This window comes from Melanotaenia boesemani, chromosome 12 (assembly GCF_017639745.1).
Source record: "Melanotaenia boesemani isolate fMelBoe1 chromosome 12, fMelBoe1.pri, whole genome shotgun sequence".
NCBI classification, from domain to species: Eukaryota; Metazoa; Chordata; class Actinopteri; order Atheriniformes; family Melanotaeniidae; genus Melanotaenia; species Melanotaenia boesemani.
In genome coordinates this window covers 17,967,294-18,073,684 of record NC_055693.1, presented here as the reverse complement: position 1 = coordinate 18,073,684, position 106,391 = coordinate 17,967,294, and the positions used below count along the sequence as shown (strand labels likewise).

At 38.7% G+C, this 106,391-nt stretch overlaps 8 protein-coding genes across 16 annotated transcripts; 5 read left to right on the top strand and 3 right to left on the bottom strand.

Annotated features, from left to right (window-relative positions):
• Nucleotides 1–928: 928 nt before the first annotated feature.
• Nucleotides 929–8,693, top strand: gorasp2 (golgi reassembly stacking protein 2). The gene is made up of 10 exons (XM_042001883.1): nt 929–1,091; nt 5,331–5,411; nt 5,513–5,716; nt 5,797–5,883; nt 5,960–6,090; nt 6,327–6,459; nt 6,546–6,678; nt 6,817–6,900; nt 6,986–7,084; nt 8,111–8,693. The coding sequence occupies exons 1-10, from the start codon at nt 1,029–1,031 to the stop codon at nt 8,356–8,358; spliced, it is 1,263 nt and encodes a 420-aa protein (XP_041857817.1). The 5' UTR covers nt 929–1,028; the 3' UTR covers nt 8,359–8,693.
• Nucleotides 8,694–8,876: 183 nt separating this feature from the next.
• Nucleotides 8,877–22,432, bottom strand: tlk1a (tousled-like kinase 1a). 3 transcript variants are annotated; one of them, XM_042001873.1, is made up of 22 exons: nt 22,333–22,432; nt 18,621–18,742; nt 18,442–18,513; nt 17,200–17,238; nt 16,724–16,799; nt 16,588–16,631; nt 16,308–16,403; nt 16,128–16,214; nt 15,931–16,023; nt 13,472–13,582; nt 13,250–13,386; nt 12,653–12,841; nt 12,361–12,427; nt 11,797–11,894; nt 11,522–11,603; nt 11,343–11,434; nt 11,124–11,213; nt 10,862–11,031; nt 10,645–10,780; nt 10,163–10,274; nt 9,963–10,070; nt 8,877–9,880 (listed from the first exon to the last, which is right to left on the bottom strand). In XM_042001873.1, the coding sequence occupies exons 2-22, from the start codon at nt 18,735–18,737 to the stop codon at nt 9,710–9,712; spliced, it is 2,187 nt and encodes a 728-aa protein (XP_041857807.1). In that variant the 5' UTR covers nt 18,738–18,742; nt 22,333–22,432; the 3' UTR covers nt 8,877–9,709. The 3 variants fall into 3 exon arrangements, with proteins under 3 accessions (XP_041857807.1, XP_041857808.1, XP_041857809.1); XM_042001874.1 differs by lacking the exon at nt 22,333–22,432 and adding an exon at nt 22,057–22,247; XM_042001875.1 differs by lacking the exon at nt 17,200–17,238.
• A 222-nt stretch (nt 22,433–22,654) lies between these two features.
• On the bottom strand, nt 22,655–30,605 carry mettl8 (methyltransferase 8, methylcytidine). 3 transcript variants are annotated; one of them, XM_042001884.1, is made up of 11 exons: nt 30,526–30,605; nt 30,107–30,183; nt 29,715–29,871; nt 29,541–29,632; nt 29,087–29,436; nt 28,911–28,960; nt 28,430–28,490; nt 27,732–27,871; nt 25,074–25,180; nt 24,914–24,979; nt 22,655–23,769 (listed from the first exon to the last, which is right to left on the bottom strand). In XM_042001884.1, the coding sequence occupies exons 3-11, from the start codon at nt 29,864–29,866 to the stop codon at nt 23,615–23,617; spliced, it is 1,173 nt and encodes a 390-aa protein (XP_041857818.1). In that variant the 5' UTR covers nt 29,867–29,871; nt 30,107–30,183; nt 30,526–30,605; the 3' UTR covers nt 22,655–23,614. The 3 variants fall into 3 exon arrangements, with proteins under 3 accessions (XP_041857818.1, XP_041857819.1, XP_041857820.1); XM_042001885.1 differs by lacking the exon at nt 30,107–30,183 and having other exon boundaries at nt 30,526–30,593; XM_042001886.1 differs by lacking the exons at nt 24,914–24,979; nt 25,074–25,180; nt 30,526–30,605 and having other exon boundaries at nt 23,671–23,769; nt 30,107–30,180.
• On the top strand, nt 30,510–37,077 carry dcaf17 (ddb1 and cul4 associated factor 17). Its single transcript, XM_042001882.1, has 14 exons — nt 30,510–30,731; nt 30,824–30,927; nt 32,097–32,187; nt 32,818–32,954; nt 33,072–33,150; nt 33,710–33,799; nt 33,898–34,005; nt 34,177–34,279; nt 34,790–34,932; nt 35,467–35,576; nt 35,681–35,765; nt 35,879–35,962; nt 36,573–36,728; nt 36,811–37,077. The coding sequence occupies exons 1-14, from the start codon at nt 30,606–30,608 to the stop codon at nt 36,916–36,918; spliced, it is 1,524 nt and encodes a 507-aa protein (XP_041857816.1). The 5' UTR covers nt 30,510–30,605; the 3' UTR covers nt 36,919–37,077.
• Nucleotides 37,078–41,164: 4,087 nt separating this feature from the next.
• On the top strand, nt 41,165–43,421 carry LOC121650395 (plasma membrane ascorbate-dependent reductase CYBRD1). The gene is made up of 4 exons (XM_042001887.1): nt 41,165–41,676; nt 42,074–42,282; nt 42,505–42,659; nt 42,767–43,421. The coding sequence occupies exons 1-4, from the start codon at nt 41,484–41,486 to the stop codon at nt 43,044–43,046; spliced, it is 837 nt and encodes a 278-aa protein (XP_041857821.1). The 5' UTR covers nt 41,165–41,483; the 3' UTR covers nt 43,047–43,421.
• A 1,727-nt stretch (nt 43,422–45,148) lies between these two features.
• LOC121650389 (dynein, cytoplasmic 1, intermediate chain 2a-like) lies at nt 45,149–64,487 on the top strand. Of its 4 annotated transcripts, none has more exons than XM_042001878.1 (17): nt 45,149–45,254; nt 46,469–46,580; nt 48,057–48,174; nt 49,972–50,059; nt 51,105–51,194; nt 51,535–51,650; nt 56,070–56,156; nt 56,358–56,520; nt 56,616–56,715; nt 57,524–57,649; nt 59,780–59,926; nt 60,012–60,125; nt 60,557–60,690; nt 61,709–61,853; nt 62,963–63,103; nt 63,217–63,342; nt 63,556–64,487. In XM_042001878.1, the coding sequence occupies exons 2-17, from the start codon at nt 46,479–46,481 to the stop codon at nt 63,667–63,669; spliced, it is 1,911 nt and encodes a 636-aa protein (XP_041857812.1). In that variant the 5' UTR covers nt 45,149–45,254; nt 46,469–46,478; the 3' UTR covers nt 63,670–64,487. The 4 variants fall into 4 exon arrangements, with proteins under 4 accessions (XP_041857812.1, XP_041857814.1, XP_041857815.1 ...); XM_042001880.1 differs by having other exon boundaries at nt 45,150–45,254; nt 51,105–51,164; XM_042001879.1 differs by having other exon boundaries at nt 45,177–45,274.
• Nucleotides 64,443–83,788, bottom strand: LOC121650388 (calcium-binding mitochondrial carrier protein Aralar1-like). 2 transcript variants are annotated; one of them, XM_042001876.1, is made up of 18 exons: nt 83,338–83,788; nt 82,754–82,807; nt 81,176–81,318; nt 79,987–80,102; nt 78,444–78,583; nt 76,632–76,778; nt 76,304–76,442; nt 75,327–75,420; nt 73,605–73,689; nt 72,295–72,376; nt 71,156–71,314; nt 70,201–70,253; nt 69,905–69,985; nt 66,664–66,804; nt 65,720–65,858; nt 65,276–65,434; nt 65,097–65,187; nt 64,443–65,010 (listed from the first exon to the last, which is right to left on the bottom strand). In XM_042001876.1, exons 1-18 carry the CDS (start codon nt 83,347–83,349, stop codon nt 64,809–64,811), a joined length of 2,037 nt encoding a protein of 678 aa, XP_041857810.1. In that variant the 5' UTR covers nt 83,350–83,788; the 3' UTR covers nt 64,443–64,808. The 2 variants fall into 2 exon arrangements, with proteins under 2 accessions (XP_041857810.1, XP_041857811.1); XM_042001877.1 differs by lacking the exons at nt 79,987–80,102; nt 82,754–82,807; nt 83,338–83,788 and having other exon boundaries at nt 81,176–81,247.
• Nucleotides 83,789–86,608: 2,820 nt separating this feature from the next.
• Nucleotides 86,609–105,789, top strand: hat1 (histone acetyltransferase 1). The gene is made up of 11 exons (XM_042002213.1): nt 86,609–86,692; nt 87,756–87,827; nt 87,948–88,023; nt 91,908–92,028; nt 97,049–97,225; nt 97,333–97,454; nt 98,030–98,134; nt 98,506–98,612; nt 100,072–100,223; nt 102,433–102,549; nt 105,156–105,789. Exons 1-11 carry the CDS (start codon nt 86,686–86,688, stop codon nt 105,324–105,326), a joined length of 1,227 nt encoding a protein of 408 aa, XP_041858147.1. The 5' UTR covers nt 86,609–86,685; the 3' UTR covers nt 105,327–105,789.
• The last annotated feature ends 602 nt before the right edge of the window (nt 105,790–106,391 follow it).

Here is a 106,391-nt window from a genome sequence, read left to right as displayed (position 1 = left end):
ATTAAATGCTTCTTGTCAAGTTCTTCACAATGACCCATTAATTTCCTGTGCAGACAATGGAACAGCTTTGTTGAAAAGAATCACTGATACAATTATTCAGTGTTTTATTAATGTGAAAACAATTTAGACATGTTGTTAATCATGTTTGACTAGAATGTAAAAGAAAAAAAGATTCTTACAATTTTAAGTTTCAGACTTACTTTGAAATTAAGAAGTGTGTTTACAGCTGTGAGGAGGGATTATGTGAAGTTACAGATATGGAGAAAGACAGTGGAAATTTCTGTAAGGCTTTGCTGGGTAAAACCTAGTTATCAGGGATGAAAAACCTTTTTTCAGATATGTAACCACTGAATAATCCACAGCACTCTTTTGTTCACATTTGCCCTTAAAAGACAGTGTTGATTTAGAGGGAGTGTGGATACCAGCCAATCCACCAGACATGGCCCAAATATACATTTTCCTTGTCAAAGCCCATTTTAAAAATGTTTATCACATCTGGCTGATATAACACATCCCATGACCCAAGGATGACATAGTTTATGAATGTTGAGCCATGTCTAGCTCACTTAACACTTGCGGGCACCATAGCTGAACCATATATGTCAAAAGAAACCCAGATTAGGGCCAAATTACCAGAACATACTAGGATGGTTTATACACAGTGAACTGGGCATCACAAGATAGTAGGAACCAATGTGTAATAGCGCAAGTTTTATCAAGGTCCCTTGAGACTAATGATGCTGCCTTGGTTGACTTAAACAAGGCGGGGTTAATTTATAATTAAAAGAAAAGAAAAGAAAAAGAAAAAACAGAACGAAAGAAAAAGAAAGAAAGAATACGACAACCTTTCTCCAAAACAAACAAACAAAACAAAAACAAAAACGTGCTGTCATCACGCAGCTGTGAGGGAGGAGGAAATGTTGCGCGACAGGAAGTGCTGCAGGAAACCAGGAACCACGGGAATCTCGACATGATTTGGCGCAGAGCCCTTTGCTAAACAGCACAGGTATCCCATAATTTAGAGGAAGATGGGAGACTCCCAGAGTGTCCAGATACCAGGTGGAGGGACTGAAGGCTACCACGTCCTCAGGGTAAGAACAGGTGTGATGTCGCCGCGTGAGCTTGTTCAGCTCCTGCTACCCATTCAGCAGCAGGATTCATTCTGCTCACCTTGGTCCTGTTTCTAGGAAAACGCGGACTATATCCAGATAAATATTTACATTGTCATGTAGTGTTTATTATTTGATAAGAACCATGAAGAGAATTCATAGGAGCAGTTCGCCACATTGCCACAGCTAGTAGATGCTAAATGAATCTGAATAAAGAGATGCACCGCACAGAGCAGCGGCGTGATGCAGGTTCTGTCCTGGCCTACACGAACCTATCATCTGTAATGCCGTTTAAACCTTGTGTTTTGGAGTAAGATACTCGATATGATTATTGTCCATACGTGCCGACATCACCATCATCATCAGATTCATCCCTGCTACGTGACAGCTTTCAGCTGAAAACTCTGACCTACATGATTGCAGAATAACCGGTGTGGCTGCTGTGTGACAGGACGGGTGTGTATTTTTGAAAAACTGATATCCACGCCCTTACACAGACCTGTGCATAGGTTCTGAAGTACACCCTATAAACACTTTTTAGTATGGCCACACGAATGACTGTTCTTAATTTATGATTACAGAAAACTGCAGAAAAGTAATAAATTTACTATTGAGATCCCAAAACTAAGAAACATGTGGTATATTCTGCTTAAAACAATATCAGGGATTATTGTTGTAAATAAAGTATGAATACAAACAGATCCAATACTAGACTAGTACAGGTACTATATATGGAATGTATTAAAGGTATAAAAAATCAGGTACTAGGAGATAAAATAAAGGGTTAGGTGTCAAAGCAAATTGAATTTTTATTATAATTATGGCTTCCAAGAAAAAATAGATTTTTTTCCCCCAAGTTAAATGTGTGCAACGTTCAAGAAAATCTCCAGTTAAAAGACCAGCTTTACTTTAATGTATACATTTATATTTCCAAACTCAGTTTTAGTGCTGACCAAAATCTTCATAACTTTTCTTTTCCCAAAATCTGGCACTCCAAAGACCTGGCCATGATCAGTGTTGGCTAAACAGTGCTCTTATGATCCTCATGATACAATTTCTGTCACAGCTGGCCACCAACTGTATTTAGGTTTAATACAAAAATGACCCTTTAACTGCTCTGTTACGAGATAAATATGCATTATTGCTTCATAAAGAAAGTGCAGTACTTTTGGGTCAGTACTTTGTATGAGGCAGATAGCTTAAACATAAGTTTTTACATCAGTATCAGAAGAGAAACCATAAGATGCATTACCATGGTTAAAATCAATACTCTTTATATACTTTATTTTCTTATACTGTATTCTTTGAGCTTTGCAAACTATTTAAAATAAAAGAGCATCTGTTAAATGTCGCCACGGTAAAACGTGGTTTTCGTCATACTGAGTGTGACTCATTAGCTGTTGAGGAATATTGAAAGGCCGCTCCACAAAACTGTAGAACTGGTTATACACGGTCTATTGACAAATCAAGCATACTTTCAAGGAAAGTTATTTACGGTACGTCACAAGGGAAACCTGTGCTTGCAGACTATCTTTGTACCAATAAGTACAAAAATGTATTTTTACTTTATTTAAATGACATCTGTACTGCATCTAAAATATTAAAATGCACAATGTTTGCAGACAACAAAAAATGATGTAGTTCAGGACATGATATAATGCAGTTGTTAAAGTAGAAAGGGAGTTGATGGCGGTTTGATTTGAATAAATTATCACTTAATGAAAACAAGACTAAATTCATGGTTTTTGGAGGCGGTAGGGCTCATTATGACAATAAGTTGTACTTAAATTGAACAAGTCTACAAAACAACGTTTTTGGAAGTGATTACTGATCACAAGCTATGTTGGAAGCCACATATAGATTATATCAAGCGAAAAGTATCCAAATCTATTGCAATACTTTATAAAACAAGGGAATTATTAAATAAGTATTGCCTGCTTGTATTATAAAACTGACTATAATGCCTTATATGTCATATTGTGTTGAAATATGGGGAAACATACATAAAATAAATATAGATCCAGTTATTAAACTTCAGAAAAAAGCTATTTGGACAATAAAAAATGGGCTATTATGAATCAACTAATAAACTTTTCATACGTTGTAATGTTTTAAAATTTGTGGATATTGTATTGTTAGAAATGATGGAAAATGTTTTGCAAGTGCTGAGGAATAGAGTTCCAAGTAGCATTAAATCCTTTTTTACTCAGAGAAGGAAATATCAGTTTGAGAGGATAATTTATGTTTAAGATTTGTACAAATGTTAAAAAAAAGATGTGTCTCAGTTTTGGGGGTCAAGTTATGGAATGGACTAAGTACCGAGCTGAAAATTTCTAGCTCTCTGATATTGTTTACAAAGAGCTTAAAAAAATAAAAATAAAAAAAAATCAATGATTATGTGATGATTGTGATTTGTGGATAACTACAAACTCTATTTATTTAAAGAAATAAATTTAGGTTTGTAAGTAGTATGTTGCGGGGCCATCGCTGATTATCATTTAATTCATTGGGAAAGATACTAGGATAGGCATAAATAAGCTATGAGTTGATGAATTGATGTGGTTAAATTTGACTGTGTATACTTAACCAAAATAAAGATGAAGATGAGAATGATTTAAACTAACGAATTATGTTTGTCTTTTTACAGTAAAAAGGACAAAAAGACTTGAAATAGAAAGACATTACTGGATGTAGAGATAGGATTAAATACGTGTTATTTAGGGACATTCCTTGACAACTTTTAGTCACTTGCTGTTTGTTCTTCTGACCAGTCTTTTCTAAACATGTTTCATCTGTGGTCTCTCCATCTATTTATCTGAACATGGTTTTTCCTACTTGGGTAAAATTAGAATATTTTAGGTATGAATGGTTTTCATCGCTGTAATTTCTTTTACAAGGTCCAACGCATAATCCGGTCATATTTAAAGCTACAGTGTGTAAGAATTACTAACATCGAGAGGTAAAGATGGGCATAGAAATTACTTGAATGCAAAGCGCATTTGTAAATGAATGGTGGCTGTCTGTGGCCAAAATTCTTCCAAGCGTAACATGTTTTCATCTGTGGTGGATCCACTGGCCTCAGGTGCAGCGATGACTGTGCCACAGGTAATTGCTCCAAAGTTGTGTACATGTGTACTATCTTCTATGTGTCTTTTAAGGCATTATTTATCCAAAACGGTGCTCTAACAATTATTAAACAAATCTGTCTGTGCAGTTTTAAAGGGGCTCAGAATTGCTGTTTGTTCATTCAGACACCATAGTAAAAATGGTGGCAGAAATATGGCACCTGCCCTGTTTGTGGACCCATGGCAAGTAGATATTGAGGAAAAAAAAACAAATTATTTAAGTAAAATAATTATATACCAGACTGGTGACCTGTCCAGGGTGTACCCTGCTTCTCACCTGCTAAAATGCTGGGTTAGGCTCATTGGACGATGCGGTACATACAAGATTTTATTGAACTGTTTCCACAAATTTTCCCCCAAAATGCTCAGGTTTTACAGTTTTCTTTATTCAAAACAAATTATTAATGGGTTAGTGCCCTTTGAAAATTTGATAGACTTTGACAAATTTTTATATTTGTGTTAACCTTTTTTCAAAACAGTAATATTAATATACTCTCTGTTACAGAAGAACAAATAAAAGAAAAAATTATTTTTATCTGTTTTAGGTCTTTTTCTTGGTCCTGACTGTCATTATAAAACTCTACTTTAGTGGGACAGCTGAAATATTTTAGTATTTAAACTCAATTCATCTGTTAAAAAAAGGCCAAATCATAAAGGAAATGGTTATATTGTACATGCTTACGTACGTTAACAGCTCTCATTCTCAGGTGTTCAGCAACATTGTTATTCAATAAACTCAATGTTTATCAGTGTGTGGATTAATCTCCAGCATGCTTCCTCACAGGGGTGATGTCTAATAATGACATTAGGAAAAAAGCATTTTGGTACTTATATCATTTATTTTCCTTCTAGGATAAATAATATTTTTATCTTCCAGCTTGTCACCTACTATTTTAAATGTTAACTTTATCTTGATGGATTTAGATTTAAAGACACACACACACACACACATACCTAAATAGCTGTAGTGTTTGATTTAATGATTGGTGAAACCACTATTTAATATGTCACCCTGGTTCATTACATACTTGTTTGCTTTGGTTTTCTGGTATTAATTGGATGGACCCAGTAATCTTCTGATGCCACAACTTTGCAGGTCCAAGAGAATTCGCCAGGCCACCGTGCAGGACTGGAGCCATTCTTTGATTTTATCCTCTCAGTTTGTGACACTAGACTGGTAAGTGTAGAATAAATTAATCAATTTAATGAATTAATTTCATGCAGCTTCAAGAATTATTACTAATTGATGTAAATATATTGTTTGTTAAAAAAAAAAAGAACAAGGACAATGATACTCTCAAAGAGCTGCTGAAAATGAATGTGCAGAGGCCCATCAAGATGCTGCTGTACAGTAGCAAATCCCTCGCTGTGAGGGAGACCACTGTGACGCCCAGCAACATTTGGGGTGGCCAGGGGCTTCTGGGTGTCAGTATTCGCTTCTGCAGCTTCGAGGGAGTTAATGAAAATGTTTGGCATGTCCTGGTGAGTGTGCAGGCCAGACTCATGCTTTCTTTTTGACTCAGTTCAATGAACTAATTGTTTCATGTTGCTTTTGAGTTCAGGAAGTGGAGCCAAACTCTCCAGCAGCCCTGGCTGGTTTGAAGGCTTACGTTGACTACATTATAGGGGCGGACACCGCCATGAATGAGGTATTGGTTTGCTGACTGGTTGGAGGGGTAGGATGAAATTAAGAGCCTGCTAACGTGGTGTTTGGTCTTTGAACAGAGCGAAGATCTTTTTTCCCTCGTTGAAACACATGAAGGGAAGGAGCTGAAGCTTTATGTTTACAACACGGACACAGACAACTGCCGGGAGGTGGTCATCACTCCAAACCCTGACTGGGGTGGAGAAGGCAGGTATGGTACTCATTAATAAAAGAACATTTACGCTAGTTAGTTGTCACTTAGCAGCTGTGAATATTCAGATGATGTTAACATATGGCATAAAACATTAATGTTCCCAGTCCACTTGATTAGGAATGTGAAACAGAGCTTTTATTTGTTTTTGAGCAGCAATAGTCTGTAAGGCAGGGTTTCAAACTGTAGTGTTAATACAGCTGTTGTACTGCATTGCTGTATTTCTGTCTCTGCAGTCTAGGATGTGGGATTGGCTTTGGCTACCTGCATAGGATACCTACACTGCCATTTACAAAAGGTAAGAAGATCAGTTTCCCTGCACAGACTGATGATGAAGCAGGCTCTACACCTAAAGATGGCTTCACAGAGGTAGCTCACCATTTTAACAAATAAAAATCTATTTTGATTCATCATGTTTCCTAAATTTAACATTTAGAGATAACTTTGGTTACCAGGTCCCTCTCTCTGCTGTCATTCCAACCATTCCAGTTGTTGTGTCAACTTCTCCTTCAACTGGGTTAGAGCAGTCTCTCACCAGCTTATCGGTCAGCTCTGGCCCAACTGCTGTTTTGAGCAGTTGCCCGACAGGTACACTCTCACTGTTTAACATTTAATGTTTTAGATGATGGGAGGTAAAGTAATGTTACAGTGAGTTACAGACTATGAGAAACTTACCTACATTTTTCCAGTTTTGAAGGAGTTTTTATATAACAATTGTTATTCCAGGAGCTCCCTTTGTCCCACTTCTCAACCAAGTAACCCCCTCACAGAGTGTTCCACTGGCTCTCAACCCTGCTCCAGCAGTGACAGGTTCATCAAATTACTTTGAATTTATAGCTTTACAGTGAATGAAATATAAATTACTTCTGAATTCACTGTTATTATTGTTGTTCAGGCTTAATGCCCCTTCCTGGAAGTCTTCCAGCCTTTACTAATACTGCCTTGTCAGATGTGGGTCATGTACTGCCACATGGAGTTGGGTTACATCATGCAGGTATGGCTTTGTTCTCTGGAGTATGCATATATTTACATACCAGATGATCATTGTTCTAGTCATTTTTTTAAAACAAAACCCGTGAAAGACTCAAAGATTTATCTGTACTAAAATAATGGTAGTTAAAGCCATGCATATTATTTATCTGTGCCACTGACCTTCAAATTGCAAATTGGACAAATCTCCAAATTGGAAAATAATTCAAATTAGTCCATTTTTGTTTGAATAACATCTGGTTAAAATGTACATCTGTTTAAATGTTATTTAGTGTAAATCAGAGATGGGCTATGCATGCTGAGAGTTGCAGAGACAGTTTTGGTATTGTCCTGAGATTTGTTCACAGTGAAATTTTATAATCACGTTCTAATGCACTTCCTGCTGAAAATCCATTCTGAAGTTCATTTTGGTGCAAAGTAAATAGAAATGTATTAAAGCACAGTCCCAAGCTGTTTTAACCCCTTATTGTTTTATGTGGGTAATTTTTTTGCTCCCACTGAGCATCTCTTTAAAAATAAAATACAATAAAAGGAGGGGGGCATAGGTCAGATTCCACCAGCCAGTTCGTTCAGCATTTTCTTCATTAGTCATGCTGATAGTTTGGTTAATAAATTTAGGTTGTAGCAGATGTGTCCTTCATACTGTAATTGACTAATTTTCTACTGTTAGAGACTTTGAGCTACAAATCACACCGGTCGACTGTACTATGAACTGATACAACTTTTAGTTTTTAAAAAAGTCTATAGACCTAGCTTGCTTCCTTATGGAGCTGCAGTGGAGGGACTGAAAGCTTTTTAACACTGGTGAGCAAGAACAGTGATTACTTAAAGCATTGACTTGACTTGCAACACCGTAAACCTGCCCTTAAACACCAATAATCCTCTAAGGGCAAAGGAGGACAAATAAAATAAGCCCTGTAAAACATCTTGTAATTACCAAGTAACAAAGGTGGCTAAAATTCAAGTGAGGCTTCTAATCTAAATCTTAAGTGCAAGTTGTATGTTTTAATATTGTTTTTGTACTCTGCAGGTCCTTCACCTCTTCTACCCCTCACCCTGCCTGGTGCAGTCTCCAATGCAACTCTGCCTCCGTCTGACTTTGTGTGTTCAGCCATCACGATTCCTACAGACTTGGCCGTTGGACACAATGCCACATCTCGCTCTTCCACTATCCAGATGAACAGTTCACTGACACAAACCCCCAATCCATCATCAATGTCCAACTCTGGATCAATAAATATCACAATGTGTATGGACAAAGCACAAAGCGCCACCTAAAGATATCACTATAATCTGTCTATTTGCACAAAAGTTCCTCTTTTACAGGAATTTTAAGTGTATGATTTAAGTGCGGGATGCTGGATCTATACTTCTGGTCTGCTGAAGTGCAGCAAAGCCCAGTCTTGTTCTCAACCTTTCAGCTCAGTTCACATGGTTTATGTACAAAATAAAAATAATACTAAGATATGCTTTTTAACTTTTACCAAAATTGGTTCTATAATGTGTAAAACCTCAAGTATATGTCAGTATCAGTATCTTGAGGGTAAATTTACTAAAAAGATCTTAAAGACAATGAAAAGTCATGCTGCAATTTTTCTTTAAACAAAGAAAAATAGACAAGTGGAAAATTGTCACCTTGTTACACTGTTTTCCCTGCATTAGCCTTTTAGTCTGTTGTGCTTCATATTATTGGTCAAAGTCAGGTGGTGCCAGTACAGTATTAAATTATAGCTGGAAATGCAAACTTGAACCTATATAATATAAAGTCATGACTTACTAAACCGTTCACTGAAGGGTAAAGTTTCCTGGCATTTATTATTATTCACTTTTTGTAGCTAAAGTGGTACATACAGCCCTTAAAAAAGTAAGAGCAAACAAAATTGAACCACTCCAGGAAACTAATTTTAAATTGGGAAAATTTGAACTCTACATATTACTGCTGAAGCTCAGAATTTGAAAATTCACCTATACAGCATATACAGTTTCCAATTTCTATTAATTATTCCTGCATAGGGTTTTATACATTTATCATTTTCTACATTTGGTTACTTTGTGCATTAAACATATGTAAGTATGCTGCTCCAACCTACATGACGCTAGATGTCACTTTATGCTACACATTACATTCTCATGGCTAAGGAATTCAAATTAAAGCCTAACTTTGTGAAAAACAATTATCCAAATCAAAAGTGAAATATCTGAAGTTCTACTTAACAATGACGGTCTTCTCCTCACAGTAAATTAACTTCTAGCAGCTGAATAATTTGCATCCTGGCAGGACCACGGTATTTAACCTAAATGGCGGGCTGCCAAATTTCCCTTCAGCCCCTTAAGGCTTCATCCATCTGCAACATCTCATCAGTCACATTTTCTTCAAGGTTCAAAATCAGTTTCAGTGCTTTTGTCGGACCCTCAAAGCGATCCATTTAGCCATGTCCTTTAAATCATCCAGTCACTGTCCATCCATTGATCAAGCCTTAGTAAACAAGAAGAAGCCTGGTACCCCCAACCCTGCCTGTTTCCTGCTCCTTCTGTTGCCGATTGTTCCTCTTCTGAAGTCCAAGCCTCTGAGGAGCTCCACAGGCACAACAGCAGCTGTCAGTTTGCCTCTTAACACACTTCAAAACTGTCAATATGAGATGATACTGGAGGAGGCTGGTCCAGAGCTGGCAGCACTCATCTGCAGATTTCCAGAGGAGCTTGATCTTCTAATGTGAGGGAGCAAGTATGGGTCACTTCCCAGCTGGTGAACGTCAATCCTGTCCTCTTTCCTGTATGCCAGACACCGTCTTATGAAAGCCTAAAGGTTCAGAAAAGGTGTTCAAGTCAAAGTTAAGTCAAGTTTATTTCTTTTGCTAAACCAGTCATGCAAGTTAGCTTACCTTTGCTTCATTACTGGCAACAGGCTTAACAGGGAACTGGACCTCGGTAGCTTTCAGTATGGTATTCTCTTGCAGAATGTCCTGCTGTGACTGGTTGTGGCCAAAAGGCTGAAAAACAGGGCCACATTTAATGTCCAGGCATAAATTAAAATCGAAACAAAAACCATAAAAAAAAATACAACAACATCCTTTTTACCTACCTTCCTTCCATACAGACACTGGAAAAAGATGACACCCACTGACCACACATCCACCTTATTGGAAATTTTTGGAGGTTCTTTACCAACCACAAAACATTCAGGAGGCAAGTACCTGAAAATAGGATAATAATTAAAGTGTCAGTTTGACTGTTATACACATTCATTTCCAGTATAAAAATAAAATGTAATGTACTTTATATAGCACTTTACAACAACCCACTGATAAACCAAAGTGCTTTACAACAGATTAAAACAATATAAACACAGTATTTATAAAAACATGTACGCTGATTAAGAAAAAACTAAATTTTATATCAGTATGTCAAACTACTTCGAGGTACACGAAGTAAGTTTAATCTGGTACCACGATAGCTATCATGTAGAAGCTATCATGTTGTTATAGCGTTGTATTGCTATTTTTATCTTTATTTATCGACTATCTCTGTGATGTGTGCACTGCATGAAGAGCATTTTCTTCTTACCAATAGGTCCCTGCACCCTGTGATGTCAGGTCCATCCCATCTACACCATAGTTGTCATCATCCATTATTTTAGAAAGACCGAAGTCAGTGATTTTGATTTCCCCACACGCTGTGCCATCCACCAGCAAGATATTACCTGAAAAATCAGAACATGTTTCAAGTTAGCATTAAAATGGTGGTCATGTGTTAAGAGTCATCCATTGTCTTGAGTGTTTACCTGGTTTAAGGTCATAATGGATGATGGGGGGTTTGATTTCATTAAGGTATTTTAGTGCATTCACTATCTGCATGACTATGGACCGTGCCTCTTTCTCTGACATTAGCTTGTGCTGCTTCAAGTAGAAATCTAAGTCATTCCCCTTGCAGTACTCCATAACGGTGCAAAACCTGGAGAACAGATACATGTTTTTGTAAGAATCATAGCATAGCATATCTAATAAAAGATAGCTGAAAGAGCAATAATGGCTCAAGTGACTAACGTGTCTGTGTCCAGTGAGAAGTAGTCATAAAGTTTTACAATCCTTGGATGGTCCAGCTCCTTGTGTATTCTGTATTCTCGACATGCATGCCTGTGGAAAGAATGAGAAATATATCGCTATAAGCAGCCAAAGAAGAAAGATAGAGCTGCTGATGATGAATACATTAATTGTTGATAGCACATGATGGTGACAGGTAAATTTCCACATGGAACTCCATACTTATGATAGTTCTCCTTTTTCTCTTCTCTCCAGTTTTTGTTAAGTTGGTGGATTTTCACTGCAGCATATCGTTGCTCAATCAAGTCAAAAGCCTGTAAAACACAGTGCAGTTTGGTTCTCAGAATAAAACCATAACAAATTTTTGTCTCATCTTCAGGCATTAACGCTTACTAACTTACCTTGTAAACTTCACTAAAGCCCCCTCTCCCTAAAAGGTGTAGAAGCAGATATCGTTCATTCAGCGTTGGGTGATCTTTAAATCTATAGCAATGGAGGGAAACAAATTTACAAAGTGTCAATGACAAAATTCTTCATAATCTGAAATGCAGTTTGGCCAAAATCAAGTCAACGGGAGCAGTGGGACCTATTTGAGTGAATAACAATATTAGTCTTGTGTATATACCATGCTCCAATGTCAGAGGAGTATCTGTCAAAGAAACTGATGTAGACTCACTGGGAACTGTCTTCATTATTTATTCTCTTCAGCTCCCGAATGTGAAGGTTGCGCACTCTCTCCAGGCGCTCCAGCTCCGCCTGGATTTCAGCTTCTTCCTATAAATGATTCAAGCATATGAACACACAAGTGCACAAAAGAAACTTTAGAGTACAGACTACTAGGAGAGAAGTTTATCAACCCCCCAATCAATGACTAGTTCTAAATTAAATATTAATGACTGACTTTGTACAGAGTCTGTGAGGAGCACTCTGTGATGTATCTTTATCAAAAACAAACTAAAAATAAACATTTACACTGTTGAGGCGAGTCAGAATATAGAGAACACTTTCATTCAAGAAAACAGAAGAACCAGAAAATAATCGACTGTCAAAGCAGTTTTGCTACTATTCGAAAAACAATTCAGTTTAAAAATGTATTCTTAAATAATGAAGACTGTTGTATTGCATACTGGATCAAATTACTGCTATATGAATTAGCCCATATATGAAAATTGTGTGTACTGTACATTATAAAAAAAAAAAACAAACATTTTTTGTTGGATATTGAACCTGGTAGACGAACCTTCTTCAGATGTCCAAGTCGCAGTTTAAAAATCTCTTCCTGCTCGTGGTACTCTGCTAGTGTCAGCCTTACCAAGAGAAATATGGGGGAGGAACAAGCAAAAATAAATAAATAAAAATAAAAAGGGCTGGTTTAGATGATTCCTACACAGATTACAGCTTTCATTTGTTACTATCCCAGGTTGTTGAAATGTGATTTCAATATAGAAGAGAACAAAGTCTAAAGAAATGCAGAATAAAGCACCTTTGCCTCCAGAAGTGCTGTTATAATAAACACACACGCCTGGACTTACAGTTGAGGTAGGCTGGGTTTTAGAAAGGGATCATTCTCTGCTCCATTTACTGCCTTGGTTTTGCGTTGCTTTGGCTCTGAGTTTGTGGTTGGTGCTTGGGAGTTGCTGGAGGATGGAGGTTTTCTCTTGGCAAGAAGCTTTCTTTGCCTCTCAATGTCTTCTCTCTGTTGGTTTATCCACTCTTGCTGTCTGGAAATTATTAAAGTATTTAGAGTATTTGTGTCTTCAAAGTCATACTTTAACGTGATCATGTGCAGCACAACATTTGGACATTGCATAGTTATTCTTAGTGTTGTAGCCAATGAAATTATTTAATGTTTTATCTGCAGCTTGAGATACTCCAGATTTGGGTTGTGGCAAGAGGCTTCATAAAGTTACACTAATATTTACACAACTTCATCATTCTTCATCTTCGTCATTCTGTTATACTGTATGCTTTGGGCATTGTAATGTGGTGAAATAAATATAAACGTCCTGTTTTGATGAATGAGAACCTTGGCTTAACTAAAAATTAACTTGCACCTAGAATCAATCAAGTCTGACAAAACTGAAAAGACAATCAATAAATAAGCATAATCTAAATTAAAACATTCTCACTTGACAAGGTTTTGGAAAGCATAGCCATCCGTCCACTGCTCTGTGAATGAGGCCCCGTGTCTCACTGTTGTGAAATGGCCTAATCGTAGTCTATCCTGCATGCTCTTCTCCCGACAGGCCTGCTTCTCTTGGGTACTCTGAATAATGATAATTATTTGCATGCATTAAGATACACTGATATTCATATATGAGGAATTAAAAGGAATGGAAAAACAAGTTTACCTTTTCTATAAGTAACTTCTTGCTCATGGTGATGCATTTATTCAAGCGTTCCTTGTACTTTTCAAGTAATTTTTGTTGCTCATCTATCTGTCTCCTGAGATCACAGTTGGCCTGGGAAGCAGAAAGATAAACATTACATTAACATGTATACAGATTACCATAAAATTATCAGTTAACAAAATGTTCAAAATCTATTTATCTTCACAGCCCACAAAAATGAAGGTTTTATGTATTTATTCATTTTAATCATTTTTTTACTTTTTTATTGTAACTTTTAGTGTTACTGACTAGTGCTGCACAGGGGTGATGGCAAAAAAACAACCCTGAACCTGAACTTTTTTTTAAGGTGTTCCTCAATTGTCGCCACTATAATTGATCTGAAATTTCTGCATAATATTATTGCACAAAACATATTACACACATTAGCACACTCTGCTAATAATGAAAATAAAATAAGTGCAAACAGAAGGCTATCTAACTGAAACGGGCTACCGTTTTGCGCTAACATCCTATTGGTTTTCTCCTCCTGAGCACGAGCTGAACGATTAACAAACTACAAGAAAGATGAGCTGGGACAGAAAAGCTGATCAGCTGATCAACGACAGTTTTGTCATTAGTCAAGGAGCAACAGGAGGGGAGAGGAGAGATTCACACATCGCAGACACAGAGCGACTGGACTGGACTGAACTTTCTAAAGTGTTATAATGTTGAATACTCATCAGACAAGTGTGCGGTGCCATTTTTTAAAAATCACATAAACGCAGAGTTTTCCAGCGCTTACAACTACATTCAGTTTCCATGGTGCTGAAAACAATAGGTTTTCGAGAGTTTTTTCTACTTTGTTTCTACAGCGTTTTCAGTGACAAAATGTCACTGAAAACAACGGTTAGACAGCAATGGATGGAGTTTTTGGAAGCCTGCCACAGAGTTGCACCAACGTTTGTATTTGTTACCGGCACATCACTGAAGACTGCTGGAAGAATAAGAGCCAGTACGAGGGATTCCCGACCAGGCTTTAGCTTAAAGGAGGGTCTGTTCCTACAATCAAGGACCACATTTCTCATCCTGAGCCACAAGCTGTAAGTAAAACAGAATAAGTCTGGTTTGTTTTGATAATTAGTGTGTCAAACTAAAGGAATTAACCTACACTTACTTTACCTGATTGCTACCAGGAGGTAACACACGTAATGATGACCAGAAAGTTAAAGATCAACACTGTAGATAGAAATGCTACAAACATAACCACTAGGCTAAAAACACCCAGCTGATTAACCACACGAAACAATAGATGTACTCGGAGTGACAAGAAATACAGCTAACTATATTGTAACAGTGCATGAAAATGTTAGCAAATAGCATCATTACCTTATGTATTTCTTGGCAGCAGAAGTTTTTCACCTCTGTTGGCATTGTTACATTTGGCACATGTACACCTTTTAACAGGGGCATGTACAAATACATAAGGCGAGTGAAGGATGGCAAACAACGTTATATTGGACTACAGCTGGTAAGCAGAGTATTTACCAGATACGTCCTGCTGCATTCTTTGCTGCAGGTTGCTGAGTTGTTCACTCTCGTTTTGGGGCGTGATTTGGGCTTGAACATGTACAGCTGTTTGTTTTGTGTTGACATTGTTTACTGAGTATTTATATTACTTCAGTTTGTTTTCAAGTTCTACCCTTGTTTGTTTAACGAAAACAGTTAATGTGCATGCTCCCAACAACTACTCCCAGCAGTTGACCAATCAGAGGTGGCTCGCATCAGGGGGAGGTGGGGCTCAGAGCGTAAAAGTCTCATTCTGCTTGTTTTTGGACCCAAATATTAAAATAAATTAGCCTGAGATGAGCAAAATAGAGCCACTTAAAAAAAAAAAAACAAACAAACAAAAAAAAACAGCTAAAATAGGTGTGGGTGTTGGACCCTCTCACCATGAAAAGTGTGAGTGTCCAAACACCCACATCCCCCATGGGTGCAACGTGCATGGACGATGCTAGGTCTGAGGTGACTGTAGGCCCTGCAAACAGTCAAGTGTAAAGCTTGCACAGCCACTTTGAAAAGTGTCCGACCCATACCGTGACAAAACATTTGTCACAATGTGCAGAAACATCCGGTTATTTTATTTTTTTGCACCAGCCTCCGTAAGGCTTGCCATACCACTAAAAGACTAATTTGGAGGCGACGTTACAGTTTCATCACTTGCAGCTGCAACAAACTGGTTGCAGAAAAGCACATTAGTGTAGGCAAAGGGATGGAAAAACAATAACATTAGATGGCCCCAACCCCCAACCCCTAACCTGTTCAGCAGTCTGCGTCCCCCCCCCCCTCCCCTTCACGCATGTATCCTGCTTTTTTTTTTTCTCCCATCACCAATTGCCATATGCCAGAATTCTAGCACGGTGCTGGATTCCCATCATCCCTGGTTGCAAGGTAGACAAAATACAGTACCATTTATGTCTTACCCTTAGCAAGTCATCTATCCTGCCTTCTTTCTTCTCCAGGTCTAGGTTCTTAGTGCTTTCAAGGGCAGCCAATTTTAACACTGTAAGGTCAGTCTAGAGCGGTAAAAACAAACAAAAATAAAAACATACAGTTAAAAACATTATCATGATTCTCAAACTCAGTTTAAGAGCTTACAAAATAAGTTAACCCCCCCCACCTGAACAAATTTGACAGCTAACTGCTTTGGATGCGTCATGTGGTCCCCAAAAGACAGACTAGGAGGAGAAGAACTATTTTGTCTAACCTGCAAAAGAAAAATGTTATTTATTTTGGGACTGGACAACATCAAGTGGAGCAACAAAAAGTAATTCTGATCCCGAGTTTTGGCATAGCGTACAGCAGTGCCCTGAGCCGAGTGGGAATGTGAGTTCTGGGGTGAGCGGAGCACTGGAGGGAGACCCCTGACAGGACTGGACCCATTTCCTCCCTGGAACTGCAGGATGAAGACAGAACAAGTGGCATTAGCATTGCACATCTGTTAACAACTGGCCTTCCTGTGAGTCCTTTTTATTTAAATCATTAACAGGAAACTTAGTTAGACCTGAAGTGCTCAGCAAACACTTCCAGAGCAAACATTTACACCTCCATTTGAATACAACAACAAACTAGAAACTTACATCAAAATAATCACTTATTTTGGGTCCTCGCACAGCTGATTTTCCTGTCAGTAGAAAAGAGAGAAGAGTTTAGGATTTCTTTAAAGGATATTAAAGAAATACTTGAGAAAAAAAAATCTAACCAAGGCCAACTCACCTTGGCTGCTCTCTGACTGAATGTCAGGTTTCCTTTTTCTGCCTCTGGTTGATTCAGACTGTTTCTTCTCTGGAGTCTAAAAGAGAAAATGTTGTTTTTTTTTTGTTTTTGTTTTTTAATAACATAAATACAACACAAAAAGCCATTTTAATGTTTCACTGAGAGCTGGGCTGCTGCTCAATCATCTGCAGTGCAAACTATTAGATCCCACAACATACTTATGTAATGCAAGATCAAAGTTGATGAGTAATTTTACAGATTCTCTTTACTGCTCTGATTGCAATTACCTTCTTTTTTTTACCCCCCCCCCCCCCCCCCCAGGAATAACCTGCCCCTTTTAATTCTTTAACATTACTTCTTACCTCTGCAGGATCACTACAAGTTAGACCTATGTTAATCAGAGACAAAAACATAATAGTGATATTCTGTAACAGTAACAGCTGTTACAGAATATTACTATATAAACAAATACACACCGAATAAGCAGGAGAACTGCCTCTTTTCGAATCTGACCCCTATCACATAAGAAAAGAAAAGATTTTAGGCCGAAACCATAAAAGAAACATTTGGCTGGAACGACTAGGTTTTGTTTATAAAGATACTTAATAATTTAGCAAATGTTTTCCATTTACAATATTACATTATTGCAAATAGCTAAGTGCAAAAAAAACACGAGTAGAAAAACAGTGATACACGCGTCAAATTTAAAGATCCGAGGTAAAAAAAGCTAATGTAATACCTCCAAATGAAATTAGTTTTGACACTTGTTGGCAGGTGTTGCTCTCGTCAAAGAAACTTAAATGGTTGAAAGTGCATTTAACTAATCAAATCAAACCCTGGCCTGAAAATTTGGATGAACTTTTACTCCCGCAAGGACAAACGACAGCTTATATGTGGACTACGTGAATGAGTATAGGAAAAAGTGATGGGCACAGACAGTCCATGCATATACTACTAGCCATTAAGTTGCAGTACATTCTGAGTTTGAGATTAACAGTTTTTGTGTTAAAACTGCATTACTTTAAATCCTTAGTTTGTGTGTTTTTAGTTTTAGTTAAAAAAAAAAAGATGCTGTACTGTCAGGTGAATGCTGAATATTTCATTCAATTCAGCGATATCCCACACACACCTAAATGATACCATGACAGCTATGTCAGCTTGTAACTAATGATCAACCAATTATTAAAACCATTAGATCAGCACTTTCCATACCAATATACATTGGGGGTGACCTCATGTTACATGAAAAAAGATAAACCAACTTCCGGGCCAATTAATCCGATTTACTCCAACAAGACGTTTCTAGGGTTTCGTCACAGAGCCCTGCCCCTAAGATGTCCCTACTTTATTTTCAGCGCAGATTCTGCACAGCACAGATATGTTCTTGCACCTTGAGGCACAAAAATGAATGGGCTCAGAAGCACAGCACAGAGTTCACAGCACCCTAATTGAAAGCAGCTTTACACTTCAAATACTGGGTATTAACAGCTCTCTTCTTTGACATATACAAAAACCCAGTTACCTTACGCGTCAGCTACTCAGCTGAAAATCCTACGGCCTGGCAGACAATTGCCGCTCATTAACTGGACTTGTTTTGTAACAGTAAGATGTGTAGAAAACAATGTATACATGTTTATTTAAAAATATGTAGATGATATTCTGATCCATGCATATGTATAAATATTAGTAGGTTTCAACGCTAACAAATGAAGATTTACCTCCGACTCTTTGTCACTCAAAGATCCCAGACTTCCGAAACTATGATTTGAACATTCATTGTTGGTCAATCCCTAAAGAAGGGGGGGGGAAGAAAACAATTTTTAAAAAATAAAATAAAGGCACCAGATTATAACAAGACTTTCTTTTTTTTTTTTACTATCATCAAACAGTGACTTACTTTGGTTCCCCCACTTGTGCTGCAAGTGCTGCCCCCCGTGCTGCCACTGACCCCACCCATAAAACGTGCCTCCAGCAGCTCCTGTCTACGGGGGTCCAGGCTGTGCAGCTCCTCCATGGTGCCTGGGTGGATTAGCAACAATTCACAGTAAGGCTCAGTTATTCAAAGATCTGTTTAACTGAAGCCTTTGGGATACTAGGTCCAGAGCAGGGAACACAATAGCAGTGACATTAAGAGCACGGTCACATGACTTAAACCCTGCCAGGTACTATAGCCTACGATCAAAATATAGACAAATAGAAAAATTATGCCAGTTCTTCAGTCCACTGCAAATTCACACATTAAACAACTGATATAAGCAAGTTTTTCTAAATAAATAAAAACTAAAAACTTGTAGTATAAATTTAAATCTAATACTACCAATAACTGCAAGATGCAAAAAAATACAACTTAAGATTCAGCAGAAACATTCAGATTAACATAGGCTTCTGTGCCACAAACATCAGTATCATGGGAGTCTAAGAGGAATGGTTCAATTGACAGGCAATGCTGAATACTGTACTCCTGTGGGAATGACACAGGAGCTCCATGGACTTCAGTGTTGCTGCAGACTCAGAGGTGCGTTCACACTAAATCTGCACTTTAATGAGACAACCATTTTGAAAGGCTGCGGAGTCCTGGCATTGTATTAGTGGGCAATTTTATTTTATTTTTTAATCCATTAAAATGAGGAAAAAACATTAATAATATGTTTAAAAATACTACTAACTAGAAATAAGGCATACAGTCCAAGAGTAGAAAAGCAATATTGCAAGAAGAACTGACTGTTTACAGTTCCATAGTCTTAAGTGGCTACTTATATACAGCTACCTATGTACAGAGTTTTTTTTTTGAAGGGACACACACACACACACCACTGCAGCACAGTTAGTTGGTTAATGAGAAGCAATGGGCGAAATATGACACAATGAAAGAGGTTTGTTCAAACCCCTCTAAAGCTCAAAAGACAGATATGATTCCAGCTAATAGTGATTTATGCACACACAACTATGCACTGCAGCTGTTCATCAGGAAGCCTTACACAGAGAAGACAGATGATGAAACGAAGACTAGACTCTCTAAACAGAGCAGGAAACAACATTGAATAGAAATGCAAAACCTTAGCTATAGATGTTTAGGTTTTACACAAAACTTCAAATATACTGAGCTTGTAATTTGCATTTTTTCTTTCTAAGTTGGGTTGAAGCATTGACACTACTTGTTTGATGGTTCAACTGAGTGTTTTTCAGTCATCCCAAGATGGAAACCTATAATGTGGTTTATTATGTTGCAATTCCAAAATACTTAGTTCAACTTCATAGAAACCAAAATGCCCCTATATAATATATAAATCATATCTGCACAGTCATGATCAATTACACTTCATAAATCATGAATAATAAGAAATACTACAAATATTACAATGATGTGACAAAAACATCTAGAACTACACAAAGAAATTTAACCAAATAAAATGCTAATCCAATTAGAAGTGAATAATTAGTCAGTTTGTCAAATATTTTTATAAAATAGCCATTTTAATGCACCAGTTCTGGTTAAATTTGCTCTGTAAATTTTAATTCATCTTTGCTACTGCCTTTTCCTGATAGCTCCTACAAATCACTTAACAGTCACAGACGTCCTATGCTAGCAGACACAAGTGTTTACAGTAAAAATCTGAACCAATCAGGCAACCATTTCCACGTCTTCAGCCTAAAAACCATTTTCCTGTGTGTCTATCTTCTAGTCAGATGTGTTATTGTAGATAGCATGTACCTTGCAAGGAACTTGCTATGTACATGCTAGCTATTCTGCACAATTCAAGAGCAAAACCTAGAGTTTCAATTCACTATCAAAAACATTTCAGAATAAAACTTCATACATAGGACTGTTACACATATGCTTTATTACAGCCAGCAATAAGAACTGCAGTCTTCACCTTTCTTTTTCAGAAGCAGCAAGTTCAGTGTTGTTGATAACTTCTAAATAAGAAAAATTAAGCTGAGAAGAATCTGTAGACCTAAAACACTCTGTACTGCTGATTTTCAGTGTAGTCTTGATCTTGCTGATCGGGACCCATAAATATACATCGCAGTTCGACCAGAGCAATTATACCAGTTTCAGACAATACATGCTCAGAGGCTGTGTGAGGTTTCTTAAGGATTTCCTTCTGTTTCAATGAAGGCCTCAGTGCATAACTGTTATCTATTTTAAAGCCCCTGCATGAGCAAGTGGTTGAACCCTTACAGCTCTTGCTGTGGATGTCATTTTAACTCCATGCTGCTCAGCAGAGTGACCACCTGTTTATGGCAAACACTTGGAGAGTGTTAAATCTCTTGCTTAAGTTTGGTCCACTGTTTAAACCAAAAGTCAGCAACAGTTTGAACATATAAGGAAATGCAAAGAAAATAATATCCCAGTATTCAAAAATTACAAGTGGCATACTGATGTAGGCAGCCATCATTCCTGTCAATCAGTGCATGTTACACCGATAGAATAAGGGGAGAGGGAGAAGCCACATTAGTTTCCAAGCGGAGCTAAATCCTCCATCACTGCAATATCAAATGAAAAATACTCTCAGGCAAGGAGGCGTGATTGACATAAAGTGACAACTACATTGGCTTGCTTGTTAGTTAGCATGCTGTACTGCCCTTACAGCTTGCATCCCCTTGGTGTCCCTTCAGATTTGTGGAGCATCTACACAGTTTTACAAACTTAGAATAGAGAAATACGGTTAAACAAGTATAATAACCACTCAATAAGTTACAATCTATACCAGGTGTTATCTTTCAAATTACAAATAGTCTGATTATTATAGACCTAACCTCATGCTACTACCCGTTTCAACATCCGTCTGTACCGTAAAGATAACTTATACCAGTCACATATACACACACAGTTAACATTGATGGTATGTAAACATTCGGATCAACACATAAATCATTGCCAATGGTGCCGATGATCACCTTTACAGTAGTTTGCTATAAATCCGGGGATAAAACGTTTTAAATTTAAATTTTACTTGGATTTACGAACTCATTTTACTACCATCGTTGAGTGACTGCTTTCATAACGGCAGTAGGTTTTAGAAGGATGCACCGACTGCAACGTTAACATTTCTGCTCTGGCAAAGATTTATCGCCATCGTGCACGTATTTGTCTTAAGGTTACTGCACTGGCCTGAGCACTAAAAGACGGTCCTGACTTCGGTGCTACTAGCTAGCCAAACGGGCTCAATGGACTTTGGAGCTGACGCGTTACTGTAACATTAGCTAGCAAGCAGCTTTCGCCACCAAGATTTGCTCGGTTATTTAAAACCATTTCTTTACGTTTTGCGGAAAATGACCCACACGACCAAGTAGAAAAGACATATACGCTTTAAGACATTTTACGATACCTTCCTAGGCCTTCACCCCTGCCGTGGTATGCTTCTGAAAGCACAGTCCGTGTTGGGGACGTGGAGAGCTGGGACCAAAGATGGCGTCCCCTCCAAACTTCCACTACTTTGGATACTCATCAAGCTACTTTTTGTGTGTAGATACTGCAGCGCATACGACCACTTTAGCACCCGGAACGGGAAATAAACATACTAGGGTACCACATTTTGGACTACGTGAGTAAGCCGACTGCTACAGAGTGAAACTGCAATTTTTTTGGTTTTTAGTGCACAAACCTCTTCACACCTCTGCAGATCGTCCGGGCTCCAGAGCCACCTCTCCGTCTTCAAGTGGTTGCCTGTGAAACGTCACTCAGCGTGTGCAAAATTCTTATCGCGAGGGCAATTGTTTTTTTTTTTGTTTTTTTTTTTGTGACATGACACATCATGACCATCATGACCATCATGACCGACAGCTGGACCTATATTTACTATAGCTATTAACTGCGTCCACTGTGTAAACGGATTAAAAAAGGCACTGGAAAACATGATTTTTTTTTTTCAATTTTACCAAAACAACTAGTTGGTCGATTAAAAAAAATAATAATAATCGGAACAAAATACACAAGTATATATAATACAATAGTTCACCTCAGTTACAAAAGGTTGGGATCCCATATAAAGTATTACAGTTTCTGATCTGATATAAAATAAGGTATAAAAAAGACAATATTCCACAAAACTTAAAAAACAACCAAAGCAATATATAATTAAATAAAACACACACAAAAGAGATGCACAGCTAAATTCAAGAAACATTCACAACAGAAAACACTTCAATAAAATAGAAAACACTACAGCCATCCTTATTCCAAAGCCTATTTTATGTACTTCCATACACTCTTTACTGTTTTGTCTGTTAACTTAAATTTTTTTGTTGGATAAAAAAAAAAAGGTTTTGTTTGGTAAATTAAGTGTCCTTTGTTGTTAGTTATCTATTCTTTTTGTTTTCTGTAATATTTATTAAATGTGTAACTTAAAAAAAAAGTTATGCTGTCTGTCTTGTTGATGTGTTTTGCACATCAGGGCCATCATACATTGCAATTTTATCGCAAAGTTATATTATTAGATGATATATCAAAACACTAGGTCATATAACTATGATATGAAGTTATAATTCTTGCGATGATATGGCGGTAAATTTTTTTTTATCTTTTACAACTTTTTCTTCTTTATATTAGAAAGAAACTGGCAACTGTATAATGTGATGAAAATTATGGGCCTACATTTAAATAATTTTTACTTTCAAAATTACAATGTGGAAGTCTAATGCACGTTCAGTGTCCTCCAATACCTTGAAGTCCTTGCAAAGGTTTCTGAGTACAGTCAACATAATCTTCCCTTAATATTCATACAGTAAGACAAAAAACACAGCAGGTAATTTGACAGCATTTTTCGTAACGTTATATAATAATGTATTTGGCTGCACCACACATTTACCCACAAAATGATAATTAGCAAGATTAAATGAATAAATAGTAAAAGAATATAAAAAGATACAGCTGTGCATGGCGAAGATTTATAATGCTGAATGTGGATCTGGTTTCCTATATTTGCTCTGCATCCACACACGGTGCATTGCAACTTTCTTTCCACGGTTCACTTGTAGCCGTCTGTCCTCCAAATTCATAATTTCTTCCAGTCCAGCTTTGGAAAATAAATCATGAATTTCTTCTGTAAAGAAAAAAAAAAATTATATTTGGACTGTTAATGCTGCCAAGTAGTTCCTAAAGGCTGGCACACATTACAGGATTGTTCACATCTTCACAGATTTAGAGACCACACACTTGATGATAACAAAAGACAGATCACACAAGATATTCTTCTTGTGATCTTGCTCTGTAGTGCACACCAACCACTAACCGAGTCTTCAGCAGATCATCAGGTTCTTCACACTTCATATTCTAAATTTCACATAGTCAAACAAGACTTCAGTGTAAACAAACGAGGCAGACGAACAGGAAGAAGCAATGATGGTTGTTTTCGGTCTTTTACTTTCCGAAAAAACATACAAATAAAATGGAAAAACGTTCTGCAGGCAATCCGTGATGGGAATAACAGGGTTATAAACAACGCTCCTTTTCTCAGTAACAAGTATGATTATTCCTCCCATCAATTTAACGCTGTTACTACCAAAAATGTGGATGAAACTGTTTTTTTCATCAGACCACCTAGATCTCTAGCTGAGGGGCATGTTTTTTTTATTTGTTTTTACTTCCTCTTCGCTTTTGTTCCCATACGCATGACATTACACACTGTGCGTGCTCGGCTCCTCTTGGAGCACACCCCACTCTACAGGATTTTTAGTCGCAAACATGTTCATTATCTACGATCTTTCCTTCATTGGCTCTCTGAACGGATCGGACTGGACAAAATCTTAACACACCCCATACCAGGAAAATCTGGCACGTTGCCGTTTGCAAACATCTGACAGTCTGGCCTTTTGCTGGCTTTGATCGTAAGGGGGAGAGCGGGACAAAAATCGTCCTAATTGTCGTATGATGGGTACGTGCCTTTAAACTTTTCTTTTTTTTTAAATCAAATTCTCAGCATTTTGAGTTATTATTAATTGTTCATCAATATTGAAAATGATCCCAGCACACAGAAAAATACACAGTTTTAAACCTTTCTACATGCAAAATAAATAGAATGGACATTTATTTACTGACTAATTTGACAAAATCTCAAAATTACTATGACGTAGAATAATGACATATTCACCCAAACTAATCTTAGTGCCCTAAACAGTAGATAAGGTGGCAATATGCATTGACAACTGTTGACTCCATGAAAAAAAAATGAAGTGCAGATTTTTTACCTTTTGTGAAAAAATAAACACAGGTTCCATCCCCGCGTATGTAGAAATTCTCAGATAAGCACTGACCTGTTTATAAAAAATTAAATTATTCATTAAAACATTGTTTTTTTCTTTACAAATATATACAAATTAGATAAAGTTGCTATGATGGAAGTCTCACCCTTCTTAAACCTGAGTTGTGAGAAATCGTATCTCCCGTAATCTCGGAAGAGGAATATTCCTCCATGTTTCAGGCTTGTGGATAGTCGGTTTACAATTGCTTGCAATCTGCCAATGAAATATAAATCAATGAACTGTTATTGTTGTTTGTGACGTTTACAGCTCTAGAAGATCCAAGAAACAAGCATAAATATATATATATTTTACAGAAACATATTCACTCAGACATAAGAAAAATGATTAGGGACCATGCAAAAAAGTCAAGTGAATCAAATCAAAACATGATTAAAAAAAAAACAATTCATGCTTATAAAATAAAGTAAGCCTTCACACACCAAAATAGACAACATAGCATAAAAATAAAAAACAAAAAAACACACCATTATAGTCTCTTTCACACATAATCGCACGCACACACATCCATACACGAACAAAGCAGTTGCCCCCCCCCCCCCCCCCCTCCCATTCTGCACAAACACGACTCCCTAATTTCTGTCTCTAAACTGAATGTAGGTATAAAATACCAAAAGTAATAAACATCTGGCTTGATGCCGCTGTGAGGAAACAATATCATGGGAATCCGTCCACACTGGGTCCCAGTCCACCCATGTCCACAGAGACCGCCACCACAGCAACCACCCAGACGATCATTCCCCAGACTGAGCAGGCAAAACCCCTACCGTGGAGGATCCCCATGAGGAAAACACTGGAGGTAAAACAAAGACTAAATAATCTTAAGTAACAATAAGAACAACTATGAGCAGCAATAATAAAAAATACACATAAAGGACTTAATGTGCTTAAAAGTAATAAAACAGAATGAAATGAAAATTACATAAAATAAAATTATAAAAAATAAATTAAGATGAAATAAAATTCAGTTTAAAGCTAAGCTAAAAAGGTAGGTCTTGAGCCCCTTTTTACAGCAGGCTGTTCCACAGACGAGGGCTGTAATAATGCAAAGAGGTCTCAACTTCCTTTACAGGTAGACCTCAGGGTCCTTGAGGGCTCATAATATAAAACTCAGACAAAGAAGAAGGTCCAAGACCATTAAGACATTTATAAACCACTAAAAGAACCTTAAAATCAATCCAGAAACGCACAGGAAGTCAATGCAGTGATTTCAAAACTGGTGTATTGTGTTCCCGTCCTCTGGTCATCGTCAGAACTCATGCCGCCGAGTTCTGAAGTAATTGTAAGCTTGAAATAGACTTTTTGGGAAGAACAGAGAACAGGACATTACAGTAATCTATTCTACTATGATAAAAGCATGCATCAGCACCTCTGTGCTGACAAGAGAGAGAAATGGGCCATGTTTTTAAGATGATAAAATCCTGTTACATTTCTGATGTGTGGAGTAAAATCCAGCTCAGACTCGAAAAGAACACCCAGATATCTCACACACTGAGAAGGACTAAAATGTTGTAATTTTGATGAAATGATCTCTTTTTGCCCTTTGGGGCAGATAATTAAAACTTCAGTTTTGTCCTGGTTAAGCTGTAAGAAATTCTTTGCCATTCATGACTTTATTTCTAAAATACAGTTTAAAAGGTCATTAACTGGCTCCAGGTCATCAGTAGACACAGCGATGTAAAGCTGCGTATCATCAGCATAGCTGTGGAAATCAATGCAGTGTCTCCTGATGACATCGCCAAGAGGAAACATGTACAGATTAAAAAGAATTGGGCCTAAAACTGAACCTTGGGGGACCCCACATTTTATTTCATGGATTCCTGAGGAGCATGTATCCAAAGTTACAAAAAACTGTCAATCTGTGAGATAGGAATAAAACCATTTCAGAACAGTATCCGAGAGGCCTGCAAGACATCAGAGTCTGTTTAATAGAATCTGGTGATCTACTGTACTGAATGCAGGCAGCACCAAGATCCAGTAGAACCAGAACAGAAAGTTTCTGTTTGTCTGAGTAAATCTAAAGTCATTAACAATCTTTAAAAGGGCCAAGTTAAAACCAGATTGATATTTTTCTAAAATATTGTGTTTATTCAAAACCTCGTGCAACAGAATAAAAGGGTTTTTTTGTTATTTTGCTTAATATGGTAAGTTGGATACAGGTCGGTAATTATCATGAATGTTTGGATCTAAATCTTAGGGGCCTCACCACCGCCATTTTAAAGGCGGCAGGGAAGACGCCAGTCTGAAGAGAATAGTTTACTATGTTTAAAAGCTCAGGCTCAAAGAAACCATAAAATGTTTTTAAAAGTGATGTGGGAACTGGGTCTAAAAGGCAGGTTGTGGGCGTTAATTGGGAGAAAACTTGACCAAGTATCTTTGCATTAACCAGGACAAAACTCTCCAGTGTTTCCTCGCGTAAAAATGTTTCAGCTCTGTTAAAATCAACATTTCATTGAGATAAAAGACTGGATCTAATAGCAATGTGAACAAAGTGATGGCAAGTACATCTGCTTAATTTAGCCAAAAAATAAAATTTGCATATTAACATTCCTTACATACGGTCAGAAAAAATAATATAATGATGAATGAATGAATTTATATTTGAGTTTCTCAAAGATATTTAAACAAAGCCCAGGAAACATGACGCAGTATTGGGAGGGTTTATGAAGTCTGTGGAGGGGGGAGGGGCTGGCAGGTGGTAAAAAACATCAGGCTCGCTCATCTTTGTCCTCTAACCTTCACCTACCGATCTGGATGGATGGATGAGAACACAAAGACCGCCAGGATAACATCCAGGCTCTGAGGAGGAAAGGGAAAAGAGGCCACCTCCTCGCAAATGTCATGGACAAAGGCATGGCACACAGAGTCGTCGTAATCTGGATGGTTCTATAAGAGGAAAATAAATTAGGCCACATTCATGTAAGTGTCACTTTCACAAAAACTAAATTGCCTAATTTAATTTGGCCTCCACACAGATCTGAGTCACTCTCGTATTATAATGATAATTTCCTATAGTTGGAAATTTTACATTGTAATAATGTTTTAATCATCTTACAGTCACGTCTGACCCTGTGAAATTGCCTTTGCACTTCTCACATAAGTAGTTGCTTAAAAGGAATTAAAGTCCGATTAAAATGCTGTACTTTTCGTATTAACGACAAAAACGCATTACCCTAAATATTGCTATAAATAATATGATCTCAATCATGCAAGCAAAACCATATGGCAAAAACCTTGTTTTTATCATATAATGAAACACAAGATTAGATAATGAATAATAACATAATAATCATCATGTGATTTTGTTGAAAATACACTCTACAAATTAGAGTTTTGATATTTTAAATAAAAAAATCATTATTTCCAGTAGATTTATAGACCTGTGCTTAAAATTACAACCCTGATATTTAGTCTTCTTTGTTTCTTCATACCTACTATACTTACCTTAACCATCTGAATGGCACGCGGGGAGAAGTCACAGCAGTATAAAAATGCATCTTTTCCCCTGTGAACAGACCAAACATGTACTGAAAACATCTCATTACAACCTACAGGTAGAACTATACTGCGGTTTTGTGGCTTGGTGCATATTTTAAACAAATGCATTTATGTTATGTCAGGGAGATTAATTGCATTTCTGTGGTTTATTTCTCTTTTTTAATTAGAAATTGACACTGAAACTATTAGGGGAAACAGTGGAGATGCATGAACAGGAAATTAAAGAGTTGAAGGGCTACTTTGTCTATTTTCAAATAACCTCCCAACTTTACTGTAATCCAGGGTTGGCCATGAAAGCCTCACAAAGAAATTTTCATTATGTTCTACAAATACTTCATTCCTAGTTAACAGTATACTAAACAACAATGATTTGTTCATCTTGGTTAATTTATCAGTTATAAGGAAATCTGTAAAAATATTTACTAACTTGATGTTATTAACAATGGGAAATACACTGTTACCAACTCCACATCCAACCTGTGAAGTGAAAGACATTAAGAGCTTGATCAGTGTGGTTAATTAACATATTAACTGTATAACAGTCCACATAAAACTAAGCTAAGAATATAAAATGTGTATAGGTATGTAGATATTTTTGAAAACCTCCATAATCCTGAAAGATGCATGTTGTCCAGGAAAAGAAGTGGTCTGTATGGCAGCTTCATTTCGTTCCTGTGCTGCTTCCTGATAATAAATGGTGTCTGTTTTTCTGTGGCTTTGAATAGGATCACTGTGTTGATGGTTTCCTGTCTCTGTGTCCATTGTTGATCCTTTTCGAAGTGGGATAATTGCCTGCTGATGACTGTGACGTGTGCTCGTGTCCTGAGCTTCTGCACATGGAGGAAGCAGCTCTGGGAACTCTAAAAACAGCCACCTGCGATCTTTGAAGAACTTATCCTGGTGCATCTCATAAAACTTGTCCCAATATTGGCAGGCATCTGTGTCAAATTTACCTGAGAGAAGGGAATTCAGGAATACTTTTACCATTTTGTTTCCATGTAATCTCAGTCCAGAGTAATTTAATAAGTTAAAGTATTTGGTGAGAATGAAGTCATGCCTTGCTCTGCTAAAGGAAGTTGAAAACTGGAATTTTCTGTTGCCTTCTGCCATGCATCTTCTTTATGTTCATCTGTCCACTGTACATGATCCCTACAAGAGAAGCATTACTAAAGCTGCATTTGCAAAGAGAACAATCAACAGCATTATTATGTTTTAACTTTAAATCACCAACCACATGTTGTGCTTAAAGATGTCATCAGGATTGGTAAGAATCCGTGAACCCAGTGGAGCAGAAGGTCTTGCACTACTGCTCTTCCATCTCATGGATGATCTGATGAAGGTTGTAGCCAGCCTGGCTACACAGAAGCTCCAATTCTTCTGCATTTACTCTGAAAAAATGCAGGAAGAGATCATTACATGCAAGAGCTCTGACAGTACACCAAAGGTTAACAATGAGAGCAGCGTTCTTTAGATGCTTTGAAAATGACGGTCTGAATAAATTGTAAGAAAACAGTCAAGATTATTACTTATTTTATTACTTTTAAAACTACTCATAAGAAAAGGGGGGAAATAACTAAACCTTATACTTTTATTTCTAGCGTGCAACAAGGCTCATCAACGTGCCAGTCGATGGAGGGCGCCGTAGTTCAAACGAACACGCCGGTGCGCCTACTTACTCCGTAGAAGAAGACGGTCACAAACTATGGAGCAGTAGCAAAGACTAGCATGAACGGCTAACTACAATATTTACCGAAAATTACATTAATTCCCACTGATTAAACGGTGTAAAACCACGTTTTTTATTCCTAAACAACACTTAAATGTCACATGGTCATATTGGTAGGCTACGACTCATAAAGTAAGTTAGCGCATGTCAACTTTTTTATTTATTTTTTCAAGTTCACTCAGCATGGTTAATTGAAGCTAGCTGTAATTTTCTCGTTAGCTGCACCCGGCTTGCTCTGCTCTGTTCGTGAATGGATGGAAGTTAGTTCAACGCTACGCTGCAGCGCTGTCGGGCTGAGAAGCCACACCGTGCTTACCTGAGTCTGGAGTGTCAGTGGTATTGTCCTCGTGCTCATGTAAAACAACCACCTCTTGCAGAGCAAAGCGCCACCTGCTGATGGCGCCATACCGGAGAAAGAGCATTAACGCCGCTGAGCTCTTGAACCGGAGGAGCAGAGGTATCAGGGATGCTGGGACTTTATACAGACACTGTCTGAAGCTCCTTAGAGGTATTCTCCTCCAGGTAATGGAAGGCACAGTGCTTTAAAATGTTTAATGCAGCTGTCTTTATTTATTTATTTAACTACTAAACTAATCATTATTGTCATTTTGTAGGAAAATAGAAGTTTCATTAAAGTATGGAGCAAGACCTCAAAATCTACAATAATGTATGAGGATGGTAAAGTCTACTTTGAAAATTACCAGAACTGCTACAGCTGGTGAGTATGGCTGATAAATTTAAATATGCTCAGTCTTGGGTTCAGATGGGTTGTGGTTTTTAATTTTGAATCCTCAAGTTTAGCATTTTAACCATCAATGTCTTAGTCGTTTGCAGTTAAATGTTATGAGCCAGTGGAGGATCTAGTAGAAAACCAGTATCTGCTAAGTAGAATCTTATCACTTAATAGCCTAACCCACTCACAGAGCATACCCATATCTGCCTTTTCTATGCCAAGTGAAACCATAATTTCCTTAATATCGTTAAAGAAGACATAAAACTGTTTATTGATCTTGGGTAAGAAATTAAGCCACAAAATAAGTCTTCCTGGAGATTTCTGTTTGGAACCACAGGAGTCACTCTGCACTGGCCATCAGACGAAAAATACAGCTTTGAAAGCACTTTCTGTAATGGATTCAGTTTTGAGATATTAAACATATTAATTTCTTTTTACCATCTATTCGTCCATTTTCTTCTGTTTATCCGGGGTCGGGTCGCGGGGGCAGCTGCCTAAGCAGGGAAGCCCAGACTTTTGTTTCCCCAGCCACATTCGCCAGCTCGTCCGGGAGAATCCCGAGGTGCTCCCAGGCCAGCCAGGAGATGTAGTCCATCTAGCGTGTCCTGGGTCTTTCCCGGGGTCTCCTCCCAGTGGGGCATGCTTGGAACACCTCGCTAGGGAGGCGTCCAGGAGGCATCCTGATCAGATGCCCGAGCCACCTCATTTGGCTCCTCTCAATGCGGAGGAGCAGCAACTCTACTCTGAGCCCCTCCCGGATCACCGAGCTTCTCACCCTATCACTAAGGAAGAGTCCAGCCACCCTGCAGAGAAAACTCATTTTGGCCGCTTGTATTCGCAGTCTCGTTCTTTTGGTCACCACCCACAGCTCATGACCATAAATGAGGGTAGGAACGTAGATCGACCAGTAAATTGAGAGCTTTGCCATTTGGTTCAGCTCCTTCTTCACCACGACAGACCGATGCAGAGTCCGCATCACTGCAGACGCCGCACCAATCCCCTCCATCCTTCCCTCACTTGTGAACAAGACCCAAAGATACTTTCTTTTTAACCAAAATCACTATTTTGTATATTTGGAAAAAGACAAAAAATGAACAAAAATATAAGACATGTTTGCGAACTGACATAGACAAAATTGAATTCTCTCTTTTCAGTGTTCATGCTGAGCCTCAAAGATTGTACAAATTGCCCAGGAGGTCTAAACATGAGAAAATTGAAGATGCCTTGCTGTGTCAGAGCCCACTTGTAAGTAAACGTAAGACAGGTTATCCAAACACAAGTGGACAGGTTTAAGTACATGTCTGCACATTTGATATTAAGAGTTTCCTGAGTTATCACTTGTTATCACGTCTCAGTTATCCACTCTGAGCGCAGTTAAACATGTGGTTCACATCACAAGTTGAGCAGCACAAACAGGACACAAGCATGTCTACTGGTGTTCCAGATTTAATATGAGAGAAATAAAGGAGCATAAAATAAATTATTGTGTATCTTATGAGCTCAGCATCGGTATGCTTAAGTTTTTAATCCTTAAATCTTGACAGCTCAAAGGCTGGTTATTGGCTGTTTTCAGTACAACGTCCCACTGTACGCAAGTGCTGAGTGCATGCAACATGCCATTGGAAAACTAAGAATTAAATGTGGTCTTGGATGCATTGAGTGATGTCAGATCTGAATGCTTCCTTTGTCCATCCTGAGTGTGTTCACGCTCCTGTACTTACTTCCATCCTCTAGTAACTGGATGAGATGCATATCTAGGATACATGTCAGTACTAAAAGTGAACCAGGTCTAAGAGTCTTTTTAACGATCCAGTGCACAATGTTTCAATCTTTTATTTCTGCATTTGACATTGTCATTGTTGTTCATCTTTTTAGGACAAAACATTACCCTCGCCCTCTGATCATAAACCCAGCCTCTTGGCTTTGACAGCCAATAACTGGCTCTTTCGCATCTCAGCTGAAACAGGAAAAGAGCTGCAGAGAGTTTACCTTTCTCCAAACCACAAGTTCAGGTATTTTTAAGGCTTTCAATTCTGTGTACAGCAAGTGAATATTATTTCTTTGATTTTCATTTTTTTCTTTTGCTGTTTATAATGATGTAAACTCTACAGCATGTTGTTGTTTTGTAGATATCTTGGCTGGGATGTTTCTCAAGAGACATTTTATGTAAAATCTGTTCAAAAGAAAGAAACACCTTTAGAAAGACAGGTAATAATGATTTACATGATTTAATACATGTATTTAAAAGATTTGTGCCACACTGAAGAGAGAGGCTATACTTTCTCAAAGGATAATAAAGGCTACTACCTTGCTGCATGAGGACTTTAAAGAGATTTTTTTTATTATTAATCTAAAATTTAGTTAAAGTCAAGGAATGGGACTTTCATTTTTCAAAGGACTTCTCTTATTTTTAATCTTTTTTTAACCACTATTTAGATGTTATTTTAAGATGTCGTGAAAATGTGGTCAACATCCATTAGAATTTCTCAGAGCTTCAAATGATATATTGCAATAGCTTTTGTCCTACATGAGAGTCCTAAATTAAAAAAAATGTTGACTGAAGATAAAAACACAATCTAAACATTTTAAGATTTAGAACCAGCAAATATTTGTTTAATAAATTCATGATCTTTTTCTACTTGTTTGTGGCACATTTAATTTATTGTTGAATAATGAATGTTTTCTTTGTTTGTTTTTTTTTATTAGTCCTGAAATGATGTGTAATGAAGTGGTGAATGAATTTGACCCTTTGTTTTTCATGCTATAGGCAGGTATCTCTCAGAATATTGTGATGCACTTGGCCATTTTTCATGTTTTTCCCTTGCAAATTGTGGGCATTTTGGAGATCAACAAAAAGGTAAATAGATTTCTTTGTTACTGTCTTAAAATGTCTTCTTGGAGGCATAAGTCATTAGAATGTAAGTCTTTTTTTTTTGTTTTTGTTTTGTCTTTCAGACATTTGGAAATGGCGTTACTGATGTCGTTCTGTCTCAAGGTGTCCTTGCAGTGTCTTACAGCAACAAGTCAGTGAAGCTGTACAGCTTTGAGCATATTGTCCAAAGAGTATGTCTTTGTTTCTCCGGAAAAAAAGTCCTGTAATACATTAAATAATTAGCTTGTTACATGATTATATTTAGAAAAATAATGTAGTTTGGCGTTGCTCTGTCCTCTTGGCATGCTATATTGTTAATGTCTGTGTGTATTATTTGTGCCAAATATTGTCTCTGTTTTCAGTACTTAACAGAGAAGTTAACTCTTGGAGAGCTAAGTTCACTTCTTGGAAACAAAACAGTGGGAGATACTCCGTTTGGTATACCAGTGAATATCCAGATTACAGGTGAGTCAGTTTGTAAACACCAGTAGTACTGTTATGCTACAGTTTTAATTGATCCATTCAGGCTAGGAACTACAGAAGCCTGTATCTTCTTTTCAAACATGGAGCAACTTTGGTGTGGTGTAGTTTTACCTTTTTAAAGTGTGATGTGATATGAGCATAGCATTATTATTTTAATCACACATGAACAATAACTTTAAGTCATAAGCCTCGTTCATATGATAAATAGATGCACAGGATTAATACTTTACAATAAAAACCAAGTTTAACCTTTTTAAAAGTCTTTAGTTTTAAATTTCATGTTTATAGCATTTTCAGAGATTGAGAAGGTTTTTGCAAACACTTTTAGACTTTCAGGAAAAACCCTCTGGTATTAGAAGGGTGTTTTCAAAGTCTGTCTCGGTTAGAATGCTTATTAAATGAAGCATCATGTCTGAAGGGATTAGACCTGCATGGCATCTATGAGCACAATAACTTTCAGCCCACAGCCTTTTTTCCCCTCTTATTCAACAGATTGCCTACCAGTACTTTTTGAGGTGTCCTGCTCTAATAATGGTGTCCAGATTGGAGGCTACCCTTGGCACTACATTTACACTCCACCGCATAAACATGACAGAGGGACTCACCACATCTGTTCACTCAAGGACAGCACCATGGTATATTCAGATATTTTTCTTATGTACAATATAAATAGACATCATATCACATGTAAGAAAAGTGGTCATTTCAGCTTAAAACATGACACATACTTTACTATTAATGAATATCCCTAATGCAGTTGGGTAATAACGCTTAGCTTTCACCAAAATGGTCAGATCAGTGAAGGTGCACTGGTTCTAGTAGTTAAGAAGTAGTATGCATCAAGTGTGTGTAAGTCTTAATTATCCTGTTTCATCTGTCCATAGTTGGAAAGTGAATGGGGAAAAAGGTGTTCAGCAATATCCAGCCATTCAGTTTACAGTTTGGACTGACCATTAGTCCAGTTTAAGTCAAGTGTTGCATATTACGTAACTTTAGAACTGCAAAAATCCAGAAAATTTATTAGGATCCAAAGTCACAAATCTTACTTAATTTTTTTTATTTTGAGTTTTTTATGAGGAAAACTTTTAAGTTATTGTGTGCTTATGGTACGTTGTTAATACATTATATAGTTGATGAGTTCATATAACCTTGTAACCTTGTGAAATTAGGCAACAAATGGAATACAAAACATGAACTGCTGCTCTTTAGAGAGTGACGGGATCTTCTTCCATCCAGACGATTCAGGACGGATCATCCATGTCGGGCCTACTACCATAAAGTGAGTCCTCCATTCAGCATTTACATACATTTAACAGCATTCCTATCTTCTTGTCACAGACATATGCAACTTAATACATTGCAATATTTTCTTTTTCATCCAAGTGTGCTAAAAATCCTCGGTGAACTAAACAGTCCTCTGCCATCAAAGGTAGTTGAGGATTTCTCTATGAAGACTCATCGAGACAATGTGAGTGTATTATCTAATGAATTTATATGAATGCTGCCACATATCTGATCATCTCCTATGTGAAGTTTTATAACCTCACATACTTGAATGTTGCTGCTTTTAATCTTTTGCAGCCTTCCTCCCAAGTCACCGTCACCTCATCAGGCCGCGCAGTGAAGAAAAGATTTCATCAGCTGGATGATGATCCCAGTCAAGAGGTACCAAATGGCTACTTTCTTCATTTCTGTGCTGTTTGCAGAAACAAACCATTTGGTCTAAAAGGTTTACACAGTCAAACATGGTGTATGTGGATTATTCTCTTTAAATTCTCTTTTGGGATACCTAAAGGTAAATCCAGTCTTGTGTATTGTTTAAAGCCCAACTTTGTTACATTTGTGGGGTTTTTTTTGTCTTTTATTCCCATGACAAAACTAAATTAAAAATGGTTTTACCCTTGCGCTGTCTGTGCATTCAAATCTGATGTAGGTTTTTCCTTCTGATGTCCAAAAGTCCATACATGAACTACAGCAGAACTTTTTTGTTTTTTTGGGGGGGGGACTTTAATTTGAATCAATTTTAACTACACAGTTTGTTTCTCAGAACTATCTGAGAAGTTTATTTCAGATATTGTTTAGAAGAGAGCAGCACTGTCAAAGCAGCATTGTTTGCATTGGGAGAGCGATTGTGAACCTTTTTGTTGAACAGAATGTTGTTAAGTAACGATTGCAGAGCTTCCATCCTGTATGCTATTTGCATTGGCAGTAGCTATAAAAATATTGAACATTGTCTCTGATGAAAGAAATTCATCTCAACTTTTTGATTATGCAGACTTTCCGAATGGTGGAATATGAGGATGAGCTTGACCTAATGGCTGTAGTGGTAACTAAAGGCGAGGAGGAAGAAGGAAGAGGTCACATTGAGCTGCATGACAACCAAACTGGGCAGTTGCAGCGGAGGATTGATCTGGTTGAACCTTGGGATGAGGTGAGTAACTTGAAAAAACAAACCAACATCTGCCTGAACTGTCTATATGTGAATTCATGGCTCCTTTTATCCTTTATTTCAGACCTATCGACACGAGTTGTTCTTTGACAAAGACACGATTGTTCATATTGAACAGAAGAACAGCAACTTCTGCTGCCATGTCTATAAACTCAAGGCTTCCAGAAAATAACTTGGGGGAAATGTAATTAAAGCTACTAAAGAGCATTTAATGACCCCCTTTAAGATTCTATAATTTTTAAGTCATACAGTTTTTCTATATTACTTACAATAATGTATTTTTAGATGGATTGCTGCATTTTTTTAAAATAAATTCCACTTGATGACTTGACTGTAATTTTTTTTTCATTGTAAGTTTCAACATTTTAAGTGTCACAACTATGACCTTTTTTTAACACTGTCTCGAATTAAAATGCCATATTTTTCTAAGTCGCTGTATATTTCTCTTTTTTTTAATTGGTGTTTATCTTATTAGATATTTAAAGTATGTTTCCATATAATTTGTGCATGTAACACATACATTCACAAATTATACGATGGAGAGAAAACTTGTATAAACATTTCAGTGGTATTTTCACCAATCCACAATTTCTTGATAACCTCTGTTTTGTTGACAATAGCAGCACTTTGAAAGAAAACACAGGAATGAACAGACAGCAACATCCATCACTACAACCTCAGAAATATTCAGACCTTTAGAGATGACTAGATCCAGACAGTGTCCTCTGTTGTGCAATTGTTTTTTGTTTTTGTTTTTTTCTTACATGCTGAGTTAGACCAAAGTTATCAAGAACACAACACAATTCTTTGGTCCCTCTGTCCTGATAGTTATCAGCATGAATATTGAAATCGACAATAACTACACTCCTCCACTTTTCTTTTGTGATCTAGCTTCACTCACAAAGCTGAAGTTGGGAGGGGTCGCTTCTATATGAACAACTAGATAAATTTTCTCTGTCTAACCAGATTTCTGTTAAAAACAAGAAATTAATTTTGTGCTTTGTAATGAAATCATTGGTTAAAAATGTTTTTCCAGCCAAAGATCTGACATTTAGTAAAGCTAGCTTCAGTGTGCTAAAAACATAATCTGTCCAGTTTTTGTTATGGGCAGGCTGACGAGGAATGAACACAAGATTTGATAAACTTATAGAATGTGTATATATATATATATATATATATATATATATATATATATATATATATATATATATATATATATATATATGTCTTCTTTTGATGCCTATTAAAACAGAGATAAAAGAAACTACTTTTGGAACCTGACTTATGCTGGAGAGAGCCATGAGTACCCACATTGTTGCAGCCTGGATCCAGCACATATCAATCAGATGGTATGCTGTTATCAGGCTGTGGAGACAGATGACAAGTTTGGTTCTGTCATGGAGGGAGGGGAGGTGGGTGCTGGGCCTGGGACGACTGGGTCAGCTCACTGGGGAATTGGTGGGAGAGGATGAAGTGGGATGTTTTGGTGTGAAAAGATGGGACTGGGGCATGGAGTCAGTTTGGTTGCAATAGTGACCAGCTCCTTCAGTGAAGTCCAGAAGGGGTGGGGAGGATGGGGAAAGGGTGGGTGACCTGAATAGAGTTTGATGAGATGAAGGGGGTGGGTCCTCGCTGGAAGCTTTGTGGGTTTCTTCAGGAGGGGGCTGAGTTTTTTTTTTTTTTCTTTTAGACTCTGTCTTATCATGTTGTTATGCTGTCTCTCTTGTCTGTTGTCCTTCTCCAAATGAACAGTGTCTGTTCAGAAAATGAAACAGGTTGGAGGCATACAGCATCACTCCTGACCTGTTCAGGCAGAATTCATCTGTCTTAAAAAAGTGCCTGTGGTCCCAGAAGAAATTGAAATGTTCTATCAAATGTGTGTGGTACATGCAGCTGACAGCCTGTTGAATCTCTCCACCCCTCTGATTGAAGGCAGAGGACTACTGATGAATATCCGGGCAGCCAGACAGCTGATCGTATCCAGTAGTTCAACAAAGTCCCATTTTAGCACCTCAGATTGTTGTTTCACATCATTCAACCACACATACAGTATGAGGTTTTCTACAGTTTGGTGCGCAGCCACAATTTGCGTAATTTTGTCTCTCACATCTGATACCATATCCTTGGGAAAGCACAGTACTTTTGTATGTTTTCCACACACACTTCTCACGTCTTTCACACCAAAGTCACCAACAATCAAAGTCTGAGGCCCATCTGTTTGCTTTTCTTGTCGCCTTTTACTTTCTGGGTTTCTTTTTTGGTCTTACCCTGTTGTGTAGAGAGATTTCATCCCGATCATCAGATGTAGATCCAGAATCCTGCGGCAGTGGAGCAAACCTGTTCTGTAGTTGCATGTCTGGTTGTTGTGGAGAAGATTTGTTAGTTTTTCTTTTGACAACTGGCCATGAATGTGTTGCTAGGGAGCGGGGTTGAGGAGGTACTTAGTCTGGATGGCAGAGCAGGCCAGCCAGTCGCATCGCTAATCTCAGCAAACTGGGCTCTGCCTGTTACTACTTGTTTCTTCAATTCCAAGGAGAATAGTTTTGGCTAATTCATGAAGGAGGTTGCTGTGCCATTTTCTCTTAGCATTTCTCTCTGGCTGGAGATTGGAGGAGGCATCCTAGTATTTTTTGAGTCAGAATCTGACAAAGATTTGTTGTTTGCTAATGTTACCAGATGGATGTGGATCAGATCTGACAGAAGTGTTCTGACACAATATCGTAGTAATGACAAAAGTGATTTGCCAACTGATGTTATCTCAGACCGAGTATGGAGATAACAAATGGTTGGTTCTTGCCAATTCCAGATCTGTTTACAAAGCTTCCTTACATGGGTTGCTAATAGTGTTTTGATTGTAGTAACTAAATTAAAATATTTTATTAAGTTATTTTCAAAAACTTAAAACTACCATAAAGGTCCTCTGAGCATGTTTTTTTTTTAAATAATTATAATTATCATCAACTGGTCAAAGAAGTAATTGAAGATGTGATTTAATAAAAGGAAACGCTCAAAAACAGTGAAATGTAAGAGTTAAATTGAGGTCAAAGGATGACACAGCACAAGTATTTTTACAGGTCCCAAATTCTTCTATCTACAGAAGTTACAAAACACCTCTCCCAGTCACGTGACCGTGGTCCGTCCTCAGCAGTCACAACTTGAAGTTGTTGTAGTTGTAGAAAAACACCCAGCTCAGTCGAGTCTCTCTGTCCTGCTGCTGGCACACACAGATGGCGATGGAGAATCCGAAACAGTTCCTGTTTGTTTTGTCTGCTGCCGGAGCCGTCGGCTTTGTCTCCATAATATTCGTGCTAAGATGGGTTCTCCACTTCAAGGAAGGTTTAGCCTGGGATGGAGGGCTGGCTGAATTCAACTGGCATCCGGTGCTGACAGTCACTGGCTTTATTTTCTTGCAAGGAATCGGTGAGATTATTTACTTTCCAGGAAATACGGGTTGCAGTTGGAATGTGGAATTTGTTTTAAAAAAATGTAAAGAAAAACAGGAAATGTTATCAGTTGTATCCACACTCGTTTTCTCAAGAATCTGGTTAAAACTCAAACCTCAATTGAAATATGAGGTATGAGTTACATCGATAGCTACTGATCTCAAGGAATCAAACTTAACACATGGCATTTAGAGGTTTAGAGGTTTTTGTATGTTTTCCACACACACTTCTCACGTCTTTCACACCAAAGTCACCAACAATCAAAGTCTGAGGCCCATCTGTTTGCTTTCCTTGTCGCCTTTTACTTTCTGGGTTTCTTTTTTGGTCTTACCCTGTTGTGTAGAGAGATTTCATCCCGATCATCAGATGTAGATCCAGAATCCTGCGGCAGTGGAGCAAACCTGTTCTGTAGTTGCATGTCTGGTTGTTGTGGAGAAGATTTGTTAGTTTTTCTTTTGACAACTGGCCATGAATGTGTTGCTAGGGAGCGGGGTTGAGGAGGTACTTAGTCTGGATGGCAGAGCAGGCCAGCCAGTCGCATCGCTAATCTCAGCAAACTGGGCTCTGCCTGTTACTACTTGTTTCTTCAATTCCAAGGAGAATAGTTTGGCTAATTCATGAAGGAGGTTGCTGTGCCATTTTCTCTTAGCATTTCTCTCTGGCTGGAGATTGGAGGAGGCATCCTAGTATTTTTTGAGTCAGAATCTGACAAAGATTTGTTGTTTGCTAATGTTACCAGATGGATGTGCAGAAGTGTTCTGACACAGTATCGTAGTAATGACAAAAGTGATTTGCCAACTGATGTTATCTCAGACCAGGTGTAGTGAAGGTTGGTTCTTGCCAATTCCAGATCTGTTTACAAAGCTTCCTCACATGGGTTGCTAATAGTGTTTTGATTGTAGTAACTAAATTAAAATATTTTATTAAGTTATTTTCAAAAACTTAAAACTACCATAAAGGTCCTCTGAGCATGTTTTTTAAAAAAATAATTATAATTATCATCAACTGGTCAAAGAAGTAATTGAAGATGTGATTTAATAAAAGGAAACGCTCAAAAACAGTGAAATGTAAAAGTTAAATTGAGGTCAAAGGATGACACAGCACAAATATTTTTACAGGTCCCAAATTCTTCTGTAACCACAGAAGTTACAAAACACCGCTCCTCCACACACTTGCGTAGCTCCCAGTCACGTGACCTTAGTCCGTCCTCAGCAGTCACAACTTGAAGTTGTTGTAGTTGTAGGAAAACACCCAACTTAGTCGAGTCTCTCCGTCCTGCTGCTGGCACACACAGATGGCGATGGAAAATCCGAAACAGTTCCTGTTTGTTCTGTCTGCTGCCGGAGCCGTCGGCTTTGTCTCCATAATATTCGTGCTAAGATGGGTTCTCCACTTCAAGGAAGGTTTAGCCTGGGATGGAGGGCTGGCTGAATTCAACTGGCATCCGGTGCTGACAGTCACTGGCTTTATTTTCTTGCAAGGAATCGGTGAGATTATTTACTTTCCAGGAAATACAGGTTGCAGTTGGAATGTGGAATTTGTTTTAAAAAACGTAAAGAAAAACAGGAAATGTTTTCAATTGGATCCACACTCGTTTTCTCAAGAATCTGGTTAAAACTCAAACCTCAATTGAAACATGAGGTATGTGTTACATCGATAGCTACTGATCTAAAGGAATCAAACTTAACACATGGCATTTAGAGGTTTCATTGTTTCAGAAACTTAGGAGTAAATAATATAAGGAAGTGCTTTTTTTTAAAAGTGCTGACACTTCATAAAGATTTCAGTAGAAGCATGCCAGACATGTAAATCCTAATGTGTTATGTGGTGAAAATAAAATGTGTTGCCCAAGGGTAACAGGAACTGACTGATCCTCTCTTGCAGCCATAATTGTCTACAGGCTCCCTTGGACCTGGAAGTGCAGCAAATTAATGATGAAGTTCATCCATGCAGGCTTGAACTTAGCAGCCTTCATTTTTGCTGTTATTGCCATGGTGGCAGTTTTTGACTTCCACAATTCTGCCCAAATTCCTAATATGTACAGTCTGCACAGCTGGCTGGGTCTGATTGCAGTTATATTGTACAGTTTACAGGTAAATAAACTTTTTTCCTTCAGTGTTTATGTGAAATAATTCATGGTAAAACAAAACTTTTAACCTCTCAGATATATTTTATTATGCTGTTTTTAAACTGTTGCTTTAGTCAAATTTTCAGTCTTATCTTGTTTCTAAAATGCTTAGTCATGACTAATAGCACTCTTGATGACTAAACTATTTGACAAGTGTTTTTTTCCCCCTCTCTGCCTCAATGGGCAGCTTGTTCTAGGAGTTGGCATGTATTTGATACCTGTTACACCTGTGTCCTGGAGAGCAGCATTTATGCCTATCCATGTCTACAGTGGTCTTTTACTCTTTGCCAGTGTCATAGCCGTGGCACTCATGGGCATCACAGAGAAACTTATATTTGGCCTGTAAGTATTAAAAAGGGTGGTGAGGGCTTGGATTAAAAACATCTGACCTGTAAAATGTCAATGCTGTTTAACAATGACTAACTCCTTTGTATTTGTACACTATAAAGGAGCAACCCAAAGTATAAGGACTCTCCCCCAGAGGGAATTTTTGTGAATGTTCTGGGTGTCCTGCTGGTGATTTTTGGGGCTCTCATCCTTTGGATTGCCACTCGAACGTCTTGGAAACGCCCCAGTGAGCAGACCTTGCGTGCTCCGCATTCCAATGGGGAAGGTGACGACAACACCAAAGTTGGTCCAGCGCTGTCCGAGCTGGCTGATGAAACAGATGCTGAGGCCGGTGGAGATGTGAGGAGGAGAAATAATAAATTTGACAACCAGGCTGACTGATTTCAAGGAAAAATATAAATGACTTGGGGCTGGTCCTGTCTCTTGTGGTGAATGTATAAACAACTAGTATAAACTAGTGAGAAACAGTCCAAATGAATTCATATATTAATACTAATCTTCCGTTTATAACTTTCTCTCCTGCCGTTTGATGTATTTTTTTCATCTTATTATTATGTCTAACATTTATTGATATATGTCCATGTAAATAATTGTGACCTACTTTGCTGCAAGACTTAGACACTGAAAAAGAAATAAATTTAATTGAAATACTCTGCAGAAAATAATCATATCAAATTTTGTATTCTTTAATTTTCTGTATTGTGATATCTAGGCTAGTTCCTTATGATTGATTTTAAAATAAATCTTTTTCTGGTTTTTGACTAGTTTTTTATTTTTTGGGGTTATGGTGATATGGAGTACCGGACCCCCTTGTACAATCTGTTCGGTCCCTGTACAACATGTGCCAAAGCTTGGACCGCACTGTTGGCAGTAAGTTGGATTTGTTTCCCGTGTGTGCTGGACTCCACCAAGGCTGCCCTTTATCATCGATCCTGTTCATAACTTTTATGGGCAGAATTTCTAGGTGCAGTTGAGGTGCTGATGGGATCCGATTTGGTGGTCTCAGATTTTTGCAGATGTGGTTCTGTTGGCTTCATCAGGCCATTTGCAGCAGGATGTGAAGCGGTTGGGATGAGAATCAGACCCTCCAAATCCAAGACCACAATCCTCAGCCGGAAAAGGGTGGAATGTTCTCTCCAGGTTGGGAATGAAGTCCTGCCCCAAGTGGAGGAGTCCAAGTATCTTGAGGTCTTGTTCACAAGTGAGAGAACGATGAAGCAGGAGATTGACAGGGGGATCGGGCTCATCCCACCGAGAGGCGACCCCATGGAAAACCCAGGAAACACTATAGGGATTACATCTCTCTGCTGGCCTTGGAGCATCTCGGGATCCCCCTGGATAAGCTGGCAATTGTGGTCCAGTAGAGGGAAGCCTGGGCTTCCCTGCTTAGCCAGCTGCCCCCGCGACCCGACCTCGGATAAGCAAATGGATGGATGGTTTGTGTTATGTACTTACTGCAAAGGATGGGAATATTTGTGCACTAAAACATACAGTTGTGAAGCACTATCTTGTGTTGCTGTAGATTTACTAAATTCATTGGAACTTTGGGTTCATGTTCCTATAAGAACACCAGGACTGGTTCAACTTACTTTTATATGGTGTATACATTGTGCTTCATTTTGTTATTAATCTAATATAATCTATCAGCTTACCACAAAAAAGGAATATTACAAATATATTAAATTATACAGTAAATATATGTTGCCATTATTATTTTTACTTTTAGTTGAGTTCCAAAAATATTGTTTCTCTCTAAACATCTTCAAACATTTCCATCGTAAAAGTGTGTTGTGTTCTAAAACACGTGGAGTACTGTGGTCAGTTTATGGTGCTACTGTCAGTGGCAAAATAGAGGACTTTGTTATTACAATGCAAAAGAAGCTCTGACTCATTATTTTATCTTCTATTATCAGTGTAAATGAAAAATAACAGAAAAACTTTATTATTTCTAAACTGTCAAAATCGTAAAATGGACATACTATTAATAAATCTGTCAAACTGATAGTAGAAATCTCTTGTGTTATACAGTGAGTTTTATAGGGCATTTACCATATCATACTATACCATACCTTTGTTATTTTATAGAGCACTTTAAAAACAACGGGGCGGATCAAAGTGCTGTGCAAAAAAAAATAAAAAAATTAAATAAAAAATACAAGCAAAACTTTAAAAATAGATATAACCAAATAAAAACAACTAAAGCCATATAAAAGTAACTAACACAAATTAACAATTTAAAACTGATAAATAATTTTAACTGTGCCAATTCAATGATGTAATTGGATATACTGTCTGTCTGATCACAATGTTTTGTAATCAGATGTAATCTACATTACATTACTTTTCTTTTTTTTTTACATTTCTTTAAGTTATTCTATTTTTATTACTGCTCTTCAAACCTGAAGATAAAAGTGAAATTCTTTCCATATAACTTACCATCAGTGAATGCAGTCAAGATAAGCGTCGCACGGCTACGTCATAGTTGAATGGCCCATTTTGGCTCCTCGCAGCACCTGTAGTTTGGTGTCAGTCCGATTGTTTTGTATTGTTTTCAGGACATTTGGTGTCAGGTCGAAAACCCGCTACAAGGTTTGTCATCGGCATTTTAGGTACCTGATAACTGTACCATCACATGCGTCTAAGGTGTTATTTTTTATTTATCGATGTTTGTAGCTTTATTTGGCAACCGGTCAACTACTCAAAGTATCTGCTAACTAAACTGCATCTCAAGCCGTAGATGGCTGATTGAGTTGTGCGAGTCACACTTTACGTGACATAGAAAACATGACATTAACGAGTCACTAAAATGTAAAGCTGTAAAGCATATTTTTTAGCACTGTCGGAAATTTATTTATTGTAATACTTTAAAGGCTTATAAAGGCTTTTTGGCTCTGCGGCTAGTCGTAATGCTAATGTTAGCATTAGCAGAGGCCGGTTGAACGTTGGTGAGTTTTCAGTTAGTTGATATATGTGATTAGATATAATTTGATAAAACTTTAAGTTTGTAATCACGTGCCCATTGCAATTAAAGGCCAAAGACAAAAATGCAAAGGAAATAAGCCCTCACTTGGTCTTGTACCAACTGTAGGGTGGGGCTCTGTTAGCTCGATGACAATGAGCCAGGTCAGCCGGTGTAACAGTAAATTCTGTGACCCCTGAAAATTTTACCTCTAGCGCATACGCGTTTGTTGCCATTTTTTAAATATTACACATTGACATATTCATTTGTGGCTCGTCGAATTCATTGCCAAAGATTTTTAAATTGTTGACCAAATATTGTCCAGCCTAGTCTGAAAGTTTATACTAGTAGAGTTAGGATAATTATAAACTATCCGAATATGGGATTGACTTTTAAAATTATTATTAAGTTATTTAACGTTTTAAAATGTAATTGGCATAACGGTAAAAGATTTTGGCATTGAAAGATCCGTTATATATTTGGGTAACACAAATTTCAGTCACAGATTTTATGTTGCGCCATGACAGATTGTTGCTATAAAAATATATCTAAGCATAAAATATTGAAGGCATTGTTTAACTCACTAAGGCATGAAAAACAAAGTAAAACAATGCAGCTTTTCTCTACAAGGTAGTCCTGACCACCTTGTCAGGTGATATTTGGCTTTGTAAGCCACTTTACATATGTTTATGAGGAGGTTACTTGTACATTTGTGATTAATTTTGTTTATGCATCTCATTGTACATTGTTATATAAGCTAGTGTTTGCTTAAACTCAACTTCCCAATGTTATTGAATATGAAGATAAACCAGTATGTGTGTTTTATTATTATTATTTAATACAGTTGTGGCATCATGTCTGACAAAAGTGAACTGAAAGCAGAGCTTGAAAGGAAGAAGCAGCGCTTGGCACAAATCAGGGAGGAAAAGAGAAGAAAGGAAGAGGAGCGCAAGAAGGTACATTTAAGTTTTTGTAAATATTTGGTATAATTGCTAATATTGGATGTAAACGAGTCCAACGTGACATGTGTTAAAGTGTGAGCATTATGACATTTTTTTAACACTGTTACCATTTAGTTTATCTTCTGCATTCATAATAGTATCAAATTGTTGCTGCAAGCTCAATGTCCACATTTTCACCTGTAAACGTTTGAGATTTGGAAGTCTCTTTTCTCTTAAAACTGCTTCTGTCAGTCAGAAAGCTAAGCAGTGACTAGAAACATGCACTGGGTCCGTCTTTACAGAGGAAATGAGAGTGATTCTGGACAGTTATTTTGTATTTGACTGTTAGAATTGTTAAAGCATGAAGGCATGCACACAGAGAATGCATTTTTACTGGTTTCCCATGAAGAAACAAAAGCGAACAGCCTGCATTTGCAATCAGTCGGGCAAAATAACCTAGAGATTTGCCCAGTAACTGGCTATGCAGTGCTAACTAAAGCCTGGTACACACATAAGGATTCTTTTAATCTTATGAGATTTTTTTTTATCTTGTTGAGACCTCACACGTGAAGATAAAAAATCAGGCATTAAACAGTTTTGATCGTATTGTGTGTGGTGTGCTCCGATAATCTAATCACAGAACAACACACATAATGATGCTGTCCTGCAACTGATCTACAATCTAGTCCTCCGAGCTGAACGTGACCAAACGTGATCTAACAAATACGTAGAAGAAGAACCATAGCAACAAGCGGCAAAAAACAAAGAAGAAGAAGAAACATAGTAACAACCGGAAAACACAACACCCAGCATGGAAGAGGATATATAGGACGAGGGAATGATGGTGGTCTTGGGACTATTGTTAACAGAAAAAGCCAGAACTGAAAAACATAACAGACTGGAGATGCGTGTGTTCTGTTCTGAGATTACTGGAGCACACCACACACAGTATGATCAAAACTGTTAAATGCCAGATTTTCTTTTTATCTTTATGTGTAAGGTCTCGAACAAATAAAACATCTCATCAGATTTAAAAAATCCCTATATGTGTACCATGCTTAAGTCAGCACTGCCAAGACAATTTTACCCAGCCGATTGCACAAATCCAAGCTGTTTGCTTGTGTTTCTTCACGGGAAACCAGTAAAAATGCATTCCCTGTTTGTGTGTGCCTTCTTGCTTTAACGATTTGAACAGTCAAACACACAATAACTGTCCGAAATCGCTCTAATTTTCTCCGTAAAGACGGACCCACTGCAAATTTCAATTCACTGCTTAGTTTTCTGATGGGCAGAAGCAGTTATGAGCAGGCACGAGTGACGTATGCATAAATGACTGAAAAAGGTTCTATTTGTTGAGGTTTCTCGGTAAACTATCAGAAAACTTGCAACAATACAAGTATATTTTTGTACACATTGTGGTCTGAGAGCACCCGAATGTAAAGTTGAGTTGTAAAGACTGCATTAATGCTTGGTGTGGTGCATTGCTTTTAGGCCGACCTACAGCTGAAAGAAGCTGCACTGCAGCAGGATGATTCTGACCTGGAGAAAAAAAGACGAGAAGCTGAGGCTCTTCTGCAGAGTGTGGGCATAACCACAGACGTTTCAGTTGGTATGTTTTATATTAGCCGTGGGTGGTTTGTACATACAGTGTATACCTATTATGATTATTGCTTTTAAATGTTAAGTCATTAGAGAAATGCATGCTGGCCTAAAGGATTCTCTGTGTGTGTGTGTGTACGTGTACGCACACTACCAGTCAAAAGTTTAAGAACCCCCCCAGTTCTTTCTTGAAAGAAAGGGAGTTGTAAAAAATCACGAAAAGTTGGGACACCTCTGGGATTTGGTTGTGCCACCTATCAAGGCTTGACCAACTTTCATTGCTGGTGACAACTTTTAAGTTGTTAACCTTTTTCTTGTTCCCTACAAAAGGTATTTTTGTATAATTCAAAAATTTATGGTATTTTCACCCTTGGGTAACCTTACTTTTTATTTCAATCTTGCAGTTCACCACTTACTTACTTGCTTGGATTTGAATAAAAACCTGGAACAATTAGGGTGTTCTAAAACTTTTGACCAATTGTCTATATCCCCTTATGTGTTTGTCTGGTAACAATATACAGTAATGTGAATATCTTATTCCATCTAGTGTCTTGCTTCAGTCATTGCCTTAGAACAGTTATATTTCGGTTTGTCTTTTGACATTTATACTGGATGAACAGTGGCATTTATTCCCCATCACCCAATGCAAAGTATATCTTATAGTGTTTGGCCAAATAGTGGAATTGTCTCCACTGACTATTTAGTCAGTGAGCCTTAGTAGCTGAATAGGTTTTTGACTTACTGAAAGACCAGATAAAATACAAAAAAAGCTAAAAAAAAAAAAAAAAATACAAGTTTAAAAAGGCTTAAAAAGCAAGCAGTATCAGTCATTGATATCTTCCAATTAGACTTCTGTATTATAGAAAGTTGCTTCCTTTTTGTTTTCGGTTTGTGTACTTGTCCTGGTACTGCAAGGGTGTCCAGCTCCAGTTCTCGAGGACCACAATCTTGCAGGTTTTCCATGTGTCCCTGCTTCAACACACCTGGAAAAAAAGAGAAAGAAAAGAAAAAAAATTTATATATATGTGTGTGTGTATATATATATATATATTTTTTATATTTTTTATAGTTTTTATTACTTGCAAGTGCAAATGAGTTATTAAATCTAAGGATATGTAGAATATTAGTGTGAAAAGCATTTCTTCAGTGTAATCTGATATCTAATAAGTTGGATGACAAAGGTACAGTAACTCCAGTTTGGTGTCCTCCTGAATGTTATGCTTCATGTTTTTTTTTAGAGACTATCACCCACAAAAACAAAGCTAGTAAAGACAGCCAAAGAATGCATTCTTTGTTAAAAAAAAGAAAAAAAAAAAAAAAGAAAACTTGTCAAGCATGAATCTCACTTTAGAAAATAACAGATTTCAGATGTGTGGTTGGTGTGAGAAGGAAGCATCCAGTGAAAATGTACTAGACTGACAGCCCAACCAGAGCAGATATTCAGCGCACTGTCACGTTGCTACCAGCAGGTGGCAGAAGAGGTCCATAAGAAAAATCTGTCAGTGATAACAGACAACCCCTAAGAGGATATTAAAATAACATGAAGGTGTTTTTTTTAATAGTTCAACTTGTTTTTTTAGTTATACTAACTGAACTTATTTAAACATGTAGGTTGTAGTTAAGCTTCGTACATGAGGGTTTTTTTCATTTGCTTGATTTGCCATTTATATATATCAAGAAATCTACTTCCAAGATTTGATGTCTTTCTTCCAACATTTACTCCAACAAAGAGTTGATGCATTTCTGCTGCAAACTTATCAGTCTCTTTACAGTTTAACAGGTTATCATTGTCTGTCTTCCTGTGTAGTCCCTCCTCCCACATCTCCTACCACCAAATCGGCGGGGACGCCAAGTGAGGCAGGTAGTCAAGACTCTGATGGAGCCGTGGGACCCAGGTAGTCACACACACTCATAAACCCTCCCTCAGCAAATATCAGAACCACAATACAGTGCTTTACAATGTGGGGGTTCATTCAAGCATTCTTGTTACGGAAGACAGTTTTCACCTAAAGAAGAATGTTTACTTCGTGCTGTTCTTATTTACTGCAGTATGTCTATCCAGACAGTTATATTTATTCCAAAAAGAATAAGCTTAAAGAAGCTTAAATTGCAGATACATTGGTGCAGGAAATAAATTTAAAAACATTTTGAAAGTTGCCTCAAAGAGCTTGTTTGTCCTGCTTTTATGTGTCTTTAACTACTTTCCACCTCTGCACAACGCTTGCGGATACCTGTAAAGCATGTAACCGAGCTTAAGCTTTTTACAAGGCCTTACGTGGTTGCGGTGAATGACGACAAATTTACGCCAATTAAGTGCATGTTTATTTCATTTATATGCTGCTGAATTAGAACTATTCTAAATTAACAATAAAACAGCGGGCTGCTGTGACGCCTGGGGGACTCTTAACCCCTAATTAGAGCCCCTTCCCTGGGCTGAAATTCAAGCTCCCCCAGTGTCCCATCAGGCCCGGTGAGCTGTTCCCCCTACGTGTTGACTCATTTCCCTCACCAGCATAGCCATTTCCTACACACATGGAGGTCATGTTTTCTCCCTGAGGGTTCTGCGCCCCCCCTTTCAACCTCTCTTTCTTGCTGCACAACACTCAGAGCCTTTGGTGGGACACAGTTTGGCCGGTGCAGCCCCGTAGGCTGCATGTTACACCCTGTGACATCCGACTCAGAGGGTCTGTGTGTCCATGCATTTTAAGCAGATGAATTCCTCTGTCTCTGGGTTTTGTGTAAGCATGTTTGAGGTGGATTTGAAATGTAAAGAAGATATTAAAAATCTAATTTTAATTGTTCCGATCAAATGTAAATGAATTGATCTGTGATCTAATCAGTCAGCATGTCGTGTGCTGTAATAACTTTATTTCCTCTCTTCATTTGTGCTTGCCCGTCTTTCTGTCACTAATGCTGCCTTGTTGCTGTGACACTAACCAGGACTCTGCACTGGGACTCTGACCCGTCCACTCTTCAACTTCACTCTGATTCTGAGCTGGGGTACTGGACACTCTCTTCTCTCCTTTCCTGGTCATTTTCCTTTCTATCAATCTATGGCATGATTACTTTGTCTAGTAAATTCATTGTTCAGTTAATACAGTCCAGGAAAACAGTGGAGTCATGCATGCCTGAGTGGTCAGTTAAAACCTTATAATTAATTCACAGTAGTAGCTAAACTAATGTGAACTCTTCCTCATTCCATGAAAAAACTAATTTATTTACTTTTGACCAGCTTAAGATTCCATCTGAAGGAGGTGAGAATGGTGGCAAAATAAACCAAGATTGTTTGCAGTGTTTTAAATGAATAGGACTGATAGAATTATTCTTGTTTTGTGTTGTGTGCAAAGATTGAATTGTTTTGTACTTGTAGGCGTGTAACTCCAAAACTGGGGATGGCCAAAATCACACAAGTGGACTTCCCGGCACGTGAAACTGTGTCTTACTCAAAAGAGACCCAGACACTGGTCATGACTCAGTCAAAACAAGGTGACTCGCATCATTTTGTGTATTTTTTTTGCCAATTAAAACCAACAAAAAAAGTTATGCGTGTACTTTTTTTAAAGTGTGGATAAAAAGAAAGCTTAAACAAAAACTTTTTTTAAATTAAGATGTAAAATGCTTCTTCAGAAATAACAGGAATCATGAGCTGTATGAAAACACAAGTGGGAACTGGAAGTAAACGACAAGCGAAAGAGGTTTACTAAGCACTGAGATGAAAGTGAAGGGAATGATGAGGCCCAGGAAACATTAGAAGTCAGGGCAGAGATTAAATTCAGACAAGCTCTGCTTCCCTGAACCTCACAACCATCTCGGCTTCGGTGTAATTAACGAGCAGGATGAGAAATCCAGTGACAGGAAGGAGAAATGCGATTGGAGCGGAAGATATGAAGCGCCATCCATTCGACTGCTTATTGCCTCTGAAGCGTGTCGATATGTATGTAATTGCTGCTTTGAACTGCTTTCTTGTGGCTGGACAAAGAATATTTGGGTTTGCACTGAAATCCATATGTTGAACACATGTTGCATTAAATATGCAATATTTCCTGTTGTGCTGCTTGTTCTTGGTTGATTTTTGTAATGACAGCTGGAGAATAATCTGCCTGGCTGCAATCTTGATTACGATTTTTGTTTTGAATCCCCAGTTTTAACTACTGGTTGCCTTTTTACCTGTTTTCTCCTTTTGCACAAGTTAACATTTTTTTTACTGCAGCCTTGAGAGCCTGATTAGGGTTTTAAATGGTGTGCTGATGTGTAGAAAGCTCAGAAAGGTTTTGATTTTATGCAGAACTACAAGCAGAACAAGTGAAGGATGAAGAGCATCCCTTTGCTCCTCATCACTCTTTACTCTGAACTGTTCAGGGCATAGTAAAACTGTTAAACAACGATGGTTTCTGCCAACTGTTCAACACGAAGCCCCCCCCCCTTCCCCACGCTGCCACTATGTAATCATTTCATCAACTCCCTCGCTTCCCTGTCTTCTCCCTTCACCGAACAGGCACATAACAAAACACACTCAGTGACATTGTGCATTTTCACACCATCAGTTCTGGCACTCGATGAGGCGGCATCCCCATCCTAGCCTGCTCTTCTCATTGCATTTCTGATGTGTAGGGTGGCGTAAGGCCTGCTTTCTGATTGAGCGATTTATCATGTTGTCAAAAGGCAGCACCGACGCAGCCCTCTCAAGGTCAGCATGCGGTGGCTTTAGAAGGAGCGGCTACTGTGCACTGGCTGCTGCAGGCAGAGGGCTCCCAATGTTTAGGCATGATGGCTCAGGATTTAAGATCGTCTGATCGCAAAAGAAAAATACACAGAGCAGTCAAAAAATAATTAGTAATTTTTACTATTTGCCTGTTAGAAGGTCTTTATTTTTTGTACTTATTTACTTGTAATGACTCATGTTAGTAACTGTGGCACAAGGCATAACTTTTTTTTTTTTTTTTTTGTATCACCTTATCAGTGATATATCAGACTGGGCCTAAAGCATGCTGTGACAAGACCAGGTTCACGGCTGTAGTCTTAAAGAAAATTGATTGGCACGACAGAAAACCCTACCATTGGCTAAATCTTCCAAGAACAGTGATACGTTTTCCAACATTGAAGGGTACAAACAAGGTGAAGGGTACAAATATTGATCAGATTTAGGCATATTCCCAGCAGAAATTTTAAAGCAATATCACCTGGCTTTCACTAACTAAGGCTGTTTCCTCTATCTGTACAGAGTTTGAGAAAATGTTGTTTTACACCATTAGTTTAATGAATGTGCTACAGTATTCCCCAATGGTACTAGTTGGTAGTGTGCTGCATCAGTATGCACTCTTCAATAAGAGGCTATAATTATGCACTAAGATATTGTTAGATGGGGGGGGGTTTGGAGGGGAAGTTCGACTGGTTGGTCTAGTACAGCCTTTCAAAAAGGCTCATCAGTGATACAAGTATGTCAAGCAGTTTAGTAGATCTAATATTTAATTGAATGTGATTGTTTTAATCACTTTGAATTCAGAGGCAGGTCAAAACTTTTAATCACAAAAGCCCTTAATGGTCTTCTTGTTTGGAGTGCCACTTGTAATTGTGGTCAGCTTTTATGCTCTTTATGATTAGTACTGTTAAATATCCATTGTGTCTTCTGTCATATAGTAGCTGAACGTTTATTCTCCCTGCTTTATTGAGCTGGTATCTGGATCTTAAATAACAAAACTTTAATATTTTCATTTGCCTTACAGCAGTTGTAATTTTGACAATGCTTTTTAGTAATGCATTCTTTTTTTGACTAGAAGTTTTACACTAATGTTGTAATGCTACAAGGGCTTTATTTCAGAAGGCAAGAAACAATAGCACGTTAGTTTATGTACATTTTAGAGTACATATATAATATATACTGCAGCAGTATATAGCAGGTTTACAAATGGAAATGAAATGAATGTACAAAATGAAAAGTAAATTTTTGGTGTGGTTTAGTAAAATCTAAACTTTTTAAAAAAAAATTCCCTTATTTGTTGTTTTAAAGGAGGAGACAAAGCAAACAAAACAAAAAATAGAATATTATTAAAAATGGAGTTCAAGAGAAAAAAAAATATGGAGATTTTACATTTTTAGGACAGGCTGCCCAGCCTTCAATGGAGTTTTTTTTTTTTATCTCTGTGGGTTCATAATTGCCTTTTATGCAGCAGAGAAAACCCTTGTGCACGTGCTGAAGTCAGTCTGGTTCTGTCTGGACATATAGAAAGTGGAAAAAGAAAAAACACCTGCAACACCCAGCAAAGATTGTTTTATAGTTTATCACTGGCCACATGCCATGTTTGCATTAATATATTGTCTATTGACATTGACTTGCGTTTACTCCCCCCACCCCTCCACACACACACACACATACACACACAAGGCTTTTATTTCTTAAGTGGTACAAAAGCCATAATTGGGCCTGCTTTGAGAAGAAGTGTCAGTGTATGGGACATCGGTGATCCGGGTGAATTCTGTTAAATGCAACCCACCCAACCTCGCTTCTACCTCCCCCCTACACATCCCCAGCAGGGTCACAAGGATCACTAGCTTTTCTCCAAATGGCCATTTTGGCTGGCAGGTGCATTATACCCTTTATTTTCAGATTGTCTGTCCGCTCCTAATGCCTGGCAGGTTGATTGCTCTGGCTGCCTCACCAGGAAAAAGGGCTGACAAGCATGGCCGGGACTAGCTGAAAGACAGTGATTACTGTTTTCCTTTAAGCCTGATTGAGGCCCTTGAAAGGAAAGATTTTAACCTTCTCCTGTTGGGTGCAGAGTACGGCTGCACATTGAAATGGCTTGTGTCATCAACCCAGTTCTGTAAACTCATCAGTGCACCCAACAACCTTCGTCCCCCAAATCTCCATCTGAGAAAAGGAATAAATCACTTTATGGACAAAGTGACAGATGACATTATCATTTAGATTATCTCAGTAGGAAGGAAATTCTGGCATGTGGCGCCGTAAATCCTAGATCATACATGATAAATGCCTGCAAGAACCAAGCAAGTGCTTCCCCTTTCCAAATCATTCTGTTTTATGTTTTATCCTTTTTTTTTCCTTTTACACTGGACACATAGGCTAAATACCATCTCTTAGAGATGTTTGAAAAAAGCATGTTCATCTTCTTTGAGGTAAAACCAGTGTGCAGTTTGCCAGCTGGTGTGGCCTGTATTTTGTTGTACATTCTCTGAGGTTGAATAGGAGTTGTAGGACCTCCTGCTAGGATGGTAATTGCGCAGGCTTGCCGTTCAGGGAGAGGCTTGTCTCGGGGCAGCCAGGCGGAAAACCTCTGTGCCATCCCCATGCCACCTCTGAAGAGCACAAGACAATCCCAGCATCACCATCTGCTTTTGCACCATGCTGTCATCTGGCCAGGCCAATGGGATGGGCTCAGGCAGCTGCTCCACACCTTCTGCCCTGTGGCCTAGATGGGGGCAACCTGCAACTGGGACACAGAGGAAACTGCTACACTGACAACCAAACTCACTATTGAATGGCTAGTCTCATTAACAGTGGGAAAAGACAGGGGTCCCTATGACAACAAGACACCCGCTGCGCCATGTCCCTTTAATACAAATGACAAACTTCCCTGCTTTAGAGCGACAGGTTCTTTTTGAAAGGCAACATAGTGCTGACAAACCAAACAAATGCAAGGCTGAGATACAAAATCACTCCATTGCTGTGTCTGTAATTGCTCTGTGAGGCTTAATTGAAAAAAGAAATGATGAAGCAGCCTTAGATTTGATTTTGCTTTTTGTCATTTGTAAGACAGACAAAATGTGCAATCACAAACAAAACCTTTTACAGAGGACTATGTTGATTCAGATATATAGTTGACACAGCCTAGCTTGGTATGAATCTTGATGTTTAATAAAAATCCTCTTTTTTTTTTTTATCAACAGTGGAAGAAGAAGAGGAAGAAATTACTCCACCTCAACCAGTAGTCGAAACTCAGACGGAAAAACTGGATCAGAAGGAGGAGGAGGAAGGTACTTGAAAACTAGTGATGATAATTGAGATGCTCTACTGAAATTGAGCCACTTATGTTCCTCTATGAATTTTTCAATTACATATTTAATCATTAAAAAATGGTTACCATTTCTGTAAAAAGAAAAAAAAGAGCTTTTAATTCAGTATCAGGATGACCATGAGCATCCTTCCATTTTTGTGTGTTTGTGTTTTTTGTCAAGCACCCCCCCACGAGCTGACAGAGGAGGAAAAACTCCAGATCCTGCACTCTGAGGAGTTTGCTAATTTCTTTGACCACAGCACTCGCATTATTGAACGGGCTCTGTCTGAGCATGTGGACCTCTTCTTTGACTACAGTGGTCGTGACTTGGAGGAGAAAGAGGGGTAATAATAATTAGTTTTTAAAAACTTGTAATAGTTCTTTTCAAAGAGGATCTTTTATTGATTTGTGGTACTGTGTTTTTGTTTTGTTTTTCTAGTGAAATTCAGGCTGGAGCAAAGCTCTCACTTAACAGGCAGTTCACGGATGAACGCTGGTCCAAACACAGAGTTGTCACTTGCCTGGACTGGTCTCCCCAGGTGATCATTTTGGACAATAATAAAGTCAAGCCTGTAACACACCTCTGAACTGTTTAAACCTAATTCTCAGTGCTGCTTTTGCTCAAACAGAACTAATGTAAGAAAACTGTTTCTAATTGGCTTTCACAGGATTTCACAGCCATAATGCTTTATGATTATGTTACTTGAGTTTGACAGCATTTACTTTAAGCCTAAACTCCCCCAGGAAAATCAAATTGTGTCCCATACAAATTGTCACTTATTCGTAGGCCATAATGATTTGTTTCCTCTGGTGTCTAAGGTCATTTAATGCCTGATTCTGCAACAACTTGTGACAGTGATTGAACACCGGCTCTTTGTTCACTGTATTTCTTGCTCAGAGCGACATTAAAACCCTTATGATCTAAAATTATGTATAAATACTAATCTCAGATTCAGGTAATTGATGGAGCAGAGCTTAATTGTTTATTTACATCTGGATCACATTTCTTTTTGTATGTGTGATTTTTTGGTAAAGACTGGAGTTAGTTTATGTGATATAGACCCTCACTGAGCTGTTGAATCTGCCACTGAGTTCTTCTCAGCCCCTGCAGCGCCGTAGCATTTAGTTGTAACGATGAAAAGAAATAAAAATATTTTTTGCCAAAAGTTCTCCAAAGGGCAAGGTGACTTAAACGAGCCATAAATCTTGAAGGAAAGGGTTACTCATTCTTGAAGGTATTCAGCAATACCACACAAGATGGGCAAGGCTTTTCCACACTGAGCCAGGCCTATGGCCCTTCCCAAACATTCATTCTGTCTTATTTCGTTTTCTTTTTTCTTTCACCAGTATCCCGAGCTCCTGGTTGCATCATACAACAACAACGAGGAAGCTCCGCACGAGCCAGATGGAGTGGCTTTAGTGTGGAACATGAAGTACAAGAAAGCTACACCAGAATACGTCTTCCACTGTCAGGTACTAAAAGCAACATTTCTTTTCTCTTAAACTTCCCTCCCTCTTTCCCCCACAATCCTCGACAAGCACAGAACACTGCCAACCGTCCCCTTTGCTCACCCTCTCGCCGCCTCCTCTCCTCCCATGCTCTCCCTGCCTTCATTTACATTGTGAGTTCACCATGTTGGCATTCACCTCCACCACATCTTTCCACAAACACATGTTCATGAGGCGCCGGAGAAGACCTGTGGCGCAGGAGCTGAATGGAATCTGAGCACTGCAGCAGGATTAAGTGTGCAGGGTAAAGCTGGTTATCATGTGCATCTAAACAAGGGCCCTGTGTTCAGACAAGCTAGCTGGGAGACCAGTCGAGTTCCATCGCTCTGCTCGGCCTTATTATAATGCTTGCCCTGAGGCTCCTTCACCAAGACAAGTTGAGTAGAACCACATGTTGTTGCCTTCAGAGCGGATGTAGTTGTAGGCATGCTGCTCAGATGAATAAAACTGAACAGTAGTGTGAATGTAGTTTTCTTTGTACCTCCAGCTTGGCTGAAAAGGTAATTTTCTTCACGTGCCAGCAAAGTTCTTTAAAAGATTGTATATTGTAATAGATGAGTGTGTATAGGCCACCATAGTCCAGAGACATTCTGAATATACAAAGATCTTGTTGGTCAGCCTCAGTGTTCTTGTTGATACTGAAAGAACTGAGGCTGAAGTTATGGAACCAAAGAATATAAAACTACAGTATCTTTCAGTGACTTAGCCATAGACAGGTTTGACTTGTGATTAGTTACATTTAGCAAATGTAATTTATATTCCTATATATATATATATATATATATATATATATATATATATATATATATATATATATATATAAACCACCTGACTGACTACCAGCCTGTGGGTTGGGGGTGTGGAGACTTGTTCTGCTGCATCTGGCAGATTTTCTCGTACAGGCCTGTAAGTAGTTTTAAAGCTGGATCAACACTTGGGGCTGTTCGTACGGTTTCTTGAACCATTTTCCGGTTGAAGAAATTTTGCATTCATGGTACACAAGAAACAGAAGTTTAAAGGAAGCTGATCAGTGCAAGACTTTACAAAAATACAAAATAAAACAGTGATGATCTTATTGATAGCTATGCATAATTTTTTTTTTCTCTCTAATAATTACCTCTGCTAAGGCGGAGGTCATGTATTGGGCGGCATCTGTGTCCAACTGTCTGTTAAAACATTTTCATTAAATTTTCAGGAAATCTCAGAAATGAAATATTGAAACAAGATATTAGCATTTTGGGGTGATCTGGAGCCCTGCCTGGATGTAGGAATTTTTAAAGGATGCTTTACTAAGGAGAGATAGGGATAAGTTTGCCATTAGAGCTTTTAAATTAAAAATAATGCCCACCAATAATGCCCAAAATCAATGTCTTGGCAGCAACCTGCACTCTCTGAGTGCTTCTGGTAATTGGATTTATTGTAGCTGATGGTTTAGTTTTTGACTAGTTGAATAAAAATGAATTTGCTCTAAATTCTTGGTAGAAATCAAATCTCTTTCAAACTAAAAACAAGGCAGACAGAGCACCACCTAAACTACTTAACTCTTCAAAAAAATGTTTCACTTTTAAATAAGTTTAACATTAGAAGGAGATTTTTCTGGAAAATTGTGTGTAACTATACAAGGTTCTTCCAGTAGATTGAAATCTTAGGTTACTTGGGGCCATCACAGAGTTGGCATGGTGTAGCCGCCCTTGAAAGTAGCTGAGCTCTGTTCTTCAGCTTGGATCCTCAGTCATTATCTGGAATGTTCACTGGAAACAATGAAAATCATTAACATTGTCTTCACTGCTGCATATTCCCACCAGCCTCTTTAAGTTTTCATTAGTGGGTTTGCAGCATACCAAACCAAACTACAAACTCTGAGTCATTTTTTCCACCTTGCGTTGGTCATTTACTGCCACTGGTCAGTGGAAATCACAGTTTGTTACCATGGAAACATAGACCCACCTGTGTACCTGAGTTGGTTTAGAGTCAAATATCATTAAATTATTAGTATTTTTTTTTTGGCACACACTACAGACTTGTATAAACCAGTCCCCTTCCACAGCATGGACTAACTGAATCCTTTTTACATTTTATTCTTTATTTTAACAGTCAGCTGTTATGTCAGCGGCCTTTGCCAAGTTCCATCCGAACGTTGTGGTGGGGGGCACGTATTCAGGACAGATCGTGCTTTGGGATAACAGAAGCAACAAGAGGACCCCTGTACAGAGGACTCCCCTGTCAGCAGCAGCACACACGGTACTGTTAATGCCAAACACAGTCCATTTATACCTCATTTATATTCAGCATAAGAGTAAAAATTTCACCTTCACTGTCTTTGCAGCACCCGGTTTATTGTGTGAACGTGGTTGGCACCCAGAACGCCCACAACCTGATTAGCATCTCCACTGATGGCAAGATGTGCTCATGGAGTCTGGACATGCTCTCTCAGCCACAGGTGACGAATTCGCTAAGAAATATTTTTAAATAACTCAAAATTTAAGATAAAAAAAAATGAAATTGCTACATTAAAAACTTTTTGTCTTTCTGTCTCTTGTCAGGAATGTTTCCTCTCCCTTACATTCACATTGATTGCATTTTTATTTATTTAAATTTTCTTGGTTTCATGTTTGACATTGCCCTCTGACATCTTCTTTTCTGCAGCTCATTTTTCAGTTTGATGGAAAGTATTTTTGCCAGCTGTGTCATTACATGTTTGCGGCCAAGACCTTTATGTCAAACTTACATTTTTTATAGAGTGCTAGCTGTACTGAGATTATGCAATAATAAACTGTCAAATGATTTTTATAGGTTGTGCTTGGCAGGGCACATAAAGCCCGAACTGGGAATGTGTTACGGATGTTGTTCCATGTTTCCTCCCCTCTGCAGGACAGCATGGAGCTGGTGTTCAAGCAGTCCAAAGCTGTAGCCGTCACCTCCATGTCTTTCCCTCTTGGAGATGTCAACAATTTCGTGGTGGGCAGCGAGGACGGTTCCGTTTACATGTCATGTCGTCATGGAAGGTGCGTCACTCTGCAACCACAACCTCGAGCATCCCCCTCGAACACGAGCAGGAAACTGAAGGGGACTTGTCAGGCCCACCTAGGACCGAGTGTCAAATAAATAAAGCCCACTCACTTCCCCGTGCAACTCAAATCCAGCACTTGATCTCCTGCTGTTTGAGGTTTCACTCCTACCCAGTCATCCTGTTTTTCTTTTCCGCTTGTCAGTTGTGTTTGTAAAGGTCGTTCAATATAAACAGGGCACACATGCAGGGGAAACAAATCATTTTTTCCTCCTGTTCTTTTTTCCCCCCCTCCCATTTTCAGTATATTTCTCTGAGTGAGACAGTTTGTTTACAGTCAGTTGTCCCAGGGAGAATTAAAACTGCAGTTCATCCCACAATGTTCTCATTTGAGAGACCAAGGCTTTTCTCATGATGGAAAGTCCTCAGCGGAGAAATGTGGCTTAAAACAGAGCCACACTAAACGTCCTGTAGTATACCCAGAGACCACAGAGAGGGGATAGCTGCTAGGTTTTGCACAACAGAATCACCTCTGTAATTGGGAGAATAATTTTCCACCTCATTTACAATTGTATGATACTCTCATTGCAGTTAATAATGCATAAGCATCACTCATGCTGAGTATTTACCCCTCTACATTAATTATCAGAGTCTCAGTTGGATAACTGCGCTGCAACATGTGGTTGAAGGGACACAGGCACTTTTGCCACCCTGCTGGTAATTACATGATATAAGTAAGTGATTACTGTAAATACGTCCAGCAGAGGTCCATCTCTGCCTGTTGCTTTCTAACATAATACCTAAATAGTTAGAAACAGCCATGCCATTAACCCTTTAGATTTTTGTTCTTGTCTTTTTTTTTTTTCTGTCCGGCAGCATACCGACATACATATTCAAACATTGTAACTGGGTCAGTTTCTTCACATCTGCTGCTTCTAAAGATTAAATTTGTCATGCTCAATTCAGTCTGTCAGTGTGTTTTTGCTTATTTCTGTCTTCATCTGTGTGCTCCACAGCAAAGCAGGCATAAGTGAAATGTTTGAGGGCCACCATGGTCCCATCACAGGGATCCACTGCCACACAGCTGCAGGGCCACTGGACTTCTCCCACCTGTTTGTTACCTCTTCTTTCGACTGGACAGTCAAGTTGTGGAGCACCAAGGTATGCAACTCAAAGAGCAGAGAGAAAAACTAGAATAATTAAATTAATTATTCATAATTAAGTTATTTCCTCTGTGTTTTGTGACTAGATTGTCTGATAAAATACTTTTTTATGTAAAAAATTGTATTTATTGATCAGAACAACAAACCCTTTAATATTGATTTTCATTGCCTTGTTAAAAATGTATTGATTGGATTTTAAAGTGGGTGTTCTAGCAACCACAATAGTTCATTTAAAGGCTTAAGTGTGGAAATCCACAGCAGCAGCAAACTGTTATAATCTGTAATTTAACAGTGTAAGAAAGATCAGCTATATACAGGTGGCAGTTTTTTTTAATTCTTTGTTTTCCACACATGCACTGAAGATGTAGACATTTCCCCAGAGGGGATACACATGAGAACACAAATGTCAGAATCAGTCAGACTGAACTTTATGCAGAATTTATTCAGTCAGACAGAGTAAAGTCTGCATAAATACTTAATCCTTGGTTTTAAGTCAGAATGATGTCTGAATAAACCATTGGCAGCAAGCGTGTGTGCTGATGACTTTACCAGTTCTTATTTGCTGCTGGCTTTATGTTCCTTTCTTGTCTGTCATCAATATTGTGGATATGTCAATAATACACGCACATAAACTGTAGACAGCCTCAGCCGACATGCTTGATTTGCTGTAAGCAAAACACTTTTGTTTACTGCAGTTTTTGCAGTGGACTTTATTCATCATGCTTTGCCTTTTGTGCTCTCTACTCAGTGGCTGCTTCGCTGTGCTTTCCACACATCTCACATAGAGAATCTCCTGCTGTTTTGAGCAGGAAACAGCATATCTCCAGTTCATGTGTGAAAACAGTTTTGTCATTGTAAAGGCAGTTCTGATATTTGGACTGTACATCATGATTTTAAGACGGGAAATGTTGGATTATTTGATACTATTGAGCTCTTTTTGATTAGTGGTAGAGAGCACATTTGTCAAACAATTTGACAAATGTGCTTAATGGTAAAATAAGTAAAAAATGTATATTATTATTAATAAAAACAATTATAATTGTTTCTGTTCTATGTTTTGATTTCTTGTTACAGTTTAACATTAGTACCGTCTTCTCTTTTCTGTAGAACAACAAGCCGCTGTACTCATTTGAAGATAACTCTGATTACGTATATGATGTCATGTGGTCTCCAACTCACCCGGCTTTATTTGCTTGTGTGGACGGTGTTGGTCACCTCGACCTGTGGAACCTGAACAATGACACAGAGGTATAACCCTCCAGACAACAAGATTCACTGCATCTTGTGTAAAATGATTTGTGTGGATGTTTGCAGAGCAAGTTTCCACTCCAGACTCCTGTTCTGTGCTGTTGTTGTTATAGGTGCCCACTGCCAGTGTCACAGTAGAGGGTAACCCAGCCCTCAACAGGGTGAGATGGGCTCATTCCGGCAGAGAAATCGCAGTGGGAGATTCTGATGGACAAGTTCTTGTATATGATATTGGGGAGGTGAGCAAACATGGCTGGCACTGTATCAAATAAATGATATTAATTACTCAGAATACCCCTTTTTATCTTAATTTAAAGAGCATCTTGGGGATTTAAGTAACTACTCAGAACAATTTGATGTTGTTCCTCAGCTTATGACGATATAGATGGACGTCAACTTTTAACCTTTCACTGATATTTGAGTCAAGCTTCTCTTGTGCTCCTCCTTCGCAGCACATTGCAGTTCCACGGAATGACGAGTGGAACCGCTTTGTTCGCACGCTGGCAGACATCAACGAGAACAGGGATGATGCTGAGGAGCTGGCAGCTCAGCGTCTGGCTGCATGAGCTTGTCGCTACTGGATGCAGTGTTTAAGGGACCAGTTGTGTGCTTGTTAATCTCAGCCATTTTTTTGATAGAAGGAAAAGATGCGATAACATGACTGGAAGAAAAAGTTTTGAAGTTTTTTTTCTTTGTATCTGAAGTATGGTCATCTTTTGATTTCCAACACTTTTCTTATTTAGACAGTTGGACCGTCACCAGTCTTCCTTGTGCAAACACAAGCTTCAGGGCTATCAACCTCAGACACCAAGATTAAGCCATATTCACAAAACTGTCGTCCTTTCTTCAGCCAGATGCCTTAAAGTTTAGTTTTTTATTTTGATTGTTAAATCATTACCCTTTACTTAAAGCATGCTGATAAACGCCTTAATTTTGAGGGTGCTCCACTCCACAGAGTTAACGGAAATCCACCACACTGTAGATGTTCCTCATTTCTAAAGCTGTAGTAAAGCAATCACATCTGTAAAGTATCCAGGAATGTAACCATCTCATTACTGTAGTTCAAGTCATCATTTCTGGGCCTTTAGACTTAAACATGTTCACTTGTTTGTCAAATGGTGAAATGTTCAACATTGTTTTATACTAATCTAATTTTCACTTAATCCATGTAGCTGGAATTGGACTATTCTTAATTAAAGCCTAAGAGGAGGATCAGGCATGCTGTAACGCCTCAGTGATTTCCACATCTGTCATGTATATTTGATAGGTTGATAGACTCTCATGGGAGAGTTTGGTGTCAAAACTGAGAATGTACTTTTCACAGTAGAAACAAACACTTTGAATGATTTTATTTCAATAAAATACAATAAATACATTTAAATTATTTCCCATGTCCCTGATAATGATTTTAAAATAAACACTTTGAAAATATCTGTACATCCTTGTGTCTCTTAAATGTAAATGACACATGCACACCAAAGCTAATCCACACCAGAAAAATGCAGTAACAACCCTTAGTAAAGCCATAATGTCCCTCTGTTAAGAAGTACAATATGTACAGTTACGTTGTGCAAGCTATGCAAAAAAAATCCAGAAAAAAGCTAGCCATTCCCATGCAGCACTTGCAGTAAGACAGCTCAATAAACTGACTTGAAATGCAAACTGGAGGAACATGCAGCCCTCGCAGTCACGACTCGTAACCCTTTTAGCAGGCCTGAGGTTCAGCATTAGCTGATTTCATTGTTGCTTCTCCAGAAGGTTTGAACTTGGGAAGATGCAAACCAAACTTCCTCTCCACGCCAGCAAAAGTTGCAGCAGCCAGGTGGTACCCACCCACGTGGTCTGCAGTCACAGAGGGAAAGTCCTCCATTGTGGGTTTGTGAATGGGCTCAGAACCAGTGGGACGACTAAAGAAGAAGCCAAATCAGAACTGAACACTTTGATATATATATCAGAGGCTTCTTCTTTTTAGAAGCATATCAGAAGTACTTACTGTCCTCCAAAGTCGACGTAGAACCATCTCTGCAAAAGTTCATAGGTCACCAGTGTTACACCAAACTGTGGTGAAGATCTGAAGACACGAGCTGATGGGAGGCAGAAATAAACAGTTGAACTCACTAATTTCATTTTTATCTCTATGCATTTGTGGGACAATAAAAATATGTGTATTACCTCCTGCACCCTTCCAAAATGCCCTGAAACCTTCCTCTCTGAGGATTTTCCTGAAGCAGTCAATGACTCCGCTGTACGTAGTCTGTCCTGCTCGAGCCGCCACCTGGAGCCTGGTCTTGATGACATCAGCAGGGGTCACCAGCGAAGCTGCCGGTACACCTTGTTTGACACAAAACACATAATGAAACACTTTTTACTATGCAGAGATGGTATCGCATTCTGATATCCTCCTCACAGTGTCACACAGGGCTTGAAATGGCTATACCTTCATAGTGTGATGTGACAAAAGCACTGTATATAAAGTCAAGCTATTGATGGGACAACAAGGGAGCAGAAACCAAAGTGCATTTTTCCAAACAGACAATGTGACACATCCTTTTATAAAACACAGCGTGGTGCCGTTTTGAGTGTTGAGACTGTCAAAGCTTTCAAAATGTTTGTTACCTGCAATAGCTCCAGCAGTGAGCAGCTGCAGTGCGCCCAGCCTTCCTTCATCATCTGCCAGCTTCTCCTTGGTGTGGGCATAAACAGGGAAGTAGATGGCAGAGAAGGGGATGTCACGCAGGAAGCAAGCTTTGGCTCCCTAACAGGAAAAAAAAAAAAGCATTAAGAAAGAAACATGCATCCTTGCAAGACAGATAAATAGGCAGAGACTGGTAGACCTGGCTTGTCTGGAGAGATTAAGTGGCTAAGGAGCTGATTTATTCAACCTACAGGGGGTTGACTATTGATAATGGTTTTGCAGTGCCTCAGGCAAAAATTCAGCACTGAACCTCCAGAGATCCATCAAAGACACACACACCACCCCCGGACTCCAGTGTGTTGGTTTCTCTTACAAACGGAAGTGAGATTTGAATGTTTTTTAACCAAGCCACACAGTCTTCCACTCATTAAAATATGGAGTATAAACACATGACTCCAAGCCACAAGGATCCCACCACCATCACCAATACTTTGCTGCTTGTTGTCCACGTTTCCACCTACATGTTTAACAGTTTAACACTGCTCTGGAAAAGACTGCAAAGTCAACAACATAGTTTGATGTTCAAATTTCTGTTTCTGATCCCCATCATATGTGTAAGAACATTAACTTGTTGTCTAAGTACAACAGTGTTTGATCTTTTTTTTTTATCTACTGCCAATTTATAGATTAAAAATCAATGATTAATCAGGAAAATAACATTATTTCTAGTAATAATAGGAATAACTTTCCTCTACTTAATTTAACAGCAACTAAAAACTTTCAAGTGCACACTGTAAAGTGAACAATAAGTAAACTCATGCTTTAATGTATCTCAGGACCATAGAGCACCTTTCACTGTCCTTGTTTCACAGATAGCAGAGGTTGATTCTGCAGACATCATGGTGCTGCAGAGGCGCTGACCCACCTTGTAAAGGCCGAGAAAGCCCAGGTCTCTAACAACATTCAGGGCGCTGACCCTAGGGCCCGTGGTGATCTCTCCAGCCACCTGCAGTCGGATCTTAACAATCTCTAGAGGATTGGTGAAAATCACCTGGGATCCTCCAGCCTGCAGGATGCAAAAAAAAAAAAAAACAGTTTAACATTTTCAATGCAGACATCAATGTTTCTGTGGGGATTTTTTTTGCATTAAATGAGGTCAGTCATCTGAGGGGTGAACTCTGGGTAAGAATGGCGATGATGTGTAAGCATTTCTACTTTGCAGGAATTTTCAAATTATGTCAGTAAATCTTTGCACAAAAGATACTTTATTTTCTCATTCTGGTCTGATATTGTCAGAGTGGCCTTGACAGAAGGAGGAAAAAGCAAGCATTGATAAAAGAACAACTGGGGTCACAACAGAGCAGAAGAAGTATCAGCTCATGGTTGGGAGGCTCTGACCCTGGCACCAGCCCTCTGCCCCTGTCCCCCACCCCTGAGGCACCTCCTGTGGCAGGGTGAGCGGCCCAGCCTGGCCTTGCCCCGCACACTTCCCCAATTCACCCCTCATTCCCAGGGGAGAGCGCTGAATCACCGGGACGGCTCGGGGTCCAGGAAAGCAATGCCCTGAAGGCACGGCACCCTCTGACTCAGGCACATTTATCACCCTCCCCAAATCTAATCAGGCCCCAGGATGGCTGCTGCTGACATTCAGGGCAGGGGTCTTATCTGTAAACATCCGAGCAAAGGTCTAAAAAAAGCTCTGGCACATTTAGTCATTTTCAGAGTGGAGGAGGAATATCCGCTGCACTGAAGATTGATGCACTTGTCTCCTCTCTTTCATCTTATTTAGTTCTCTGCAGGAAATTTAACAAGTTATCAGATCAACCTGAATTTAAACTTTCATGAAATAGCATAAAAATGTGGGACATGTCATAGGAACTCTTTAAAATAAATTAAGGGGGTCCAAAGATGGTAAACGTTCTTTAAATGTGACAGAGAGTAAGAGAAAACATCCTTGTTGTCCTGCAAGGGGACCTGTGTGGTGACCACACCCCGGGTTTGTAGCCTGTTGTCAAACTCAATCACAATGAGCGAGACCCTGCTTCATCCAGGACCCTCCAGGGCCTCTTCCTCCAATTACACCCTGACAGAGGTCACAACCCCGAGACCCAGCTCCTCAGAGTCCAACCTGCAGCTTCAGCACAGCTCACCTCTTTTATTTCTACACAGCCAGCAGAGAAGCAGAGTGAAGGAACTACAATTTAATCCAATGCTGCGCTCGCAAAATATTAGAGTTACTAATGAAGAAACTAAAAAGTCAGCCTAGATTCATGATCTTATGTTAATTTTAATATTTGAGACAGCCCCCAGTGAACTGACATGAGAAACTGAATAATAATTTCTCTTCTGTATGTAAAATATATATATATATATATATATATATATATATATATATATATACACACATGTATGTAAGAGTTTATAAAATGCTCATAATTGTGGTCAGATGAAAACAAAAGTCCTCCTAAATTACTTTGATTAATCAAAATATCAGTGTAAAAAATTACGAATTACGAATCCAAAGTGAACAACTAACGAGAATTCACAAGATTTTTCTTCCTTTTCCCCAAACTGTGCCTCTTCATTGTCACTCGGGGGCTGGTAAATTTTGTTCTCTCCTGGCGGTTTAGTCAAGAGAACCCGCAAAGCAATGTTAGTACAAAAACAAGACATTGGATCTCTACTTATGTTGTTATACTTTTATATTTAGCAGGAAAACACATTGCTTCATAAAAAACTTCATTAATTCTAATAATGAGCATTTTAACATGCACAACAGTAAAACTCGAATTACTCATGATGCATCAGTAATAATAATCCAGCTAAAGAATCTTTATCTGGACAGTCTTGCATGAATAAACATATTTAAGTATATAAATATATTTATCTAAAATATAACTATATGTAACATTTTTAGCATAATAATACTGAAACATCAGTAAGTGGGGCGCACGTTACAGCTACAGGAGGAGGAGCTGGTTTAAACTGCTTCATATAGAGTTTGTTTCCAGAGGACGCCTGATAAATTCTGAGGGGTTATGATCATTCGTGGGAGATGACGTCTTCATTGGTAAGACGTTAGAAGCCTAAAGGTTGAAATTAAAAACAATCTGCTCTTTAAGTGTTATATTTATATTCTATTTAAAAACAAGATGTGTAAATCTACTTGTTTACAATCCTCCAAAGGATATAATACACTGTATAATTATATTCCTGAGCCATATTCCCACATTATCAGTATTATTGAATATTATACATACATACCTTACCTTGTACATAGATTGTTCATTCTAAATGCATGACAATAACTTTTAATAGGGTATCTTTATTCAATAATATGTAGTTACACTGATCATTCATAATGTTAAACCCAGTGGGAGATGAAGTAAATAACACTTATCATCTCATTATGTTGTAATGTTTTGCTTGGTTCCCAGCATTCATGTTTATGCTTCTTACGGAGCAATGAGCACATATTTTCCTTGCATATTTCAAATGGCTGCAACTCACTAATATCACTGAATCACTGGGAGATGGGGGGATATTCAGACAATGACAGAGAAGCATCTTCCAATGGTAGATTTAGGTTTAAAGACATCACTGCACAAAACACTGTGTTTAAATTTATTGTGGAACAATTAGAATTTGATATTACAAACATTTTTCAAGGTTTTTGTTTAGATTTTTCTGTTTTAAATGTCAAAGTTTTAATTTAGCAGTGTTAAACTAAGTATAATATAGACTGCCTAAAAGAAAAAGGAAAACAAAGCCCAACTTTTATTCTTTATACACTATTTCATGCTGAATTTTGTGGAATTTTTAAGAGCATTCCTCAAAAAAAATTTACATTTTCAGGAATTTTACATTGTTAGTTTTACTCAAAACTTATGACAACAACTTTAATGTATGAGAATGCAAATCTTTGCTGTAGGAAAATGAGATTCTGTATTGACCAATAATCTGAATCAGTAATGGGAAACAAAAAGATTTAGATCAAGACGTTGCTAAGTATAATCTTTTTTGCCTGCTACAATTTCTTTTTGGTTTGTTTGTTTGTTTTGAATTGACCAGCTACAAAATAACATATGCTTTTTTTTATCTTTTAGGTTTTTGATTTTGAGTTCATCAATGGACTGAATTTAGAGGATCACTAGAGTGATGCTTACACATGCACCAGCAAGGACCTCTGCAGCAAGAGGGATGGTATTATCTTGATCCGTGAACTTGTCTCTGACAAAATCATTCATCTGAAAAACACACAAAAAAAGGAAGAACACATAAAGGAAAAATGCAAATGAGACAATCTTGAAAGCAAGGCATCAATGTTAACTTGTGGCTGCAGTCACATCTTGATTGCAAAAAGAACCTTCCATCTTTCACCATCATGTTTTTCATTTTTCATTCACAGTGAATCATTCGGAGCAACTTTCCGAACACTAAGCTACACAGTGGAATGACTTGCCGTGAGTTTGATAGCTTTCTCCGGGGCAACGCCAATGAGCTGCGGGAGGAGACCTGCAAAATATTATTCATAGATACTATTAGAATACCTGACACAGTGAGACAAAGTCTAGCTGAAAATGAATGCACATTTGATCTCTGCTGAATGAAAACATGCACAGACAGGTAGAACAATATAACCTGCGGGTTCTTTTGCGTCTAAAACAAACCCATAAATATTTACAGATGGTCGCTGATACATCTGATGCACCAGGGCACAAAGGTCCCATTGAGATTGAATAAAAGTCCAAAAATATGACACTGCTGCTGCATTTGGGATCAGCATTGTTAAGGCTTGATCCCACTGTCTGTGGGGAACAGAGAGAGCTGTGTGGTCACTGAGAAGATCGAGGAGGAGGGGGGTTGGCTGGGTGCTACAGTGGCGATAACTGCCATACTGTTTCACCGTCTGTCCTTCATCAAACCAGATAAACTTCTGAAGGAGCTGCTGAGTGACTGCTGCTGGTATGCAGCCAGAAAACAGCCGAGCGTGTCTGTCTCTGAGTCAGTCACCCTCTTATCATGTGAAAGGGAGGAGGAAAGGGGGAGGCAGTGTGAAGCAGATCAGAACAACAAGGCGCTGCAGTGGTGGAGGTAGCAGTAGATGGCAGTCTTGACTTCCTTCATGTGAAGAGCCCGGGGGTAGAAGTGTTGTATATCACAAGCCTTCAGTACCATTATCACCACTTGGCGCAGAGACAGATCACAGTGCTGCTACATGAATACTGCTGGTCATTCTCCTCGGGGAACTCTCCCAGGTATTGAGATAATGAAAACGTGACCCCTGGGTGTTGTTTTATTCACTGCTGAACAGGGAGGGCAAAGGTTCTGGTATCAATTAGCAAACTATCAGGCAATTCCTGATAGTTTCCCATCAGATGGGTTGTCTTGCACGCTACATATCTGTGTAGAATTACCTCTGTAAAATCCAAAGAAACCCTCATAGCGAAGCACTTTCTTTGCACAATCAAAGCTGTTCTTGTACATCAGCTCTCCTACAAAGGAGCCTGTGGAGCGCTGGTTCTGCATGCGAGTCTTCACCAGATCGATGGGGTACACAGCCGTGGCACCAGTAGCTGCAAAATAAACACACGTTTGTCACCCATTCAAATCTCTTTTGTTTTTCTAACATAAAAGCAAGCTATGCAATATGTAAAGCAAATTCATTATCTTGAACTGTCTTCTCAGACTAACTCAACACTATAAGAATCAGGGCTTCATCTGTACGCTCCCGGATTTGTCCAACACGCAGTAAACTTTAAGACAGTCAATTAAATATTACATATAATGGAGAAATAAAATGGTTACACGTAAGCCATCATGCCAACGTAACTCCTTTGTAAGATACTTCTTTTACATTAATAATAATGCTGATGTATGTAGATGATGATATTTAATGGGTTGTGTGTAAAGACAGCCTTGCTCAGTGAAGCGAGCCTGGTGACTGTGAGAAATCTGTGGCACAGAGCATGTTTTGAAAAAGTGACGTGGAACCAAGATGCACCAAATCCCTGCTGTCAGCTATACGTGCCACATCTTGTCTGACATCAAATGCTGCTGTAATGAGTCTTCTCCAACATGCAAACAGCACAAAAGGGTGAGAAACAACTCATTACCGCAAAGAAAAACATGGCAATTTCACCGTATGTCTCAAGATATATATCTCTCCCTGAGCAGGTCTGAATTGGACACTGCTGAGTGACGACTGAAAAGACATAGGATGTATGTAGAGAGCGCACACACGCGCTCACAGAGTCAGAGTCTGTTCCTATCTGTGGGGCAGTTATGTCAGGGGTGCCTTATATCAGTTCCCTCTAGTGTAATTAGATAGGGAGATTCCAGGGAGTGCGGTTCCGGAAGATTTGTGTCATTCCAAAGCTCCGTCTCCAACGACAGCCTGGAGCCACCGGTGGCACGGCAGCACAATGCAGGAGCCTCACATCATAGACCCTCTCCCTGCAGCACAATAGCCGGCACCGGGCCTCAGTGCAACAGTCAGCAGGCTAAGGTTACCCCTCAGGCGGGCCGGGGGCTCTGCCACAGACATGTCACTCACCTCCAGCGATTGAGCCCAGAGAAAACCTGTAGGCAGACTCTGCAGCCTGGAGCCAGACGGGCCGAGACGTTTCGTGAGTGTGCTGTATGAGAGAAAGAGACACCACTAGTCAAATGAATCTGGAGAAAGACGGGAGAGATCAGAACACTACCTATGAATCGACTGACCATTAAACTATAGCGAACCAGATACATTGTGGAAAGAAAAATGTTATGGAGAATTCAACGACAGAGGAAGGAGATGGAATGTGGACATGTAATATAATGTCTGATTCATCAGCAGCCAGTATTAAATGTCACAGAAAGAATAGCTGTGGATGCAGTAAATGACTGTGTGAACCTGTAGCTGAATTTTCCACACGTTACATGTGGGAGTCTAGGAGCTAAAGGTCTTCTTTTATTTTAACAGCAAATAATTTCTCTCCACTTGATCTCTGGATTGGTGTTTGATGTTGAAAGCAGAGCCACTTTGTTTTGGCTGTGATGCAGGGGAACAGATTAGCCCAACAACCCTTTTCCATGTACAGATAAGAATCTACATGAATATAACACAGCCAGCATGAGGCTCTGTTAAAGCGTAAGTGTGCAGGTTTTTTGCATGTGTGTGTGTGTGTGTGTGTGTGTGTGTGTTTGAGGGGGAATAAAGCAGATCCCCTTTTCCTGATCCCAGGTGCTTCCACTGAGGGTTGCATGCTAACAAGATCGAGGTCTTGATCAAAGGGTTTAAACAATTAGCCTACTTCCACTAAAGACAGGCATGAGAATTGCTGCATCCCCCCAAAGGAATCAAATTCCAAACCTCTGAGCACGGGTCCCAGGAGCATGAGTGGCCTGAAAGCTCTGACCACAGCCTGATACAGAGCCGTGTTATCCGGTGGAGGCAGGAACTATTTTGTTCTCCCACATCCACCTAGACTCCCACTCCCCTCCTGCCATTAGCAGACTTTGCTAAAGGCTCCTAAAACTTCTCAAGCCCCACAGTGATAAAAGCCTCTTATTAGCGCCTCAGATGTGTGATTGCAGCTGATGCGTATGTCCAGCCATACTGAATAAAGCAGAGAGCCTTTCATGGAGAGCTGCAACGCAACAATCCATTCCTATTCTGTGACTATAATTGGTGTACTTTTATCTAGGAGTTTAAGAAATGCACTTCAGAAGGGAAGAAAAACATGGGCTCTTCGCTAATTCAGCGACTGAACATTCTCCCTTTTTGGCTCCTTTCTGAGAGGATGGCAGAGGGAGAAGAGGAAAAGGCTTTGATGAAAGGCAGGAGAAGGATGTGAGGGGTATTATAGGAGTCACTCGGGGTACCTGTCTCTGAGTCTCTGCTAGGTGGTACGGCATGGCTCCTTCCTCCAGCGGGGCGACCCTCTCAATGTCTGAATGGTTCAGCCGCCTTAACAAACAGCACCGGGGGAGGGAAAGAAGGACTTAGGCCAGGGAAAAGCAGTGAGCCCTGCATCTACTTTGGGCAGAAGCCAGTGATGTAAGATTTTCCACAGACCTTTTACTGCCATATAACTTGAAGTAACGTTAACTTTAATTTAAGCCTATATAAACAACAGACAAACAAAGCTGGATGAGTGCCAGTGACCCAACAAGTAAATGAAAGTGTTTTGTTACTGAATGTTTGAGACACAAATGCTCCCTGCTGGCCTGACGCATCATAAAGTCTGTATCCATGTTTTATGTTTGTCTTGTAAATCAGCTAGTGGAGCCACTGTTACTGAACTAAATGGGCAATAACTTTATCTTTACAGCCAATAAACAAACCTATAACATATTTACTACATTCATGCTGGATTAAATAAAAAAGACAGTTTTGTAAAGTTTTCTTGACTCAGCAATACTGTACATAGAAAATGTAAAAAAGTAAAAATGATTCCTTAATTTCTTTAGTCCAGGATGAAAGTGCTTTTCACAGTTATCTTTGGATGCAAAGTCAAATTATTATTATAAAAGAGTTCAAGGTTGTAAGAAATATTAATTCACCACCTACATGCACAAATGCTTGTGTGACCTTATTAACATTGATGTTTTATTGATGTACTATACTGACCTGTGAATTGCTGGAAACATTTATATTTTCATTATCAAAAATATTTTAAGGCTGTACAGAGGTGTGGTGGTTCGCGCCGTGGTCTCACAGCAAAAAGGTTGCTGGTTTGAGCCTCGGCTGGAGGGAGGTTTGAACAGTGGCCTTTCTCTGTGGAATTTGCATGTTCTTCCTGTGTATGCGTGGGTTCTCTCAGGGTACTCGGGCTTCCTCCCATCATTCAAAGACATGCATGTTAGGTTAGTTGGTCACTCTAAATTCTCCCTAGAAGTGAGCGTGAATGGTTGTTTGTCTCTCTGTGTTGGCCTGGCGATATACTGGTGACCTGCCCAGGGTGTACCCTGCCTCTCTCTGCTAATTCTTGGGATAGGCGCCAGATTCCCGCATTTCTGAACTGAACTAAACGGTATTAAAAAAAAAAAGGATGGAAAAATGTTTTAAAGAAAAAAAAATCACTTGGTTTCTTTCTACATTTTTATGTCACTACTAAATCCAGGAATCTTTAAGAAACAAAATCTGTCATTATTTTTCTCGGTCACATCTACTTCAAACTTGACAATTGTCTTGATTTGGATCCAAAGTGCCAATTTTCTCATACTGGGACTCTTAAAAGAAAGCCCAAAACGGTCAAAATATTTTAAATGTTTATTGTGTTGATAAATAGCAATGCTAAGCAACAGAAGCGTGAAAATTTGACCTTGATTTGCTGCAAATATTTTGACTAAAAGTTAAGTATTTGTTCAAACTGCCTGCCTGTGAGACATTTACTGAACTACATTTAATTAATTACAGAATCTTTCAATGATGTAACTGTGTGGTTTTCAGGGGACATCTGTAAATTATAGCTACTGATAATAAAGCGTTGCATTCTTCCCAAAGGAGCACTGCAATGATCCTGTATATACAGAATAAATTAATTATGTTACTGTAATGTATAAAACAGAGAAAACTGCTCACACAGAAATTCAGGATCTTACCCAGAGTGTGAGTGGAGACCAACAAGCTGGAACAGGATGTCTACCTCCATCGGAGTGATTTGACCAAACTTATTTGCAGCATGAACAAACTCCTCTACAGTTCAACAGAGAAAAGAAACAACGCAAAGCATAAAAAGTCAAACAGGAAGCTGGAAGCTTCAAAATGTCACATTTTCTAAAGAGGATTTATATGAGATAGTATTTGCAAATACTGGTTCTTGTTTGTTTTAGTGTGGATGTTTGTGCCACACATGATATTAAGACAGATTGCAGAAAAAATATTTCAGACCACTCTGCCTTCTGCGTGTGCTTTAGCTCCTTCTCCTACAGCACCGCGACCTGAATATGCGCCTGATCAGCAGCACCCTGCATCTCTTTTTTTATATAAGCTTCATATTTAGCTCTTCACTACTCTCTGCTAAGTTGCTCCACAGCCATCGGGTGGTCTTTCTAAAAGGAAACCTAATGGTAGCTGTTGAAGGAGGGTAAAAGACTTTTCTATTCACTTCCCTTGGAAAGACCTTCCTGTCAGATTACAGGGTGGCAGCTTTGGCTTGCAACCCTGCTTTTTCTGATCTGGAAGACTGCATTGATGTATTTTCATGACTGACAGCTGACATGAATGTTTGCTTTAAACTTGATGATATCTGATGCATTTGGTGAAAAATAACAGTAATATTTGCAAATACTATTTATCTTTTCTACAAGGAGGAAAACAATGGAGAGAAAGGAGAAGTCTAATGTTTGGAATCTCAAAACACAACTATGAGCAGATGTGACTCAGTTATCAGTTAATCAGGTACACATGTAGGATTGCTAGGTTAAAAATGTTCATTTACCTTGGTAAATTAGTGCTACAGTAAATGTTCCCTGTGTGTTCATTCACACCACTCTGCCAAGAAAGTTAAAGTATGATCGAACAGATCCATTTCATATGAAATACATCCATGATGAGCTCAAGAGATGCTCTAGAGTACCTTTGGTGACAAGAGTGTCTTTGTGTGTGCCAGCAAGGGTGCTGTAGATCTTGCGGATCAGCTCCATGTTGTTGAGGAGGGCATTGAAGGCATTAAAATAGGAAAAGCTCACCATGTGGGAGGTACTGCCTCCTGCAGCCTGCAGCAAGAGCCAAAGAAAGAAGGTATTATCAGAAGGTATTATGTTCTTTTAAACTTTCCTCCGCCTGCTAAATGACAGCAGTTCTAGTCAATTTAAAATGTTATCAGTAATGTAAAGTGAAATGTCTTCTTTAAAAAAAAAAAAAAAAAAAAGAACAACTGGAGAGGATTTATTCCTCCAACTCACTGAAACCAGATTCTCCTCTACAAAAGGAGTCAGCATGTGGTGCCTGATGGTGGCCATGATGTCGCTGAAGTCCAAGGCAGTGATGGTGCCACTTTTCTTCTTGTCTTTTTGTGCAAATGCCTGGCGGGCGTGCTCCAACTGCAGCTCCTGCAGAATCACACAGAAAAAAGTCGGGCTGGTACCTGACAAAAAGGTTTGCTCCCATGATGAGGAGCATCGCATTACAAGTCAGCGAACTTTAGAGGAACAAAGTATAACGACATCAGTGCTGCACAGATGTGGAAGTCATCAGATGCGACAGTGTTAGACACAGGTTTTAGTAATCACCACTGTCTCTCCAGAGATTAATGGAAACCATGTCCTGAGAAGTCTGATCCCCGAGCCGAGCGGCTGGTGTGACGGCCAGCAGGTGTGCGTGCGCAACAAGATGATTCAATATGACAGCCATGCAATCAAGAGGGGATACAGGGGGAGGGTGACCCCGGGTCAGTGTCTGCTGTCAGAGCTCATTGTGTATAACCAGAGGATTGTGGAGCAGCATCACTGCTGTTTCTTTATTCTCACTCTGGTTCTGATAACCCAATCAGCGGATTGTTGCTGAAGATCAAGCCTCACACATGTTTACATAGTTGGAAAATGTATTATCATTTTTGGATTTTTCAACCATCTGACAGCTATATGAAACTTCTCAAACTCACATATGCTCTATCGTGTCTGACACAAGTTTCCAGCAAATACTGCACCAATCATAATGTGGCAGAAGAAAGAATCTGAATAACGTACAATCAAACAAACAAATACATTTGTACTCATACAAAGAAGAAATTAAATGTGATGGACATGGCACAAAAGCAGTAATAGTAATGATAGATGTAAAACAAAATCCTGCACACACAAGGGTCTTTGGTGTAGCAGGGAGAACTTATAGTCAGGTATGATAAACCACAAAGTGCTCTGAGGGATCCCACACTAAGGTGGAGAGGGAGAGCAGAACTGCATAAACCCCTGGACCACCCAGTTTCTGCCTGAGACCACAGCCCTCGACTCCAAACTAGGTTCCACTGCTGCTGCTTTACTAGCACGCTAAGAGACAGGCAATGTCAGATAAAGCAAAAACCATCTTTATGGCACACTGGGCTGCCACAAAACTGCCTGCAGAGCCCAGCAGATGAAACACTAAAGATGCAACTACACACTCTTCTCTCTTTCAATTATTGTAAGAGATCATGTATGGCATGTGGTTCAGTTTCCACCATTCGCGTTTGTCCCCCAGCTGGATAAAAATGTCTGACCACAGCATGAATGGGCTCCCAGTTATTGATGCACGTGCATGCTACAGAAGATGAAAATACATTGTGAGTACTGTCAATATGTTTTAGCTACACGGTAGATCAGAATGAGTGTTTTCTAAAGATAAATAACCACCCCCCACCACCACCAATCCTCACTTTCATACTATAAATATCTGTGTTTTTACAGGCAGTTATGTATACTTTTTAGACTGGTGCACTGTTAGCAAAAAGCAGTTTAATTATACTCTGATGCTATGAGGTGTCATTCTTTTCCCTCTCCATTATTTAACCAAAGACGATACAACATGTTAGTTAGCAAGCCTTACAGGGCCAGGCAGGTGGATTTCTTTACTAAAACTTAACAGTGGTGAGATAGTCGTTTATTGTATTTATGTTTATTTATAAATAAGCTTGTTTCTTTACACTCTCCCTATAACTGCAAGCAACGTCCTAAAAAATGAACGCACATTTATCCCACTTTATTTGAGAACAGATTAAAATTCAGAGGTAAAATGTTTACCTGTAGGAACTGAGTGAACTCTGCGTAGCTAAGGTTCTTGTTTCGTTCATGACCGAAGTGTAGCCGGATGAATTCACAGTCCCAGTTGAAGGGAATGTGGTGATGAACTGTCGTCTGGCTGAAGATGTCACGGACATTCTCTGGAACAGCGAGGCATAAGAGAGCAATTACAAACAACAGAAGGACAAACATTTGGGACAGAGCTGTACTGTCCAGCTTGCATACTTATTCTGTTACAAGAGCGAAGCTGTTTTAAGTAGAGGAAAGAGAGTTTAGACTGTAAAACTGATAGCTTGATGGTCCTAGACTATAATTACATTTTTGAGATCTGAGAATTCCTCCACTACATTTTCTATAGAAGCACTGCTTGAAATTTCAGTCACCTCTGTGGAGGTCCATTGCACAGAAACAGGACAGCAGCTGCTTGTTTTTGAGATTCTCTGCATTTTTAATACGCTGGATACATTTCTCTTAATGTCAGATGGATATAATGGTTTGTTTCTTCCTCCTGTGCTACTCTATGATAAACTTTAACAGCATAGTTTGTTACTTTATTTTAAGTGGAGCCATATGAGACACTTATCCATAGTCAGATTATTACCTACAGTAGATTAAGGCTGGCATGCCTGCACTTTGAAGAAGTAAATAGCCGTCAACAGCACAGAGGCGAAGCACTGCACCATACTGAACCAATTCTGACAACTTTCCACAAAGGCAAACAAATAAACCAGATATCAGCTCAAGTGCAAGCTATATTTTGAACACATTCAATTCTTTGCATTGAGGCAGGAGAAGCAAAGTCTCTATGTAACTCTTTAGTGTTACCAAACTCCTTCAGCAAAAAACGTCCTTTTACCTCAAAGTTGCTGATGTCAGAGTTGCTGGTTTATCACTGATTTGACTTTGGTTAAATGAGATAGGAACATGTCAACACCACAAACAAGCTAAAATATAAAAAGCAATAAACAGACAAGTCCAGCTAGTACTGTTTAAGTCTGATGACTCTGAAAAGAACACAAATCTACTGTATATAACAGTTTCACTTCTCTACCAGATATGTCTGCTTCTTCACACTAAGTGCCAACCGGATCTGCTGGAAGCTCTACAGCGAGACTGGAAAATGACCTCGTGAATCACATCTTCATATAAACAATTAGCAATTCACACAGCAAGCACATAATACTATACATAACATTGAAGACCCTAAAAATTAAATGCATTTATTTTATTCCAAAGCATTGTGATTGAAGACGATCCCAGCTGCTATCATAGAAAGGACAGGTCGCCAGACAAACCCATGCTCACATGTTCAATCCTAGAGAGAATTTAGAAACACCATCAACATGCATGTTGTAGAAAACCCACACATGCATGAGGATAACATGCAATCTCCACCCAGAAAGGTCCCACGAACCAAGAACCTTCTTCCTGTGAGGCGACGGTGCTAACCACCTCACCACCGTGTAGTTGATGCAATCTTTACTCAAAAATCATTCTGTTTAAATGATCCTCTATGTGTTGACATTCATTACACTGAACATACCAAATGAGATGTTCCCTGTGCCAGTCTTGTCAAACAACTGAAAGGCCACTATGAAGAGCGCGTCGGGGGCACAAAGAACTGATTCAAAGGCCATAAACTCCTGGAAAGAGATCAATCTGTTTGGACAAGAAAGAAAAAAAATCCTTTCTTAACAAAAGGTACATGTGGCTTTGAAAGAAACTGTTGGAAAGGGTAGTTGAAAAATCACATTACCTTGAGGTGTGTTAAGTAGTTCTTCTAGAGCAATCACTCATACTCTTTAACAAATATGTATTTCTTTATAAGAAATATATATTTGTAATTCTTTATATTGACCACACAGATGCTATATTATGTACACACATCATTTATCATTAATAACATAAAAAAATATCAGAGCTTTGGTTTTAAGCCAACACGGATAACATTATACTCTGATTCTAAATGTTTAAGGATGTTTATTTGACATATTTGTGTCTTGAAATTACAGCTTCTGTTCTACAGTCAAATTAGAGGAGAATATACCAAATTTGAAACAATCATTCAGCATCTTACAAGGATCTTATCAGTGGGTCGGGCATTGGTGTAAAACTGATAAAGATGACGAGTCCATCATAGCAGATAAACATGTTGTGGAAAAGAGAACCAGGTTTAATGAAGCTGCTGCAACATAAGAATTCAGCAGAAAAACAAAAACATGGGGACCAGGCTGAATGAGGCACAAAAGACAAGACACAAAAGACTAAATTATGCACAATCCCACATGACGCAAAGAGCACTGGCAATAAATACAAACGAGGGATGAAGGCAAGGGTTGCAAACAAACTGACAACTGAAAGCCAAAAAAAACTTTCAATCACACAAAGGATTAATCAAGTGGTAAAATACAGATGATGCAGACAACAGGTGGAAGAAAAGCACAAAAGTAGGAAGTAACGAGACAACAGCTCATGAAAAAAAATATATATCTTTGGGAAAAAACAAAAACAAAAAATAACAAACAAAACAAAAAAATCAGGAACCTACAATGACTAAAAGCCAAATCTGCAACAAATAAAATTTCTTTTTACTTTATTAAATCGAAAAGGTTCCAACAAACCACAAGTTTGGATAATTGCAGAACATTTTGGTCTAATCAATGATGTACAAGCAGTGAAACATCTCAGGATAAATCACAGGACTTCAACAATGTGTATCTGTAGCTACTCACCCATCTTTAGTGGTGTCAGCCACTCCAGCTATCAGCTCCACAGTTTTAGGGTTGTGTTGAAGCTGTGTGTGCAGACCCAAGAAATTCTGCACAAAGTCCCCGGGGGTCATGTAACGCTCTCCATCCTCCACCACGCTGGCATACTGCAGAGGAAAAACACACAAAGCTGTAAAAATGAAAAAGAAAAGTGAAGTGTGGCTCCACATGTGGAAACTGTAAGGTAGAAATGGTATTGTTTCCACAGAAAAACAAGGGAGACAAAGAGCCCATGCTCTATGGGGTATTTCTTTTCTTTGTGACAATAAGGTGTTTGTGTTCAGCTTGTCAAACCAGCAGATAGGAATCCCAGTTCACCAACCCTACAGAGTATTTTAAATCTATACAATGCTTTGTCGCAGCCTATAATCACACACATAGACTCCTGTCGCTTCATCTTGGACACACTAGCAGGCCATCTCCTGAAAGCACAATCCCATCCATCTCATTATCTTACAAAAAACATGCACAACCAGTTTTTAAAAGCAAACATATTTCAACACCTGATAAAAAAAAAAAAAATCAAAAAAGTCATGAAGAATTGACAAAGCAGTCATACTCACTAAAACTTTCTAGAAAGGATGTGTCATTATGAACCGTTGTAAATAATACTGTATACTGTCCACCTATAAATCATCCAATCTTGATTTTAATTGATAACACACAGAATACACCTGATAACCTTCAAGCCTTGAACTGGGAATGTATTTCTCTTCACATGACTGAGGCTAAACTTGATCTCAGTCAAGCTTCAAGATGTGAGGTCATTTATAGAGCATGGGTTGGGTTTCAAGTTGGAACCGAGATAGCTCTGGAAGCACAAGCATCGCATGAACTGACAACGGAAAGGCCACACTCATGCGTCTGAGCCGAGATAGAAAGAGCAAGGGTGTGGAAGTCGACCCCCTCCCTCACCCTACAAGCCAAGTGTTTTTTATTCATACAATTTAATGCCCTCTTCTAATTTAATCTTTTAAATGAAAATTTCATTTCAAAGCAAGCTATTGCCACGCTTGTCCACCTTAATCGTGTTATCTATTTATTCAGCCTCACAGTAGGTCTAGAGTAGTTCTTAATCAAATTATAGAGGCAGTCAAAATGAGCTTCCAGTAATTAACCCTTCCACCTGAATGTGCATCACAAATTATACAGGCCTGTTATTGCAGAGTGAAGAGATCCGGAAGACCATAAGGTAGCCTGCATAACAAACTAATCTCCACTTCCAGAACAAGTTTATACTCCAAACAAGATGCATAAAGGGTAAATAAACATCCATACTTGTGATGGAAATTTGTAAAGGGCAGCAGACAAGGACTGATATGAAATTCATGTCAAATCACACACACAATGTCAAAGTTTTCTACATGAAAGCAGATGAGTCAATATGACCTTTACTAAACTATTTATCCCAGCAGACACAACAGAAACTACTTACTGATTACAGCATGTTAATTAATTTTATACACACAGTTTCTGTATGTAGCTGTGTGTATTTTATGGTTAATACTCTAAAGGTGTTTGCTTCTGGGATTAAGTTCTTACCTTCAGAAAAATAGTCTTCAAGTCATGGGGGTCGGCTCTTTTTGTAGCTTGCACCTGTAACAAACAAGTTTGAATATAGTATGAAAAAACTTCAAGGCTTCAGTGTGACAAGATGATGCCTATAGTCTGAGCTTCATAAGGCAACTCTGTCATCAATAAGGCTGAAGTTATGTCTGGAACTACTTTGATTTTTTTTGTTTTTGTTTTTTTATTCTTCTTCTTTTACGCAGGCAGCTCAGCTGTATCGATTAGCGACGACTCATACAGCCTCAGTGCGACACCCTGTGTGGAAATGAACGATTCTTTCACACAGAAAAAAACAGCCTCGGAGCAAATCTGCCAGACACACAAAAGCAACAGAGGAGAGAAATAATAGTTGACACTGCGAGGCCGGGAAAGATGCGCCTGTGTCGGGATGCAGAGACAAAATAAAAAAGGGGGACTCCGCTTGCATTTTACACAGAAGCTCGAAAGCCACGCGCCCGCGCACACACGAGCTCTCCTCCGCATCCGACAGCGCAAACCTCACGGCCGCTTTATTGCCTTTATAATTCGTATCTGATAAGAAATATTGACGGAGTCACCTTGACCGCCATGCTGGATGTGACGTCAGCTGCAGTGAACTAGCGCACGCGCTGGGCTTCGGGATGACAGTGCGCGGACATGACAAGACAGAGGAGGTCTGAAACACTGAACTAGGCTATATTTATCCAAGTATTGTCCTTTTCTGCGTTCAGGGCGGTGTGACACACGAAGAGACGCAGAGTTGACGAGGACGGTCCAGACAGAAAAAGTTGAGCGGTGTTTCCTGTCTGCTCGAGCTGAATGAAGACACACCTCATTCTGCTGATCTGCTGTAGTCTGGGGACAAGAAGCACCAATAGCCTACTAGCCAAGTTTTTTCACTCTTCACTTTTTGGTATTTTTGTCAAACGTCTCGATATATTGAAAAATGTGTCAAGGTCCAGTGTTAAATTGTTTCGCTATGATATATTTTGTACTAAACCCTAATATCGTGCACTTCAACAGCAAAACAAACGAAAACTAAAAGTTTTGTTTTGAATGGGCCATGTATTTTTAGGAAGTTTTTTTTTTTTCTTTCATTTTCTCGAAAAACATTAATGACTCATCCTGCACTTAGGGGAATGCAGGGTACTAATTTTCCATCCAATGAGACTTTTAAATTCCAGCAGACTTGATGGAGAATATTGGATGAGGTTTGATCAGTCTGGTGCTGTCGACCAATCAGAGTTGATAAGTTGTCGCTCACTAGATGATGTTTTAACAGAAATAAGTATACAGCATTTTATTTGCCCGTGCGAAATTGGAAGAACGTCACACTTGAGATGAACGTGTTCCAGTTGCTGAAAAACTGTTTTTCAGATGGGATTTGTGAATTGTGCTAGTCACTACAAAATGCAAGCTTCTGCAATGTGTGAGATGCACATAACAGCTGTGCGTGTGCAATAGAGAATCCTTCCTATATTCCTTACCAAGCACTGATATAGAAAACTTTGATGTTTTCCACATGCAGCTACGTCTGGTTTTACAGCTAGTCTGCTAAATCGACTGTAACTTGCCTTATTCTTAATCAGTATTCATAAATGTTTTTGTCTGTTTTTTGTTTAGGAAATTATTAATAGACTAATTTGAATTTCCATCTGCTCAGTAGATGCCCATCACCAGCATTAGCTGCCTTAGTGCCAAAACTTTACCCCAGATCTTATCATTTAACCAGATCAGTAGCAAATTAACTTTTTCCATTACCACTCACCAAAGCCTGAAACAACATTCCACATCACATCAGGACTGTAACATCACCAGGGCTGTTTAAAACCACTCAGAACTACCTGAGTGGTTGTGTGCCTGGCTGACAGTTACTGCTGTGACCACTGAAGTGGCCCCCACAGCCTCCTCCAACCACTGCCTTCTTCTGCTGTAAGAATGTGCAATTGCATTATTTTTGAAGATGTGTTGTGTTCGTCTATGTTTCTGTAAAGCAGTACAAAATCAGACCCAGTTGCTTTTAATCCTTTCCTGCATTAAATAAATAAATAAATAGTTCTTAATTCTGAAGCTCTTACCATTTTTTCTGTCGGAAACTTGGTAATTTCAGCTTCTAGGCTCCAAAGAAAAGCACCATTTAATAGGTCGCTCAGCTGGCTGGTCATTAGGACATTTATTTTTATATTGAACATAATTGTTTTCTCAGTGATGTATGCTGATTCTTTCAAGTGAAATGATCACATTCCCCTTTTTAGAAAAGGAAAAAAGGACCTTAATTGATTTCAAACCTGAATTTTCCGCTTGTATTCAATTAGTTTCACCTTCCGTTTCTGTGCGGCTATTGAAAACATGCTGGTCTGCCTTGGATAAAACTGTAGTAACACTTTTTTTCTTTCAATGATATTGACCAATCATTATATAGGCTAATATTTTGTTTTTACAATGAAAATAAATTAGAAAATTTTAATTTAGCTTGTAGTGCCCATGTGCATAATCTTGAAAGAAAGAGCTTGGCATCCAAAAGAAGCAAGTTTCCCTTTTCTCCCAACAAAGCAAGCAAATACAAAAACATTAAATGCAAGAATCTTTTTGCCTTGTGTTCTTTTCAAGTTCACATTGTAGCATGGGTACAAAGCAGTTAAGGAACTTCACATCACATGCATTTAAATACAATTTTATTTTATGTGTTCAGATTAACTTACTAAAATGAGTGTAAATTGCTCCTAATTTATCTTCAAAGTGTAGATTTCACTGTGCTGTTACCTAATGGTGACATATCTAACCTAATTTCTGTCTGTTTTTTGTCATTATTTGTTTGTAGATCAGAGATCAACAACACACATTGTCTGTAGACACATTTTTTCCCCTTTGCCTAAGAATTGTTAAGAGGTAGGGTTTTGTTCAGAAGAGGGATAATTTGGTGTTGATAGTGTAGTAAAGGTAAAATTACAGTGTCTTAAACACAATGAGTAGATCATTCACTGGTACTCCTGGAGGACAGATTAGCTAAGGCTGAGATGACGGCATTTGCAGTGCTCAGAAGGATGTCCAAAATCACACTTAAGCTTGGAAGGTAAATTCCTTTTTAGTTTATTGGTATATAAAAAATAGAAAACTAATAACGTACACAGACGTGCAATATCATTACTTGTGCAATACTGTAAACTCATTCTATATATTTTTAAACAGACGTCTATATAGATTTTTATATAGACTTTTTTTTATATAGCCTAGTTTTTGTTCTGTACAGTTTTTTTCTTATCTAATGCTGTTTTTTTTTACAGCTTTTATCACAAATAAACGATTATCTTATCTTTATTGTTGCTTTTATTAACTGTAGAGCATTGTAAATCCATTTTTGTATATAAACAACTGTTGATTGTTGAACACAAGCGATTTTAAGCGTCTTTGTCGTCATTTTGAACAATTTTGCGTTTCTGTTAGATCTTTCTGTGGCTGTTTTAGTGTAAGACAGTAAAAGAAAAATGTTAACAGCCAATTCATAAACCTCATTTGCTCATCTTATTAGTTTGGGTGAAATCCAATCATCAGTTCACGAATGCTGTTGCCCTAAATAATAAACTCTATCCCTTGAGTCAGAAAAGGGATTATGGTAGCTATTTAAATATTTAACATTTTATTAATTAAAAAGCTTGAAATTCATAGGAGAGAATAAATCGGTGCTAGAAACAGTTACGCCCCTGAATATAATCTCTTAATAGTTTTTATTGCGCCTTTATATTGATTAAATTATATTTTTGTCTAGAATGGTTGGTTTACGTTTACTGTATCTGTTGGAAAATTAGGGGGAGTGTGAGGTGGGGAAACTACATCCGGTTCCGACGGAAACACGCGGACCCGGAAATGCTCCTGTTTCCGCGGGTCTTTTGGGACAACAACACAGGTCCGTGCAGCAGTGTACAGAAATGGCGGGTAAGGTGCTAGTTATTTCAGTGTCTTAAATCATGACTTTAGTCCATGTTTGCTCACAGGTGGACATCGGTTCTACTTTAATCATACCGGAAAGCAAACTGGTTTTCCGCAGAACACAACGTTAAGCTAGCTAATTTGTTACATTGCAAAGAAGATAAAGGCCTGTGTGCTAACGCTTGCAACATGCTATCAAACTGTCATGGTATTGCGTTTGTGCATGTTTATGTGACTCGTAGGTTTCAAGTTAGATGTTCTTAGTTAATGCGCCAATCGATGCGAACTTAGCGTTAGTTCATTTCATGTTGATACTGCTAACAGCTCACATGCTCTGTATTCACTTATGAGAAACAGTGTGCCTGAGTGTAGCTGATTTTTTTTTTACCATAATAGGATTGTATACTATGAAATGACCACAGATGATTACAGTGCAGCTTAAACTTTCATAACTCAAGAGGACAGAGACGATGGAACCGCGTGTTGGGGTTAAATTGTATAGAGACTTTTTTCGTTTTCTTAGGCAAGCTTCTAATGACTATAGATGTAGTGAAAATGTGACGATGTAAACGAGGGGGTGATAATCATCTTTCCTAAACACAGTTGCTATTAAACTGTGTTGATTATGACACACGTTTACAAGAGGCATTTATGGTTAGACTGCCACCAAGTGAAGTCTAATTTCTGTAGTTAGATGAATTCTGATTTATGATAGGCAGCAGGATTTAAATCAAGTAGTTCTGCGCAAATTACCTTGATGCTGTCATTTCTTGTAAATTTACTTGTATGTATGTAATATGAAATGTCAGATGACAATTTTCCTAAACCCACTGCAACTTGTTTATGATACTGTTTACTTCTGAGTTCATTATTATATATGACCAAGTAAAGCACCAAGTTACCTTCACATTTCACTTATGAAGACAAAAACCAAGGTTTATTAAAAAGGTTTGCAGACTAATCATCACTGCTTATTTCTCACGGCAAAAAGTTAAAGTAAAAACTGGTTTCACAGATGCAATGAAAAAATTGTCCAACAATACATTTTGAGCTTTCTGGGTCTCTACAGAAGTAAATGCCATGGAGAAGAAACTGGCTGAGTACAAGTGTGATACCAATGAAGCAATCTGCTTGAAGCTGGGTATTTGCCTTTATCTTGAATTAAAATTGATAGACTATTTTGATTAAATTTATGTAATGATATGCATATCCTTGTATTGTCTCCCAATTTCTCAAGTAATCTTTCTTCTTCTGCTCTCAGTTCGTTTTCCCGAGGACGTTGATGATGATAGCACCACATTCCACCCAGAGTACAGTCACCAAATATTTGGAGACGAGTAAGTATTTATATGTAGAACGATACAGAAATTCTTTTGAGTTTTTGTCATGTAGAAGAAAGGTTCACTTCCTTCTGTGACATCTTTGTCAGCGAGTCAAAGGAGCCATCTGGCCAAAAGATCATAAGAGAACCTTTTGGGACAGAATCTTGATACACAATCTGAAACACAACTCAACTCACAGAATCAGTCAAACTAATTTGATCACACGATTAGTTGTGTTTATGCTAGTCTGGGTGCAAAGCCTGTTGTTTTGTTGATTTAAAATCACATTCCAGTACTGGGTTTTATGTGTTGTCCTTTGTCCTTTCCAGGTTCATGTCAGTTTGGCATATTTGTGGCTTTTCTAGCTCTATAGTATGTGCACTTCACCTAAAGCCTTTTCAGTCTGTGACTGACACACGTCCATTACACATCATTACATCTCAGTATTATGTGTTAAAGTGTAGAAGAAGAATGAAGGGTTGAAGATAGTAAGCCACTGTTATATCTCTGATTTGGCAAGGGGGTAGTAATAGGCGAAGCCTGTCTTGTGTGCTTTCAGGAATTGAGTTGGCTTAGCTGAATTTGCCACTGTAACTAACAGTGCTGTCGTCACTGTGCTGATCCATCATAATAATGATGCAGGGCTACGCTTCTTCAATTTCCTAATAGAAAGAGCAGACACAGATCAACAAGGACTTTTTTTTTCTCCACCAAGGTGTAAGTGTCTGAGTAAGTGTAAATACACGGGCATTGTCAGCCAGGTCGAACTAGGCAAAAGCTGCCAGTCAGTCTGAGGAATGACACAATGACAGATGAGGCCTTTTATTCAGAATTCACTTAATCTTTGGCTGAAAGCTAAACCCAGGGAAACTTCACAGACAGGAAAGCTACTTGCAAACTCCTCACTGGCATGTTAAAGCAACAACCATCTTAACAAAGCTGTTTGTTAGGATGCTGATTTATGGTCACACATAACATGCTGACTTTTTTTGTTTTTTTTGTTTGTCTTTTTGTTTTTCTTACATGTACTGTGTAGTTGCAAGTACTTAGTATATAGTCTGTACTTCCTCACTGCTTCTTCTTCCAAAGTGCTGATTTATAGTTTAGCATAAGAAGTGTAATTATATCAACATAAAATAAACCTTAAGAGATGTTGACAGAAGGCAAGGCAAGTTTATTTGTATAGCACATTTTGTGTACAAGACAATTCAAACTGCTTTAAATAAAACATTAAAAGCATTACAGTGGGGTGCAGGAAGCCATAAATAGTACATTAAAAACAAACTTTAAAAATAAATTAAAGCAGTCATCTTCGAACCAGAAGGTCGATGGATCGATTCCAGGCTTTCCCTGGCTTTTCTCTTGCCTTGGGCAACACACTTAACCCCACTTTGCCTCCTGATGTGCCTATCGGGGTATGAGAGTGTGTGTGAATGGGAAAATGTGACAGGTAGTGTAAAGCGCTTTGAGTGGTCAAGCTGACTGGAAAAGCGCGATATAAGTACAAGTCCATTTACTATTTTAATAGAACTGTTAAAATTCAGGTCAGAGTCCATAGATTTCTGGCTTGGTTGTTAGTTTTGAACATAGCTGTTTGAAACTGGGTGCTGACTTTTAATCTTGTTTCTTTGGCTTCAAAAACTATTATTTCAGTTTTGTCTTACCTGAAGGAAGTTCTGATGCATCCAATTTTTAATTTGATCGATGTAGTTGATCAGTTTGGATTGGATTGTAATCTCCTGGTGAGATGGTTATGGAGATTTGTGTGTTATCAGCATAGTTACGCTAATATATTTTGTTGTTCATAATTTGAGTGAGTGGCCGCATGTAGATGTTGAACAGCAGCGGCCCCAGGATGGAGCCCTGAGGAACTCCACTGGTTATTTTAGTTTGCTCAGATTTATAGTTACCTATAGACATAAAGTATTCCCTGTCTTTTAAATTGGACTGAAACCAATTAATTGCAGTGTAAGAAAGTCCTACCCAGTTTTTCAGCCAGTTTAGTATAATGTTATGGTCCACTGTGTCAATCGCAGCTCTGAGAACCAGTAGAACCAGGACTGAAATGTTTCTGCTATTTGTGCTAAAGTGGATGTTATTAAAGACCTTACAAGAGCAGTCTCCGTGCTGTGGTGAGGTTACATCTTCAATTTATATATTAACTGCAACTATATATGATTAATTACAACATTTCATTTAACTTTTAGGAAAAAAACCAGGAGACATTTTTATTTATTTATTCATTTTTTTATTTACTTGTCCAGCATTGTAGCAGCAGAAAGATGGTCTGGCTGCTGTGTTTGCCAAGGGGAGCTTTATGGGTATAAGGCTCCTCTTGATAATCTGATTCATTTATTTATTTATTTACTTTGAATTATGGAATCTGTAATCTTGCTGGACCTGACCGGAGGGGACAGAAAAAGAAGGACAGTGAAAAGACGCAAAAGAAAAGAAGTAATAGGAGACAAAGACACAACAGATAGAAGGCAACGACCCTCCAATCCAAACTATCACCAGACAACCAGCTGCTACACCTGTACAAAGCACAACAGAATTTCCTACAGCTTTTACAGAAAAACAAAGCTGACAATCAAGAGTTTCAATCATCAAGGGAAGCATGTATCGCAGCAACAACCAAAGTACGAGATACACACTCACCAAAAAAGCTATTAGTGTATAAACCCACTGGACAACTCAGCGACTGTCAGCATGCAGAGTATGAGGAATGAGATGTGATCAGAAATGAGTGTGATCGTGCAAAAACGACCACGCCTCTACGGAGGCCAGAGGCAGACTAGGGCAGCCCAGAGACCCAGGTGATCAGCAGCAATCCCTGAGGACGAACCCCAGCCACCCCACCACGAAGACCACCCCTACCAAAAGGCAGCAGAGGAAAGCCCCAGCCAGAGCCCCCTGCGGTCAAGGGGCACAGGCCCCGAATAGGGCCAAGATTGGCAACCACCGACCAGGCCAGGCACCAGGCATCTAGGGCGGCCAGAGCGAAGGGCACAGGGCCCCAAGGAGGCATATTTGTTGAAATACTTGTTTTAACTCGATCTGGTACTTTTCATTCACTTTTATGCTCTTTATTTTTATACAGATTGTCCATTTTAATTTCCTCTGTGTTATTCCTTGGATATTAAGCAGCTGTCAAAATCAAGCTTTAAGATTGACTTGTATTTTTACAATATAATATTTTGTAAAAAATCTATGTCTAATTCTTGCTCAAAGCCTGTCTTGACAGGAAACGTGAAGTGGGATTTTGCAGTGTCAGACCTTGTGCAGCCAAATATGTGAACATAAGAACTTTTGTTTTTCATATTGTAGTGGCCTCACAAAATGTTAAGAGTTGCATTTTTACTGTAATGTGATGTACAAAGGAGGCATTGAACCTGAGCAACTCTGTTATTAGCAGAGACACCTGTGTCTGTGTGTGGACTTACAGTAACACGTCGTTATGCTCTAGATTGCACTTCCAAATTAGTTAAAACTAGGATTGGCTATTTTTACGCTTGCTGCAATCAGCTGAAAGGGAACTCTGTAATTGGGGCATTAATTATTTCAGCAAGCGCTAATTGCTGGTAAACCATAATCACTCAGTTGCATAATAATGAATGTTTAGTCATAAAGTGTTTTTGATATGATGGTGAAAGTAAAAAATAGAACAATAAAATAAGTGATCTGTTCAAGCTTTTTTTCTCTGTCCAGGTGCATATTTAACTATTTAAGTACAATAGTAATTATTAGACGTTTGCTGTTGTCTCTCTGACATGAGTTTTACCTCATCTGTGAACTAGACGAAGGAGGGATTTTTTTTATTCTATGTTTACATCACACTGTCAGAGTTATAAACTTGGATTTTTTAAATTAGATTCTTTTTTGTCATTTCTTACTTGCAGTGAGGTTGCTTTTGGATACAAAGGTCTTCAGATCCAGCTCTTCTACACCGCTGGAAACCTGAGCACCCTCTTCAAAGTGAAATATTCCTCAAAAGTGACTGAGACGTTTGATTGTGTGGAGGTGAGGTCTAAATTTCTTTTTTTAAAGTTCTTCCAAGACTCTTAAAGTCTGAGCAAGAACACTGTTTTTATTTATCATAGTCAGCTCTTTTCTTCATTTATTGTGATGACTCAGTTTATTGGTCTTTATCAGACCTTACAGGATCAAATTAAGGTATGTGTTTAATTGGATTTCAGTGTAGTTGCACAATTTATTTTTATTTTATTTTAATGTTATTTGTCATGGGCCATGTACAGTAAAAACATTAAACTAAGACCACACTGAGAAAAGATGCACTGAACCAGATTATAGTTTTCTAGCCAATTTCCATCTGCAGTCCCAGTGGCTGGCAGCCATGACCATAAAGTGTGTATGAACTCAGTTCTTCAACTTATTTGGTTATAGATTTTTCATCAGTTGATTGGAAGCAGGTTGTATTTTTCTTATTTAATTTAAATACATTTTGCCATCAAGTCTGCTGACTAAACCAAAACTAAAGAGGTGATTGTTAGACTTTCCATGTTAACATTGACAGAAACTTGCACTGACTCTCTGATGTTATGTGGTGATGACAGCCTCGTGTTCGATGTTACAGGTCCGGTCAGCATGTAGTCTAAATGGGCTTTTGTGAATTATCGACTACTTTTATATACTGAAAAGTGAATGAGAGGGAAATTTGAAGTTGAACCAGGAATTTAAACTTCAAAAGAAATGTTTCCATATATTTATAGCAGAAATTAAAAATAAACAATAAAACATGCCAGCAGTGCTGTTATTTCTTTTTTTAGCATTGCATTTTAATAAATAAAATTAATGGTAATAGATGCAGTAAATCACATATTAATTCAAATGAAAATACTTAGAGAGGGCTGCGAGAGATATGACAAATATTCAGAGCGTCTTTTGTTTTTCTTTTTAATTAATCTCAATGCTGATCAGCATACATAATCGTATTATATACTATGTATATGCATTTGTATTGATATTTTTAGCACAACAAGTATAAATATTGAAAATTAGAGAAAAAATATGTTTAAAAAATGTAAAAGATATTTTGGGGTGTTTTCAGTCTAACGTCATTTGGTGGTGAGAAGTAAAGGTGAAAAATCATAACACTATAGAAGACCTTATTTTTCTATAATTGATCACATTTATTACATCCTATCAATGGATGACTTGATAGTTTGTGTTAATGTTCTTCTGAAGCTACGGCTGCTTCGTGTACCTTTTCTATCCACTGCCAGTCAGTTATTTTTTACATAACATCTTGTGTATGGACAGAAGCAGACAGTAAAGTGGAATGGTTGTTCTACTTTGTCTTTCTTTGAGACCGTACAAAGGGAAACTGGCACCTTTTAACGTATGTTAGTGCAACATGCAAAAAAAAAAAAAAAAAATTAAAATTTGCTCCTGCTGGGTCCACATAATTTAACCTTGGGACATCTGTCCTATTTTAAGGCACGTTCACACTGCTGCTGTTTGGTCCGCTTTCACAGATAGTATGATCGTTTGGCAGTGTAAACACCAACTGCACTCTGATGCGAGCCACAGAAGCGGACTCTGGTCCTTGCAAATGGACTGTCCAGTAGACCAAAAAGAAAGGGACATAAAAGAAAAAGAATAAGGAGGAAGTGATGCAGAGTATTTTTTGGATAGGAGGTAAAATAAATCTCACAGCATATGTTCAGAAAACGCTATATGTTCTGCACACCACAGTAAAGTTAGGAACCCCAAGACCAAGGCAGGTCCTGCACCGGTCCAATTTTACCAATCCGCACTCGCCTGGGGAAAAAAAAAAGTAAATATGCCTGAATTAGCCAATGGTTACTTTCCATTTGTTGTCCCTGGCAGATCAAGGAAATATAAAAGCAGGGAACAACAAAAATGACAGAATCAAAGACAAAAATCATCCACACAATCCAGCATACGAGGGGTGGCAATGGCTTAGGTGGTAGAGCGGGTCGTCCAATAACCTAAGGGATGGCAGTCGATTTCCAATCATCTGTCGTCGTGTCCATTGGCAAGACACTTAACACTCCTTGTCTCCAGTGTCAGTATTGCTGGTGTATGAATGTGGATGAATGTTTGGTTATGATCGCTGTAGGCGCGGACTGGCTGCCACGTTTCCGTCAGTCTGCCCCGTAGCAGCTGTGGCTACACAAGTTATTATAAGTAAAAGAATAGTCATTGGTGGTTACAGGTCTGATTCCTCTTTAAGTTTTGTTTTAAACATTTTGAATGTGGCACAGTCTGTAATATCAGCTGGGATGCTGTTCCAAATTTCAGTTCCTTTAACTGAGAGCACCTGCTGACTGAATGCTATAAGGTGCTACACAGTCGCCTCTAATAAAGGCTGTAGTTACTTTACCACTGAACTTGATAAATTCATTCAAGGATGGTGGAGGTATTCGTTCACATATTTAATGTGGTAGTGTTTTGTCATCGTTTTCATTCACAATAAAAAAAAAGAAAAGGACACACAGTAATTATATTTGAAGGTTTATTTTAAGCAGAACTTGCTTTTAACATTTTTATTTAACTTGCATAATATTGCACTAAACACTAGACTAAATCCCTGTAATCTGTTATTTTCCCTCTTGAGGGCTTTTTTTCCATTTGATTGGGAGATTGTTCCATAAACAAGATATTATCCACCATCCCTGGTTTCAGCTGTGTTCTCCGTTCCCGCATCAAATAACCAGTAGCGGAAAAATGTCTTATTTGGCTGCACTGGATGGCGAGAACATTCCTCGCATTAAGCACAAGGTTTGGAAATACTCCTGCAATGCTTCGCATGAAAGGTGCGAGGCCCCCCGACGTTCAGGCGTGCCTTCACCAGATAACTAAAACACTTGTCATATCCACAAAAATAAAAATAGAAAAGGGGAAAGAAAAAAAATCCTATTGTCATCCACGACACTTTCGCACTAAATAAACATTCACCCGTACCTGTGAAATTTAATATGTAATTTTTACCCACGCCACAGCGTTTTTTTGTGGCTACTCAGTCCGTTGCAAGACTCCATCGTCTGGCTCCTGTTTACTGTTTACTTGTGGTGAATGAAAGATTTCCTGATTCGGTCCTGGCCAGTCAAGGAAACCAGTTTTCTTCCTCCTGCTTTTTCATTATTGATCAGTGGTAGTTTTGGGGAGTATCATCCCTTAGCGATCAGTTGTTTTAACTATGTGACGTTGCCCAGGTGATTTGGTCCACTTTAGTTAAGTGCAGTTTGAAGACAAACCAAAACAAAAGGAAAGTGTGAAATTTTCGGAAATCCCTGTCCAACCGAGTCCCCCAGACTGTCCTGGTGTGAATGCCCCCTTAAATGTGCACTTAAATTTAATCAGGAATTTGTATTTTATACATGTGGATGTGCTCAATTTATAGATTAAAGTAACAAAATGAAACCCGATCACACCCAACTTGATTTTTTTTATACCGTAAGCAGTGCCAGAACACTTAGTGGAGAATGTGGTTTGGACTCGATATATAAACTGAAATGGGATGGCAACGTTCGCCCCAGCTCAGGCTTTAGCATTGACCCCTGAGCGTTGGTTCACCTTGTTGAGGGTTTGAGTGCAGCTGGCGTAGAGGCAGAGAGCGAGGGGAGTCGCAGAGTTCAGGCTGCATCTGAAGAGTGTTTGTCTCTGAGTGCGTGTGGACGGTCGGGTGTGGTGCAGCTGGCGGGAAGGCGAGGGGAGGCAGAGATGGAGTTGATGCAGCTGCCACATTGATACAAGACTCGGATCAAAACTCACCTTGTCCCCTTGAAATCAGCCAAAAACATCTTTCTGTTGGACACCTCCCTGAAAACTGATTCAGCACCAGATCTTTTCTTGTGGCCTAGAAAAAATGGGAAATTTGAAATAGTTGTTTAAAGTTATTATATTTGATTCGCAATCCTTGTGAATTTAAAAGTTCTCATTTTAGAATTTAAACTGTAGTTATAAGCAGTGGATTTAGTTCAGATATTGAATGAAGATTGGTCCTCGGAGAGGATTAAAGAGAGGGATTAATACCAATACAACATATTAGGTAGTTTGTAGTCCCTTTGTACTTATTGTTAGAAATCAAAGACATTAACAAACTGCTCTGAAGGAACATTGTTAAGTTATATTCATGCCAAACTAAGGCATCTATTCTGGAAGGCTGTGCAATTTAGTGTCTAGTATGTAGGAGAGTGCCCGGGACAAAGCGACTTGTTTGTCCATGGCCTTTTGAGTGTGGTCCTTGTTCCCCCAGAAATGTGGCTGAACAATTACAATGGTTAAGAGGCATTCAGCTGCAGGTGCATTACTTCCAGTTAGATATTAGCTGATGTCTGAAAGGGGGGAATTAGCAGTATGTTGTATTAGCCTTTTGTAGTGCATTTTGCTCAGACCTTCTTCATTTCCCAGTTTTCAATGCTGAGCAGCAAGGGTCTCTGTGCAGCGATAATGCCCATCACACATGTAAATGGTGTGAAAGGGCTGCTTAGCAAAGTGTTCTCATGTCAATCCTTGTGGAAATGGATACAATGCAAACATTACAGCTGAACTAACCACACGTTGCACTGAGTAAAAAGTCCAAAGGTAGGGCCCCTTTGTCTCTGAGGCTCTTTGAAAAGGCAGGGGCCAATTCATTTGATTAGGTTCACTTGGCAGGATTAGAGGAGAGGCCTCTTTTATGGATGCCCAAAGGTTTGTTAAGTTGAGATCAATTCATAAGATTTTATTTCCCAGTGAGAAGCAGAAATGCGTTTATTGTGGCAACTTCATCACATATTCATGGTTTAACATGAGTAGTAAATGCACTGATTTAAGTGGCCTCGTCAACGGGGGGGGAGGGGAGGGGGGGGGGGGGTGCCTTGGTCTCCGCTCAGCTGACAGTTTTAATTGCCTAATGGTTTTCTTTTCATTATTTGTGTGCTTATTCATTTCATTTTGCACTCTTGTCTCCTTCAAGGAAGAAACGGAATATATCTAAAAATCTACAAACATTTCCTTTACTGTTCAGATCTGTTTGTTGAATTACTAAATCAGGTTTCATTGTGTTATCCAGCCTGATGATATTGACGGAAAGATCAGGGAAATAGTTCCTGCTGGTTTCACCAACAACACCGACGACTTCATCTCGCAACTGGAGAAGGAAGCCAATTTCAAGCCCTTCGGCACTCTTCTTCACTCCTACACGGTTCACAATGAGGAGGCAGGAGAGCTCACCTACCAGATTCACAAGGTGCAAGCATCCTGTACCGCTACACCACAACAAATCATGAAACCTTTTTGCTTTTTAAGATTATCTTCACTTTATCGTTGCTGTTCTTCCTGCTGCGTTCGCCCCAGGCTGACATCACCTGCCCGGGATTCCAAGAGTACCACGAGCGCCTGCAGACCTTCCTCATGTGGTTCATCGAGACAGCCAGCTTCATCGACACAGATGACGATCGTTGGGACTTCTTTCTTGTGTGAGTGCCCTCCTTAATTGACACCAACCCCCCCAGCTTTACCCTAAAGCCTTTATTGTGTCATTGAAAAACAAAGCCCCCCTTTGAGGCGCTTGTGACCAATTACCAGGCCAGTTTGATTATATTTCCCCCCATAGGAGAATTGTTGATCAGGCAAGAGCTTCCTTTGTGCCAAAAGCCCTTTTCAGATTTTTCAGGGGCAAGAGCTGAATTGAATACTGTTGTCTTTTGAAACACTGAACAATGTCTTAACAGTAAAAAGAGCCTCTGCCTGTGTTTTCTTTACCCTGGCACCTATTAATGGCGACAATGGGGAAAATGGACTGAAGTGATTTTGAGGAGCTCAAACCCTCCTCCAACCCCTTCTCTTCCTCTAAGTTGCAGTACTCCAATTAAGTGCATAATGTATTCAGGTTGTAGCAGGTGTACCAATCGGGCTCTGGCTGCTCTAACATGCTGATGTGGTGAGGGGGGTGGGGGGGTAGAGGGTGTGCATGAGAACAGAGGGGCGAAAATGGACACTGTATGGGAGTGTGCCTGTAATTGACCTGTTTGCCTTTGTGTTTTATCTGCAGATTTGAAAAGTACAATAAAGATGGGGAGACTCTCTACGCAACTGTTGGCTACATGACAGTTTATAATTACTACGTATACCCAGACAAAACCCGACCACGTGTAAGGTAATTGCTGGGGCAGCACGTGCCTTCCCATTCTTTTGTATCAAAAAGGAGTGGAAAATTATACATTTCTTTATCCTCTTCCCAAAGAGCCCAAATTACTGGCTTATATAGCTAACCATTCATCCAGATTTTGTTTCAGTACCGAACCAGGGTGATTTGTATCTGAAAACAACTTTATGGATAAGCTTTTGATGTGATTTGATTTGCTGCATTGATGGATCAGTATAACAGTCTATTATGTCCTGCTTTCAATCAAGGAGTTTCTATTCCTACTGGGGAAAAAAACAACTTAGATGCCACAGAAATGTTTTTGTCACAAATTTTGAACAAGCCAGACTTCTCATTTGCATGTATATCTGACCTTTGAACAGCCAAATGCTGATCCTGCCTCCGTTCCAAGGAGAGGGTCATGGAGCTCAGCTTCTGGAGGCAGTGCACAGATTTTATTGCAGTCTGCCTAAAGTGCAAGACATTACAGGTGAGCCTATATATTTATGTGTGTGTAATATATTTTTTTTGTATTTTATTCCTAGAAGTTTTTTTTTCTTTTTTCTTTTTTCTTTTTTTTTTTTTTTTTACCATGGTACAGACTGTGTTGAAAAATATGGGATAAACATTTAATCTAAGATTGGAGAATCACCCACGAACAGTTTAAATGATTTTTCTCTGCAGCTGATGGGCTCAGGCGGTAAGTTAATTTGCAGGGCTGTCTTTTATACTGGTATGTCTTTGATTGAAACTTGTTGGATCGAAATGGATGCCTTGCATGGAGATAGAAGGAGAATACTAAAGAGGCTTCCCAGCTTTTTCCTTTGACAGTCAAAAGCTTTTTAAGAACAACTTTTTAAGATCAAGCTGCGCAACAGCAGAACCTCCCCAGTTTGTACAGCCTTGCATTATTCATTATTCCCGTGTTACAGCTAGATTTTTATTCATTTTTGTTGATATAACAAAAATTCCTTCCACTCCTACAATACAATATAAGTACGAGTAACATGCATTGCACCACACCATGTACATTAGTAGCTTAAGACCTGGTAAAATCTCAGAGTTTGGGTTTAATTTGCTTTGGCAGAATATGTCTGGCATGTCGCTTCCAGATTTCCGTCTGGCCTTGCTTTGGCCAGTCAGCCTAAACCATTTTCAGTATTAGTTGGATTTAATGCAATAAAACTTTGCAGAAGGCCGTTGCTGCTCTGGCCTTTGTCACATATTTTGTTGCTCTAAGACTGTCTAACTCTAAAAGTCTATTCAGCTGCATCCAGAGGTATTTGTGGCTATAATCATGAAAAAACCCTAAATAAATAGAGTTGTACTTTTATCCATTTGTATGGTGATGACTATGCCTGTTAGAATTATTACATAATCTTCTAATTGTGATTATTTAAATGATTTAAATATTTAAATTTCCCTCTGGGATAAATAAAGTAATTTTATTCCATTTAATTTAAATTGAAATCAATTAACTTGCACACCAATTGTAAAATTTTACACGTATAAAACACCCAGGTTAAACTAATATAGTCAAAATATGACCCTATATCCTGTATCTATTTTTCTTTTTGATGTAATAAAACTAACTTTTTTTTTTTTTTTGCCACTTCTAATATTGAACTGGATGATTTCAGCATCTCTACAGTAACATTTTATAATTGTTCGCCAAGCAGGCACGACAGCATCAGTATGGTAACATCTTTTTTTATACTAAGTTGCAGTCAAAGATACTAATATTTTAAAATTAGTAAAAAAGTAAAATAAAAACAAATTGTAGTGCCACAAAATGAACAAACTAATACAAAAACATAATTCATCCCTCAGCAAAATGGCATGATTGTAGCAGTTTTAACAATCCCAGACTGGTGTGTTTATGAACCAGTTGTAAAAACCTGGACTTTGATATTGTCAACTCCTTTTAACTATATTATGTCTGTTGGCAGCTGAAGACCCCTCTGAGAACTATGTGAAGCTGAGAGATTTTGTGCTGGTGAAGCTTTGCCAAGGCCTGTCGTCCTTCGCTGCAGACAAGCTGCACCTCGGCTTCTCAGCTGACATGATCCAAGAGGCACAAGACAAGCTGAAAATTAACAAGGTGCTGTATAAAAGCCTCCAGTTGTCACAGCAAAAGCTTTTTATTTCTAAAACTGTTTTCAATATAAATGAAGTGTCAGCAATGTGGGGGAAAAGGTCCATCACATTTCATTTAAACCAACAGAACTCATGACCAGCAGTTCAGAAATCTCAAATATTGATTTTCCAGTCAGGATAAAACTGGATAAAGCAGCAAATTGTTTAAGAAATGGCTTCTTGTGCTTGTTGATCGATGCCATCAAGTTTGTTAATCAACAGTTTCAGCAGTTTGTCTTTTCAGCTGCATGCTCACATTTTTAGATGAATCCAGATCCAATTCCAACTATGTTCTCAAAAGGATGTAATGTTTCCTTCTGGGTGCCTTTTTTTTATTCTACACTCTGAACTAAGTTCATGTTACGTCATTTTGACGAAAGATCAAATGGACCTTTGAAATTTCATCATCAGGTTTTTCTTTTTCTTTTTTACTTATTTCTTGATATAAATGTTTTATGTTTTCACAAAATGTTCAATAATTGTTTTATTTAAAAGCTAAAGTCTGCTTCATTGTCATAAAAACTATTGGATTTGAGTCCTGATGGGTTTTTAGTGTTTCATATTGGAATCTGCGCTTGATCTAGGGGTGCATTCACACCTTTAAGTCCGCTAGAATCAGTACCAGGACTGGAGGGTTGCAACATTCAGCTGGTCTTAAGGCCCATTTATGCTGGATGCAAAAGACGGATACTCGGACCAACAGTTTCGTCCGTCTCCTGCGTCTGTTACGCATGTAATTTGGTCTGTTTTCATGAAGCTTAGCTATCCGTTGCTTTACACAGTGAAGGAAGCAGTAATACCGGAAATTGCGGTGGCAGTGTTGAGCAGAATAGCTGACATGTGACCAGCGAAAGAAACAAACCAGAGAAGAAGAAGAGGACCAGGAAGGGGGGAAAAAAGCAGAAGAATGAAGACAAGGACAACTGTAGAAATTGTGCAAGCTTTTGAATAAAGACTACATAAGTGTTTGAGGCGTGTTGAGCGGTTGGAAACACCTTTATAGCGATGCATTACCGCTGCCAGTGTCTGAAACTGACGTCGGCTTGCACTGCCTGCTAGTGGAGGAGCTGACTCAACAACCATGATAACGCAGAAGCTGCATGGAAGTATGAGGACGGCCACATATGACGCTTGAAACGGACTTTGCTATTTGCGTACGTAAGGTAGCATGAATGGGGCTTCAGTTTGCTTTCACACTGCTCTCACCTGAATAAACTCTACTTTCTGAATAACATGTTCCTCTCCTTGCCAGAAGCGGCTCTGCTTCAGGAACTGATGAATAAAAAAACATGTAGTTAGTTGTAGTTACTACTCAGTTATCGTTGCCATACGTTTGTCTTTTACTTACTTAGTTATTACATTTTGTCCAGCAGCTGTGAGCTTTTTCCTGTTTACAGCACTGATGCAGCACAACATGGGCAGTGTCACCAAGTCCGCTTGTTGGCCTTGTTTTCGTAAGTGTAAAGCAACGCGGAACAGGAAACGTGAACACAGCAGTCCTTTTTTTCAGGAACTAGTGTCCCCAGCCCCGTTTCCATGGTTACCAATTGCATCTGAACAAGCATGCCCCTACCCACACACACACATACACAACTTCACTTGACAGAGAGACAGTGGCAATGCCCGCAAATAACTAAGTACATATGTAAATACAATATATGATTAAGAGTAGGAGAAAGAGGCTCAACATGCAGCATAGATGTAATTTTTTAACAGCTGTTATATTACTTTTTATTTCTTTTTTTATAATCTGCTGTAGTTATCAACAAAGTAACTGAGTTACTTTTTGAATAAAGTAACTAGTAACTGTAGCTAGTTACTTTTTTTCAGTAACTGGCACAACACTGTTTACCCATAATGCTCTTTGCGTTGTAGGTCCACATCCAATATTTGGTTCATTTGAAGCAAACCGAGACCTTTGCTTTTAGGCAGAGTTTATTTCTTTGCTCTGCATCAGTTTGTACATTCACACACCCCCAAACAAGCTGGACTTTCCAAGCAAACAAACTAGGATTAGAATCAGAAGGGCTGGTGTGAATGCACCGTAAAAGCCTTAAAATTTAAAGACTTTCCATGTATTTCTTCCTGTAGCTATTGTGCTGGGATGTGTGAAAGCTTCCCAATGTAGCATGAATGAAAAATCCTGTAAATTATTATGTGTTTTCTTTCCACAGAAACATGCAAGGCGAGTGTATGAAATCTTGCGTCTAAGAGCAACAGACATGAGTGATGAAGAAAAAGCAAGAGAGTACCGATTAGAAGTGAAGAGGAGGCTCTTTGGACCGTACAGAGTGAGAGTTATAATCTTTATGGTTTTATGTCTGTGTGCAGAGAATTTAAAAATAATCTCTTTCAGAACAACATTTCCTCATGTATTCAAATAAATGTGAATGTCAGATTGTCTCTGCTGTCAAACATGAATTCAGTGTGCAGTCTTCCACCTCTTAACATAACATTACAGCTATTTGATGGGGGAAGACATATGGTACATGTACCACATACATTTGATTGGGTTACAGCCTCGTACTGTCACTATTTATTATGTTACCTTTTAAAACAGCTGAAAAATTGATCTTTAGTTCTGGGAAAATTGATAGATTACCAGTGTTGTATTGTTACAGCCACAATAGGGCGCTCCAGGCGTCTGTGGTTTCGCTGCTGCCGGGGGCTGCTGCTTTTTTCCATTCAGGCACATGTCATTAGTCAGGATTTGCATTTCTTTGGGAGAAATCATTTCACGAACATGTGTTTAAAGCACTTTGTCACTATTCAGAATTCAGTGCTTTTTTTTTTTTTTCTTAGAAAAAATGGTGTGCTTTTATCTCATGGTTTTGTTGTTTTTATCGTGTGCTCTGGATGGATTTCATCCAGTTCTGGTAAGCAGCCTCAGAGTCCCTGTGTTGGACTCAGTGGGAAACACTGAGTATATCTGTGCACCAGAATAACTCCCTTGCATCCTGTTTGCTTGTGACATTTACTGTTAGAGCTGCTCACTGAAAATTTGCATGCCATCCATTAGAGGATTTGCTGTCAGCAGAGTGACCACATGTCCCAGGAAAAAGGCTGAATCTGACATGGAAAAGACCAATGTGGTAAAGTGGGAAGGAAGAAATCCTTGAGAGAGTGGCAGCGAAGGATCTGGTGGCCAGATGCAGTCATCTCCCCCCCCCCTCCTTCCCTCAGGAGAGTTAGCATGTTGTTAGTTGAATGTTGAGGCCACTGCTCTGCGTATGTGGGGGGGATTGTACATTTCTGCTCTTACCCCAATTCCCCATTGGCCATGTCTGCATACAAGTGCTCGCAGATTTTCACACACAACATATACTAGATCTGCGCTTTTCAGTCCACATCCTGAACATTGTAGATATCAACGTCAACACATGAAGTTTTAAGATATTCTTAATTAACGGTACCATCAAAGTGCAGGTATTACAGGTTATTAATTCAGGTGGTAATAGTTCTGTTACCTGATACAGCTCCTCATATGCTTTACAAGCCTTTTAAAAGTAACAGGATTTTATTCACATCAGAATGTTAGTCTGTAACACAGACTGGTTTAAAGTGAATAAACGGGGCTGCTTGGTGTCACCAGAGGGCAGTAACATGGATTACATGTCTAGTTGTTGTTGTGCTAACCGGAAACTGGGGCGTTTTCTTTGACAGGGAAAAAAGTGATTACAAATTCTTTGTGGACTTCCACGAGAGTTAAATTTTGAGGGTTCATGCTCAGGAATTGAAATATTAGAAATGTTACATCTGGGAGGATTCTGGTCTGTTTTTTCACCAACTACGATCGGAAACCACTTCTGAGTCGCAGCATTTCAATCTTTGCCTAATCAGCTGAAATTCATAATGTTGTTTTCATGGATACTACGACCAGTTTGAACACTTTTCCTTTATTGCCTTTATGCATTTCCTTTAATTTCTTCCTTCTTTCTCTTCCTTTCTTTCCTTCATTTCCCTTCTTTAATGAAAGCCAGTGATAAAAGGATTTTATCTTTGTTGCATAAAAAAAATGAACAGGTTTGCTTAAAAGATTAATAAACCAGCTACATGTTTTATTGATTTTTCTCAAACTCGACATTTCAAATACTTGAATGAAGTGTCTTTAAAAAAAATGTATATAATGTCCCTCAAAAAAGGCCTGAAGAAACCTCAAATTTCGAAAGTCTAAATTACAAATGTTTCGTGAGTGTTGTGAATGAAGTGATTTGATGTTTCACCCTTTTCGTTACACACCAGCAAAATCTGGTGTAAATTTTAAAATGAGCAATTTTATTATCTACAGTTTATCTTTTTAGACTAAAATGCAGAGATCAAACTTGAGTTTGTCTATGCACACCAGTTTTTATAGCTAGCATTAAGAGTGACATTTCTGTCCTGACATGAAGTGGGTCACACTTGCTTCAAGATAATGACAGACTTAAACTTCAGATCGACAACTTATTTGAAAAAAAAAATTTTTTTGCAAAAAAAGACAGAATTTTTCTCTAAACATAAAACTGTTTTTTATCCATTTGATCAGTGATCAGACTGTCTAAAGAGATCCAGCATGGTATACCATGAGGCTTTTTATTATGTTTCATTTATTGTAGGTTATTGAGAAACTGGTGGTTATCTTTCTGATGTTCCCTGTATCTTAGTACCCATCTAAAATACATTAAGCAAATATCAGCTCAAATGCAAAATCCAGGAAATATTGTTCTCATCAAAAGTTCAACGAACACAGTGCATGCGTAAATCTCAGCCTTCACACTTCACTAAAACACCATATCAGATAGTTTAGATTAAATCTCAATGATTAAATCTTTCACCACATATCTGCAGCAATTTTACTCTTTTGATCATAAAATGATCAAACTCCTCATTGTGTGCGTTTGCTGTTCATTCTTTACAGAAAAACCAAAGGGAGCTGGCAAAGATGAGGAAATGTCTTCGACCGGAGGAACTGGTGTCCCACATGGGTCAGATGGACACTCAGACACAGCACGAGGAGCTGGAGAAAAGTTATCAGGTTGCTGTGGAAGACTACAGGAAAATCATTGAGAGGCTAGCATCACAGGCCTGATCTGACTGAAAGATACCGCTGGCCTGGAGCCCGCCCACTCAACATACAGGTGCTCTACCCAGTCTACCCACATTTCTACAGACTTGTTGCTGCAGCCAAGAAGATGCTGAAGAAAGATATAGATTCGTAACAGCTGGTGATGGGCCTTTCTGTCTCCCAGCTGAACTCAGTGTTAGAGGATGTGAATAGTTCAGCTGGAGGGTGTGACTTCCTGTTTGTCCCATGTGTTTTATCACACTGTGTGAGATGAAATTAGGTATAGTATTTCACAAGTCATTCACGGGTCTTCAGTCCTTCAGGAAAAAAAACCCTGCTTCTTCTCCATCATAGGCATTTTTTTAAGATCTTTTGTCAACAGTTTGGTGTGCTCTCAAACACGTCATACTGAAATAAAATAGTGGTTTTGTATATTGTTCAAATGGATTGATTCTTATTAAGAAAAACAATAAAACTGAGAAACTGTGTTTTTGTCTGTTAGGTTTTTATTTATTAAAGAGGCACTACAGAACTTCAGCAGATTTTCTCAGTGATGCGCCACCTGTCGACGGCTAATACGGCATCCATCTAACATCCTACCTGTACTGCGAACTCTCTCCAGCCAGTAAAAGACTCTTGACTCCTGTCTTATCTTTTGCTCTCTTTCTTCAATCATGTCTTCTTGCGTTTCTTGGCTGAATCATCCACGGTGCACTTTCAAAATGGCAAGTCCATTTATGTGTTTGTTAGCATGTGACGCTGTGTGTAAAGCAAAACTCTGCTGCAACGCCCCGTTGAGTGACATCTGTGGAGGATGCAGTTCTGAAACTACAGGTGAGGGTTCTGAATGAAGGTTACCCAGATGTTTCACAGACAAGTAAATTAGTAAAAGGTGATAATAAAAGATGAAGGCCCTGTTTGCTGTTTTTTTCCCCTCGTTTATAGTATTTATTTATTATAATAGAATATGATTCAAGGACTTTGGCTGCTAATAAAACTGGGCCCAGTATGGATGCTTGTGGCATTCCTTGTTAGAAAATTACAGTGGAAAACATCAGTTCTAACTTAGATTTAAGAGACTTAAAGACA

Bases quoted from the DNA above. Each gene is read 5' to 3' on its own strand.
- gorasp2 (XM_042001883.1), top strand. From the start codon at position 1,029: ATGGGAGACTCCCAGAGTGTCCAGATACCAGGTGGAGGGACTGAAGGC. The intron at 1,092-5,330 runs GTAAGAACAGGT...ACAACTTTGCAG, and splicing joins AAGGCTACCACGTCCTCAGG to GTCCAAGAGAATTCGCCAGG. The intron at 6,901-6,985 runs GTTCATCAAATT...ATTGTTGTTCAG, and splicing joins CCCTGCTCCAGCAGTGACAG to GCTTAATGCCCCTTCCTGGA.
- tlk1a (XM_042001873.1), bottom strand. From the start codon at position 18,737: ATGGAGGAGCTGCACAGCCTGGACCCCCGTAGACAGGAGCTGCTGGAG. The intron at 16,215-16,307 runs GTACGCTATGCC...TTTCTTTTGCAG, and splicing joins ACTCGGCTCAGGGCACTGCT to GTTAGACAAAATAGTTCTTC. The intron at 10,071-10,162 runs GTAGGTAAAAAG...CCTGTTTTTCAG, and splicing joins AGTGTCTGTATGGAAGGAAG to CCTTTTGGCCACAACCAGTC.
- LOC121650395 (XM_042001887.1), top strand. From the start codon at position 41,484: ATGGCGATGGAAAATCCGAAACAGTTCCTGTTTGTTCTGTCTGCTGCC. The intron at 41,677-42,073 runs GTGAGATTATTT...CCTCTCTTGCAG, and splicing joins TATTTTCTTGCAAGGAATCG to CCATAATTGTCTACAGGCTC. The intron at 42,283-42,504 runs GTAAATAAACTT...CTCAATGGGCAG, and splicing joins TTATATTGTACAGTTTACAG to CTTGTTCTAGGAGTTGGCAT.
- hat1 (XM_042002213.1), top strand. The intron at 97,226-97,332 runs GTGCAAGCATCC...CGTTCGCCCCAG, and splicing joins TCACCTACCAGATTCACAAG to GCTGACATCACCTGCCCGGG. The intron at 97,455-98,029 runs GTGAGTGCCCTC...TTTTATCTGCAG, and splicing joins CGTTGGGACTTCTTTCTTGT to ATTTGAAAAGTACAATAAAG.
- LOC121650388 (XM_042001876.1), bottom strand. The intron at 73,690-75,326 runs GTAAGATCCTGA...CTGTTTGTTAAG, and splicing joins GGTCTCCACTCACACTCTGG to GCGGCTGAACCATTCAGACA. The intron at 65,011-65,096 runs GTAAGTACTTCT...CTTCTTCTTTAG, and splicing joins TACGTCGACTTTGGAGGACA to TCGTCCCACTGGTTCTGAGC.
- dcaf17 (XM_042001882.1), top strand. From the start codon at position 30,606: ATGGCGCCATACCGGAGAAAGAGCATTAACGCCGCTGAGCTCTTGAAC. The intron at 33,151-33,709 runs GTAATAATGATT...TTCATGCTATAG, and splicing joins AAACACCTTTAGAAAGACAG to GCAGGTATCTCTCAGAATAT. The intron at 33,800-33,897 runs GTAAATAGATTT...TTTGTCTTTCAG, and splicing joins TTTTGGAGATCAACAAAAAG to ACATTTGGAAATGGCGTTAC.
- mettl8 (XM_042001884.1), bottom strand. From the start codon at position 29,866: ATGCAGAAGAATTGGAGCTTCTGTGTAGCCAGGCTGGCTACAACCTTC. The intron at 25,181-27,731 runs GTAGGTGAAGGT...TTTCATTGGCAG, and splicing joins TCATCCATCCATCCAGATCG to ATTGCAAGCAATTGTAAACC. The intron at 24,980-25,073 runs GTGAGACTTCCA...TTTTATAAACAG, and splicing joins ACAACTCAGGTTTAAGAAGG to GTCAGTGCTTATCTGAGAAT.
- LOC121650389 (XM_042001878.1), top strand. From the start codon at position 46,479: ATGTCTGACAAAAGTGAACTGAAAGCAGAGCTTGAAAGGAAGAAGCAG. The intron at 56,716-57,523 runs GTGATCATTTTG...TTCTTTCACCAG, and splicing joins GCCTGGACTGGTCTCCCCAG to TATCCCGAGCTCCTGGTTGC. The intron at 63,343-63,555 runs GTGAGCAAACAT...CCTCCTTCGCAG, and splicing joins TTGTATATGATATTGGGGAG to CACATTGCAGTTCCACGGAA.